Source organism: Mytilus californianus, unplaced genomic scaffold, assembly GCF_021869535.1.
Source record: "Mytilus californianus isolate M0D057914Y unplaced genomic scaffold, xbMytCali1.0.p SCAF_15, whole genome shotgun sequence".
Classification (NCBI taxonomy): domain Eukaryota; kingdom Metazoa; phylum Mollusca; class Bivalvia; order Mytilida; family Mytilidae; genus Mytilus; species Mytilus californianus.
This window is the reverse complement of record NW_026262637.1, coordinates 12217838-12354253: the sequence shown is the minus strand read 5'-3', so window position 1 is coordinate 12354253 and position 136416 is coordinate 12217838. Positions and strand designations below refer to the sequence as shown.

The 136416-nt window shown below is 32.8% G+C and overlaps 6 protein-coding genes and 1 pseudogene across 6 annotated transcripts; 3 read left to right on the top strand and 4 right to left on the bottom strand.

The window, feature by feature from the left end:
- Positions 1 to 929: 929 nt before the first annotated feature.
- On the bottom strand, positions 930 to 4198 carry LOC127725427 (uncharacterized). Its single transcript, XM_052232360.1, has 2 exons — positions 4062 to 4198; positions 930 to 2432 (listed from the first exon to the last, which is right to left on the bottom strand). The coding sequence occupies exons 1-2, from the start codon at positions 4140 to 4142 to the stop codon at positions 1272 to 1274; spliced, it is 1242 nt and encodes a 413-aa protein (XP_052088320.1). The 5' UTR covers positions 4143 to 4198; the 3' UTR covers positions 930 to 1271.
- A 13591-nt stretch (positions 4199 to 17789) lies between these two features.
- Positions 17790 to 21461, top strand: LOC127725426 (uncharacterized). The gene is made up of 2 exons (XM_052232359.1): positions 17790 to 17937; positions 20340 to 21461. The coding sequence occupies exons 1-2, from the start codon at positions 17885 to 17887 to the stop codon at positions 20983 to 20985; spliced, it is 699 nt and encodes a 232-aa protein (XP_052088319.1). The 5' UTR covers positions 17790 to 17884; the 3' UTR covers positions 20986 to 21461.
- Positions 21462 to 24710: 3249 nt separating this feature from the next.
- LOC127725425 (eukaryotic translation initiation factor 3 subunit H-A-like) lies at positions 24711 to 54072 on the top strand. Its single transcript, XM_052232358.1, has 6 exons — positions 24711 to 24810; positions 45346 to 45502; positions 46281 to 46448; positions 48610 to 48859; positions 51620 to 51755; positions 53737 to 54072. The coding sequence occupies exons 1-6, from the start codon at positions 24754 to 24756 to the stop codon at positions 53956 to 53958; spliced, it is 990 nt and encodes a 329-aa protein (XP_052088318.1). The 5' UTR covers positions 24711 to 24753; the 3' UTR covers positions 53959 to 54072.
- On the bottom strand, positions 27772 to 32567 carry LOC127725423 (uncharacterized). Its single transcript, XM_052232357.1, has 2 exons — positions 32197 to 32567; positions 27772 to 30012 (listed from the first exon to the last, which is right to left on the bottom strand). The coding sequence occupies exons 1-2, from the start codon at positions 32200 to 32202 to the stop codon at positions 28939 to 28941; spliced, it is 1080 nt and encodes a 359-aa protein (XP_052088317.1). The 5' UTR covers positions 32203 to 32567; the 3' UTR covers positions 27772 to 28938.
- A 13381-nt stretch (positions 54073 to 67453) lies between the features above and the next one.
- Positions 67454 to 91536, bottom strand: LOC127725422 (toll-like receptor 4). The gene is made up of 2 exons (XM_052232356.1): positions 91456 to 91536; positions 67454 to 70544 (listed from the first exon to the last, which is right to left on the bottom strand). Exon 2 carries the CDS (start codon positions 69169 to 69171, stop codon positions 67891 to 67893), a length of 1281 nt encoding a protein of 426 aa, XP_052088316.1. The 5' UTR covers positions 69172 to 70544; positions 91456 to 91536; the 3' UTR covers positions 67454 to 67890.
- A 22206-nt stretch (positions 91537 to 113742) lies between these two features.
- On the top strand, positions 113743 to 125145 carry LOC127725421 (toll-like receptor 2). The gene is made up of 2 exons (XM_052232355.1): positions 113743 to 114100; positions 120566 to 125145. The coding sequence occupies exon 2, from the start codon at positions 120641 to 120643 to the stop codon at positions 123206 to 123208; it is 2568 nt and encodes an 855-aa protein (XP_052088315.1). The 5' UTR covers positions 113743 to 114100; positions 120566 to 120640; the 3' UTR covers positions 123209 to 125145.
- Positions 125146 to 127924: 2779 nt separating this feature from the next.
- LOC127725974 (uncharacterized) lies at positions 127925 to 128708 on the bottom strand (annotated as a pseudogene).
- Positions 128709 to 136416: the final 7708 nt, after the last annotated feature.

The following is a 136416-nucleotide window of genomic DNA, read 5'->3' as shown; positions in this document are numbered from 1 at the left end:
TAAAGGGACATAACTCAAGAATGGTAAAAGTGTTGCCACCTAATTTCGTACTTATCTGTATTATGTAGGAATAAGCATTGTGTATAAGTTTCATAACATTTGGTTGAGGCAAACTAAAGTTAGAAAACGGAAACAAAAAAATTGTACTTGATCTTAGTTTTGTGGTAATGAATATTGTGTATAGGTTTCATAATGTTTGGTTGGGGCAAACTTAAGTTACAGAATGGAAACTAAAAATTTTGCAATCTTTCGATTTATAAAGGGGCATAACTCAATAATGGTTAAAGTGACACTACCAAAATTCAACTTGATCTGTGTTTTATCAGTGGAAGTCAAAATTAAACATTGCATTGTATAATGCATTGATTGTAATTGATTCAACTATAATAATGGACAAAGGAAGATAACTCCAATTTTAAAAATTACTTGATATTTAGAAGAAAATAAAAATTTGTGAATTTTTCAATTTATAAAGGGGCATAACTCTAGAACAGTTGAAGTGACGCCACCAAAATTCAAACTTGATCTGTGTTTTGTGGTAATAAGCATTGTGTATAAGTTTCATAACATTTGGTTGAGGCAAACTCAAGTTAGAGAACGGAAACTAAACATTTTGCAATTTTTCCATTTATAAAGGGACATAACTCTAGAACGGTTAAAGTGACGCCACCAAAATTCAAATTGATCTGTGTTTTGTGGTAATAAGCATTGTGTATAAGTCTCATTACATTTGGTTGAGGCAAACTCAAGTTAGAGAACGGAAACCAATTTTGGGACGTACGGACAGACTTACGGACGGACGTACGTACAGACAGACAAGGGTAAAACTTAATGCCACCACCACTACGGCGGGGGCATAAAAACTATTTTCAGGATTAAAAAGTAATTTCATACACGTTTATATCTATATAGGCATGAATCCCCATGATAGAAGGTATTGAACATGTGAATTAAAAAAAAAGGAGATTTTTCTTAACAAAAACAGTCTGAAATAGTTAGGCTGGTCATTAAAAAGGTTTTAACTTTGTATGACACATTTACATGTACAAAACTCACATTCAATAGAAATGGCTCCCTTAATTAACATTTATAATTGCATCATGGAAATCTATTATGGTTTGTGGATTGTTTAGGCAGATGCAAATTAAAAGTTTGAAATAAACAAGTACAAAATGTACATACAGAAAAGGTCTTTATATAGACATCATCATTCAGGGCAGGTACAAAACCCCTCTCCTGTTGGAATCAAGCATGTACATGTATGAACAGTTTCAAAATGATTTGAAGTCCTTTTCCTGTAAGTGATCACTCAGGCATGTAGACTTGTGACCATTTTTCCAATGTTCCTTCTGACATTTCTCACTACAGTATCTGGATAGCTTACAAGCACCACAATATAAAAACTTGTCTTTGTCACAACATTGCTTTCGACAACTAGGACAGGAACAGAAATAACTAGCTTCATCTGATAAATCTTCACTCAGTTTGTCTTTGGGATGCCAACTGTCTTTAAGATTCTCCTGGGATTCCTCAAAAAGAATTTCGATGAGGGAATTGAAATGAAGGAATAGTTCCTCTTTATGGTAACACCAAAGATAGTTTTTCTCCATCTGAGCATTTTTTGGATTGAAGGTCTTGGCATATTCCATTAAAAGTTTAAGTGCCTGGCTTGATTTAATCCTACGTTGAGTATTAGTTCCTCCCAGCAATGCCATTACATGAAGAATCTTTGCACAGTACTGAATGGCCTCCATACTTGGTATGCTGTAAAACTGCAATCTACATTTGATGTGTTCTTGAATGTCTCGGAAAATATTATGGCGGAGGTATAATTCAACCATACTAAACTTTCCTACAAGAAGACACCGGTACAAGCTAATAAACCCTTTACGAGAAAGTTCTGGAATTTCCCTCTGACGTACTGCTTTAAATAACACAGACACAACCTTGTCTTTATATAGATTGATATGTTTGATAACTGCAACTGAACTTTGCATTTCTACAAACAATTGCATCAGGACATAGAGATTACGATTGATGTGACATTTACACGACGCTCGTTCACACAGAACTAAGGACCTGATGATCATATCTGAGCCAGTCTCCCCCAAACATTGTAAAACTTTCCAATAATTATCTTCATGCTTCTGTTTACCACTAGACCTCATTTTCTGTAGTGTATCATAAAAAGTGTCCAAGTATGGGTAATCTGCATCCTTTATCTTAGCAAAGATTTCAGCAACATAACTTTCAACAGTCTTACTAGATGACATGGTGGTTTTGTAAATCTCTTCACGACAACAATCACACAAATCCCATTTACAGCAGTTGTCGTCTGAGTGAGGAAATAAATCCTGTGCAATCAAATCTTCCCATGTGCAGCAGTTGTTGTCTGAGTGAAGAAATAAATCCCGTGAAATCAACTCCTCCTCCTACAATATTCAAGAAATAATTCACATTAGTAAGTGCTACATTGTATGAGTTAAAAAGATGACAGATATAGATCTGTAAAGTCATGAAAGTATAAACAAGTTCTTGGGCAGAAAAGAAGTGATGGATTGAAAGCAGGGAGGGTTAGCTATTGAAACTGTGATTTATAGAAACAAGACTGAAGAGACTTCAAGAAACCTGAATTGTTTGCCAAAAATAAATTGATACAATGCAACAGGATTATTGATGAAAATAGGAAGTAGGAAAAACCCTATCAGATTTTCTCTATCTATCATGATCTATTGTCATGACATGATTGTAGGTCTGAAGATATAAGAAAATTAGCATAATTAGTGTATTTTTACCTTATGTTAGATGTTTAGCTATGGTGGCCATGTTTGTCGCCTGACTGGGAAAAATTACTAACTATATATTTTAAGTACCCTTAGGATTATTCACCCAGTTTGGTTGTAGAAGAAGATCTTTCAAAAAAGTTTATGATAATGGAAATGAATATTTCAGCAAAAATTGTACTAAATTTTCTCATCTGTCCTCTGATAATAATTTATTGGTTATTTAGTATGGAAGATAAAATTAATTAGCGCTATTTTACGAAATTTTCCTTTGATCTTGCTGACTGATAATTTGATTTCTCAGTGGAGTCATTATTGCTATAAACAAAGGGGGCATGTGGCGTTGTCAATGAAATTGACCATCTCATTGGTCATCTCAACTCGATTGCTTTTCTCACTTTCGCTGTACCGGCTCAAGCAAGAAAATCAATCTTGTTGAGATGATCAACGATACTCTATAATTATATTGATATTAAGTTGTATGTTGCAAACTTTATTTGATTAAAGAGAGGAAATATTACAAATTAATGTGCATTTAAACTATTTACAAAGATTTTTTACCATTCATAAATAGGGACACTGTCACATTTTTATCAGTGAATGTCAATATATGATTATACTGTACTTTGGAGTAAGAGTTGTCTTCCCTTCTCAACATAGACATGAGATTTGAAAGTTTTTGATGTACCCAACAAGATATGATATCTAAAAAGTATAGAAGATTATGACATCCTTTTGAGACGTCATAATTATTTGGACTAGTGTGACCTGAGACTAATATATCAGTATTATCAGTTGTGACATAATATTAAAGTTGTGTTTCTTTTTTCCAGAGCAAATGCACACTTTTAACCCCAAAATTACTTTTGATAAGTAATATTCCCTTTCAACACATTTAACATTTAATGCATAAATAGGAACCTTATGAAGTATTGCTGAATTGACTATGGCCGAACTGATATTAATGTGGCTCAAAACATGTGAAAGCTATGCATTTGAGTCTGTCTTGACACTGACAGATGAAGTGTCAGTAAATCATTCACAGAGACGGATTTAGGGGGGCAGGAGACCCGGGTCCCCCTTTTGTGGGGAAAATTTGATTGATTATATAAGGAATCACTGAAGCATGACTGAGCGGGTCCCCTCTTAGGCAGTCAGTGGGCCCCCTCTTATGAACATTTCTGGATCCGTCACTGATTAACATTGATCTGCTAAGCCATCTAACGGTAAACCATGGTTAATTACATTACAAGACCAAAGTGTGAATTATGATATCACCTTTGCTTCTAAATGGCCATAAAATGCTTCTATGACAAACTGTACACCTTCAGCATCTCCTCTTTCAAACTTCTCAATCATCCGTTGCTCTTCATCTGCAGTAAGTTCTCGCTTGGGCTTCTTCTGCAACCGGAAGTCACGTTTGATCTTCTGAAATGGAAAGTCTCAAAGTTGAAAAATATAATTCGGACCAATGCACATGTTCGACCCTAGCTTGGTTATTTCTATGGTTCATGAAAAATACAGGAAATTTAGTGAAAATAAAACATAAAGCTATGAAAATGAACTTAAATAATCAATAACCATTCCTATCTTTTCATTTCACTAATCAGGGACTTTCTATACTAGTATAGAAAGTCCCTGCACTAATACATCTATGATAGGGACCATATCTTGTATATTATCATGTATATAAACCTTTCTAATTTATTGATAGTGGCAAAACAAGCTTTTATAATTTTATCTTGATTTTTATATACATTGATACATGATCATGAAGTACATAAAACATTTCACTTAGCCTGGCGTCCTGAACCAATCTAATACTTCGTCGATAGGATACTGTCGAGCAGTGAGCCAGGATCCCGGGCTAACATTTCACTGAGAAAATCTGCCTTTTTAGATTTTTTAAAAAATTTTACATCTTCACTTATTATTTTATTATAGATCTTAATAAATAAAACCTCTTTTTAACGTATTTTTATGCATTAAAGCGAATTACTTTAATTATAAATATTATATTAGTAAATATACGGTCAATTAATTTGTGTTAAAAGGTCCCTGTAAATATGCCATGCATGACAATTTTATTGCTTATTTATATGTGCTGTACATATAATGTTGGAAAAATATTCTTATTTTTTTTTAAAGTTCAGGTAAACATCCATATGGAATTAGTAATCGGTCTTTATGTTACATGTGCTGTTATGTAGCATATCAGTGTGTTACAAAGAAAACAAGAAGAACTGCAGTACGTGAACCACGTGAACCTTAAATGATGTTTTTATTGACATTTGAGATAATTTTCATTGTTATCTGAAAAAATGGCTTGATATTGATCATCGTTAAAAGCTTTATGCCTGCTCTGCAAGGTTTTTATGAGGGTTAGGGTATTAAGTATTGGCATTTTTAAGTTGTGTGTTTCGTGCTCTAAAGTTCAAAGTTTAAGATTACAAACCTCTTTTGTAAAAAACAAATACTTTTTAAAAACTTTCACACTTTGGGGATATCGCAGATTTTTTTTCTGAATGATCCAAAAAAAAAATCGTTTCAGAATAAACCTTTAAACGCTAGTCACTTTTATTTTGATGTCGTACATTTTAATTTGTGGGTCATGAAAAATTGCCTGCAAATTTTTTAATTGTAAATATATCAAATTCTAATTGCACTTTATCCTATTCACCTTCACGACCAAAATCAATTCACAAAGAAAGCTAATAATAATTTTTTAAAAGGTGTTTTTCTTGCTGGTATTTTTATTTTCATTCCTATTTTTTTTAAATTAGATTACTAAGGAAGTACAGTATATTCAATTTCAAAAAAATTCAGTTGATTATAAGAACTTTTATCAGTATTTGAATAGGTTATTGTCTCACTCGTAAAGCCTCCATCCCACTCCACCTGCCGCGATAACCATTGAATATAGCCAATGTGTCAACAAATGGTAACAGCGGGCGTCTCTCTGAATAATTCAGATTCTCTCAGTATCAATTATGAATAATTCTATACTCAATTACTGTCTTGAAATTTAACTAATTAGTACAACAACCGATTTGTTTTTGCAACGCAACACTTACATCACAAAAGTAACACTTACAACCCAAACACCGTAGCTGTTATATAATTAAGACATCATAGAAAGTTTAGTTTACACAATTGTGAAAACTACGGAAGCCGATAAGGGCCATTCAAAAAAAAAAAATTATGTCGTAATTACGACATAGCATGTCGTAATTTCGACATAACATGTCGTTATAACGACATCGCTATATCGTAATTTCGACATAACATGTCGTTATAACGACATCGCTATGTCGTAATTTCGACATAACATATCGTTATTACGACATCACTATGTCGTAATAACGACATAGCTATGTCGTAATAACGACATCGCTATATATATATAAAAGAATATGTATTATGATTGCCAAGAGACTTAATGACACAGAAATTAACAACTATAGGTCATCATAATTGCCTCAAAAATGAGAAAAGCCCCCGCATAGTCAGCTATAAAAGAGGGACGAAAGATACCAGAGGGAGAGTCCCCGACATGACAGCTGTTTAATAATTTAATTCAAACGAATGAAAATAACGGTTTTAATAATGTACAAACAAAGACCGAAAAACGAATATGTAACACAGCAAACAAATGACAACCACTGAATTACAGACTCCTGACCGCTATGTGATAATAACGGCAACCTTATAGTTTAACTTTTCACTTTTTGATGCGATAGGCATTTCAAAATGGTTGTCAGTAAAGGCAAAGTTTGTAGCGGAAACAAATTCATCTTTTTTTTTTTAGAATAATGAACACTATATGCAATCAAGCTTAATTAAAGTTATTCACTTGCACCTCAGACTTGCACATACTAGAACTTTATTTATAATAAAGGTCAAATGAGACCCAGTTGAATAGGGGAGCAATTCAAGCTCCTTGGAGCCTCTTATTATGTTTGGCATGTACAGATTTGTGTAAATTATGAAGTCCTGCATTTCCATTGCAGGTTCTGAATAAGATGAATTTTAAGCTTTTCCCAATAAAGACTATGTTAAACTTTGGACTCATAGTGCACAGACCCACGGATCTCTGTACCTTCATTTGTACACACTTGAATCTTAATGTACAGTAACTACTGAGGCTTGATGCAAATTATTACTGCATTGCTATTGTTGGTTCTTAATGAGATTCTTCAAGCGTCCTCCCCATTGAAGCCCTATTAAAACTTTGTACCCCAAGTTCTTTTAACCACTGTTCCCCAGGGCAACTATTCCTACAAACTTAAGGGGAGGGTTAGGATCCCGCTAACATGTTTAACCCCGCCACATTCTTTATGTATGTGTATGTCCCAAGTCTTTAATTTACATATTTGTTTTGCGTTTATTTTTGTACATAAAATAGGCCACTAGTTTTTCTCGTTTGAATTGTATTACATTTGTCATTTCGGGGCCTTTTATGGCTGACTATGCGGTATGGGCTGTGATCATTGTTGAAGGCCGTACGGTGACTTTAATTGTAAATTTCTGTGTCATTTGGTTTCTTGTTGAGAGTTGCGTGTTTGAACAAACCAGCGTATCCCAAGGCCTTGATAACCTCTGTAGGCCCCAAATAAGACGAAAAAAAACATCAAAATTGGAGAGAAAACTGAAAAAAATTGTTTCTAACCTCAGGGATATTAACCCTTGGCTATCTTAGATTTAATGCAATCAGTATGCATCAGCATCAGGGTACAGCTCATTTGCATATCATTTGCATATTTTTACAAATACTCGAAATTTAGACAATTTCTGATAACAATTCAGCATGCCAAGGGTTAATATCCCTGAGGTTAGAAACCATTTATTTTCTGTTTTCTCTCCAATTTTGATGTTTTTTCGTCTTATTTGGGGCCTACAGAGGTTATCAAGGCTTTGGGATACGCTGGTTTGTTCAAAAACGCAACTCTCAACAAGAAACCAAATGACACAGAAATTAACAATTATAGGTCACCGTACGGCCTTCAACAATGATCACAGCCCATACCGCATAGTCAGCTATAAAAGGCCCCGAAATGACAAATGTAATACAATTCAAACGAGAAAAACTAGCGGCCTATTCTATGTACAAAAATAAACGAAAAACAAATATGTAAATTAAAGACTTGGGACAGACACATACATTAAGAATGTGGCGGGGTTAAACATGTTAGCGGGATCCCAAACCTCCCTCTAAGTTTGTAGGAATAGTTGTCCTGGGGAACAGTGGTTAAAAGAACTTGGGGTACAAAGTTTTAATAGGGCTTCAATGGGGAGGACGCTTGAAGAATCTCATTAAGAACCAACAATAGCAATACAGTTATAATTTGCTTCAAGCCTCAGTAGTTCATTAAGATTCAAGTGTGTACAAATGAAGGTACAGAGATCCGTGGGTCTGAGCACTATGAGTCCAAAGTTTAACATAGTCTTTATTGGGAAAAGCTTAAAATTCATCTTATTCAGAACCTGCAATGCCAAACATAATTAGAGGATCCAGGGAGCTTGAATTGCTCCCCTATTCAACTGGGTCTCATTTGACTTGATTATAAATAAAGTTCTAGTATGTGCAAGTCTGAGGTGCTAGTGAATAACTTTAATTAAGCTTGATTGCATAAAGTGTTCAATATTCTAAAAAAAAAAAGATGAATTTGTTTACGATACAAACTTTGCCTTTACTGGCGACCATTTTGAAATTCCTATCGCTTCAAAAAGTGAAAAGTTAAACTATAAGGTTGTCGTTATTATCAGATAGCGGTCAGGAGTCTGTAATTCAGTGGTTGTCATTTGTTGCTGTGTTACATATTCGTGTTTCGGTCTTTGTTTGTACATTATTAAAACCGTTATTTTCACTCGTTTGAATTAAATTGTTAAACAGCTGTCATTTCGGGGACTCTCCCTCTGGTATCTTTCGTCCCTCTTTCATAGCTGACTATGCGGGGGCTTTTCTCATTATTGAGGGCATTATGATGACCTATAGTTGCTTATTTCTGTGTCATTTAGTCTCTTGGCAATCATAATACATATTCTTTTATATATATATAGCGATGTCGTTTTTACGACATAGCTATGTCGTAATTACGACATAGCTATAGTGATGTCGTAATTACGACTTGTTATGTCGAAATTACGACATAGCGATCTCGTTATAACGACATGTTATGTCGAAATTACGACATAGCGATGTCGTTATAACGACATGCTATGTCGAAATTACGACATAGCTATAGTGATGTCGTAATTACGACTTGTTATGTCGAAATTACGACATATCGATGTCGTTATAACGACATGTTATGTCGAAATTACGACATAGCGATGTCGTTATAACGACATGTTATGTCGAAATTACGACATAGCTATAGTGATGTCGTAATTACGACTTGCTATGTCGAAATTACGACATATCGATGTCGTTATAACGACATGTTATGTCGAAATTACGACATAGCGATGTCGTTATAACGACATGTTATGTCGTAATTACGACATAGCGATGTCGTTTAAACGACATGTTATGTCGTTTTAACGACATGTTATGTCGAAATTACGACATAGTGATGTCGTTATTACGACATGTTATGTCGTAATTACGACATAAAGTTTTTTTTTTAATGGCCCTTATCGGCTTCCGTAGAAAACAGTTGACCAGGAGCTTTTAATTAATAAGATAACGCGTTTACATCGGTACTTTGTCAGAGCTCTGCTACATTGTGGCCCAAATTTAACAAAATCTATCATAGATAAACAAATTTCAAAATCTCCTAAAAACTATTTTACAATTTCGTATTTATCATATCATGGAAGTATTATATTTCATTTTACTTTCACGATCAGATTAAAAACAAATATTCATCATCCTGTAGACTTAAAGAAATATATATTATTTGTTTTTTTTTTGTTTTGACGAACATTTTCAAGAGCCTTAAAGGGGCACTAGCTATGAGATATATAAAAAAAAAAATAAAATATGATTTTGTTTTTGTTCAATCATTAATGAATGTGAAATAGTGAAATAATGATTCGCTTTTAGCATAAAATTGAGAATAGAAATGGGGAATGTGCCGCCACCAATGGGTCTTCAACACTGCGAGAAAATCCCGCGCCCGGAGGCGTTCTTCAGCTGGCCCCTAAACAAAAATGTCTACTTCAGTTCAGTGATAATGGACGTCATACTAAACTCCAAAATATATATATAACTAAAATTAAGCATGCAGCCAGTATGGTTCAATTTTGTCAAATTAAGCTAAGAAACATTGATGATGAATTATTCACTTGCAAGTGTATAATTCGACCTTATTGAATCGGGCGATATCTTTTTGCGCCAAAAATGAACTCATTTGCGCCACAACTTATTTGCGCCAATGCTACTTCTGTGCCACTTCATTTTAAAAACTATAGGTATCATTTGCGCCAATAAAAAAATCATTTAAGTGCACCAAATGTATGAATTTATTTATTTTTACTTATATATATCAACTAAATGATTGACTCCTCCATTGTCCGGATTTGGTACTGGTAGTTTACTGACTGGCGGAGTTAAAGTCATTTTAATACAAAAAATATGCTGAATTAAAACGTTCACTCATATATATTTACAGTTAAAACTATAATAAGTCTCTGTTCAACATTAAACCAAAGGCAGGTATTTGTAACTGAAAAAAGACAAATTTGCCTTTTTGCTAACTTCTCCTCTCACTAGTTTTTGGTACTTTTCTTGAGCAAAGTTTCTTTTTCGTATCGACTTCTCGCAGCTTCTCAGCCAACATCTCGGATTTTAATGCATATGTCTTGGCCTGAACCTTTGTCAGCGTATCTAGATTCAAGTCCGTTATTTTTGTTCTTCTAGAATTTCTTAGTACATACCTTTTCATACCCTTACCGCGATACACTTTCATGTAAGTAAGTAAGTAAGTAAGTAAGTAAGTAAGTAAGTAAGTAAGTAAGTAAGTAAGTATGTAAGTAAGTAAGTAAGTAATTATTTTTTATTGAAATAAAGTCCAAACATTGGACATTTATGATATAGGTAAAAATATACAGGTAAATGTGGCGCAGTTTGATTCGATTTATTGGAGCAATTAATACCATCAGAAAAATAGAGAGTGACGCAATTGATACCTTTTCAAAACTGTAATTGGCGCAAATTGATTCTGCCCCTATAGCTAAGGGGTTTAATTGAAGTTCACATGAATACGGATTCAATGGGCAGAATCAATTTGCGCCAATTATAGTTTTGAAAAGGTATCAATTGCGCCACTCTCTATTTTTCTGATGGTATTAATATGCGCCAATAAATCGAATCAAACTTCTCCACATTTACCTGTATATTTTTACCTTTATCATACATGTCCAATGTTTGGACTTTATTTCAATAAAAAATAATTACTTACTTACTTACTTGCATGTAACGTGTATCGCCCAGCTATAGATGGATAACGCATGCATTATGCGTGTTCGGTTATTTAAAGGAAAAGAACGTCACCATTGAAAGTGAAACAGAGGTTAATTATATGATTGACTGATTCGATCCACAAAAAAAAAAAATCATTCTTATACAGGATAAAACGATGATCAACATATAATTTTAATCTATAATATGAAATTAAACAGACCTAGAAAAATCAAATTGCACGAGGTCGCTTCTATTTATATCTAAATATATGTTTATATCGCTTATATGACCATCCAAGGACTTCGATAGTTAAGTAGATGGTGTCAAGACTAAAACACACACGAAACGAAGCTACATTTTATCGATGCCCTGTAAATTGTTTATTTTAGACTTTTTATAATTTGGATAAATGTTATACATGGTTATAAATCAAATATGTGAATTTGAGGCAAATCGGTGAACATGAATTTGACAGCTAGAGCCACTTTAATTACTATAAATAGAAATTCGCGTTCTTCCATGTATCTCTGCCTGCATATATCATCACTTGGTGTCTATAAATAGACATTTGATATCTTAAATATCGCTGACTCCAGGACCTTGATGGGGGTGTCAGATCATCGTTTCTATAGTTCTATATATTCTATTTTTTTTTACCATTTCACTCTATTTTTTATTCTTCTGCCAATTGATCTGTATTATAAATGTCCTAAGCATGCCTGTAATATTTGCCACTGGACGTTAAGCAACCAACAATCACCTCTGTATTCTGTTATTTATATATATTGGTCCCATTATTCCCTTTTCTGTAAACCCCATCAGAGACAGTGGCGGATCCAGAATATTTTATAAGAGGGGCCCACTGACTGCCCAAGAGGGGGCCGCTCCAGTCACGCTTCAGTGATTCCCTATATAATCAACCAAATTTTTCCCGCAAAAGGGGGGGGGGCTGCCACCCCCCCCCCTAAATCCGCCTCTGAGAGACATATATTGTATGTCTCTGATCCCATTCATATCCTCATAAATGGTGACCCATTCATAGGTCTCATACATGTATGTACATGGTAATTAAAACAGGAAAAATATACTGTCATATATTACTGTATGCTTGGACTAATAGATAAACGTATTAGTTCCAGATTATGTTTTATAACATACAATTGCGTTTTATTAATGCTTATATATTAAACAATGACAATCAAATTCTTTTTTTGTGGAAAGAGGGTGGGGGGGGCAGCTTTTTTTTAAACACATTTCTGGTTTGTATTTTAAAATAGGAGTGAAAAGAAAATACGACATTCAGTTAAAAAGATATTGTTTGAAAAAACGTTTGTGTTTGAATAAAGCTGAGACTACTATAACACATGCGACAGAATAAAATCACAAAAAGACAGTTTTGAAGAAAAAAAAATACAAAAATGGTACATGTAATGTGAGAATTTTGTTAAGAAGACATATCCCATAATATATCGATACTAACATTCTTGGAACTAAACATTTATTTGTACATATTTGTTTAAAACACATATTTTGGTTTTAAGTAATTACTTTCCTGAAGATTTCACCTGTTAATCGATCTTAATCCGTGATATTGTATTAATAATAGATTGCTTCGCCGAGCGCAGCTGGATACGACCGCAGAGGTCCAACCCTGAACAGTTGGGGCAAAAATGGACGCAATATTTGCGCTTGATACAGGTCTGAATTTGGATTGTAATTAAATATTTGACACATAAAAGGTTTCTGACACAGAATAACTGTAGTCAAAGAACTTAGAATTGGTTATATGATTTGAATTTATATTCAATTTTTTGCTTTTGTGCAATACACTTTGCTGTTGCGAATTGACCCCCCCTTCCCCCACAAAAAAAAAAAAAAAAATGTACCCCCCCCTTTTTTTTTTTTGCTTTTGTGCTATGCTGTTGCGTATTAACCCCCCTCCACACACACACTTTTTTTTGCAAAAAAAATAATATTTGAATAATTTTTCTTTTTAATTTCTGAAATCTGAAATGAGAAAAAATTGACCCCCTACAATTTCTTTTTACCCCCCCCTTTTTTCCCCAAAAAAATTCTTTCCCTCAAAAATCTTTTGGAAAGAGATATTACACACAGGTGTCAATATTTACACACCTACCAATAAGTGGTCATAAATCACAAAAGTTGAAGCTGTGGTTAATTAACGGCCAGTTCAAAAGTCAAATCAAGCTGTGATTAATTTCCCCACTAGATAAGCAGATTCAGTAGCAATATAATTATGTTAGATACTTTTTTGGTGACCTGGACTGGGGGGGGGGGGGGGGGGGGGGGGGGGGTAAATCCGCCACTCGACCCTGTTAAATCTGCTAATATTGCATGCTTGATTTACGTTATAGATATTTCATAGTTTTTAGATTGTTTTTCTGTATATCGTAAATTATACCATAGTTATTGTTTATTACGTGTTACGTCTTTTAGTTTATTAATTTTTGTATCATGGTGACCAACCTCTTCAGTGGCTTTGTTGAATAACAGATGTATAATTTTCGATATCTTGATATTAATTCTTAACTTTCATTGTTTTTAAAGACAGAGAAATATAAAACCTAATACAACCTTAATGTGTCAAAGAGACAACAACCCGACAAAAGAGCAGAGAACAGACGATGGTCACCGATGGGTCTTCAACTCAGCGAGAAAATCCCGCCCCGAAGGCGGGCTTCAGCTAAAGCCTAAGCAAAATTGTGTACTAGTTCGGTGAAAATGAACGTCATACTAAACTTCAAAACATAGAAATGAACTAAAATTCAAATCTTTTTAACCATATCCGGAAAAATCTAATGATGAGGGAAAAAAATGGAAGAGAAGAAATATTTCGGTAAGGGAAAAAAGTACATTGCAATACGAGACGTGAAAAATAATGAGATAGTCGTATGATATTTCAATAAATTTTATACTGTATGGCCATTTAATGGAGTTGTCGAATCTCTTTTATTATTTGTTTCAGTAGTATAATGTATATGTCTTTGGTTTCTGGTTATACTATATGACCATTGTATGGAGTTGTCAATGTCTTGTATCTTGAATTATATAGGTCTGTGGTATTCCTAAAGATCATCAGATAAGTAATAAGTTCTATAAATAAGAAGATGTGGTATGCGCATGATGGGTTCCAATCTATGTGCCAATGAGACAACTCTCCATACAAGTCTCAATGTATAAAAAGTAAACAATTAAAGGTCAAAGTACGGCCTTCAACATGTTTTCACTATCCTTAACATAAAATATACATGCCTTTGCTTTAGTTTTGACAATGCCACATCAAGTGGTATTCGTCTTCAATTCTATCTTGCATAAACACTCCACAAATATTTCATTTCCAGATGTATTGTTATATCTTCTTTTTTCGATTCAAATGTTATAAACGATTTAAGCTTTAAAAGAATGATTCGATTTAATTATAGGTTTATCAACATAATGTGACTGTTTCTATATCTTGACTATTTCGAGGAGAAAAAAACAGAGAGAAAAAATAATACATTTTGTAAAATGATACTCATGTAGGTTTTGATTTGAAAAGCGTTGATGCAATTGGTTAAAAGTTTTTTGATAGTAAAAAGAAAGAAGCGAAAGATACCAAAGGAACATTCAACCTCACAATATAAAAATAAGAAGATGTGGTATAATTGCCATTGAGACTCTCCACCAGAGTATATATTGGGTGCCAAACTCTCCCCTAACATGGGACATTGGTGTGCTAGCAGACAGAAAGTCACAGCTGACAGAAAGTCACAGCTGACAGAAAGTCACAGCTGACAGAAAGTCGCAGGACAGAAAGTGACACATTTGATAGGACAAAAACTGACAAATAATTTGTTAACAATTGTTTGAATATATAAGAGAAATTTCTGGAAATAATTTCTTTATAAGACATATATCAATTTTGCAGTATAGGAAATTGTTCATAAGCCTTGATAAATGAAGATTTATAAAATTGTAATCCTATAAAGAATTTATTGAAACCATTTTAATATCACGTTACTTTGACAAATTTTTTTCTTAAGAATTATGTGATCAATATTGATTTTTTAAGAATAAATTTTGTTTAAAAAGTTGCTTTTCATGTAAAAGTTCAAGAAAATACAAAAATGATTTTAAGAACAAGTGTTTTTATTCAAAGAAACATAATTGTGACGGTCTGTCCGTTACTTTTTGTCTGTGACCTTCTGTTCTACATTCGTTTGCTTTAGCTATGTACATTCATTTTCCAGATTACATCACAGTTAAAACGAAGAGATTTTGTCTAAACGAAATGAAACTCATTTAAGAATAAAATGTTAATGTTCCCTGCATGAGGCCTTCAAAACCATTAGTACAAAAGGACAAAATCTGTTGCTCGAGAGGCTATTATTCTTATATATTATACCTAGATTAACATACTCAATTTTGTGAGAAAAAAAACATATCTCTTAACGATTTAAATGAAGGTTATTTAGTCCTGAATTTCCAAAATAGTTCTGCATGTTCTGTTACTATTTATTTTTCGGACAATTTTTTTTTTATTTTTCTGATTTATTTCTTTTTTTCTTACTATACATGTACGAATACTTTTACCAAGAATTTATATACAGATATAGTATGATATTAAATCCTTTTCCGTTTGAGCCAAACAGTCATAACTAAAAAAAAAATGGTAATATCTTGGACATAATATATTATGCTATTCCCAGATAATATGGAATAATAATAAGAATCCGATATAACAATGAATCAAGTTGTACTTACACTGTTCTGTACCATACAATAAGCAGTAACAAATGCACAAACTTTGTAGACAGTGATCACAAAATCGAGAGTCAGCCACGCTGGAATAAGTTTTACCGCGCTCTGCAATGAATCCATGGTGGAAATGATGTTGTGTAACATGATCACCAGGACACCTACTGAGGGTTAGGAATGGTCAATTAAATAATTAAAACATGTGTCAATAATTGTCAATAAACAGACACGAACTTCCTTTATATATATATAGGGTGTCAACATGTAAATAATTTAAATATATGATATTATAAATAATTGATTTATAACCTAAAAACCCAAGCAATATATTTAAAAAAAATACACAATATTTTATATTTTTCGTCCATTCATTTAGCAATGGAGTAACAGTGTCTTTCTTCGATAAATTTACAGTATCTGTTGGTGTTTTTTTAAACACCCCTTTTATGACGTAAGATTAAGCTAATCTTTAAATTATTTATATTATGTCAATAATCATTTTGAAACCGATTAAAAAATATATAGTACCTTTGAAAACTTAATTTACTGATTTATTTTTCTTGCGAATGAATGGAATCAAACCGAAAACTTATTTATAGATGACTGAACGATTCTCCACATTAAAATCAGTCACTGTGTACACTTTTTTTTTTATCTTTCCATAAAATATGAGTGTTGTACGACATATATATGAGGGTATATAGATAGTGGTTTACAGAATAGAGAATAATGGCCGAAAAATATAAAGAATCTGAGAAAAAAATGAAAGACATAATTAATAGAGAGTATATGATTTTCTAGAATATAAAGAATTGAGAATTATGGACAAAGCATATAAAGAAAAAAGAAAAATGGCCTTAAAGATTAAAGAATACAGAAATGTAGAGCCCCTATCCAGACCCTCCTATATGACCGGTCGTCATCATGAAGTGGCCGGCAACAGACTAATTCACAATTTTGAAAATTCCATGAATAGTTTAAATTAGTTTCGTCATGCCACTATATGTCAGTATCACTTGAAATCCAAAATGGTCTTACCATGGAAGTGTTATATATGTTACAATACTTGCATGGTCTTATATATATAAATAACCAACTTTAGACTGTTCAGAATTGAACTATTACATATTTTTAGTGTCGGAGCCTTTTATATACCCTTGGAGCCTTCCTCTGAAGATGTCAGTATAATGTTAATCTCCTAGTTATAGAAGTAAAATTGTTAAAGGGGAAAAATTGAAAAAAAATAATAAGGAAGGGACATGTAGCAATTAAGTCTATAGCCGACTATACGGTATGGGTTTTTCTCATTGTTGATCAAAGGTCGTATACGGTTGCCTATTATATATATATAATTGCTTAAATCAAGGATTGGTATAGTAAGACTACTACAGTACAAATCCTTACTTAAATCCACTTCATTTTAACTTTGGTGAATAGTTGTCTCATTGTCAATCATATCAAATCTCCTTTTTCATATAATTGATTTAAATATGTTATCCTTTTGAAATAAAGGAAATCATTATTATTATTAAATATTCAGTGGCGGATCCAGAAAGGGGCCCACTGACTGCCTAAGAGGGGGCCCGCTCCAGTCATGCTTCAGTGATTCCCTATATAATCAACCAAATTTTTCCCACAAAAGGCCCCCCCCCCCCCCCCAAATCCGCCTCTGATATTGATTCTGTTTGACGAAGTAAATCAGCATATAGGCTATTTCAGAACAATGGAAACCCCTTTTACTATTTATAGCATATAACACTATAGTTATTTACTATAACTGGTAAAGGGGGTTTCCATTGCCCTGAAATAAATATGAGAATTTAACATGTTTAAATGGGGAATGGCCAATTTTGAAAATAATCTGATAAACAAAACATAGATTTTGCGTTTATTTGTACGACGCTATTTTAGAAGAAGAAAAAAAAGACGAAATAAGATGTTATTGTTACTGATATTGTTATTCCAGATATCTTATCGTATGGGGATCAGGTCAGTAAACAGATTTGTATCGCATGTAAACAACAGTGATATATCGGGGACTATAATCAAGTTGAGATAAAAAATACACATTTAACTTACTTCCTTGTTCACTAGAAGTTGTACAAGTGAATTAAAACCTCATTATATGCTGACTTTTAATTTCGGGAACAAGATATATTAATAATTCATTTCTACATAATGACATGATTATGAATACTTCATTGACACCATATTAAAAGTAATTCACAGGAAACGACGCGCTTGGTCGCCAAATGGAAGTCCTTGAAAAGAAGCACAAGCTTCCAAATTCGATTGTTTATCAGTGACTTATTGCACACAAAGACGTATTAATAAGAACAACTAAAATCACACAGGAAAAAATAAATAAATTCAAATTCAATCGTAAAAAAGTATCAACATTTTGGGACCAATCCATCTAACATATTACCCATCGACCGACAATTTAAGACCTTCGAGAATGCCATTGGCATGTGCATAAACCCGATACGTATAGGTTCTTAGGGACAGGACAATTTTTTTTATCCCACCCCCTTTTTCAAAATCAGTTATTCTTTTGTTTTCCATTACTTTCAATTATTTTCGTATTTTACTGTATAATATGAACATAAATATACTAGTAAAAACTTGTATTTGTCATTTACTATCAATTCAAAGTTTATTATCCAAAGCGGTCACTGAATCAGATATATTATATTATATTAGAGAGACTCTCTATAATATATCAGTGACGTGACTGCTGTGGATAGTAAACTAAATAATAAACCAAATTTATTATTTGTTGTTCCCATTATTGTGAATTTTCCCCTACATTCTGTAAACTATGAATTTCTGGATCACAGCATGCTTTGATTATTTTAAGTTTTTATCTTCAATCACTTATCGGGGAAATCAAGATAAGTGGATTTACTGTCCCTGTTATAAATCAGGACCGCATACGGCTGCTCTCATTTACTTCATTAGAACCGAAGCGGTAATATAGAAGAAGAGAACACACTCTGCTTGATATAAAATTAGCATAAATGGAAAATGATAAAAATATAAAGAAACCGACATGTTTATCACCAACTTAATATATGCCTTCTGATGTACCAGGCTGTTACCGCGAACAACCCTAGCCTAGTGATAAAAAGAATCGCTAAGCTAGGTCACGTGATTGAAATCGGTGACTGGGCTATTAAAATATAGCCTCCTTGGTCCTACATTAGACCTGTTGGTAAAGTTCTCACATGCATATATTCACATTGTCATTGGAAATATAAAAAAGAAGATGTGGTATGATTGCCAATGAGACAACTCTCCACAAGAGACCAAATGACACAGAAATTAACAACTATAGGTCACCGTACGGCCTTCAACAATGAGCAAAGCCCATACCGCACAGTCAGCTATAAAAGGCCCCGAAATGACAATGTAAAACAATTCAAACGAGAAAACTAACGGCCTAATTTATGTACAAAAAATGAACGAAAAACAAATATGTAACACATAAACAAACGACAACCACTGAATTACAGGCTCCTGACTTGGGACAGGCACATACATGCATAATGTGGCGGGGTTAAACATGTTAGCGGGATCCCAACCCTCCCCCTAACCTGGGACAGTGGTGTAACAGTACAACATAAGAACGAACTATAAAAATCAGTTGAAAGAGGCTTAATTAACTCATCAGATGGATAAAATTACAAATACTACAAATACAAGTGGACGTGGCCGGGTACTTGTACATCCAAACAACGAAAAGACACTAAGTACAGATCTGAGAGTACTCGCAGTTACTGACAGCTAGTTCAAAGCCACTAACAACTAATAAAAAAAATCATGCATCTAAGACTAAATTATCAATCCGTACACATCCAACATCCAATGGATTTAGTGTGAAGGCTATTTAATTGGTGTACATCAAACATCAGCTTTTATACAAATGTGTACGGGTTGTTTCATTCTCAAAAGATATATACCATGGAAGTAATATAATATAATACTTCCATGGATATACTAACTATTGAATAACTACATGTGTATAGTAAAAAATACGTCATAAATTTTGAGGTATGATTTACCACCAGGTAGACAATTTTATTGGAACTGACTGTCGTCTTCTTTTCAATTCAAAGTTCGGTTGATCCCTCCGTCTTTTTCTGCCAATAAAATCTTGTAGCAATCTAATTAAAATATAGATCTCGGATTTCGTTATACTACGTTATACTACATACGAGGTAGTATAACGTAGTATAACGAAATCCGAGATCTATATTTTAATTAGATTGATCTTGTAGCCACGACGATATAGCCAAGAGTGCTGGAAGTTACGTTAAACACCACAACTTAATTAATCAATCATTCTTTTTTAATGATTTCATTATTTTGTTTCATTTTTTTTATTGCAGCGGAGCAACAGTCTGTCCAGATGACAAAGCGTGGTCCAATAGAGCAAAAACATTTTGTTCGTCGACTCCTCGTGATTATCATTGTATATATGATATAGAATGTCAACTTATAGAAGATTGTAGACCAAGTCAAACAAATGATAGGATTACACTTTACTTTGTTGAACAAAATACTGAACTATTCAACATTAAGACAGTGCCTGTTATGTCAACAAATAGTTCAAATTATCACAAACTGCAATATATAACTTTATGTAGGAGTAATTTGAATCATGTTCAAAATTCATCGCCTAGTAGGAAAAATGATAGTTATAAGATATGCTGTATCGCAGAATCTGTTATACTTGGTCTTTTAGTAATAGGAGCCATATGGAAATATAGACAAATGCAATATCAAGAGAGTGAAGCAAGTAGGAAATTAATAGAAAAAGATTGTGAGATAGAGAGATTAAAAAGAGAAAACTGTGATTTCAAGGAACAATTAGATCAGCTTAAAGAAGAGAAAAACTATATCGAGGAACAACTAGTACGGCTCAAAGAAATGAATGGAGAAAAGCCCGCCGTCGAAAACCGCTTTACGCAAGAAAGTTCACCAGTAAGACAGACATTTGGAGATTTTCAGGAAACTGAAATCTTAATATCATAGATAGGATCATTTGAAAAATGAAAATACGAAAGCTAGTTAATTGGTTGGTTGATTGGTTGTCTCTCTGGTTGTTTGTTGATTAGTTGGGTACATTGCAAGGAGTGTAAAAGTATTTCCGTGATTTCTACGGATTCTAAATGAGAACAATTCTACGAATTCTATTGGGAACAATTCATGAAGAATTCGAGAAAAAAAAATCCAAACTGTTCACTGGATGGATTTTAACTTAAGCATGTCAGTGATACTCATAATAGAGTGGTCATTATGAAAGGCTGATAATGACTTCTGAAATTATCTTATTGTCTCGGGTTCTGCATTTTAAAATTCAACTATCTTTTTTGTATTCAATGTAAACATGCATGATTATATCTGGGGTTTTTATGTGTGTGCGTGTGTGTGTGTGTGTGTATACTTTATGTCATAAACATGCATATCTTGTTTGTAATTTATGAAATAAACATGTCTCGAGTACGACAGGTCATGAGTGCTATATTCGGCTATGAAACTGAACCGCAGACTTTTAACTTGCTTATCAACATGACCAAGCACTTGCAATTGGCATTTTAGAATTATAGTAAAGCCATGGTCAGATGAGTGTGAGAAAAATATATTCAAGAAGGTTTTTATTCCTGGCATACTATAACTTAGTAAACATTGTACTAAGATAAAAAGCCGAACCAATAAGTCAGTCTAGTAAGAAGCAAGGTATCTTATTCTCAGATCATATGCCGATCTGAAAATAAGACATAGTGCAATAAACAGTATATGTCTTCTTGTTATATGCAAGATGTTGTTGTATGCACAGCAACCAATATTAGAGTATATAGGGCTATATGGTATCATATAATCTACATTGAAGGTAAAGTACATTGAACTACGTGTGTAGATGAATAACAAGTAAAGACACATTTTCAAAAACAGTCGATTATGGTAGGTGCAAATAATGATTTTTACAAGACTTTACAAGAGGATCTATAATAGCACATAACTTTAATTACCTATAGGGTATAGTTCGTCTTCAACCTCTGATTTGTTTCTGTCTGCCTTTCCATGAAAAATTTAAAACACTTGAAAATCCCCCCTGACAACCGATCAGACAAACTTTTTTTAAGTTGACAAAAGGCATAGAACTACATTACATGATGCTTGATATCTAGACGATACATTTGTCTTTTCAGATACAACAGTCATATAAGAAAGGTAATGATTCTATGATGCTATATGGATACATTTAAATGTCCGTTTTCAAGAGATAAATTGTCAGCGTGTAATCCTTACAACGGCTTTCGTTTTTGCGATAGAAAACGGTCTTCCATTTATTATATTTCAGATTCTCATCAAGAATTATTATATTTTTCTCAACATCCAGATGAATTGTGTGATAGTGACAGTATTATGTCTGTCTTTACTTGTTCATGTTCTGTTTAGTACCCGCACGTGGTCGTGTCTCGGAGGGGGGATATGGTTTTATATAGTATCCGTCTGTCCGAAACACAAAACGCAGAAACCATTAAACTTTGACAAAACGCTTGCATACTTAGGAAGATTATTTTTATTCGTATTCTCTTAACCATACTATTTTGACAATTCTTACACGAGTTATCATGAAAGGATGACCATTTTTTTTTATTATAGTATTGTAACAATAACACTTGTGAGTGCAATTCCCATGAATCCATTTTACAGAAAGCTCGCATACACTATATGATTGCTGGCCATCAATATTAAGGTTTTTTTTATTCGACCTGTTTACGAGAGTAATGAGAGTTTTGGGGTATTGTAACGATGACATAAATTGTGAACGCCAATCTTCTGAATCTGTTTAAGAAAAGCAACTTTTACCATTTTTTTTAGTATTGCATGTGAAAGCAAATTCTCTAAGACCATTTGACAATTTGACAGAAAGCAGGCTCTCGTACTCCGTTAAATTGTCTAAAAATACTCCTTTTATGCATATTTTAACAAGGATAGGCAGTCTATTTTTAATATCTTTATACCGAGCGTTATCTAGGTGTAAAATGGTAAGAAATATAATACCTATCTATATTAAAATGAACATAGAGCATGACATGATTGAATTATAAGCATTCCTATTTATTTCTGGATCCCTTGTACAGAAAGCTCTCATACACTGCATGATTGTTGTCCATCTTCTTCTTCTTCCGAATACGGGAGTAGACTCCTAGGTAGGAGTGTAAAACTTCCCGGAACTTGTGTGCTATGTACATATGGACTTAATTTAGAAATAATATGACAAAGAAAAATCATTAACAATAACATATATACATTATGTACAGTGGCTTTGTAGTTTAATAAGTTGTTGTGGCTCCTTCAAATGTTAGAGTGGATATGCCACTTTTGAAGGATTCCAGGGTGTCAGACATACCTATTGCTTCAGGTAGTGAGTTCCAGTCCGAAATAGTGCGAGGATAAAAAGAAAATTTATAGAAATCTTTATTTGTTGATATTTGCCTAAATTTATGTTTCCCCCTAGTACGTCTATCAGATATTGTTAAATTGTCCTTGGAACTTCCACTAACCCCCAATTTATTTTATATAGCATAGTTAATCTAGCTTTTTTCCTTCTTATTTCTAAATTTTCCCATTCCAATGATTTAATTAAATTTGAAACTGCTCCAGGTGATCTGTCTTTATAATCATTGAAGACAAACCTGGCTGCCTTACGCTGTACCTGCTCAACCTGAGTGATGTGTTGCTTTTTGTACGGATCCCATACAGGGGAAGAGTATTCGACGACTGGACGGACAAGTGATGTGTACGTAAGGTTTTTTAAGTTCCTACGAAGAAAACCTAAGGTTTTATTTGCCTTACAGGTAATATTGTTTATATGTGTTCCCCAATCAAGATCATGGCTTATAGTTACGCCTAAATATTTACTATCTTTTACTGCTTCTAAAACATGATTGTGCAATATATAATCAAAAGTGGAAGGTTTACTTTTTTTAGAAATATGAATAACATAACACTTCTCAGGATTAAAATTCATTTGCCAGTCCTCTTCCCATTGTACTAAACTAGATAAATCTTTTTGAAGTAATTTGGCATCAGAACTATTATTAACATTTCTATACAATAAACAGTCATCTGCAAAAAGTCTTGCATTGCAAGTTACATGTTCGGGTAGGTCATTAATAAAGAGTAAAAATAATGTTGGGCCTAAAACTGTTCCCTGAGGGACACCAGAATCAACAGCTAATTTTGAAGATTTAACACCATTTAATAGTACCTGCTGTTGCCTGTCAGCTAAAAAGTCATTTATCCAATTTAAATTTTGATTCCTAATACCATAAAAGTTTAATTTCTGGGCTAATCTTTGTAATCATTGTACTTAATTATATTTTATAGCCATTTTACGGAAAATAGTTACAAGCGACAAATAAAATCAACGTGGAAAGGGGGTGACACGCTTTTGAGATGTTGGTTATCATTAGGTAAAACGAAAAATTACAACGGATTTCGGAAATGAGTAGCCTCGCCCCGGCAGTATTATCCCCTCAAACATGTTTTGTATAAAGGTGAACAGAATGAAAAAAAAAACGAATCCTACTGATTGTACTTTTTTATTTTATCGACACATATTTATTTTTCAAAAATATATTGTAAAACTAAACACATTTTATACGGTTCCACAATTTTTATACTTAAAGGACGAATTATTTATTGGGGCGAGTATGGGTCGAGAAATAAATAAAATATGTTTTGAGATTGTCCAGAAAGCGTTTCATTAACCCCGACTCCTTTTCCAAGATGGCTTCCAGAAAACACACGAGTTCTCCTGTACAATATGTTCAAATTGATGGTCTTGTACGTATTCTGATTAATAGATTTCAATAACTAGTGTATGCCCATTAAATATAGCTATTTAGCTTTTCAACAAATTTTGAATCTAGGCATCCTCTTATCTGGCAACGCAATTACGTTAGGCACATAATCGTTTGTTTTGCCACAAGAAATTTTTGGAACTATCAATAAAAGTCTGTAAATAATAAAGTCGACTATCAGAAGAGCTTCTCCTGTGGGTTTTCAAAGACTGCCATTTATATAATGAAACAAAATAAGCGAGGCTTCCCAGACTTTTCTCCTGTTTGGTAGCGAGTACAAATACATTTTGTATTTCCTACAAAAAGTCAATGTACATATATTGCTTAAATGTTTTTATCCTGCAATCTACACCAGGCACTTGAGCGTTAGTTGTTTAAATCCAAATCGTTGCATCTGATTTTTCAAAGAAATTAACATAGTTCATTTTATAGTTGAAACGTGGACCGTCAATAAGTACCCCAAAATGAACTGTTACGCAAAAGAAATGGCCATAATTCTGTATTCGTTTACATGGTGATGGATTAGTCCGCATGCTGTATATATGTAACACTCCCAAACGTGTCCTTCCCCCCAAACGTGTCCGATTCCCCCAAACGTGTCTATTCTCCCCAAACGTGTCCGTAATATCCAATATTCCCCAAACGTGTCTGATTTCATAACCCCAAACGTGTCCGATAATTGTTATTCGCCAAAACGTGTCCACTTTTAAACGCCAGAACGTCTCACGTCCTTTAGCGCTATTTAAATGTATGTCCTAAATGAAATCAATAACGTTTACGGCAATTCTATGATGGGGGCACAGGTGATGAAGTTGTCATTTATTAGCATTAGTAAGTTCAATATAAAAAAGAAGATGGAGTAGGATTGCCAATGAAACAACTCTCCACAAGAGACCAAATGACACAGAAATTAACAACTATAGGTCACCGTATTTTTAATGATTATCATAATTGTCGGTTTTTAATGATTATCATAATTGCCGGTTTTTAATGATTATCATAATTGCCGGTTTTTAATGATTATCATAATTGCAAATTTAATCTGTAACATATGAATTAACTTTTGACTGAAATTGCTTATTGTCCAGTTGCAAGTATTTCATACTCATTTGGAGCGAACATGCAAAAGATTCTAGAGTTAAATTAATCGTTTACTATGTAAATTATTTTGTACTATTAAACTCCGATGATGCCTTTTATATTAATCGGAATATTGCACGGCGGGCTTTCAGCAGAACTGACTTCCCGTTTGTCAACAGTTCTAATACGTTATAAGCTCTTCAAATCATAAACGGGTTATCTGGTTTTTTAATAATTGTTTAGGTTTTCAGCATCACTAAAGGCACACGATCAAGAACATAACGTCCAGTGCCAAATATTTCATGCATTATTTGAACGACATAATGTTAACAATACACATACTGTAGATAGGTTCTACAAGTGTATTATCATACCGGGAATTTAGGATTCGGCCAAAGTTTTTACGGTTATTCAGGATTTAACACTAGTTGGGATTTTCATGTAAAAAATTAAAGAGTGAGTAAAGACCAATTTTTTTATGACTTCAGTAAGAAACTACTTCAATCTCCGATATGTAATACGATGCCGTTTTAAATAATATGTGCGGAAATTTAAAAAAAAATGTTGCCTTCAAAAATACAACTTATGGCACCATGAAAGAGTGAAATGGTACAAAGGTTTTAATGCGCAGAGAAAGAGACATCTCCCTACACGAGGTATCTGATTTAATATCTACAATTTAGCTAAGCATGGCTGCTTACATTTACATCCAACATAGCCGAACGGAAAAGAAAATATGCTTGATATGGACACATTTGGGAGATTGGACACGTTTGGGTGTTTATTGAAAAATGGACACTTTTGGGCGTTTATATAAATGACAAGTTTTGGAGCCCTTTTACAACTAGACATGTTTTGCAGTTCAGTGACGTCGATGTGGACACGTTTGGGGGAATCGGACACGTTTGGGGGGAAGGACACGTTTCTGAGTGTTACTGTTTTTAATAACTACGTTTACCAACATATACTATAAGCAACTTTATGAGTGCCCTGTGTGTAAGGGTTGGGGTGCAAATAAATAAGTACGCTGTAGAAGCGAAGCTCCTGCTAGAGGAGGAAGATAAAGACTAGGTAACTAGTAACAAGGTAACTGCTTGCTCAAAATGAAAGACTTTATTTGTACATGTACAAATATTGTGTACCTGTTATTTGTACAATAGTTACAGTACACGCAGAGAGTTTATAATCATAAACTCCATACACCGCAATTATTCCTGGTGTGACACCAGGAAACTCCGATATCTCTCCCTAAATTCTCGGAGAAATTTGGGAGTATTTCCTGCGACTTCCGCGTAAGTCCGCTACCTTTTGTTTATTGGATTAGCGACATCTCTCCCAACACAGTGTCACACGGTGTCACACCGGGTAATTAATTGCCCTCATCCTTCTAATCTATGCCGGCACGCGACAGTCAGGGTATTGTGAAATTTCTTAAGCAATTAACAATCGTGTTTCCTGTCTACCTGAGCTGTCTACAAATGTATGCAATTTTATTATATATATAATCATGTTCGATGTCGAATTGCCTTTCAAAAACAAACAAGTGTTTTAAAATTAAAATGTTTTTTTATTTTCTTCTCTGTGATTGAATATTATTTCTAGTATATTTGGGGGGAAAACACTTTGATCTCAATATTTTGTTCTCTGTTTTCCCTTCTCACAGGTAAAATAATACGTTATATTTAGAATGGAAATGCTTGTTTAAAAATAAACGGAAACTATCGGCACTGAAAAAATGTGTTGGAATTTAAAAAAAAAAATAACTGTGTATTGCTCAGAAGTTTCATTATTGCCATGCATTTTTTTATGTCAACGATTTGAATGATTGATCTATGGCATTTCTATGTAGAACAGACTTGTACTGAATTTTGTCGACAACAGGAATACTTCCGTAGCTGAATCAAAATCATAATAAACGTGGTACCCTCGTGACATAGTTGTCATACGATTGTAAACACATGAATGGAAGTGTATTGTTGCATGTAAACTTTTTGTGTATTGCTGCGTGGTGAATTTTCCGATCTTAATGTTTGCACTATCTTTCCACCACGGGAAAGTTAGATACGTAACATACACATAACTCCATTCTTAACTAGTACGTCTGTACTGTGTTGAGAAAGAGACTCGTTGTTGGATAAGATCGGAACAATGCAATTTTTTTTTATGAAGTTTGAAGGTCTTGTGTTGGCTTGGAACTAATCTCGAGTGTTTCTTTTAAATTTTGGATTTTACATAGTCTCTTTCATGAGTGTTACAGAATTAAACATCCATGACCATGATGTTTATAACCTACATGTTACTTTCGTTGGTGGTTATTTGTCTCATTGGCAATCGTACCACATCTTCTTATTTTACTAGTGTTACTTTAGTGAGATAAAAAGTTTAAAGTTTACTGTTTATACCATATGAATATACCTATAATTTGTTCGAAAATGTACATTGATCAACAACTGCCTTTCAATTCATGAAGAAATAAAAGAATGGATCATTTGACATATTTATTTTTACTGACACATTGAAATATCTAATAACAAAAACAAATTATAAATAATGTCATATTCATAACAATCATGATTACATATTTCATGTGCATTTAATAAAATATAGTTTTCTAATTTCAGGATCATTAGCAAGCATATATACATGTGCAGTGTTTCTTAAGCCTTTATGGCTGGCTGAAAATATATGTATAGGCATACATATTGTATTTTATACCATATGTCAATTCAGTTTGCACTTTTAAATAAATCATTTTTTCATATACTGACTCCTTAAAACAAAAAAAGATTTAAAACCAATTACTAGATCAGCATGCATTTAACCTGAACCTATATCAATAAAGATCATGCAAATTGTTCATGAAGCTGATAGCACAAAAATCAAATAAATAAGTCATATATATACATGTATATACATTGAATAACAATAATAAATATATTATACATTGAAGGACTATATATATATAGTCTGATAATGTTCACTTAAGAAGTGATACTTTTAATGTTAATGACAGTAGATTGAAGTGAGTGCTCTATAACTGTTTTGCAGGTCTTCTTAAATACTCATTTACCCTTGGTACTATAGCGTCTTTCCACACTCTGGGGTCGGACAGAGAAGGATAGAAATGAAGAATATATCTTTGCATTATAGTTTTCCTGTCATGGGGCAGTTCGGACTTGTTGCATTTTCCTCCACCGTGATAAGAGTATTGCAGGCGGAGTTGCTCAGTGGTAAAAAGTTCTGGAAATAGACGATCTACAAGTTTTGTTGCAAAGTGGCCAGGACAGTTGCTGTGCTTTGATATGTAGTTGAGATCGTTCATGTTAATTCTGTGAACTTCAGGCACATCGTAGAAGGGGTATGTTTCTGAATTTGTTATCACTGGCTGGCATTGGTAGATGGAAGACTGATTTGTACTGGTAGTTGAATTGCCCTGTAGGAGTTGTATTGTTGTTGATAACATTGTCATGATAACTTGCTGGTTGTTTTTTATATCTGTCTGGTTTTTCTCTAGTGTGGAAAGTCTTTGGAAGATGCCATCTATTTTTCTGTCTGGAATAGGTCTGCGATGTAGTGGTCTCTCTGGAGTGTCGAAAAGAATTGGCGATGAACAAGTTGGTGTTGTAGGTTCAGGATAATTAAAGGTTTGCTGAAATACTGATGGGCTACTGGCTGACTGGATTATCGGAAAGTCTGTCATTTCAAATGGATTTGTTGTTGAAGCAGGACTAGATGTTGACTGGTTCAGTGGAGCGAAGGGATTTGATGAATGTGTAGGCTGGCTGGTATTAGAAAAGGGATTAAATGCTGATACAGATTGATGACTAGTTGATAAATGACTGTTGGTTACAAAGGGGTTTGATTGTTGACTAATCTGGCTGGTAGTAGTGAAGGGATTGGTGGTTTGCTGCTGGTCTAGGTGGCTGGTGGTTAACTGGCTGAATTGTACAAATGGGTTACTAGACCCTTCTGGCTGGCTAGTGATCAAAGTTGATGAGAGTTCAGATAGCTGTTCTGATGCATGTTGGTCTGTAGTTGTTGTAGCAGCTTGGTGTTGGACAGCTGATGCTGGTTGCTGACTACGTCTGATGACGGCTGCCTTTTTCTGAAATGAAGTTAAATGATATCTTATTAAAAAGACCTAGTCACAAATGGCTAGCCATACAAAGAACGTGCAGTAGCTAATATTTCATGCATTTAATAAATAAATATTGTTTTGTTAATAAATTTTATTTTATAAATATTTTTATTTTACTACCATGTAAATATCACTGATAAGGACATACACTGATTGCTTATGATGTGTTATTAATCAGGTAAATATTTATTAAAGATTTAAATATATTTTTTCTTATTAAAATTGGCTAACTCCAAACCAACTGATCACAAATAAGGTTAGTTATATAATATGTTCAGTAGCAAATATCTCATTCATGAACGGTTATTCATTTGTTTCAAACTACAAAAGTACATTTTTGTATAATTGTGAAGCCTGAACAAATAAATAGAAATCAGAAACATACACAGAAAAAATAAATAATTGGGAATTATCAAAAAATATTTTACTTTTAATTTTACAAAATTATTTAACACCCTACATTCATTATATTAATAAATAAATCATAATTATCTTTTATATCAGTTAAACAGGTAAATATTTGACACTTAAATTAGGAGTATCTATAAGGATAGGTAAAAGACGGGTATAATTCCTTAGACATATTTATTGCCAAGTTAACCAACTCCTGACATTATCGTGTATATTATGTTTATTTAAGAGGGGTCTATTGATTTCTTGACATTGAACGCGTTTTTATTATAAAAAGGGAAAAATGAACAACCAACTATTTCAGTCTGACAAAATGCCGAAAGTACAACACAGTACTAAACTCCGAATAGTTCAGCTCTGCAGAGAGGGGTGGAGACCGTACGCTATACGAAAACAACTAGTCGATGAGTGTCAAGTCCTTACAAAAAGTAGCATTCAATGCATCATCGATAAGTCTGGTCACTTCACGTCAATTAATACAATTATTGCAAATCCTGTGGTGTTCCAGAAAATCAATGACCGTGACATAACCACTATTGACAATGCTTTTTCCAACGACTGTAATTTGTCAGCCAGAGACATTCAGCGACTACTTTTTGAGAAAAACAATACCGAAGTATCGCTGTCTACTGTAAGAAAAGCTATAGACGCTGCCGGTTGGGTTTCGACAGCACCAAGATACTGCCAGCTGATAAGAGATGCCAACAAAGAAGCTCGGGTAAAATTTTGCCAAGACTTGATTCAAAGTAATGAGAATTTTCAAGATGTTATATTTAGCAACGAGACAACCCTTCAACTTCATGACAACAAAACAGGGGCTTACCGAAGGAAGGAGTCAGCAGCACCAACTAATTGCAGACCTAAACACCCACTCAAAGTACATGTCTGGGGAGGTATTAGTAAGAGGGGTGCAACACAGATTTTGATATTTGATGGCATAATGGATTCAGCATTTTTTGTACCAGAAATTTTGGAATCAACGTTGAAACCATTTATTGACTCTGTGTATGCGGATGGACATCGTTTTCAGCAAGATAATGACCCGAAGCACACATCAAAGTTAGCTAAAAACTTTATGCTTGAACACAATATCAATTGGTGGAAATGGCCATCGGAGTCACCAGACATGAACCCAATTGAAATGGTTTGGAACCAATTGAAAAGAAACGTGTCAAAAAGAAATCCAACAAATAAAGATGAGTTATGCAAATATATTGAAGAATTTTGGTTGAAAGAGATGACGCCAGACAACTGCACAAAGTACATTGATCACGTATATAAAGTTGCACCTGTCGTCATTTCAGTTGGAGGCAAAGCAACAGCTGACATTCCAGGAAGATTGTTTAAAGAAAGTTCTTTGGGAAAAGGTATGCAGTACTTCCATGACCAGTTGTGCGCACCCCAGTTCAGAGAGAGACTTACATAAATGATGAGCGATCGATGAAACTTTGAGAAGACAATTCAATTTAAACAGCCCTTTTAAGGGCTACCAATATAATTCAAAAAGAATCTGAAATTGTTGTTTATCTAATAAAATAGCTTTCTATCCCCTTTATCAATTATAGACACGTAATGTATTCATATGCCTATCATGTAGCTCCAAATATTCTCAAGTATCCTAGTCTTTTATGAAAGGCTTTTTTTCGGAGTTGGGTGAAAAAGGGGGGCAGTTATTTCAAGGACACCCCTCCCCCAAAACACTCACGAAATGAATTCAAAAGAATTATTAAATTAGCTTACCTTCATAACAGCTTTTTTAACTGCAGTTGCAGTTTTCTGTCTTTTGGCTGGTTGGGTTGGAGTAGTGGCAACCTGTATGTTGTCTTGAATTGGAACCACAGGGTCAGTCAAAGTAGGCACTGTAGTTTCCACCTCTGTTGGGGTAGTTGGTGGGGTCAATTCTATCTCTTTTCTTCTAGCAGTTCTTGCATCTCATCCTCTATGCCTGCACCAAGGATTGTGGCTTTAGCTATATCAGAAGAACGGATTCCATGTTTCACGTCATAACATGCACCAATTTCAATCTAAATAAATAAAACAATCTGTAAGCATATTTTAAATGTGAAGTTTTTTAATTCATAATGTTCAGTGGCGAATATTTAACGCTAAGTTGATACTTAACTGATCAACTTTGAATGTTTTATACAAAAATATTTTAATTTATATGTCTTGACAAGTAAAATTTTTCATTTAATATTCATTCTGCAATTTATTTTTAATCAACAATTTTGTCGTTTATATCGTATAAGAGGAAAATATTAAAGTCGAATAAATGAGGGTCGGGATGGGTTTTGTTGGATAGAGAATAATGGCCAAATGATATATCAAATAGAGAATATTGAAATTAAATAACCCCATCAAAAGTTTCATTAAACACTTAATATAACAATGTATAAACACTATATATTTATATACGAAATTGCCTCATAAAATTTCATAAAATCCATTTTTTTATTCTATAATTATTTCACGGGAACTGGTGTCATAAAATTTAAAAAAAAAATTTATTCTAGAAATGTTATTTTCAAAATGCTTCATTAAAAATCTTTCTTTCTATTAGAAATATAAAGCTTGATTGTTTGGAAACAATGTAATTATATGAGGGCACAAGTAAATGATTGAGTAATAAAAGTGACAGTTCGTTCTTGCCGGATCATTGGACACATTGTTCAACGAATAAAATTCTGTTTTGTCCGATTACAAAGTATACGTACATTTTAAAACAATTTCTTTTTTAAAAGCTAGGCTTTTGTTAGTACGGTACTCATTGTGGATTTACAACTATTTTACATTATAGTAGAGTTATATCCCCTTAAAAGACACCTTTTTTTCAAAATTCAATTTTGGGAACGATTTAACATAAAAAAATTACAAATTTTCGATGTATATTGTTAGAGAAAGACACGAGAATTAATTAAATTATGTATTCCCTAAATAATTTCTAAAATTATTTTCTCATTGAAAAAGAATAATTACATTAAATACCAATTGTGAACAAGTTTATAATTTTGTATATATTGTTGTCGTTCCCTATTACCTTGTTTAATGAACGCTTTTCAGTAATTTTATAATCAAACATTATTTAAAACTAAATTACTTACTGATAGCGATATTAATAGCAATTAAATAATCAACTTAAACATTACAAGACAACATTATAAAATTAATTGTAACAATTTTAATTTCATCCATTACACTGTGCTTAATTTCGTAGTGTTAAATATAAAAATGCGAATTGTACACTTCCTCCAAATAATCCATATTTTATTAATACTACATTGTATTTAACCTTACCATGTTTAATATTCGAGGTACACATCATGCATTTTTCATGATCACATTAAGAAAACAAAGACATGTCCCGTTATTTGACAAATCGTGGCTTAAAAAGTACTGTGATAGATAGTTACGTTAGTTTATTCTCATAAAACCATGCAGGTACAAAGGTTATATAGAGAGGTTGCATAAAATTTGGAAAACCAAAGTTATATTTATTAGGTGTAATTGTTCATCTCAAGTACATAAAAAGTAGCGACTTTTCTATTTGAAGGCCGTACGGCGACATAAATTCACGTAATCGGAACTCTGCTGAATAGTTGTCCCATTGCAAATCATACCACATCTATTTTTTTCATAAACCAAGGGAAACTCGGAAATTTATGAGATAATCAAATCTTAATACATGTACACCAATTTTTTCTATCTAAATATTTTTATATTAGTAAAAATTATATTACCTCCCCAATGTGTTTGATGAATCCTCTGGAGCGAACCTGCATAGTCTGGTCAATATGATATTGCACAAGAAAGTGAGTATGTTCTCTATTAAGTAAGGTACGTAACGACATGTTGAAACTTTGCAAAATAAATTAAGAATGAGAAAAATCACTTGTTGATCAAATTTATTAACTTTGTGGTATGGCTTGGGCCAGTAACCGTAAAAACAACAAATTCTTTGAAGCCAGTTGATTTTCCATTGTGAACAATTAATGCACCTGGTATAGCTTTTTGAGTAAATTCCTAATGTTTCTAATTAGGGTGAAAATGTCTTTGTCAAAAGAATGTTCTCTAAACAACAGGGCGACATATATCCTATTGTTTACTTGACCATTTATTCAAGAACACAAATATGACATCGTTTGAAAAAAATAAAATTTCTCCCGACAATTATATATTGAAAATACAAATCTTTTATCGGAAATTAGACATTTCCCATATTGAAATCTTTATATATTCATCTCATTGTAAAATTTTCAGTATCCCGAATTTAACAATACAATACATGAATGAATGACATCCGATCTCCCGAAAAAAAATCCCATATTAATATAACATGTATAAAAAGGAATCTTGTTCACTTTCATAATTTTGAACACAACGTATTGTGATCTTATAATACTAGACTATAATAGGAATACAAAATAACAAGTTTATTCAATATTTTTATTTATTTGAATGTCTATGAAAATGACAAAAACATGGAGCAAAAACATGATTATAATTATCTTTTTTTCTGAATGACGATGTCACTTCTTATCTGTAAATAGAAAGGAAAGAAAACATTTTTATTATTCTTAAATACAGTACTGTTAAAACAAACAGGTGTAATCAAGATCGATTTAATGTCCATAGGTAAATAACCAGACTAATCCGATTATGTAGTCACGCGTCGTTAATTTTTTTATTACCTCTGATGGGCAATAAATCAATTAACAGCCACACGTGTTGGGAGAGAATCTTTGGAGGAAATTGGGAGTACAATCCGTGATTCGCGGTGTGACACCGCTACACCCCGAAATCGGTGGTAAGAGTTCGCGATTATAAACTCTCTGCGTGTACTGTAGCTGATTGCAGGATAAATTTTATTTACTTGTATAAGTAAAATATTTTATTGGCTTCAGGGTCCGACACTTACGGTTGTCCGATTGCCTGGGGCAAGTTAATGCCGTATTCGGACAAGTAAAAACATCATCATGGTTGTCTGATCGGGCAAGTGAAAAAAAAGTGTTATATGATTAAAATTTCACAAAATCAATAGTGTGTTGTTTTGTCCAAAGATTACTCAGTGATAACACCGCACGGTCGAGTAAAGTGGTCTTAAATCCCCTTCAATGCGTATATTTCGTCAATTGGTTGGAATGAATTCCCCATTTTACCAAAAAAAGATCACATTTAAAAATATTGGCCAATCAGGCAGCCGCGGCGTTGCTTCGTCATTATCGTTATCAATCGGGACACCACTCAGGCGTTTCCGACGCACTTGTTATTCCCACCAACCAACCGAAAGCGGAGGTCTATTTTCCTTGTTCTAACTTTAGAATTTGACATTGGATGTGTATTTCCTTAAGATGGAAAAACGTAAAAGCTTGAAAGAGAAAATGAAATTAAACTTTAACAAATTTGTCAGTTGTCAGTTTATCAAGAAGGGTTTTTTGAAACGGCATTTCTTAGATAAATTATTATGAAATAAGTATCTCTATGTAAATGATCCAATTCCCGTATATTCGTCGATCTTTTCCCTCCCTCCTCGGCTCATATATGCCTCATAGTATCTCAGTGGTCAAGTCTAGTTGCTGCCATCATGGCACAACAATCAACCCTGGCAAGTTTTTTCAGTGGAATTCCTCAAACATGATAACTATATTTTATCTGCATGTACTACATTACAACCACAAAAATAGCATGTAAAAGTTTGGGCATGTAGATTTCACTTTCGGACAAGTAAAAGTAATAGGGCACTTGCCCAACTGGACACAGGTTATGTTCTTCTCATATATTTTATGACGGTATAATACTAAACCCCTAACAGGAGGGATTGTGCCTGATATTCATATGATGAAGACATAATCTTTCAATCAGTTTAATTGAGGTCTGGAGCTGGCATGTCAGTAACTGCTAGTAGTCTGTTGTTATTTATGTATTATTGTCATTATGTTTATTTTCTTTTGTTTCCTATTTTGACATCGAACTCAGACTTCTCTTAAACTGAGTTTTACTGTGCGTACTGTTGTACGTTTGTTATGCCCCCGCCGTAGCGGTGGGGGCATTAAGTTTTACCCTTGTCCGTCTGTACGTACGTACGTCCGTACGTCCCAAAATTGGTTTCCGTTCTCTAACTTGAGTTTGCCTCAACCAAATGTTATGAAACTTATACACAATGCTTATTGCCACAAAACACAGATCAAGTTTGAATTTTGGTGGCGTCACTTTAACTGTTCTAGAGTTATGCCCCTTTATAAATGGAAAAATTGCAAAATTTTTAGTTTCCGTTCTCTAACTTAAGTTTGCCTCAACCAAATGTTATGAAACTTATACACAAGGCTTATTGCCACAAAACACAGATCAAGTTTGAATTTTGGTGGCGTCACTTTAACCATTCTAGAGTTATGCCCCTTTATAAATGGAAAAATTGCAAAATTTTTAGTTTCCGTTCTCTAACTTAAGTTTGCCTCAACCAAATGTTATGAAACTTATACACAAGGCTTATTACCACAAAACACAGATCAAATTTGAATTTTGGTGGCGTCACTTTAACTGTTCTAGAGTTATGCCCCTTTATAAATGGAAAAATTGCAAAATTTTTAGTTTCCGTCCTCTAACTTAAGTTTGCCTCAACCAAATGTTATGAAACTTATATACAAGCTTATTATCACAAAACACAGATCAAGTTTGAATTTTGGTGGCGTCACTTCAACCGTTCTAGAGTTATGCCCCTTTATAAATGGAAAAATTGCAAAATTTTTAGTTTCTGTTCTCTAACTTAAGTTTGCCTCAACCAAATGTTATGAAACTTATACACAATGCTTATTACCACAAAACACAGATCAAGTTTGAATTTTGGCGGCGTCACTTTAACCGTTCTAGAGTTATGCCCCTTTATAAATGGAAAAAATTGCAAAATTTTTATTTTCTTCTAAATATCAAGTTATTTTTAAAATTGGAGTTATCTTCCTTTGTCCATGATTATAGTTGAATCAACTACAATCAATGCTTTATACAATGAAATGTTTAATTTTGACTTCCACTGATAAAACACAGATCAAGTTGAATTTGGGAAGTGTCACTTTAACCATTATTGAGTTATGCCCCTTTATAAATAGAAAAATTGCTGAATTTTTAGTTTCTGTTCTCTACTTAAGTTAGCCTCAACCAAATGTTATGAGACTTACACACAAAACTCAGATCAAGTTCAAATTTGGGTAGCGTCACTTTTACTGTTCTTCAGTTATGTCCCTTTATAACTATATGATATGCAAGTGGGGGCATCATCTGTGTCCACATGTGGACACTATCCACATTTATTTTTTCTACATTTGCTAGAGGTATAGGGGGAGGGTTGAGATCTCAAAAAACATGTTTAACCCCGCCGCATTTTTGCGCCTGCCAAAGTCAGGAGCCTCTGGCCTTTGTTAGTCTTGTATCATTTTTAATTTTAGTTTCTTGTGTATAATTTGGAGTTTAGTATGACATCCATTATCACTGAACTAGTATACATATTTGTTTAGGGGCCAGCTGAAGGACGCCTCCGGGTGCGGGAGTTTCTCGCTGCATTGAAGACCCATTGGTGGCCTTCGGCTGTTGTCTGCTCTATGGTCGGGTTGTTGTCTCTTTGACACATTCCCCATTTCCATTCTCAATTTTATATAAGTTAATGTCGAACCCTGGGCTTAGTTTATATGTTTCTTTGACATTCAAATTTTTATACGACCGCAAAAAATTTTTGCAGTCATATATTGGTATCACGTCGTCGTCGTCCGCGTTGTCCAAAGGCACTTTGTTTCCGGACAATAACTTTAGTTTAAGTGAATGGATCTCTATGAAATTTAAACACAAAGTTTGAAATTACAAAAGGAAGGTTGGGATTGATTTTGGGGGTTATGGTCCCAACAGTTTAGGAATTAAGGGCCTAAAAAGGGGTCCAAATCAGGGCTTCCAAAATTATTTTTAGCCAGCCGGACATTTTATATATTATCCCAATTTAATCCTTTGAGACAAAATAAACAAAAGGCAGTTATGGTAATCAGTTGCCGAGTTGGCCATCCCAATGATTGACATTAAAAAAAACGAAATTAAACTTTCTTTGATTCAAATTTGAAGTTCTGACGTAAACTGTTAAATTGGCAGAGCATCATTCGAAGTGTGCAACACCAGCGTACTTATATCTGCCTTAGACTCTTTATTTGTGCAAAATAACGTTGTCAAAAACTTTACTTTCGTTTTTAAATTTATTGCCGGATGTTATCTTGACAATGGTAAAACATGGACCAGAGACGGATACGTAAATTCCGTGTACGTTTGCAAAGCATGAATGAGTGTAAGTACATGTAGCTCTTTCTACATTATTTCTTCAAGAATATATTCGAAATAAAAGTGAGATAAAGGTATCAATGACAATTCAAGCATTTTTTGAAGAAATTAGGATGCATAATTAAATGTCACACCTGTACTAGTTCAAACAGAGACATGTCACTGGTTCAAACAACGTGGTTATGACGATTTTTCATTTTCACCTTTTTAATTTTTTCATCAAATCATATTTGTAAACTTATTTCTGATAATTTAAATCTTTTTGACTAAATTAATTAGATGCAAACCGCTGAAATGTAAGAAAATAACTTTGAATAGACCGATCAATGTCCGGTTCAAAATAGTTTACCTGTCACCTGAACAGGTAAATTTCAGCTGTTGGACAACTAATTAGTTTTGATTAAAATGAGAAGGTATTAAAGTAGGGGTTGTTTTGATAGTACTTAATGATCATGTCACTTTTATGACCGGAAATGTGTGGCTGTTAAAGGCAAAATGTTGGGTCAAAAAGATCGCGAATTATGTTAAAATGACCGTCTCTTAAGAAAGCCTTGAAAACTAAAAAGTAGATGACCGTTTCATGCTTTTCCCATCCAGACTTTTACTGGACATTATACAAATGTCCGGCATATATGACCGTTTTGGAAGCCTTGGTCCAAATAAGCATTTTTCTAGTTTCCAGACAATAACTTGTGTGTTAGTGTATGGATCTTTCTGAAATTGTACCACAAGGTTCCATACCAAAAAAGGAAGGTTGGGATTGATTTTGGGGGTTATGGCGCTAACTGTTTAGGAATTAGGGGCCAGAAAGGGGCCTAAAACAATACTTTTCTATTACTTTGTATCAATTGCTTATTGCTTGAATAACAAGGAATAAGAACGACTAATTAGCATGTATTAATGGCCTGCAGAGCTCTGTACTAAAGTCATATGATTTTATCCAATTATAGCCTGAGCGGCAAGACCCCTTTGGTTACTATCTGTGATACTGCGGTTGTAAAATGGCATCTGGAATTTCTTATAAGTCACACGGTTTTATCGAGTCCAGTTATTATAGCGCACCTGTGGGAAATCCCTAGTTTATTAATATCAAGGTGGCGCTGTATCATATAAGAATTCTACCTTTAGAAAGAAATCGAATGGTGAAAAAAACTTGAAAAACGGACGAGAATTGTTTAAACTACAACAGTTTAACATGGAAAATTGTATTTATTTTGGCATATTTTTGGTTTTTATACGACCGCAAAAAAATTTTGTGGTCGTATATTGGTATGACGTTGGCGTCGTCGTCGTCCGGTGTCGTTGTCCGGTGTCGTCGTCGTCCGAAGACACATTGGTTTTCGCACTCTAACTTTAGTTAAAGTGAATGGATCTCTATGAAATTTTACCATAAGGTTCAATACCACAAAAGGAAGGTTGGGATTGTTTTGGGGGGTTATGGTACCAACAGTTAAGGAATTAGGGGCCAAAAATAAGCATTTTCTAGTTTCCAGACAATAATTGTGGAATGGTGTATGGATCTCTCTGAAATTATACTACAAGTTTCCATACCACAAAGGGATGGTTAGAATTTGCTTTGGGGGGTTATGGCTCAAACCGTTTAGCAATTAGGGGCAAAAAAGGGGGAAAAACAAGGTTGTCCTGGTTAATAGACAAATACTTTAGTACAAAACATAATTTAAAGCAGTGTAAGGGAGATAAATCAAATACATCACTGAAATTACCTCTCTTACACTGCTTTTAAATTATGTATAAAGTAATGGTTAATGAACAATTAAGATAATTTAAAACAGTGTAAGGGAGGTAATCCAAATACAACGTTTTGGTTACTTCCCTTACACTGCTTTTAAATTATGTTTAAAGAAATGCATATTTATAAAGGAAGACCAGTAAAAATATCTGCAAATGTTGCATCTTTTTTTTTTACAAAAAAAACCATATGAAAGATTTGACACTTTATTTTAAATTCTATTATAAAATAGATTACGTTAGCACTATGGTAAATTTAAATGGGTAATTATGGTTGCAAACTCCATTGGAAATTTGAATTGAGATTATGACCATATCTTGAGGGAAAGAATTTTTTGGGGGAAAAAAAGGGGGGGGGTGGAGTAAAAAGAAATTGTGGGGGGTCAATTTTTTCTCATTTCAGATTTCAGAAATTAAAAAGAATTATTCTTCAAATATTATTTTTTTTTTTTTCAAATTTCAAAAATTGAAAAATTTCAAGAAGTAATCTTTAATTGCACAGTATGGCGCATTAGATTTGTAAAATCTTTGACCACATTTATTTATTTGTTATGCCGAATCTAACCGTTTATTTAGATTTTTAATTTTGGGTCCAGTTTTCAAATTGGTCTACATTAAGGTCCAAAGGGTTCAAAATTAAACTCTGTTTGATTTCAACAAAAATTGAATATATGGGGTTCTTTGATATGCTGAATCTAACCATGTATTTAGATTTTTTATTTGTGGGCCCCGCTATCAAATTGGTTCATATTGAGGTCAAAAGGGTCCAAAATTAAACTTCGTTTGATTTCATCAAAAATTGAATCATTGGGGTTCTTTGATATGCAAAATCTAACCGTGTATTTAGATTTTAAATTTTGGGTCCTGTTTTTTAAATTGGTCTACATTAAGGTCCAAAGGGTCCAAAATTAAACATAGTTTGATTTCAACAAAAATTGAATTCCTGGGGTTCTTTGATATGCTGAATCTAAACATGTGTTTAGATTTTTGATTATGGGCCCAGTTTTCAAGTTTGTCCCAGTTGGGGTCCAAAATTAAACTTTGTTTGATTTCAACAAAAATTGAATATATGGGGTTCTTTGATATGCTGAATTTAACCATGTATTTAGATTTTTTATTTGTGGGCCCCACTATCAAATTAGTTCATATTGAGGTCAAAAGGGTCCAAAATTAAACTTTGTTTGATTTCATCAAAAATTGAATTATTGGGGTTCTTTGATATTCCAAATCTAACCATGTATTTATATTTTTAATTTTGGGTCCCGTTTTTTAAATTGGTCTACATTAAGGTCCAAAGGGTCCAAAATTAAACTTAGTTTGATTTTAAAAAAAATTGAATATATGGGGTTCTTTGATATGCTGAATCTAACCATGTATTTTGATTTTGGACATTGGACCATAATAGGTAAATTAAAAAAATTCAAATTCTTAGACCACATTCTTTCTGTGTCAAAAAACTATGCTGTGTCAAATATTTAATCACAATCCAAATTCAGAGCTGTATCAAGCTTGAATGTTGTGTCCATACTTGCCCCAACTGTTCAGGGTTCGACCTCTGCGGTCGTATCAAGCTGCGCCCAGCAAAGCATTTTATTACTGTTTGTTTTAAATTGATCTAAAAGTATTATCCGATTGAAAGCTGATCCCGAGTAAAACAGGTAATACAGATGAAGCGATCATGTTTCCCATGATGTTTAACAAAATAATGTAGACAAATCTAGACATAGATTATTTTACTGTTGAAATGTCACAAGTTTATCGAGATTTATAAAAGGATATTTACTTTCAAGTGTTTTAGATGTATGCCTTTGTAGCAAATGTCATTGATTACCTTATTGAAACTGGACAATTCAAATCGGGATAATAAGTTTGTAAAACATGTTGAATTTATATCTTTTTAAAAATTTTTTACAATTGAATATACTAGTACACATAACAACAAAAAGAAAAACAATCAAACAAAATGAGCTTGACGCTATCTTGCTAACCGCAAATCTATTTCATATGAATTAGTTTATGTACAAATTAAGGAATAGAAACGTGTAAAAATGTGAATATTTTAATTGACTGGTATACAAGAAAGATTTTGATTATTCGTATTTAAGAAAAGGGGGTCGAAACATATTTTTTGTACAATCATCTTCAAAACTTTCAGAAATGGCTTCTTAACTATTTTTAAATATTAAAATATAACATGATCCACTGTGTTTCACCAATATCATATGTGATAACTGGCGGCTTAAACTATCAAGATCGAAAAAGACATAAAAAGGAATAGATAGACTACAACATTGAACGAATGCCTCTATTCGGGAGCGGAATGTAAGTTTGAACTATTCGGGTTACTTTGTATGTATATACATGTATGAGTCAGTTATTGCATGATTTAACGGACGTGGCGCTTAAATATGAAGATTAGGATATAGGGTCTGGAAATCTAGTTTACAATTTCACTTCAGTTAGTTTCAGGGGACATTCCTGATCAACAAAATTTGGGTTCCATTTTTTTAAAACCAGGAATCACATCATAAATGAACTTGTAACGACTATTTCACTGCATAATCATTATCCCTATAAAAACGTTAAAATCGATATTTGGAATTCATTTCTATAAAGTTGGAACCAAGGATTTGTACAAATCCTTATTGGAACAATTCTAATGACTGTAAATTGTAAATTAATCAAGAATAAATCACGTTTACTTTCGATTTTCAAATGAAATGAAAACGGGAAGTGACAAGTGGATAATAAATTCAGAATGAATCCAGATTCATCTACGGATAGTTCGTGTTTAAAAAGAGGCAGAAAATTATCATTTTTTAAATTAAATTTGCTTAGTAAGAAATATATTTGTCTCTCTCGTTTAATTTGATACTAAATGATTTCGTATTTTACGTTTTAGTGCCTATAAATTCTTAAGAATACTTTCACGCATGCACAGTACATAGTAAAGGAAGCACCTGTTTGACTCGTGAAAACATTTCTAAACGTTTTGAATAAAGTTCTATCTTTTAAATAGAAATTGTCGAAAGTTTTTGATGAAAATACGTTCATATGACGAAACTATGACAAAAGAACTGCAAATTGTGATCGATTGAGAAATATTGAAATTAAAATGCGAAATGTCCGAGGGGAAACAATTTTGTTCAAATGACGAAACTACGACAAACGAACTGCAAATTGTGGTCGTTTGAGAAATATTGAAATTGAAATGCGGACTGATTTTACTGGGAAAAATAATTATGATGGTCAATTATGAGGTTTATTAATAATTAACGGATTGGTGACCCATCTGATGGCAATAAGCGGATTACCTGTAATCACAACTTATAACACCTGTTGTAAATGTTAATTAGCTGGGGGTCATAAACTTGTCAGAAACATGAAGACAGGTAGAATTATAGTATTTTTACACTTTTCAAATTTAAGTGACGAAATTGATATGAAAGACTTTCGTCATTTTGAAAACCGTTTCGTAAATGACGAAAATGACGAGCGCTAGCAAAATCACTGTATATGACAACAACCGGTCTGTTCATATATTTTCGTGAACACGATACTAACCGGAAAGTGTCAGGGATTTGATCGATCACATGCGGAGAGTCAATTACCATGCCATATAAACCAATTAACGAGTTATCGAAAGATGGGCGGTAACGCAGATGAAACATTTGAAGTGACGACGTTGTTATTCCTTTTAAACATTACTTCCATGCTTATACAATCTAAAGAGTTTGGGTCTATTTTTGAGTCATAATAAAATCTAGTCATTATTATGACCACTAGATAGGATATTTTAATTCTTTTCTGTAATGCCTTCCTGCAAGTTCCTGGTCAAAGACAAAAAATAAAATAGCCTTTCTAGATGTCATAATTATTTGAACTAAATTAAATCTTATGTTGTTTTCAAGATTGTTTCAGTCTTTAACATAAATAATGAATTTCAACAGGACAATGTGGAGTCGCCACATGTCAATATTATTGAGTGCTGAAGGATTTTCTTTATTTAGTATACAAATGTAACACTGGATATGAACTCAAGTGTTGCTGAGTAAAACTGATCAGGTGTAGTGGTTCGCGCATCAGACTACTAACACAAAGGTTCCTGGTTCGATCCACGTTCTGGGGTGAAAATTTCAGGGACTGAATTTTCGGCTCTCCCTTGACACCATTTGCGAATATGGTCTTGAGAAACGATGATAGTCCGTCAGAAGGGGACGATAAATGGCTGACCCGTGTTAAGAGAGAGCCATATCTCTTGCACGTAAAAGACACCCTTGTAGATTTCCAAAAAGAGCAGGCTAATGCCACTACAAGGCAGCACTCGCACCCGCACAGTTGAAAGGGATTAATATAAGTTGCAATAACTTGTTTCCCAATACACTATAAAGAAATATGTTTAAACTAACTGATCAGGTACAAGTTAAATCGGCATCTGGTCAGTTTGGTACCTATAAAAAGTCAAATAGGCACATATCTGAAGTTGTCTCAGCATTTGATAATTCAACTAAAATAATTTTTACCGTACTGTTTTCTTTCCTTTTTATAAAAATATCTGTGAGACTTGGTTTTCGATTTTTTATATACATATTTTTTGCAAAACTTACAATTTCAGATGTTCATAACTTCATTTGGTACATCATTAAAAACTCAACACTTGTTATTAAGCAGGAAGAATACACACGAATTTGAATGACTTGTCTGATCTGATGGCTGAGTTCATTATTGCAAACATATTCTTTTCTTTCCCGCACAGATATATAACATTCCTTGTGATGTGTGAGATGGACCAACTGAGAATACATTCATATATTTTACTTTATTACATTGTAGGTTGTATTGAAGATCGTTAAGCATTGTCAAGAAGAAGCTGCTGGTGGAACAGATCTTGTCCAAGGTGTCTTGTTAGGTCTAGTTGTTGACAACAAGTTGGAAATCACCAACTGCTTTCCTTTCCCCAGGCACAATGATGAAGAAGAATTTAATGAGGGTATGTATTGATATTTTGTGTCATTTGCATCATAGTTCCAGTATGAGCAGTCCATTATGGATTGTCTGTTCTCAAAAATCTCTAATGTGTCTGTAAAATTTGTATATCTTCTGTAAAAATTTAAATAAATCTGAAGTCATGGAAGTTGGAGGTTAAAATTAATATCTGATTATACCCTTGGCAAAGCAATCAACATTGGTTGAAAACTATATTCAGTTATGCCACAAACTATAAAACCTTGCAAAGAAAAAGAAATCTGACTTTGCCACCATCCAAGCAACATGGCCACCTTCAAACAGTGTTCTAGCTAGGATATGAAAATAGAGGGGCATGATCAGTACTCATGGTATCTGTATAATATTAGTTTTTGTCATGGCAAAACACATATATAGAAAAATTTATGTACTATACCTAAGCAGCATCAAAATGTAAAAAAATGAAAGTAGAACAGATGTCACCCTACATGTCAATAATTTGTTTATCACTAACATTTTCTCTGTCCTCTGTCTACTTACCTTCAGGCTTTGTAGAAAAATGAATGAACATCCAAACATCACCTTATTCAGGTTTTGGTTTCATATATTTTACCAATAAGTTTCATTGCATGATTGCAACTCATCTTACTGTTATACATTGTACATAGTTTATTATGAGTATTAAACCTGACCAGTATATGATATGTTATATTGAATATTTTGTTGTTTTGATTTGACATCATATTTCTCTCACATGCAATAATTACCACATTTATCATGTATATTAATGGATTATTTTGTAGTTCAATACCAGATGGAAATGATGAGAAATCTACGACATGTAAACATAGACCATTTACATGTTGGATGGTATCAGAGTACATACTTTGGGTCTTTCATCAACAGACCATTATTAGACTCTCAGTTCAATTACCAAGACAATATAGAGGAATCTGTTGTTCTTATTTATGGTAAGGTTACCATTATATCCTTACACCTCTCCTCTCATTTCTAATTGTCATCCATCACTTACGACTCAGTTAGAGTCCACAATTGTAAATCAAACACTTTTGTAAGCAGCTTTTATTTAACCAACTTAAAAAAATGTAGTATTTTAAAATTCAACCTAAGGGGTAAACATACGGAATAAAGGTCAATGAAACAACAACCCAATAACACAAATATACAAGGAAAATTACATGTTACCTCAATCAAGTGCATGCAGTGATGCAGGTCGAGACAAGGTATTGGTCTTATTCAAACAAAGAGAAACATGTGAATTTTCATGCACTTGTATTACATGTAGAATAACAGTTTGAACTGATTTTGATTAATTCATGTAATTATAAAAGGAGAGGAAGGAGATTTCTGATAAATATGTACATATATTTTTCAAACCTTTTGATCACTAACTGAATTCAGTTTATAAATACCAAGATATACTTATGTGACATTTCAGCCTGAGGAATTATTTTTATACGACTGCAAAAAAATTTTGTGGTCGTATATTGGTATGACGTTGGCGTAGTCGTCGTCGTCCGAAGACACATTGGTTTTCGCACTCTAACTTTAGTTTAAGTGAATGGATCTTTATGAAATTTTACCATAAGGTTCAATACCACAAAAGGAAGGTTGGGATTGATTTTGGGGGTTATGGTACCAACAGTTAAGGAATTAGGGGCCAAAAATAAACATTTTTGTAACTTCCAGACATAACTTGTGTGTAAGTGTATGGATCTCTCTGACATTGTACCACAGGGTTCCATATCACAAAGGGAATGCTGGGATTGATTTTGGGGGTAATTGCCTCAAAATTTTGGGAATTAGGGGCCAAAAAAGGGGAAAAAAACAAGCATTTTCTAGTTTCATGACAATAACATGTGTGTAAGTGTATGGATCTTTCTGAAATTGTACTACAAGGTTCCATATCTCAAAGGAAAAGCTTGAATTGAGTTTGGGGGTAATTGTCCAATATGTTTAGGAATAAGGGGCCAAAAAGGGGCCAAAAATAAGCCGTTTTCTAGTTTCCAGACAATAACGTGTGTTTAAGTGTATGGATCTTTATGAAATTGTACTACAAGGTTCCATATCACAAAGGTAAAGCTAGAATTGAGTTTGGGGGTAATTGCTCAAAAGGTTTAGGAATAAGGGGCCAAAAAGGGGTCAAAAATAAGCATTTTTCTAGTTTCCAGACAATAACGTGTGTTTAAGTGTATGGATCGTTATGAAATTGTACTACAAGGTTCCATATCACAAAGGGAATGCTGGGATTGATTTTGGGGGTAATTGCCTCAAAATTTTAGGAATTAGGGGCCAAAAAAGGGTAAAAAAACAAGCATTTTTCTAGTTTCATGACAATAACTTGTGTTCAAGTGTATGGATCTCTCTGAAATTGTACTACACGGTACCATACCACAAAGGGAAGGCTGGGATTGATTTTGGGGGTAATTGCCTCAAAATTTTAGGAATTAGGGGCCAAAAAGGGGCAAAAAACGCATTTTTCTAGTTTCAGGACAATAACTTGTGTATAAGTGTATGGATCTTTATGAAATTGTACTACAAGGTTCCATATCACAAAGGGAAAGCTGGGTTAGAGTTTGGGGGTAATTGCCCTAAACGTTTAGGAATTTGGGGCCAAAAAGGGGCAAAAAAACAAGCATTTTTCTAGTTTCCAGACAATAACTTGTGTTCAAGTGTATGGATCTCTCTGAAATTGTACTGCAAGGTACCATACCATAAAGGGAAGGCTTAGATTGAGTTTGGGGGTGATGAATCATAAGGGGGTTCAAAAAATTTGGGGGGAGGGATTTTTTTTTTCCTTTTTTTTTCTTTAAAATTTTCCATTTTAAATTGGTTATTTCTGATTTATATGTAAAAACAAATAATAATGATATGGTTTGAATAGGTCAATTAATAATTTATAAGTTCTTAGACCACATTCATTCTGAGTCAGAAACCTATGCTGTGTCAAATATTTAATCACAATCCAAATTCAGTGTGTATCAAGCTTGAATGTTGTGTCCATACTTGCCCCAACTGTTCAGGGTTCGACCTCTGCGGTCGTATCAAGCTGCCCCTAGCGAAGTATTTTATTCAAATTAATGTTCATGTATTTGAATTATAACATTTCAGATCCTTTACGTACAACACAGGGATATTTAGCATTAAAGGCGTACAGATTGACCAGAGAAATGATGGACTTCTATAGAAATGGAGATTACAGTCCAGACTCTATTAAAGAGTCAAATATCAGCTTTGAAAAAATGTTTGAAGAAATCCCAATCTATGTGAAGAATTCTCATCTGACCAACGCCTTGTTGTGTGAAGTTGAAGAAAAAACTACTGATGAAGATAAATTTAATTATCTTGATCTGGCAACTAGGTAAGGGAGATAACTCTAGACAAAAACATTAATATTATGACTGAGTAAGTAGTGTTTCCCCTATCACACAAAAAGGGCATGGTAACTTAATTGAAAAAGGGCATCTAGAGCCCGCAAAAATTTATAAAAAGGGCACCTACAGTGTATGGAAAATTAACAAAAGGGCTCCTACAGTATGCTGAAAACAAGAAAGGCAATAAATTGTCATATTGCATTGGTAAAGTATGGACTGGCAGTTGTTGATGGAATCAGAACTCAAGATAGCAAGTGTATTGTTTCAAAATAATATTGTATATATGTATCTTTGAATAAAGATGAAAATCAACATTATTTCGGGTAAGAGCAAGTGACCAAAGATGTATGTATATTACTAGCTATACATCTTTGTCAGACTTTGAAGGACTAAGGCATAAATTTACTAGGCAGTAATTATATGATTTGACTGATGTGGCAATTAAATATAAAGATTAGGATATAAGATCTGAAAATCTAGTTCAAAATTTCACTTCAATTAGTTTCAGGGGACAGTCCTGATCAACAAAAGTTGGGCCCCTTTTTTTTAAACCAGGATTCACAGTATAAATGAACTTGTAGAACTTTGTAAGACTATTACACTGCATAATCAATATCCTTATAAAATGTTTAGATCGATATTTAGAATTCATTTCTATAAAGTTGGAACAAAGGAATTGTACAAATTATAATTGGAACGATTCTAATAACTGTAAATTGTAAATTAATCGAGAATTGATCACGTTTACTTTCGATTTACAAATGAAATGTAAACGGGAAGTGACAAGTAGATAATAAATTCAGGATGAATCCGGATTCATCTACGGATTGGTTCGTTTTTAAAAAAAGGCAGTAAATTATCATTTTTTGAATTTGATTTGCTTAGTAAGAACTATATTTGTCTCTCTCATTTATTTTTAACTAAATTTATTCGGTATTTTACGTTTTAGTGTCTATAACTTCATAGGAATACTTTCACACATGCGCAGTAAAGGAAGCACCTGTTTGACTCGTGTAAACATTTTTGAACGTTTTGAATAAAGTTCTATCTTTTTAATCGAAATTGAACGTTTAAACCAAGGATCACGAAAATATGATCATTTGACGAAACTATGACAAACAAACTGCAAATTGTGATCGTTTTAGAAATATTGAAATTAAAAAGCGAACTGTCCGGGGGAAAACAATTTTGTTCAAATGACGAAACTACGACAAACGAACTGCAAATTGTGGTCGTTGGCCTTGAGAAATATTGAAATTAAAATGCCGACTGACTAATTTTACTTGGGAAAATTATTATGGTGGTCAATTATGAGGTTTATTAATAATTAATGGATTAGTGACCCATCCGATGGCGATAATCGGATTAACTGTTATCACAACTTTATAACACCTGTTGTAAATGTTAATTAGCTGAGGGTCATAAACTTGTCAGAAACATGAAGACAGGAAGAAAGGGCATTTTTGAGACAATGGCGTCATCCAAAGAAGTGAAAAAAGGGCATGGCGTCATTTAGTAAGACAAAAAAAGGGCATGGCGTCATTTAAAAAGGGCATGGCATCTATCCATGCTAAACATGCTTGGGGGAAACACTTAAGTAAGGAAGATAAGGAACTTGTCAAATTATTTGACCCCACTCTAGGAGTTGAACCTATGTTGCAACCTCTGTGTCTGTCCATTTGTCCAACTATTATTTTCATCCAACTTTCTCAGAAACTACTAAATAGAAAAAAAAATCATATTGAGTCAGCAGCTTTAAAGAAACAAAAAGTGATGTGTTAGCATGTTTAGAATCTGCGACTCATTTCACAATAAACCTTACAAGATAAAATACTTGTAAGTCATGAACATTTCAGTATAACTTATAAACAATTCCCTTGACACCATTTGCGAGTATGGTCTTGAGAAACGATGATAGTCCTTCTGAAGGGGACGATAAATGGCTGACCCGTGTTAAAAGAGAGCCATATCTCTTGCACATAAAAGACACCCTTGTAGATTTCGAAGAAAGGGCAGGCTGATGTCGCTACAAGGCAGCAAAGTGGAAAGGGATTAATATAAGTTGCATTCACTTGTTTCCCAATCCACTATAAATAAATATGTTTAAACTAAACAATTTTTTCGTAAGATTTTTTTGTGAAAAGAGCCTGTGTTACATACCTACTTCTTATAACAGATACTTTGAATTTTTCATTGTGTTGAATGAACTTTAAATTTTTCTTTACTATTGAACAGTGATGAGTTGTACAATTTGGGAATTTGTTGGATCCTTCTTTCTATTTCCAATACTTTGAATAACTAGTGGTGATTTGTTTACCATAACAATAGATATAAGAAGATGTGGTATGAATGCAATGAGACAACTCTCCATTCAAGTCACAATTTGTAAAAGTAAACCATTATAGGTCAAAGTACAGTCTTCAAAATGGAGCCTTGGCTCACACGGAACTGCAAGCTATAAAGGGCCTCAAAAATGACTGGTGTAAAACCATTCAAACGAGAAAACCAACAGTCTAATCTATATGCTTGATTCATATATATTTGTCTGCATTGAGGAACAATTTCACCATTGAAATGAATTTTAAAATGATTAAAAAACCATCTTGAACATGTTAAATCAAGATAAAACTGTATGTAGAGTTGCTGTTTTACTTCCAACATGCATACATCCTCAAAATTGGAATAGCATTTATAAGAGAATATCAGACAGATCAATGTTAAACTTAATTATGTTCTTTTTTTTTCAGTTCAATGTTAGAAAAAAATCTCCGTCAGTTAATGGACTGTGTTGATGAGGTTGCTATGGATGCCAATCGTTTCCTTAACTACCAGAGACAATATAATAAACAATCTGTACAGAAACAGCAGTTCTTGTTGAAGAGGGTAGGTTTATAGGAGTATAATCCCTTTAAAAAAAATATTTCCTAGTTTGAATTAGCTCGGGTAACACTAGATGAAGTCCTTAAATGACTGTTTTTGTGTTAAAAGTGTTCGTGAACATTAAATTCAGAATCATATATATATATATTCAAGACTAAACTTCATTAATACAAATATCAACACGAAAAAATTTCTGTCATATATTAAGGCTGCTGAAGTTAAAAAATCTGTTGGACACAACTTACCCTATGAAATAAATTCCAAATTTTTGTTGGAACTGTTTTGATTAAATATCTTTTATTATTGCTTACTAAATTTTGCAGCAACATAGTAGTTCCCTTTTAAAATTATGCAGAAGGATTGAAACAGATCTAGGTACATTAGTTGAATTTGTTGCTTTATGTTAAATATATCAAAGTTATAACTGAGTTATTCTTCTAATTCTTCTAACAAATAGAAAATAAAAGATCTTATTTCTTATGCAGCAAAAATACTGCAATCTGATTGGTTAATTACCCTGGTGTAAATAACACCCCACCCTTGTTCACCCCTGGATAAATAAAATTTTGCCAAAATAAAAAAAAAAAAAATAACATGTCAAAAAAAAAACAAAAAATAAAATAAATAAAATGTCAAAAAAAAAAAAAAAATAATTAAAAATTAAAATTTGTAAAAAAATTTAAAAAAAAATTAAAAAAATTTTGTTTTCCTGAAAATTCAAAAGAACAATTTTTTTTTCTTCTGAATTTCCCAAAAATAAAGAAAAAAAGTATTTGACAATACACAGCAACATCAAATTTGAAAAAATGTTACACTGGAAATTTTTCATTAACATTTTTCAATTTTACATCCCGGATTAAAAATGAGTAAAGGAATTGTTCATAAGAAATAAATTCGTTATCTTGGTGTAATCAGGGGTGCGCCTCAGGGTGTATGAATTTCAACAACGGTGTAAAATTCTGTACACCCTTGATTACACCAAGATAACTAACATAGACAAATTAACCTTCTTCAAGAAAGTTGACTTACATTGGTGTTTTTTCATAAATGTCCCAAGTTGATTAACTTAACAGAGTAAACATATAGCTTATAAGAATTTTTAAATCAGTCTCCTTTAAAAGCGCTTCACAAAATTCCACCAAACACAAAACAGCTTCTTCTTCAAGACATAAAGTTTTGATTTGAGTGATTATTGTGGTTAGACATACCAAATCATGAAATTCACCATTTCAGCTAAAATTATATGGATACAGCAGACGACACATGTTTTCCTTGTAGGAATCACACATTTTTTCGAACATTTTTTTTGGAGTGGCCACTCATTATACATTATGGAATATTTTCATGTGCATAAAAATAACATGTTATTGTGGTAATTTTTAAGAAATAAATATTCCTGTATCTCAATTTCTATGTTTTGAAACAACTCTTGCTACTAATAAATTCACATTGACATTTATCAACATTATTTGTTGTTGTTGTTAGAGAGGCAAAAGAGATGATCGTTTTACTGCTGTAAACTTGTGATTTTGTTTCAAACAAAATTAAACCATTTGATTTTAAATTAAATACAATAATCTAACTTGTCATAATTGCTTGAAAAATATGATAGAAAAGAAGTGATACAGGGTATTCATCTATTACACAAAATCACGATATGCATTCCTTAAAACACAAAAAGCAAAAGAACATCCCTTTTATTGCTCTTCTTCATCTCAAAGTCACAGTGAGACTTTCACAGGAACAAAAACAAAAACCTCAGACCTCACTGCAAACAGTAGAATAACAAAATACCAAACTCCAAGGGAAATTCAGAACAGAAAGTCCTTTATAAAATGGCAAAATCAAAAGCTCAAAACACAAGTTAAGACAACCCCTAGCACTGGTTTAAGGGGGATTCTTTGTGAGAATAGATAAAGACTTTCAAAGCTATCTTGGAAGATTTTTATGCAGATTAATCATGTAATACTGAAATATTTTTTAGCAACAAGAAAATACAGCAAGAGAAGCTCGAGGTGAGAAACCTTTACCTGAAGATGACATCAACAAGATGTTCAAGCCCATACCAGCACCTGCTAGATTAGATAGTTTGTTATTAGCTGAACAGATTAATAACTACTGCCAGCAAATCGGAGAGTTTTCATCACAGAGCGTTGGAAAGCTGTTTATGTCTGAAACTTTACAGAAAGAACCATTAGAAAGTTAATGAACAGATTAAGCTTAGATTTGAAAACTGACCCTATTAGATTGATATGGATAGCCATTTTGGTACTTTGAGAATGAAACAAAGTTGTCAGAATAAAAAAATCAGAAACTGGAAGTCTAGCTTTTTTATCCTTCACCTTAATACTATTAACAAAAATGCATTAATTCACTTTAAAAATTCACTTGAACACCACATGTTTCGTTTATGTTAGGTTGGAAACAGAAACAAGGTCATTAACAAGAAAATATCATTTTTAAAGGCAGTGCTTTAATGCCTTTCTAGCTGCCGTGTTAATATTTCTTTCCGCGATATCCAACTTATCTACGTGGGGGGTCATTTAGCTCCAAGTAGATCCGGAAAATGTTGATTCTCTCCTCTTCTTATTGTGGTATAAAATGTTTTTTGTCTCATTTCATTTACATTGGGAAATAGAGAAACGATCATTGTGTTTTGTTAGTTTTAAAAACTTTTGATATATTTGTATTTTACATTATAAGCAGTCAACCGATTGACAAACTAGAATTATTTGAACTCCTTGTGGAAAGAGGTCGGGTTAATTTCGAGTGTTATCTGCAATCTAGATGTTTATAAATCATTTCAGTCGTTGATATAATAATTAAAGGTCGACTGAACATGAATTATATTATACAATTTAAAGCGCATTTCTGTTTATGCACGCGAACCCGTCTAACGTTATTGTTATTTCGCAGTTATATAAAGTAGCAAATTATCGTTCCTGAATAGGTGGCGCCGTGGTAGCCGATCCTGTACTTCAACTTCCGGTTTCTGCACTGTGCAACTATTACAGTTGCATTTTTAATTAACGATGCCAAGTACTTGTTGTTGTGTACCTGGATGTCATTTAAGAGGAGGACATGCATTTCCAAATGACTTAAAAAGAAGGAAAAGTTGGATCAACGCCATGGCCCATACGCAGATTGGACGAGAACACGATGAAATCGTGGAGTCCATCTCAATCAGCTGTTGTTTGCAAGGCACATTTTACTGAAAAAGACTACGTGCAGGAAACTATTCATGGTAAAACTCTATTTTCTTTTTAAAATATATAGTTATATATGTAATCGCCATGCGAATAAACCAAAGTCTGTTTACAACCGCAATTATCGTTTTAGAATAAAAGGGGTGGTTAATTCAAGACGTCATAATTTTTTGGATTACGATTCAATGTGATCTGTTTGAGATTTTTTGGTGCTTGCTACAATTATAATGATTTCTTACAAGAGGTATATCATACTGAGAATTATTTTAGCAGTAATTATGCTTATGTAGTAATGACAGGAATGCATAAGCTATGCCTCATAGACTTTCTTGAAAAATATCAATGACAATGTTAACAGGAACAAAACAATGACATGCTCTCATCTATATTATAGTTATTTAGGTACAAACAATGTATGTTTGTTGCATACGTCTCTCATTGTTTGTCCTTTGGATTTACATAACATACATTTTGATGTACATTGAATCAGGCTAACATTGTAATGAATAAATCTAGTTTATATTTTGCCAGGTTACGAGTACAAAGGAATTATAGTTATCTCGTACCATTGTAAACTCGTACCAATGTCAACTCGTACCACTAAACAAAAACTCGTTCCAATGCAAACTCGTACCACTGCTAACTCGTACCACGGTAAATTCATACCATTGTAAACTCGTACCAACTTAAATGCATTCAAATGGTGTTTAATGATGAATATATACTTTAATTTCACTCAATACCTCTTAAGTCTGTAAAATGTATATAATTTGAAATTACAATAGCCAATTTGTAGCTAATTTTCCTTGTCTAATTGGATAGAGAAAACCGTGGCAGATTGGCTTTGTTGTCTCCCTTGAATAGACTCTTTTTTAAACGTTTACTGACAACTATTTGATTTAATTTTTAATCATTCCAAATCAGTAACATTGAATAGATTTGTGTATTTTTCTATTGTTTCTAAAAGGAATTTTATTTAATGAAAGAATTTATTGATTGTGTTTTAAAGGTTTAAAATTGTTTATGACCAACAGTTAGAAAGTATGAAATTTATTTTTATACAATATTCAGCACATTTCAGCAGAATATGACCATGCTTATATGATTATACAAGTTGATTAGTTAAAGATAAAAAAAAACAAGTTGATTAGTTAATAATCAACCAATAATCACACAATCAAAGGAATTTAATATATTTATTAGCATGGTAATTAAGAAATTACATTCGTATTTTTGTCTAAGTTTTCATTAAAATCTGGTATAAATTTCAAAGATATTTTAATTTTTTGTATAAAGCTTTAAAAAAAAATAATCATAAAACATTCGTATTTTTGTCTAAGTTTTCATTAAAATCTAGTATAAAATTCAAGTAATTCAACTTTTTTTATTTAGTTTACCAAAAAAAAATCATAAAACTTTCGTATTTTTGAATATATTTTTAATGGTACGAGTTTGCAGTGGTACGAGTTCTGATTGGTACGACTTCCCAGTGGTACGAGTTTACGTTGGTACGAGTTTACGTGGTACGAGTTTACAATGGTACGAGTTAACTTGCTTCCGTACAAAGTATGCATTGCTAATGGAAGTTCATTTAATTATCAAAAAACTAATGTTTTATAACCTTTTTCAGGGCACAAACCCACCATACAGAGACTTAAGTCTACTGCCAATCCCAGCCTATTTTCCTGGACCAAGCAAGAGACTGAATCATCCGCAAAAAGAAAAATCAGGGCAGTTTCCTGTGAAAACAAAAGAACTAAACTTGATGAATATTGTAGTAGAAATCTAGAGGAAAGTTTTGATTGTAAAGTTGGTTTTCCTGAAGAAGTAATTCATACTGCAGACAGGATTTATGACTGTCCACCACCAACTGCCGAGCTAATGTTGAGCTTCACAGATGGAATTACGCAAACACCATCAATGCCTATATTTTCAGCAGAGAATTTTGAAATGAAGACACGTGACACAGCCATGCATTTTTATACCGGTTTAGAGTTGTATACTAAATTTTTATTTGTTTTGACCACACTTGGTCCAACAGCACATTGTTTGAGATACATATATTTTCAAATTGATAGGGTGTCATTTGAAAATCAGTTTTTTTATGACTTTGATGAAATTGATGCATTATACAACCAACTATGAACTGTCTAGATTCTAGATTGAAACTAGTGTTAAGAATATTGTGTAAACATGGATTGTTTTTATGTCTAAACAGTGGCGTGAGGCTAACACTTGGCCATTTAGTGGTTTAGTCAGGAATTTTTCGCCATCCAACTTCAAATTAAAGTTTCCTACAACTTGGATTATTATTGACAGCACAGAATATCCCGTGATAAAACCTAAAGCTCCTAGAGCTCAGGCAACCTTTTCATCATATAAAAACAGAAACACTCAAAATACTTGTATGTTCGACACCTGGTGGTTTAGTCAACTATGTCTCTAATGCATATGTTGGTTGTACCAGTGACTGTGAAATAGTTGAAAGATGTAGAATAGTTCAATTATGTGATCCAGGTGACAGTGTGATGGCAGACAAAGGTTTAAATGTGCAAGATTTGTTTGCTCACTTTTTTCAAAAAAAGAAACAGAATTAGTTCCAAAACTCTTATACGGGATAGAAAAGTCTCCAATTAACACGTGCACATAGAGCTAATTATTGGACTTGGCAAAACATACAAAATTCTAATAAATCCTATGAATGGAACTGAAACAAAACTTTCATCTGAAATAACATTTAGTTGTTTTATGTTGTGTAATTTTAGAACTTGTATTGTGCCAAAGGATGCATAAATAAAAGTGACGCAATGAAGTTTGTTCTGATATATATATATATAAATATTATTTACAATTACATGCACATGTAAATTGTAATGCATATAAAAATAAGGAGATGTGGTATGATATTCAGTGAGTTTATCGAACCAAAGTGCATAAGAAATGGGTTAAGCAGTTACAGGTGTTACTGTCACCATACAATCTCCAACAATTAGAAAAACTTGTACCGTGTAAAAAATTTCAGAGATCTTACAACTAAGTTTTGTTGTCTCACCTTGACTTTGGTGAATTGTTTATATCTGTTGATGTAAATATAAAAAAGAAGATGTGGTATGATTGCCAATGAGACAACTCTCCACAAGAGACCAAATGACACAGAAATTAACAGCTATAGGTCACAGTACGGCCTTCAACAATGAGCAAAGCACATACCGCACAGTGAGCTATAATAGGCCCCGAAATGACAATGTAAAACAATTCAAACAAGAAAACTAACGGCCTAATTTATGTACAAAAAATGAACGAATAACAAATATGCAACACATAAACAAACGACAACCACTGAATTACAAGCTCCTGACTTGGGACAGGCACATACATGTACATACAGAATGTGGCGGGGTTAAACATGTTCGCGGGATCCCAACCCACCCCCTAACCTGGGACAGTGGTGTAACAGTACAATATAAGAGCGAACTATAAAAATCAGTTGAAAGAGGCTTAACTCATCAGATGGATAAATACAAATACAAGTGGATGTGGCCGGGTAGTTGTACATCCAAACAACAAAAAGACACTAAGTACAGATCTGAGAGTACTCGCATTTACTGACAGCTAGTTCAAAGCCACAAACAACTGATAAAAAAATCTTGCATCTAAGACTAAATTATCAATCCGTAAGCTCCCTTTAGAATTTTATAAATTTTAGATTTTACATTTCTGAGTTATGGGGTTTTATTCATTAAAAAGGGGGGGATTTTCCAGTTTTTGGACAACAACTCAAAAATGCTTTAAGCAGTTCGCATGAAACTTTGGTGAATTATTTATAGCTATTGATGTAATCTCCCTATTGATTTTCATAAATTTCAAATATGACATTGAGAAGAAATTGAACTTTATTTGTTTATAGTCTGGCAACAGATTTATTAAGTATTGCGCAACAGCACAGTGTATTGCACAACAGCAAGAAATCTTTAATTGAATATAAATTCAATTCATATAACCGATTTCAAGTTCTTTGACTACATTTATTCAGAAACTATAATATGTCAAATATTTAATTACAATCCAAATTCAGACCTGTATCAAGCTTGAATATTGTGTCCATTTTTGCCCCAACTGTTCAGCGAATCAGTTTATTACTTAATTAAGAACTCCTTTTTGTCGATCCTGCGACTTTTGTCGCAGAAAGCTTGACATAGGGATAGTGATCCGGCGGCGGTGTTAGCTTACTTCTTAAAAGCTTTATATTTTAGAAGGTGGAAGGTCTGGATGCTTCATACTTTGTATATGGATGCCTCATGTTACGAAGTTTCCGTCAGTCACATGTCCAATGTCCTTGACCTCATTTTCATGGTTCAGTGACTACTTGAAAAAAAAGTTAAGATTTTTTGTAATGTTGAATTCTCTCTTATTATAAGTAATAGGATAACTATATTTGGTATGTGCATACCTTGCAAGGTCCTCATGCCCGTCAGACAGTTTTCACTTGACCTCTACCTCATTTCATGGATCAGTGAACAAGGTTAAGTTTTGGTGGTCAAGTCCATATCTCAGATACTATAAGCAATAGGTCTAGTATATTCGGTGTATGGAAGGACTGTAAGGTGTACATGTCCAATTGGCAGGTGTCATCTGATCTTGACCTCATTTTCATGGTTCAGTGGTTATAGTTAAGTTTTTGTGTTTTGGTCTGTTTTTGTTATACTGTATGCAATAGGTCTACTATATTTGGTGTATGGAATGATTGTAAGGTGTACATGTCTAGCTGGCAGGTGTCATCTGACCTTGACCTCATTTACACGGTTCAGTGGTCAAAGTTAAGTTTTTGAGTTTTGTCTTTTTTTTCTAATACTATATGCAATAGTTCAACTATATTTGGTGTTTGGAAATATTTTATGATCTATATGTCAGTCACGCAGGTTTTTTTTTACCTTGACCTCATTTTCAAGGTTCATTGCTCAGTTTTAAGTTTTTGTGTTTTGGTCTGTTTTTCTTAAACTATAAGCAATAGGTCAACTATATTTGTTGTATGGAAGAATTGTTAGCTGTACATGCCTGCCTAGCATGGTTCATCTGACCTTGACCTCATTTTCTTGGTTCATTGGTCAATGTTTAGTTTACTTGGTTAATGTTAAGTTTATGTGACAGTTGTAATAAAGCTTTATATTTAGGACTATCAACATAATATCAATGATTAGTAAAGAAGGCGAGACATTTCAGCGTGTGCACTCTTGTTTCATTCATAAATTACTTTATACTTGGAAATATAATTTTGCTTGGAGTTATAGTTTCTAAAAAAAGTATTGTCATTGAAAGAGTTGACATGTTGCAATGTACATTTATTCTACATAGTTCTATGGTACCAAATCAAAAGTTTATATTAAAGAAAGAAGTCAAAGGTTTCCCATCATAGTTTAGTTACATACATTTTTTTTGTACCTGAGGTCGTTGAATATAGATCATTATATAAATAAGGAGATGTGTTATGATTGCCAATGAAACAACTATCATCCATACATTGTACTTACCAGTAACAAACCACATTTGCAAAGTTGAATAAAATACAGTTGATAACATTTACTTATTACTTAAAAGAAAATGCCAAACTATTTTAAACAGTTTTTGACTATAAACATAGATAAAAAAGGTACAAACTGGACATAATGCACTAGTTCATAAACAAGTGAGAACAATCGCCTTCATATAGTGCTCAGAATATGACATTCATAAAACTTGTTCAATATCATTAGAGAACTCTAAATCTTAAATACTGAAAGCCACCTCTGATAAGTACAATGTACTATGCAAGATAATGATATAACTGGACTAAAAATACACACAACCTGTAATTAACTGCCTTTACAGCGCTTTCGCGCTTTGATTATCTCTTCTCTTCACTTGGCGTCCATCGTCCGTAGTCGTTGTCCGTCGTGTGTTAACTTTTACAAAAATCTTCTCCTCTGAAACTACTGGGCCAAAGTTAACCAAACTTGGCCATAATCATCATTGGGGTATCTAGTTTAAAAAATGTGTCCAACGACCCGGCCCACCAACCAAGATGACAGCCATGGCTAAAAATAGAACATAGGGGTAAAATGCAGGTCAAGATCTATCTGCCCTGAAATTTTCAGACAAATCAGACAACCCGTTGTTGGGTTGCTGCCCCTGAGTTGGTAATTTTAAGAAAATTTTGCAGTTTTTGGTGATTATCTTCAATATTATTATAGATAAAGATAAACTGTAAACAGCAATAATTTACAACAAAGTAAGATCTACAAATCAGTCAACATGACCAAAATGATCAATTGACCCCTTAAGGAGTTATTGCCCTTTAAGTCAATTTTTAACAATTTTTCATAATTTTTGTAATCTTTTATAAAAATGTTCTCCTCTGAAACAACTGGGCCAAATAGAATCAAACTTAGTCACAATCATCATTAGGGTATTCAGTTTAAAAAATTTGTCCGATGACCCTGCCTGCCAACAAAGATGGCCAACATGGCAAAAAATAGAACATATGGGGTAAAATGCAAGTTTTGTCTATAATAATTATTCTGATAACCGTTATAAAAAGAGGAAATCTGAAAAGGGTGAAATTGTTCAGAATGTTGAGCTCTACCAATTATCCATATACGTCAAAACTGTAAGACAATTTCCTGTAGGAGTTATTGCCCTTAAATGACATTTAGTTGTTTTATGTTGTGTAATTTTAGAACTTGTATTGTGCCAAAGGATGCATAAATAAAAGTGACGCAATGAAGTTTGTTCTGATATATATATATATAAATATTATTTACAATTACATGCACATGTAAATTGTAATGCATATAAAAATAAGGAGATGTGGTATGATATTCAGTGAGTTTATCGAACCAAAGTGCATAAGAAATGGGTTAAGCAGTTACAGGTGTTACTGTCACCATACAATCTCCAACAATTAGAAAAACTTGTACCGTGTAAAAAATTTCAGAGATCTTACAACTAAGTTTTGTTGTCTCACCTTGACTTTGGTGAATTGTTTATATCTGTTGATGTAAATATAAAAAAGAAGATGTGGTATGATTGCCAATGAGACAACTCTCCACAAGAGACCAAATGACACAGAAATTAACAGCTATAGGTCACAGTACGGCCTTCAACAATGAGCAAAGCACATACCGCACAGTGAGCTATAATAGGCCCCGAAATGACAATGTAAAACAATTCAAACAAGAAAACTAACGGCCTAATTTATGTACAAAAAATGAACGAATAACAAATATGCAACACATAAACAAACGACAACCACTGAATTACAAGCTCCTGACTTGGGACAGGCACATACATGTACATACAGAATGTGGCGGGGTTAAACATGTTCGCGGTAAACAGCAATAATTTACAACAAAGTAAGATCTACAAATCAGTCAACATGACCAAAATGATCAATTGACCCCTTAAGGAGTTATTGCCCTTTAAGTCAATTTTTAACAATTTTTCATAATTTTTGTAATCTTTTATAAAAATGTTCTCCTCTGAAACAACTGGGCCAAATAGAATCAAACTTAGTCACAATCATCATTAGGGTATTCAGTTTAAAAAATTTGTCCGATGACCCTGCCTGCCAACAAAGATGGCCAACATGGCAAAAAATAGAACATATGGGGTAAAATGCAAGTTTTGTCTATAATAATTATTCTGATAACCGTTATAAAAAGAGGAAATCTGAAAAGGGTGAAATTGTTCAGAATGTTGAGCTCTACCAATTATCCATATACGTCAAAACTGTAAGACAATTTCCTGTAGGAGTTATTGCCCTTAAATGACAAATTTTACCACTTTTTTTCGATTATTGCCTATATCTTGAAAACTATAAAAGATAGAGAGAAACTTTAAATTGCAAAAATGATCAGAAGGACAAGTTCTACAAATAAGTCTTATGGTTGAAATAATCAATTAACTCCTTATTAGAGATATTTCCCTTTGATGCCGATTTGTACATTTTTTTTTGCGTTTTTGTCTTATATCTTAAAACTTATAATAGATAGAAAGAAACTTAAATATACAAAAATGTTCAGCAAGACAAGATCTACAATTAAGACTAATGGCAGAAATTGTCGGACGACTCCTTATTGGAGTTATTTCCCTTTAATTATGATTTTTACCATTTTTTTGGCGTTTTTCCTTGTATGATATTAATTATAATAGATAGATAGAAACTTAAATAATCAAAAATGATAAGCAAGATGAGACCTACTAACAAGTCAAATTTTGCTGATATAATAAGTAGACTTACTCTTTATAGGAGTTTTTTTACCCTCTTTTGTGTTTAGAGTAAAAGCTAAATAAGATCATAAAGATAGAGAGAAACTAAACAGACTTCAATGATCAGCAATATAAGATACAAAAAAAAAACAGATTTTTGTCATGAATTCTATTCTCGTCTACAATGTTGGGGAGTGTCCCCTGTTGAATATGCATATAGACCAAGGTGAGCGACACAGGCTCTTGAAGAATGAGGGGTAATGGGACACAGATTCTCCAAAATATTCAATTAAATAATGGTGGCTTCCATTAAATATTGGAAGAGATGACTACAAATTTACCAATAACATTTTTTTTTTCAAATGGCCTCCATGTAAGCATTAATCTTCTATAAAGGTAATCATGATAGGAAATACTTTTGAATATCATTTGTACAAGGAATATATTGGTAAAAAAAATTGAAAGATACATAAAAAAGGTCCCAAAAAGTGCCTAAAATCCCAAAGAGTTAAAAATTCCATATCAACCACTAACACCCCTCTCCTAAGAAAAAAACCAGATAAACAAGCAAAAAGAACAACAACAAACAATACATGGTCAAGATAGCCTGATATGTGTACAAAAGTTGGGGTTAAATCAATTTAATATGTGCACCAACTTGTCTATCTAGACCATATATGTCGTAGACCTGAATTTGAAACATACAAAAAAGACACTTGGGGCCTTTTATAGCTGACTATGCGCCGCATAGTATGCGGTATGTGTTTTGCTCATTGAGGAAGGCCGTATGAGGACCTATAGTAACTGTTGTTAACTTCTATGTTGTTTGGTCTCTGGAGTCTGGACGAGAGTTGTCTTATTGGCAATTATACCACATCTTATTTTAGTATTGTACAGTGCAAAGTTCGCAATTGAAATAATCTCCTTGTTGTTAAGTTATGATCTTAATTGTCAATTGTAAGTTTAGATATGAATAGAATTCAACCATAACTGGAATTGATTAATTGGCAGTTTTTATGTGATAGATGAAATCAACATAGTCACCAGACTGAAATTCAGTGAGTGGACATCATTATATCGAAATGTAATGTTAAAGAATAATGCAAGGTTCTATGCTGTCTTGTTTGAAAGATACTGTATGAGGTCTGAATCAATTAATGAGTGAGCAATTTGGTGAAAAGAGTAGCACATTTTGTTGCTACAGTCGTGTTGCTGTTGTAAGTACAGACGTAGTCAAATTTGGTAGGTCACATTCTAGGAAAAGAGGACTGTTTTGTGGTTATGATAATTGGAACACATCTGTAATCTGTGAAACCGATATTCCATAATGGTCAAGATATGAGGCATTCTTTGGATGTTTTAGATAAATTACGTGCCTTTGAGGGTCTTTTTGATTCTGTTGACAGTTCTGACTTTTCAACTCTTTACGCTACACTTCCACACAATCTTATCAAATGAAAGTTTTCCTATTTAATTAAATGGTCGTTTGGTAAATCTGAAGGCATATATATATATATATATGCTGCAACTCATTTAAAGCGTTCTTCTCTAATGAGAAAGGTAAATATGCTTGATATACTTACTGGAGGTGTAATGAGATGATTGGAGCTGTTAATTTTCTCTTTGATAATATTTATGTACGTTTCGGCAATAAAGTTTATTGACAGGTTGTAGGTATTCCTATGGGCGCCAATTGCGCGCCTTTAATAGGAGACTTGTTTAGTACTGTTATGAATCACAGTTTATGGCCAAACTTAGTAAAGACCCGTCTAAACTGCATTTAATTGATAACACTTATCGTTATCTTGATGATATTTTTTCGCTAAACAATCAAGAATTTTCTAAACATACTGCCGAAATTTACCCAAAGGAACTTAATTTAAATAAATCAAATATGAACGGTAATAACTGTCCTTTCTTAGATTTAGATATTTCAGTTTTACACGGGAAACGCTACACTAAAATATACGACAAAAGGGACGATTTTTCGTTCCCTATTGTTAATTTCCCTTTTTTGGAAGGGTGTTGTTCCTTTGGCACCATCTTACGGTGTTTATCTATCACAACTCGTTCGTCATGCCTATGTCTGCTGTGACGTTTTGGATTTCAATGAACGTAATCTATGTATTACTGGTAAATTATGAAGTCCAGGATTTCGTTACCACACATTACTTAAAACCTTTACTAAATTGTTCCATAGATATAAAGATTTGGTTTTGAAGTTTGGTTGTACCTGTAGAAAACTTATTTCAAACAGGATAGCACATCCTAATGTTTACGGAGATGTTGTTTACTGAGCCCGGAAATTTAGGAACGATCCGGGTAAACTTATCGATCCTTTAAATAAACTTATTCTAAAAGATAACCAATTCAACACTGTAGTTAGATCTTTAAATATTGTTTTTATTGGTATTAATATTGAATTTGTTATCAGTAAATTAAAATCAAACTAAATATTATTTTTATATACATATGCACATTCATGGCTCTACAATCTGTCGATACCTGTATCTTTGCATTGCACAAGGTCATGTTTTTCTCTGACTGTTAATGACGTCTTTACACTAAATTCATTGCATGTTGGGTGTGTACTGATTGATATTTTAGTCTTCACAGATGCATGATATTTATATTGTTATTGGCTTTGAACTAGCTGTCAGTAACTGTGAGTACTCTCATATATGTTCTTAGGGTCTTTTTGTTGTAGGGATGTATAAGTACCCTGCCACGTCCACTCTGTTTTTGTTATATGTATATTTGCTTTGTATCGATCCGATGAGTTAAGCCCTTTTCAACTGATTTTTATAGTTTGTTCTTATGTTGTACTGTTACACCACTGTCCCAAGTTAGGGGGAGGGTTGTCGCGCCTTCAAACTAGTTTAACCCCGCCACATTCTGTATGTGCCTGTCCCAAGTCAGGAGCCTGTAATTCAGTGCTTGTCGTTTGTTGCTGTATATCATATTTGTTTTTCGTTCATTATTTTGTACATAAATCAGGCCATTAGTTTTCTCGTTTGAATTGTTTTACATTTGTCATTTCGGGGCCTTTTATAGCTGACTATGCGGTATGGATTTTACTCATTGTTGAAGGCGGTACGGTGCCCTATAGTTGTTAATTTCTGTGTCATTTGGTCTCTTGTGGAGAGTTGTCTCATTGGCAATCAAACCACATATTCTTATTTTTATATTAAACATGCAAACTTAATTCTATATTTTTTTTCTGCTTCAAAATATGCCAAAAATTGGCTGGATCACAGCAATGACGATGTATAATTTAGTGGTGGTCGTTTGTTGTTGTATGTCATATTTGTTTTTCGTTTATTGTCTTGTACATGAATTAAGCTGTATCTTTTCTCCTTTTGAATTGTTTTTCTTTTTGTCGTGTTGGGACCTTTCATAGCTTGCTTTGTGGTATGGGCGTTGCTCTTTGTTGATGGTCCTACGGTGATCGTTAACATCTACGTCAGTTGGTCCATGGTGGATACTTGTTTTATTGGCAATCATACCACATCTTCTTATTTTTTATAAGGAAAAAAATTGGATGCATATGGTAATTTCATTTACGGCATACTTTTGTATACGTATAGAATGTTTCGTTACAAAATCTAGGAACGTTTTTGCAAATCAAAAATAAAACTTGTAATTGGTGCAAGTGCTCCCCTCTTATGAAAAGGAGTTCAATCCCGATGAATAAAGGTCTGCCAACTCGCCACACTTACAAAACAAAACAAAACAATAAAATCTTACTGCATTAAGGAATACCAACTCGCCCCATTTATGTAAAGGAGTTTGATCCCATTGAATGGAGGTCAGGGAACTCGCCCCACTAATGAAAAAAGAATCAAACCGTACTGAATTAAGGCCTACTAACTCTAACTTAAGAATTAAATGAAAACTGATGAAAACCTTAGAAATGCATCTTGTTTTTTTACTTCTTTGCTGAAGGATTTTGAAGCAGAAAAAAAAGTCAAGCATCATTTAATTTCAATCAGAATCATATATTAAATTTTCTATTTTTATTAGTATTACAAGAGAATTTTTTTCTATTGTAATTTTAGCAGTACAGTTTGGGAGATTGTATAGATTAAACTACTTTTCATAAGTGGGGCGATTTGGCAGGACTAAATTCATCGGATTTTACCCTTTTTCATACGTCGGGCGAGTTGGCAGGACTAAATGTAACAGGATTTAACCTTTTTTCATAGGAGGGGCGAGTTGGTAAACAAGAGTAGGGGGAGTTGGTTGAAAGTGGGGCGAGTTGGTGTGGGGCGATTTGGCAGTGGGTCGACTTCTTGCTTCCAAATATGAATACTAGTCCGTTTGATTGTTTTAAACGCAAATTGAGAATGCTGTTTAATGATTATGGTTGTATGAAACTGTTGAGGCAGGAAAAAAGACGCCACATCACATTAATTATTTTCTTTAGAAAGGTTTACCATACCAAAAGGATCAAACAACAATGTATAACAACAATGAAAAAGAACTGTTTTTCCCCTATATGAAAAAGCTAAATAGTATACACAGCAAAATCAATTAAACGACAAACATGTACTTGCATTACTTATGAAAAATGTTCATGCGCACGAATCATATATATATATACACTGTATGTACATTGTCGGGAAAATATTGTAACAAAACACGAAATCTTTGCCTATCAATAAATCTATGAACAGTACGGGAACCAATTAATAAGACTCGGTAAACAATGCCATGCGTAATTTGTCCCAAGCAGTTTCATCATCAGTCCACTCTATTACAGTCAAATGTTGTAAAATATTTTTTAATTCGCTTGGAATACAGGAAATGCTTTCATCTTTTGCAATCACTACAATTTTTTGCATGTAATTTGAACATTTTTCATATTCTATTCTTTCAATTTCATATTTGCTCCATGCATCATGTTGGTATATTTCCGAAATGATAAAAATAGCATGTTTGCTTTCAGCAGCAGCACTTGCTATTGCATCTGTTTTCGCCATTCCAACTGAAAAATCCCGATCTTCTAAGCAGACGGTCATATTCCAGGAACATTCGATTCGTGGAAGGAGAACTTCACGTGCCCATTGAATTTTGTCATCTGCATACGCTAAGTAAATGTCATATTTAAACTTTTTTTCCAACCGATGTTCTACCACTTTTCTGAAATTTATGTAAATCCAATACTTTATTTTCCATCGAAAGTTATATATAATGGCGAACGGTATAGTAAAAATGACAAATGAAGCTAAAAGTACAATTCCTATGCGCAACCATTTTTTGTTGTTGCATTCACCAAAATGATCATGAAAACGCTTATAGACAGACAACGTATTAGCTTCGGTACCATTTGTCAATATACAATTATATTTCTTTTTTTGCTGATCAAAAATAACTTTCGTTTGGAACAACCACTCAATAAAATTGGCCGTTTCGCAGGTACACTTTAAACTATTACCTTTTATAAACAGATAAAAGTTTTCACTTTCACTTTTTGCATCCAGCCAGGCCCTCACTGTTTCATCAATAGTCTGAATTCTATTATATCTGATATCCAATGTATTTAAGTGTGATAAGCTCATGACTGCATTAGGAATTGCTGATAATAAATTGTTGGCCATGTTTAGGTTCTTCAGTTTTGTATTGATTAAAAAAGAATCCTCGTTCAGATACCACAAGGTATTGTACGATATATCAAATTTTTCAACAGTTGGAAATAGTTTAAATATATTACCATTTTGTTTAATGGTTTCGTCAATTCGAGCATCTTTTAAAATTGCCGTTTCGACATTTTGAAAAATATGCACTGAAGATTTGTGTATGAAAAGCATAGAGTTGAATCCAGATAAGTCAAAATATTTGATATTGAAAGGTGTCACGGAATAAATTTCTGGAAATTTGGCAATTTTAAAATATGATAAATCTACGTATCTTAAGCTATCGGAATGCATAACAAACATATTCACCGCATACTCAATATAAGATGTCATATAATGTGAAAACGAAAAAATGTGAGATTATCAGGCAACGTAATCGTAGTGTTTGATCCATCGGCCATTTTAGAATATCCAAAGTTTTGATTTGAATTAGCATTTGAATATTGCTTAGGATCTGTAGATTGGACTTCACAGCCGTTGTTATATATTTCGTTTCTGTATGAATCATTTTTTAGAGCTTCTATATTGCAGTACTTTACATTGTTGAAGTTTACCGCATTATACGATATATCAAAGAATTTTAAATTTGTTGCTTTCTTAGCAAGTATTAAAAGTTCAACTAAATGACTGTTGGATGATAAAGAAAATCTGTTGCCTGAAAATACAATGTACTCCAAACATTGTGGATATTTAAACGCAAGTAAAGAATGTTGTGCATATCCAATTATGTCACTATGTGCTTATACTAAAGTATGAACACAGATTTCTATTAGGTACTTCACCATTTCACGAGTTATAAAAACAGGCTTTGCTGCAGAACCTTCGAGATGCTTAAAAATAATTGATTCCATTTCTTTTCCAGTAAACGGATATAAAAGTGTCAATGCATCTTCTAATTTGATGTTCACCAGATGCATTTTTAATTCCGTTAGTGCTGGGAAAGGTCTTAAAAAGTTAGGTTCCACAAACGATATAAACATATAACACTTATGAAAATAAATTGTTGTAATATTACTCGGTAAATAAATCCAAGTGTCATTCAACATTTGTTTTAAATAACATGTTTCAAATCTTATAGTATGAAGGTTTAACAACACTTCAAAACCACTTGAGTTGAAAATAGGTTTTTCAGCCAGGTCCATATATAAATCTATTAAGTTTAGCAAATCACCAAAAATGGATATTGTACTATAGTTTTGATGATCAGTTTGTCCATATTATTTCGTATGTCTAAATGATTCAGAGATGATAAAGGTTTAAATATACGTTTAAAGATCGTAGATGAAATATCAAATTTGTTGTGCTTCATAGAAAGCAATCTTAATTTGGTTAGACCCATAAATGTTTCTGGTTCCATTCTGTCAACATTGTTGTTATCAATATTTAATACGGTCATAGAAAGGAATCGATCAAAAGCATTTTTTTTAAGGGATGAAATATTGTTATAGTTTAGATCAAGCTCTGAAATGTTCACTGGTAAATCTGTAGGTATGTCTTGTAATCCAAGTCTTTTGCAATCTGCAATCACATGATTCCCTCGTTCATTTATACGACAAGTTTCGGAAAATCCGGATTGAAAAGACAAGAAAATCACAAATAATGGAAATGGATGAATCTTTTTCATGTTGACAAACAGGTATCTACTGTGATATATATCTTGAAAAATCAGTTGTTCTAAGTATGTTCAGTGCTCAATATGACTAGTTCTGTGGAAAACAAGTAATAGTACAATATCAAATATTGAATGTTTTTGAGTTTGGTGTATGTTTAAATATCAATAGCAGACTTACTAAAAACTTTAAAAGTTTACCCGACTAACCAAAGGAAGCCGTTTAGAACTATCAGCAAGATATATTTATAAATAGGATCAATTAATTGCCATTGAAGCTATTAATAAATATATAACATGCTGATAGTTCTTAACGGCTTCCTTTGGGGTTTAAAATAAAGTGTAAAGTTTGTGTCATCATGTTAATTGCACCTTCATACATACTTAGCTGGAGCTCTCGGATGTAATGTGATATACTAGACTGAGTCACATTGGTTTTATATGTGTTGGTCAGATCATGGAAGTAAAATGAGAAGGAATAACAACGATAAATTAGTATGTATTAATGACCTGCAGAGCTCTGCACTAAAGTCATATGATTTTATCCAATTATTGTCTCAGCGACAAGACACCTTTTGGTTACTATCTGTTATACCGCGGTTGTAAAATGGCATCTAGAATTTCTTATCAGTCACGTGATTTTATCGAGTACGGTAATTATAAAGCACCTGTGGGAAATCCCTAGTTCATTAATTACAAGGTGGCGCTGTATCATATAAAACTTCTACCTTCAGAAAGAAATCGAATGATGTAACAAACTTGAAAAACGGACGAGAATTGTTTAAACTACAACAGTTTAACATGGAAAATTGTACTTATTTTTGCATAATTTTGCTTTTTACTGTTTGTTTTAAACTGTTCTAAAAGTATTTTCCGATTGAAGGCGGAGGACGAGTAAAACAGGTAATAACGATGAAGCGTTCAGGTTTCACATAATGTTTAACAAAATAATGAGACAAATGTAGACATAGAATATTTTACTGTTGAAATGTGCCAAGTTTATCGAGATTTATAAAAAGGATATTTACTTTCAAGTATTTTAGGTTTATGTATTTTTAATAAATGTCATTGATTACATTATTGAAACTGGACAATTAAAATCGGGATAATAAGTTTGTAAAATATGTTAAATTTATATCTATTTAAAAAAGTGTTAACAATTGAATACTAGTATTAATATAACACGTTAAAGCAAAAAGAAAAACAACCAAACAAAATGAGCTTGACGCTATCATGGCTATCTTTTTAACCGCAAATATATTTTATATGAATTAGTTTATGTACAAATTAAAGAATAGGTTTAAAATTGTGAATATTTTAATTGACTGGTACACACGAAAGACTTTGATTATTCGTATATAAGAAAAGGGGGGTCGAAACATATTTTTTGTACAATCATCTTCTTAACTTTCATAAATGGTTCTTAACTATCTTTAAATATTAAAATTGAAAATGATCCACCCTTGTTTTTATAGTGATTACGATGATAACACAATGTTGACTTCTGTACCGCTATTTTTGACATTTTTACCTATTGTGTCTGTTTGTTTTGTTCACGCATCGTTGTCAATATAATTTGATGCTACTGTCATACAAGTGAGAGGTTTAGCTAGCTATAAAACCAGGTTCAATCCACCATTTTCTACATAAGAAAATGCCTGTTCCAAGTCAGGAATATGACAGTTGTTATCCATTCGTTTGATGTGTTTGAACTTTTGATTTCGCCAATTGATTGGGGACTTTCCTTTTTGAATTTTCCTCGGAGTTCAGTATTTTTGTGATTTTACTTTTCACCAATTTCATATGTGATAACTGTCGGCTTAAACTATCAAGATCGAAAAAGACATAAATAGGAAAAATAGACTAAAATCAACAGCGTACAGCAGCGGAATGTAATGAGTGAACCACGCGGCTTACTTCGTACGTATATACGACAACAACCGTCTGTTCGTAATTTTCCGTGAACACGAAAATGACCGAAAAGTGTCAGTGATTTGATTGATCACATGCCGAGAATCAATTATCATTCCATATCGTAAACTAATTAACGAGTAATCGGAAGATAGGCGGTAACGCAGATGAAACCTTTGAACTGGCGTTGTTGTTGTTCCTGTCAATATAATACTTCCATGGTCAGATGTTTGGAAGGAGTGAACAAAAAAGTCATTTATATTTCAGAAGCTCTTTTCTATGGTGCCTTTTCTATGGTTTAATGTTATTTATTTATTTACACTTTAATTTGATTGAAATTCTGTAAAAGTCTTTCATTTTGGCATTACTAGTATATGGCCAACATAAGCATTTTGAAGCCGTATCCATTTTAATGCTTAAATTGCATATTGAATTTTTATCTGGCAGGTTTTTATGTTTTGATATTTGTGTTTCTAGGCTTATGGTCCTAGTGAACGGCCTGTATGATGGTTCAACGGTGTATTGCTTGGTCTTCCAAGTGCTCCACGAAACCTCTATCTAAATTATTAACATCAATTCTATCAGCAATCAAAGCCGGGCTTCAAAGTTATTGTGAAACTACCTACTCTAAAGGTGGCGTGAATCAGATGTGGATACTAAATAATTCCAAAGATCTTTTAGAGTACATACAATCTAAAGCTCCTTCATCTTGCAATAGTATTAAAACATATAAAACTAAAAGACAAATTGAAAGAGTTGGTCCTGCTTTGTTTCATAAAAAAGAATGGCCAACGTAGATACAAGTCTTGTCTTAGGGAGGAATAAATCCTACTTTGTAAAAATTCACTTTGATTCTAACAAAAAATTCTGAAACTGTCATTATCAAGATGCTTGATTTCTTGATTGACAACATATTTGTTACGTTTGGAGGACGTGTTTTTAACAAACAATTGGCATTCCCATGGGAACTAACTGTGCCCCTCTACTTGCCGACTTGTACCTTTATTCATATGAGGCTGACGTCATACAGAACTTCTTAGGAAGAAAGAAAAGAAGTTAGCAGTATCCTTTAACTTTCCACTACAAAGATGATGTTCTCTCACTAAATAATTCAAAATTTTGTGACTATGTTGAACGCATCTATGCCATCGAACTTGAGACAAAGGAGTTAAGTCTGCCTCATATCTTGACTAACATCTAGGAATTGACAATGAGGGTCGGTTGAAAACAAAACTTATGACAAAATAGATGATTTCAGCTTCCCAATTGTGAACTTTCCATTTCTATGTAGCAACATTCCAGCAGCGCCTGCATACGGAGTATATATCTCCCAGTTGATACGATACTCCAGGGCTTGTATTTCCTATCATGATTTCCTTGATAGATGGTTGCTGCTCACAAGGAAGCTATTAAACCAAGAGTTCCAAGTGGCGAAGTTGAAATCATCCCTTCGTAAATATTACGGACGCCATCACGAGTTGGTTGACCGTTACGGAATATCCGTTTCACAGATGATAGCGGATATGTTCCTAATGTCGTAACTACAATCCCGTCCCCTTTTCCCGAATGTGACCTTCCGAATTAGACTTATTACCGGGATTGTACTAACATTAACAACACGACGGGTGCCACATGTGGAGCAGGATCTGCTTACCCTTCCGGAGCACCTGAGATCACCTCCAGTTTTTGGTGGGGTTCGTGTTGCTCAGTCTTTAGTTTTCTATGTTGTGTTTTGTGTACTATTGTTTGTCTGTTTGTCTGTTGGTCTTTTTCTTTTTTAGCCATGTTGGTATGTTGGTATTTTACCGGAGATACAGAACCATCTAATCTATATGTGTCAATAATATTGCGAACCGTATTGAGGGAAACACCACAGTATTTTGAAATAAATGCACAAGTATGGTTCCTAGATAAATACATGTCTAGAATAGTATTTCTTGTTACACCATTATTAGCCTTTTAAACTTACATAAAATCTTCCAAATGAATTTTACTTAATCATATTACATGCATTTTGAAGGAATATGTATTACTGTTTAGCTTTTTACATTGAGAGCCGTTATATTTGAGAACAGTTTTTTTTTATTTTGACAGTGACTGAATTTCTTTCTCAAATTGGGAAGGAATTCATACAATACTCGGATTATTTCGTTCAACATAAGTTCCTGAATGTCTCTTCTTTACGCTGTATTCAAATCCCGGATGACATTAATTACATTTTTGGAACTGTTTTAGCGTAAGGAGAAAAGAGACAAATTGAAAATGCCCTCATGGAATTAAAAGATGTCGCCTTAAACGAAAAAGAAACTTGTAAATTTGAACCTGAATCTTCAGCACTAAACAAAATTTCTGGAAAGCTTGAAGACAGACTATCACAGAAAAGGATAGAACTGGCAGAAAAAGAGCATCAACTTAGACAAATGGAAATGCCAATAGATGAACTGCCTAAACAAGGAAATTTAAATTATACGTAAATGGTCTTTTTTTGTAAGTATTATTCGTGCTCCTCAATCTATGATTTTCTGTGATTTTTTTTATCATGATTGCTCTTTTATTATGTTTTCTCTCTTTAGCTATCTTATCTATTCGGGTGAACACTAGATTCATTACGTATTAGTTTGTACGATATTCTTATCTCTGGTCATTGTGTATTGATTAGATTAAAAAAAACATTTCTTCAGTTTATAATGATCGTTCTTACAATATGGTGTATATGGAATAGTAATCTTGCAAACATTTATCAAACACCCCGTTTAATCGATATAAAAGATATTGGTTGTCACGATCAGTTATCTTTCTACAAATTGTATAAACTATCATGAATTAAAATATAATATATATATATTATAGCGATTTTACCTGACGATATCTGGATATGGGTACTTAGTCAAATCTTAACAGGAATAGTAATATTAAAAAAACCGACACGGATAAAAACAATAAACAAGGTCAAAATGTTCAAGCTTTAATATTTATTTGGGCAAGTTGATGCAACCATACGATCTGTATTGTTTCTGATACTGCCTGTAAGAAAAAATCCACCTGGATTTTATATGAATTTCAGACGGATTTTTTAGAGGGAATCCATATAAAAACCTCTTTCAACCTAGAATCTTTCTTACATGGATTCCCTGCGGATTCAGGGCGAAATAGGGCCGAAATATGCAAATTACTCGCTTGTTTTAGGAGGAAAAAATTCCGTCTGATTAAAGGGAAAAATATTCCTCTCCTGAAAAATTCCACCTAAAGAGGCGATAAAAGTTTCCGCCTTATGAGACGGACCAAATTTCCGCCTGACGAGGCGGAAATAATTTCCAACTACAAAGGAGGAAATGTTTTCATTCTACCTGTTGAGGTTTTGTATCCATTTCTTGCAATGAAAATTGAGGCCTTCTCATAAATAAAATACAGATATTGTTAACTAAATTTACTTTATTTAAGCAACCATCATTTTGACATTTTTAGTTCTTCACAATTTGAGCATTATCAGTTATTACAGTCTCAGTTTGTGTCTTTTCAGTGTTTGCTGCACATTTTCTTCTGTTTAAATCACAATTTTCTTTCTTTCTTTCCTGTGTAGCTATATTATAACTTGCTCTGTTACTGCATCATTAATTTGATCTAAATTGGCAGTCCTGCATACATCTGTTAAATGGGTTTTTTTCTTTACACCAAGCAGTAACATAATCTGAAATGAATAATGAAGGCATAAATTATAATAACAAATGCATTACTGGTTCAATTAAAATAAATTTACCAAATTTTCATGTTGCAAATTTGTCTATATTACACAGGTAAATTGTGAGCTGCCTAGATCTGATAGAATGGGTGTCTTTTCTGAGCATGACTTCTGGGCATGTTGCAAAAATACTCTTTCTTTTAAATATATATTACCACATGATTCATTCAATATACAACAAAAACATCTAAAACTTAAAATTTTGAGATAAAACTATAAAAAAATAAGAGTCGTTAAGCATGTTTTAAAGAGTAATTAAATTTTTCAGAAAAAAGCCTTGTAAAATCAAGGGCTGATAATTATAATGAATTTGCTTGGACAATTTGTGTGTTTCGGATTTTTCCAAGAAAATAAGGCTTGTGACCCTCTATTTTAATTTGATATTTTGGAAGTTTTTGTGTATTTTTAGCATCATAGATCATTTCAAATTGTTGTGTTTAAATAAAAGATATTTATCATATTTATATCTAAAAAAAATGACTTGGTGCCACTACACTTCCTTCATATTCCTGGATCAGCAAGAATATAACTGTACAAATAATACACTTAACCTGACTACAATACTATATGTGCCTGTCCCAAGACACTTAGTGCATGAAGTGTATAGGATGTTCTATCCTTTGTTTAATATTTGTTTTTCATTTTACTTTAATATCATAGGTCTTGCCCATTTTTAAAATCTTAATATTGATCCATAATTGTGTACTATCTAAAGATACTACTTTTTGTCTTTTGTGGATAGATGTCTATATATTTAATTATTGGCAGTCGTACCACAGATCTCCAATTTTACTCAAACTACTTCATTAAAAGATTCTTTCAGTTTTTAAATATCAAATAATACTTTATGAAATAGATTGTCTTAAAAATATACAAAAGATATGTCTCATGTCTTACACAATACCATCCATAATAATTAGTATTTATATGCATAAATGTATCGTCCAGTTTTTTCTTGACTCTAAATGGTTAAGAAGATACTTTAAATGTCACTTTTTTTTATGGAAATAGCACTGTTTCATAATATTCAAAATGGTGGAAATTCTAATTCATAATTTGTACTTACCAAAAGATTTAATCCAAAACATATGAAAACAACAATCTTCCTAAATCCAACAGTCAATGTCATCAGAAGAATACATCTGCACTTTTTAATGTCAATAGAATTTTTTGGAACTCTTTATTCTACATACATCCATTGTAAAATTCATGTTTTGTTTATGATAGAAGACATCTTTGCTTGTTGTCTGCATGTTCATGTCAAGTTCAAATTTTGAATTTGTTGGGGTTATCAAGGGAGTTGTCTGATTCCTTGAAATGTGTCCCTAATAATACTGTCAATTACCTTAATCTTAAATATTTTATATAGATAATAATAAAAAAAATATTCACTTATTTTTATTTTTTATCTTTATCTTTATAAGTTATAGTAATTTCAGAAAAATGTACAAAGCCATGTGCTCTCCTTCATTTGGCCCCAACTCTTGTGTACATATCATTTCCTGTCCATTTCACAGAGATAAACATTGATAAATGGAAAATAGATGGCACATAACATTTCTATCACTGGCTCATCTTTCTTATTGATGAGAAAGAGACTGCATGCAAATAATATTTGTGTATACCTTATTAAATAAAGATACTGGAAAATAAACAAAATTTAACCTACAACAGATGAGACTAAACTCATTTGATGGAAAATTCAAAAATAAAATATTGTCTAAAATACTGTAAGTGAAATAGTATACATATAGCTCTAAGTAACATTATATTTATTAGTGCATATAAATAGCAACACATAATATGCAAATCCATTTAAAAGTGGATTAATCAGTACAAAGATTAATTAAATAATACAGAATTAAAATTATAAATTGCCTAACAATGCTATTAATTAACACACTATTCAGTATGTAAATATTAAAAAGTAACCATTGCAGGGATTATAATTGGTTATGTATTTTTTAAATTCATGATTGAATAATATATGCGCATCTATTGAATAGTGTTGGATTTTAGGGTGGAAAACACTGGTTTTATTGCCCAGATAATCAGCACTCTCTAATCACTATAAAATTAAAAAAAATACTTCAATAATGATATATTTTTCATTTGAAAAAAACGGAATTTTTTTTTAAGAGCAATTTCTGACTCATAAATTTGAACAAAATTTTCGAAGTACAATTCCCGCCTAATAAATTGAACAAAATTGTCCAATTTCCTCCTAAGAAACTTGAACAAATCTACTTAGTCCAGCATTCCGTCTCTAATATTTCTGTTACTACAGAAATCTTGTTAACTCAACAGGAAAACAGTTAACATTTTACCTATGGTTTATAATACTTAAGATGGATTTTTTTCTATATTCCATGTCCGCCTTAATTCCGTCTAAAAGTCTTAATTTTGGGGTGGATTCCGCCTGGGATCCTGCTAATTTTAAGCGGAATCAACCTAATATTCTCATACGGGTGTTAGAGGCAAATAATGTTTAAAAGACTATATTAAATTAATGTGACAGCAAAGCATGTGTGAATTAAGGCAAAAATAGTTTAACGATGTTCAAATCTCGTTAATCGATTATGAATAGACAAACCAAGGTAACAAAGAAAAAATGAGGTAATCACACGAACTTTACATGATATGACACGTCCCCAAAAACCAGTAACACATTTTACCTCACAGGATGGTTACTTAAGAAAAACTTTGACCTTTATCAATAACCAATGCATATGTCTTTGAAAATAAACTCATCATAGACACATGATTCAAATTTTGTACGCCAGACGAAAACTACAGTTGAGAGTGGTAGAAAAACTGAAGTATTCCTATAAATCTTAGTATTTTTTCAGAAAGTGACAGCGAAAAAGCTTCTGTAGTAGCAATATATGACAGAAAAAGAGCACCAATTCTTGTTCTTCTTCCTAACAGCTGCTGATTACGCTTGTGTTAAATAGTCCATTTTCAAGTTACCTAATTCATTTTCAATATAAGATTTTTTGGAAAATGGGATACAATTTCTATGTGAGATGAATTATACATCTGACTATAAAAAAACAATAGAAAGAACCATAATCAGTGATAATAGAAGATATATTTTATTCTTCCTTCATTGACTTTCTCTATGTAGCAGAGTGATTTTTATGATCATTTTTATATATAGTAAAATCATCTATTTAATTACTATATTTATAATAAAAATTTACATATTTTGAATATTGAATCTGAGTTAAAATTATGACTTTCAAACATTAATTTTGTGTATAGTAATATGCACTTTATTTTTCTATGAATGAATGAATGAATGAATGAATCTTTATTTCCTCCATGTATATGAAGATTTTGTATACAAAAAGAAAACAAAGTAACTATTTACACAATCAACAAAATATCATACATTTTGAGATAAAAACACAATGAAAAGAAAAAAAAAAATTTAAATAAACACACAATACACAGATTCTGGTATACACAACAAAAACACAATGTTTTTCAATCAATGTCTATTCAAAATTCAAAATTAAACCTGTTTTCAAATAATACATGTCTGAATATTTTAAACATGGGGTAAACATGTTTTGCTATGTAATACATCATTCTAGACCAAACTGTAGGGTCGAGATCGTATACTGTATCATTAACAGCTCCTAATAGCACTCCAAGAAGGTCATCGTCGTCTAAATTGAAAATATCCACGGACTTTTGAATGGAAAGTTCATCCACAATTTTATAGAACATAACATTTCTTTCTGTTAATAAAACATGACATTCCATTATTAGATGTTTAACGATATCAAAAGACTGTTTGTTACATAGAGTACATGTAGCTTTCTTAATGGCTGCTGATCCTAAAGCCACAAGTACTAACAGTTCGAGTTTTGCATCGGGATACAAAACTGTCAACCGAATTAATCTATGTTCACAGAGGCTAGGATGAATTTTGGAATACCGTATAAGTTCATTTCTATTTTTCTAAATTACTTTTCCATCTGTTCTCTTCATAAATTTCAATAGACTGACGGACGATTTTCGACCACAGCATTTTTTCTGGTAAGTAATCCTCATTTACATAGGTTTCAAGGTAAGAAAATAGATCGTATTTAACAAGAGTTGTAATAAGATTATAGGTTATAGAGTGTTCGGCATTTTCATCCAGAATAAATTGACTGATGCACATGTTGAACAATTTTTTATGAGTTGTGCCAGATTTACTCCTACATAATCGCCCAAAGAATAAAAGCTTTAATTTGTCGATTACAGCTTCTAATGACCATAAACCAAGGTTACTTGTAGTTGAGTCCGTTGGTGAATATTTGTCCATGCACTGTATATATCGCGCAGCATATCGTTGTGTTCTTTCTAAAAGTTGTGTTTCAGAATTTGAGAGTTGTCCCCATACTTCGCAAGAGTACAATGCTGTAGGAAGAACAAAACGTTTCCATATCAACGTGTTTGTAATCGGTGTAAGACCTTTCGGGTTAACTCCAGCACTATACAATGAGTGTAGATTTTTCTTTAACTTCTTTTGACGCATTTTTTGTCCTTTCAAACGTTTTATTATTGTTAGTTATCAATGTACCAGCATACATTGTATCACTTTTACACGCTATTGTTGTATTTCCAAGCTTTATGTCAACATCTGTATTATTATTAAAAGTCAAGACACAACTTTTTGTTCCGTTATAATTAAGTGACCATTTACAAGCATAAGTTTGTACACAGTCGAGAAGACCTTGTAGACCTTTTGGCGAAGCACTTAGAAGGGTTGTGTCGTCCGCAAGAAGAATGGCAGGAATGTTCAAATAACCAATTCGTAATCCACAATTTGTCGAAATCAGCTGTAGTATTAAGTCATTTATGTACAAAGAGAACAGCCAAGATGAGAGTACTCTCCCTTGCCCTTCACCATGGGATATGGTGAAATTGTCACTAGTAAGTCCATTATATTGCACATGTGCACTAGCAGATTTGTAAGACATAAAAAGAATGTTCCATAATTTACCAGTTACACCGATTTCTTTCAATTTAAGAAAAAGTCCGTCGTGCCAGATCTTATCAAACGCTTTCTCGTTATCTAGAAAACCCACATAAAGTTTAGATTTACTTTTTAAAAACACGTTAACACATTCTTTGAGTGTGTATAAAGCGGGGATAGCACCATGTTCAGGAACAAACCCAAACTGTAATGGATCAGGAAAAGTCTTATCAAGTGCAGTAAGCATTTTATTTATTCGATGTAGGACGGTTTTGTCATGTAATTTTCCAAATACGGATGTTAGGACAATAGCTCTGTTACTGTTCGGATTACTCTTGTCTTTATTATTTCCTTTATATAACGGAATAATTATGCCATGTTGATATAGTAATGGTATATATTCGCATTTAAGTATAACATTCAAAATACAACAAATCCATTTCAACAAGGTATTACCACCTTATAGTCCGGTCCTGGATTTGGCGGTCAAGTTTAGTTTCCTTTGTTTTGGACCTAGTAGATTCCCACGGGACGATAGCCATGACAGTTGATTAGATTTAAGTCCCGTTTATATTGACCATATAGATAGTTCCCTGTATACCTTATATTACTTTCGACACGACATATTTATTGACTGCTATAAGTTCAGTTCTTTATTAGCATTATTAACATTTTTCACGTAAATAACATTCTAGTAAAGTTTCTATTTTCTCATATCGTTTTCCTCATATCGCATGCATGTAGTACAAGTACGAAAGATGTACATGAGAGTATTTTTATCAAGCTACGAGTATATGATTATATAATCTTTAGAATATAGCAAAGTACTCTCCACCAATGAAATTGTAGAATTGGATGCCTCTTAATTGTGAAGAATGAATGTAAATCATGTTCTTAGTAAGGGATTATCCTATTATTTAGGTCTATTTACTGTAATAGTTCAAAACAAAGAGTTTCTATAAATGAGTTACAACTGCCCCAAAGCATATTTATCAGATTGAAAGGATTTATCACACAGTAATTGAAACTGACTAAATGTTGAATTGTGAAACAAACAAAAATCTCAAAATAAGTAGAAGTTTACTGATGCAGTAAAATTGGTTCCGTGAATTTTATTATGAAAATATTAATAACTTCAAATTACTATAAAATTAAACAATACCAAAGCAATGCAAAAAAAAAATTAAAAAAAATCTTTCAGATAAAAAAATAACCTAAATCTTTAGCTTTCCAAAACTTTGATTACTTGATCAGCGGTTGGGGAGAATAGTTATTTCCAATACATGTATTCCGTTAAAAAAACAGGAATTTAATTTTGAACATATTAAAAACTTTTAAAGGCATTATTTTTGAACATTTCCCTGACATAATGAAACAGTATTAAAAACTTTTAAGGGCATTATTTTTGAACATTTCCCTGACATAATGAAACAGTATTTGATGTAAAAAGCCGAACTAAATTATTGGCTGTGAAAATGAAATTTAGTTGTACCTCAAATGTATTAATTGATTTAAACTGTAAATAAAAAAGGATAATTCCTCACTAAAATATTACATGATTTACATTCATACTCACAATCAGGAAACATACAATTCCTACCTTTTCTTTTTACTGTTGTGTCACCTAATATCTATAACGCATTTTTTATAAAAATATTTCCCAAATGATAAGAAAATCCTCACATCACTAAAACTTATCCATAAATGACATGCCGAAAAAGGAAGTCATGCATCAATTATAAACATTGCACTGACAATGAAACTAATTCTTGAATAGATCATTTGAGCCTTGAGCACTTTACAATATTCTAAGTTTGTAAGAGAATGATAATCCCTTACTTCATGATAAGTACTCGCTAACGCTCGTACTTATTCATGCAGAAAGGGATTATCATTCTCTTACATATACATGGTTTATTTGTCACGGTAGAATTAGATTGTTAATTAGTATACATTACTATTGTCACGAATAGTCGATATTTTATAAATGGCGGCTTGCTCAACAAATGACGGAAAAGTGTTTCCATTTATATAAATTAATAGCTTTGTATTGAATAGTTTTTATAAAGTACAAATATAAATGAGTAAAGAATATTTGTCATATTGTATATGTATATTTTTATAATTCGAATCTGAATATTTATGTTCACATTTTGGGTTTCAGGACTCCAATTATAGAGTAATATAGAAAAATGATGTGATGTTAACCGTTAAACTCACTCCACAAGTGGTGGGAGTATATTTAATTATAGTTTGGCATTTGTTATAGCCGACCAACAATATTGTGTTGTAAACATAAGTTATCTCCAGTAGATTTGTAGCTTTTAATGAATCAATAATATTGACGTCACTGGTCTTTATGATAACGATATTTGCAACTTTATGATTGTTGTATGATAGAATGAAGTTAATAATCATAAGTATTATATATTTTAATGAAGTTATTGTTGATAAATGCAGCTATAGTATTAATTATATACTGTACGTAAAGTAGCCAGTAAACACGGCCGGCACTCGGCTAACCGAGAGATTGGTCGGTTAATCTTATATTGAGTATGCTGCTATATCGGCGGTTGGTCTGTTAATCGGGTTGGCTAAAGTCTGTTAATCAGGTGTTATCGAGAAAAGCATTGCAAGTTCAGTATGTTTCATTGTATAACTTTTTAAATATATTTTTATCATAAAAATTATTCATGTCTGACAAAACAATTCAATGTACTGAATCCAGTGGTGTAATTATTTTTTTTCTAGCTTCGATAAACGATCTATAAAATGAAAAGGCGGGTTACTCATCAATAAATTTATACACATTTTACACACACAAAATGTACACAAAATGACACGTTGGTTGAATTTACTTGCATGCAATATTTTGAACATCGAAAAAAGACAGGCATTATGTTTGTTAACCATATTAATATCATTGTGTGAAAAATCGACACGAAAATCTGTATTTTGGTGACATTAATCAATTTTTATTTAAAACCTGGTCTGTTAATGGGTCGGATGTATAAAACCCGGTCTGTTAATTGGTCTGTTAAGAATTATGAATGGCAATAAAAGTATAATTGTATTGCTATATGGGGTGTTATCGGATCAAATGGGTAGGCTCAAGACGAGCGGCTAAAATATACGGAAACAACACATGAACAATGAAACATAAAATATACGGAAACAACACAAGAACAATGAACAATTTAGACAATGGAAATTGAAAATTGATAAAAATGGTTCCAAAAAGTGTATTATTAAAGTAATATTAATTTCATCCAAGAATGGTCGCATATATCATGTGGATTCTGTTTAATTGTCATGAATGACACCAATTTGTCATCTACATTGGTAACCAGTATATAAATCAGAGATAAACGTCGCAATGTAACTAAACATCAGTAAGTAAAATATATTTGGATGCTAGAATATAAAGAATAGAGAAAGAATAATGAGTAAGATAAATAAAATGTAGAGAAAAGTGGCATAACAATTTAAAGAATACAGAAATAAACAACACCCCCAATCCGGACCCTCATGGTATACACGAGAATCTCGATGGAGACGCAGAATGTAGAATAATAGATAAGGACAGTAGAGAGTGATGCATTGCTAAAAAAGAGAGAGAAAAAAATAATTGTTTAAGAATACAGACATGAAACACCCCTGGGTGTTGAAACAGTTACGGATTGCGATGTACTCAAATTGGTGACAAATGCTAGAAGTTTACATGCGGACAACTGCAGTTCTCCTCTGCACTTATGTAGAAAGGAACTAAACGGAATAAAATGAATTAAAACTTAAGATAACCAAATGTAGCTGCATTCGCTCCTTTCCATTTACTTCTTTAGAATGGTTTGTAAACAACATATGATTAAGTAATAGAAGAATAGAATCAATTTGATGATGCTGACGAAGTAGGGTTTAACGTCCAGTGACAAATATCTTTTGCATATGAGAACGACAACACGTTATATGTACCCTGTGTTGTATTAGAAAGACACTTTTTTAGTCGGATTTTAGAACGTGCTACTTTGAACAGACACAAAAATTAAGGCTGATTGAAAACGTTAATAATACATTCATGCATATTCCAGCGGCCAATCCATATCACGCTATATTGAAGTGACACACCCTTCAATAAAATGCAAAAACAGTCAAAATAAAAATGCTCTTACTAGAAGGATACTGTTGCACCGTATTGTAATTTTTTTTACTCAAGAACATCTCATTCTTAACTTTTTCAATGGGTAAATATAAAGGTAGCAAAACTATTGTCGTGGCTAAATAACTCTTAACTGACACAACTTTAATTGTCCAACCCATTAACAGACTTTATTCCCATAATTTTCATTAAAACGTGGCATTATTCACGTTATATTACAATTATGAAACATTTACTAATGTCATTTTATTTTTTAGAACCAAAGTACTATTTTGTGTCCTTTAAATGATATCTAAAATTGTTTGTTTCGCCTATTATTAAAAAAATTGCTATGCGTATAAGCATAAAAACTACATACCTGCGCGACGCCTTTTAGTTTTGCTGAAAACTGCGCAGACTATGAAATGTTTTTACAGGTGGAAATGTTCTATGATAGATATCATTTTGTCAGACACTTTTTTTTTTTATTTGGTTCTTATAATATGCCAAAAAATCTGCATATTTAACAGAGTTTGACATTAAATTGTGCGTTTTACTCTTAACAGACGTATAACCAACCCGATTAACAGACCAACCGCCCATATAGCCGCATACCCAATATAGATTAACCGACCAATCTCTCGGTTAGCCGAGTGTCGGCCGTGGTATAGTAGATATAAATACACAGATAATTACAGATTACATTCCAATGTCGTATGCTTGTAAAAGGTGAAACCAATTGTAAAAGTACACGTGATACCGATGTAAATCTCAATGACTGTAAACATTGAACATTGTTTAACTGCAATACATTTTACTTGATACATAGTTTACAACAGTTAAAATGTATTATTTGATACTATATTTCTGTATTATATAATCTGTGATATTTCGTAAAAGTACATACTTATGTAACATGAAATAGCTGGTTATTTATATATGTTATATTGCTATTTCAGAATTACTTTTAAACTGGTGGTAAAAAAACATTAGAACCCTAGACCTTAGTTATAGTTTTTCAATTCATATTTGAATTATTATCGAGAAGAAATATTAATTTAAAATAATAAATATAAACGAAGTTATAAGTTAAAACATATTTTAAAATGTGTTCTATATTAACATAACCCAAAAAACTAACAAAGACGATAGTTTGCTTTCTGTGTTTAGTGGCGTTATCTTTCGTCTCTGATAGTTGTAAAAATGTATTCATAATCATTTGTAGCGTCTATTATATTTGATCCTAACACCCTGTGTTGTAAACAAAAGAAGTTGGTTGATTTAATCTTTTCATTTTTGTATGACCTGTTGTAAAAGTTAACATATTATACCCCTTTATGGTAATAAAAGTATTCATTATGTTGTAAACTTTTAATCTTTGTATTCTTAATTTCAACCATTATTCAACAATATATTTTAATACAGTTTATTTAATTAGCGCTGCAAAACTTTGAGAATTATATGTTTTACAAAATCCTCTCGTTTAAAAAGACAATTACAGATAGTGTTTTTATTTGATTTTATATTAAGAAACTTAGTCATAGGGTCTATGTCCCGTTGGCTGGTATTCATTATATATGCCTTTCCATTGACTAACAATTTAAACTGATACGTGACTATCCACGAGATTTACAGGCCTATGGAGGTACCTAGGCTTAAATGGATTTATTGCATATTTAGACAGTACAAATTATTTTGACAGAATCGTTAAAATAAAGGACTTACAGCTCGTGTTGTATTTTGTCATTTATTGAATGTAAACGCCGACTTTAAGATTTTTTCGAATATGTTTATTTAGAAAAGTATTCCATGAGGTTCTTATAAATTTCCAACAGCTTTTTATACACACTATTTCAAAGGAAAAGTATGAAAATAACACTTATTAAATTTTATGCTTCGTTATGGCCTCATACTTTCAGTATTCACATATTTCTTTGTTGTTATATTTTGGTTAATTTAATGGTTTAGCTAAAAGATGGCTTTTAGTTTTCTGTGTCGTGTGCTTGCTGTCTCTTTAATTTCTCACGTTTCATTTTATCTATATTCGTATTAAATTTGAAAAAAAGCATGAAGTGCAATGTCTTACTGACCTTTCAGAAAATGGACTCAAAAACAGTGTCTGAAAGGTGGAAATAATATTCCGAAAGTAGCGATAGGAAAAAGTAAGCAGTATAAAATTTTGAAATGATCCTTTTTTTGGTTTCCACTAATGTTTGATTTTGTTAATTATAATGTCAAGATTTTAATCGTCCCGATTCCATTTATTTTAAACATTTAAATCCACCAGCTGAGATCCGAAAAATAAAAAAAGTTTTCCAAATGAGCTATTCAAATATATCTAGACACACGTATTGGGCAATATTTTGAAAACACTAAAGATTTACAAATAGTATATTTGTTTTAACTAATGAAATAGTGAGCTTACGATTTGCAAGAAAGAATAAAAGATCTATTTTGTCTGATATTTTTATAATAATACAGTACAGGACCTTTGCTAAAACATGATCAATGTACTCAATACATCTCAGACTGTGTGAAATCAAGCAAATGGCGACAATTTTTCGGAAGCATCAAAGACAGTTTATGCGTTTTACCAAATACGATCACATTTAAATAAAACCACATTTTCATATTTATCTGTTTATACAAAGTAAGCAGGCTAATGGATTGATGGGTTAGCAAAGTAGACTATCAGGAAATTAAGACAACAAGAAAATTGTCACTTACAAAGAACATCTGGAAGAATACTGGAATCCAGAATCATCAAACCAGAAAGCATATAAAAACATAGAATAAATTTCCTCGGAAAGAAAATAAACAGGAAACACTTTATGTGTTATTCTCACAGCAAACACAGCATTTCGAGTAAAGAGAGATTACATATATAAAGTTAATTTTAGAAAACAGCAACTTTACGCAGCTGTAGGTTAAAGTCGTTATACTGTAGAAAACAAAAATCTCAACGCCTAAAGAATTTGGGTATGAAAGAAGATTCAACTAGCATTGAGGACATATGAAAAGGTAAAGAAAATATCTCGTGCTGATGGTAGCGAATTTACAAGTGGTTTTGATGACAACAGGAGCATAGAAGAGCTATGGAAGGTTGAGAGCTGAGTGCAAAAGTAGAGAAAGCGACAATATTATACCTCTCTGGTAGATTAACCTGTAGAAAGGAATATTCTACCAGACAGGTAACAGGATAGAAACATGTTACCCCTAGTTGATTTTGAACATGCAAACTTTTTAATAGAAAAACATGTTATATCGCCCCAGATACCAACTCTCACGTGGCTATAACTCTGGTATAAATTTTGAATTTTCATTAAAACAAAAGGACAACGAAAGGAAAAAGAAAAAGAATATGTATATAGCAAATAATCTTTGCAATAACAATCATCAACGCGTTGAAAACTACATAAATAATTAATATCAAAATAAACAAACACGTAAACAACATGACGCCTACATTTGAAAACGTAACTTATCAAATATTTATCAAAGAAAACAAATCTGTTTGGTGCTTCAATTCTGAGACTACTATTATAGTAGTCTCAGTTCAACATTGGTCAAGTATAACCAAAGAACTTACCCTCATAATATATATATAAAGCGTTAGGATATCGATAAAATTAGACCTTAAAAATGAAATATAAGAAGCAGAACAGTTTAAAGTCTCAAAAGTTCAAAGTGTTTAAGCTAGCTATAAAACCAGGTTCAATCCACCATTTTCTACATAAGAAAATGCCTGTATCAAGTCAGGAATATGACAGTTGTTATCCATTCGCTTGATGTTTTTGAGCTTTTGATTTTGCCATTTGATTAGGGACTTTCGTTTTTGAATTTTCCTCGGAGTTCAGTATTTTTGTGATTCTACTTTTTATATTGAGACACAGAAGAAGTCGAACTGTATAATAAGGCGAATGAAAAGTTCCCAGTAAGAAAAGTATCTCCCTACTTCCCAAAAATCCAAAATAGCACTGACAGTAAACACAAACTTGGAAAGATCATCCTTTATCGGCAGATGATTGCCAAATAAAAGAGAATTTGAAATGAGGAATTGTGTTAATAACCATTTATAGGATTACTACACATCGGAGTTGTTTTGAAAATATTTTTTTGTAACACAAATAAACATCCAAAAACGGGGTTCCCCCGTAACTATTTATAGTAACAAAACAAATATTATACCAAGGAAGTATCAGGTATCAAATACATAAGAAGGACCGGGTGGGGTTAACAGAATAGAGAATATAAAGTACCAAAATAAGAAAAATAGACTAAAATGATAAAGATGGAGAATAATGAGATGCTACAATATAAGGCATAGAGAATAATGGACAAAATAATACGAATAGAGAAAAGGCCTAAACATTTAGAAAATATAAAATGAAGGACCTATCCTAATCCAGACCCTCATTTAACAAAACACATTTAAAGCTGTGAAATTAACATTTATACTTGTATTACCTGTGATGTTATTTAATGGGGTCCAGCTTAAATATAAGAAAACCTTTACTTCATGCCACGATACTGTCGCAATGAAAAGCATTTTTGACTTAGAAAATGCATTCGTTTTATTTTATTTGCAGGAATCGTTAGATTAAAATGTTTGAATTAGGAACCGGTAGCCAATAATCCCAAGAAGGTAATTTCTGCATGCTACACGGTGGTGGAAAAATAGAAAGATGTCAAAAAAGGTATGACAATATATGAATATTAATAGCTTATTTGGGTGTATCATTTCTATCTGTTCACCATAGGTCAAGTTATCGACTTTTGTAATTTTTAATTCAAAACTTGCATTTCATTGCCATAGAATATCAATTTGTACTCTATTATATATCAACATTAAAGCATAACAAGCATTGCATAATTTGATGCTTAATGAAAAACTTTCTACTATTAATTTTAAATTTTATTTTGCAGGATATATAGGCTCATAGACATTCCTTGTTGTGGATGATTTTGACATTGGAAAATGATAACAACACATAAAATGCCACCCAATTGATAGATTTAAGAGAAGATGCACCGAAAAGTTGAGCATACATTGTATGTGATGACACCAGTGTCATTGAAGTAGCTATTGTACATGTTGTACAAGAACTGTTGGAATTTGTAATTTTTGAAACTTTCGTTGTGAAAAATATTTATATTATAAACTGTTCACCTATCACATTGACATGCTATTTTGGTTAGGATACAGAGCATGTAGAAACGATCTAATAATGTAGGGAAAAACCATTATTTGTAATATATTTAAGTCTGTTGTTTTTTTCAAAATGTATGTGATTACATAAAAAATTTCTCGTTAAAAGATGTATTTATTGTTATATTTTGCCTAAATTGAATATAGTTTTATAACAGTTTAAGTTGAGTACTTACGATAATTATGTACGCTTGAAAATAGAACATGTTCCACATTTTAACACCATCACTTTGAACACTTTAGTCAACTGTTCTGAAAGTGAACATCTGGTGTTCTGAATCTTAACACTTTTGTTCTTGAACATGTTCTATGTGTTCAAAAAGTGTTACAGGGCTGTTGAACCTGTCGACGTGTTAAGATTTTGAACATTCGGAGACGTTAAATCGTTGAACATTGAGTGTTAAGAACTCTAACATCAAGTGTTCAAAAATGAAACACAAAGGCATTAAAAACTGAACACCACACATTCAATTGATGAACACTAGTGTAAACATTTGGAACACCATTACACGTTCAAAAAGTGTTAAAAAAAATCGTTCAAGCAGTGTTCTGTTTATAAACACTTAGATTTACAGTATGGTAAATACAAAAAGCCGCCCAACCTCATTATATTTATTCTGGAAAAAATCTTGGGCTTTGGAACTATAAAAGATCATAAAAACCAGAAAGATAATTATTGCCTTGAAAGTATTAGATTAAGGTTCTTTATTACGTGTATGATGAGATTAAAAACACTTTCACTCGAAATCTCCCTTAAGATATATATGTGTTTGACATTAGGAAAAAACCCAAATGAAACCGTTGCCTTTACGATCAAAAAGTTATCAGTGTGTTTAAGAAAAATATTTCCAAATTAAATTGAATAATGCATTTTAATATAAAACGGAAAGTATAAAACAATACTAAATATGTTCACACAAAGTTAATGACTTATTGCGGACTAAAGTTAATGCATAGCCCTAAATACTACTTTAGATATAGATAATGAATGTCATGCAAAAAATAAATGAAAATAACACTTTATAAAATTAATTGTTCCTACCGAATCGTGTTCCTAGATTTGCCTTCATTATACGGATTTGTTCTAATGCCAACGAGGTATAACTACATAAACACACGATATGACCTATACAAGTATAAAAAGGTCGAGGTCATGTAATTAATTTAAAGATCTAAGTCTAGTAGTCGTTTTATTGATCATTTATCACAGTAAAACAGTCATAGTAATAAAGTGTGTTTCGCAAGTCATGTTTCTATCTAACATCACAGTACCCAAATTGCATCCATTTAGCAAAAATAACAGCGGAAATCTTTTCTTAGAGACTAAACAATTTGTATTTGTATGATTTGACATTATGCATGTCTTTCAACATAGCTAAATATATCTAAATATACACAAAACGTTCACAGTATTTATATCAACATATAGAGTATCCTCTAGAAAAAAGTAAAATCTACGGAAGCGTCGCCATGCGACGTCCACAGAAAGTCAAATGAGCAATCAAAATATGTTACCTAGTCAGGAATATGACAGTTGTTTTCCATTCGTTAGATGTGTTTGAGCTTTTGATTTTGCCATTTTATAAAGGATTTTCCGTTTTGAATTTCCCTTGGAGTTCGGTATTTTTGTTATTTTACTTTTTACAGACATGCATTTCTTGAAAAAATGAATAATCAGCATGGACGATTGTCAAATTATTCTAAATATTTGGAGAAATAAAGCAAAACATCATTTATTCGATTTTTACGGATGTGAATTTAAGCATGGATGCAATTTGGGTACTCCTCATTACAGAATCATAGATCGTTTGGAGATGGGTTCAAACCCATTTTTCTATGTTTCAATATGGATTTAAAATTGAATTGGTGGAACTATATAGTAAATGAGGATACATTTACAAAATAAACACAGTAAGGAAACTTTTGTCTGGATCAAAGATAAATGTGGGTGAAAAAACTGTTAAAATAGGTGCAATTTGGGTACCCTCACGTTAAGTCATTTAGAATCAAGAATATGTAGATAAATGATAAATGAATGATTCGATGATTCATAAACCGATTTAACTCAACTTTTACGTCAAGTGCCACTATGCATAGAAAAAACAACATATTCATAGAATATTCTAAGGTCAAATACAACATATGAATCAGTTTATCATTTAAATCACTCTATAATTTTTTTCATTTTGTGAGATGACATCATTGATACGATATATCCATATTTCAGTAAGACCATCGTCCGGATGTACCGCATCAGCTATCATAGCATAGGGGTAAAATCAGTATAAATACTCCCATTGACTTCAATGCAAACCTATTTCTTGAACTACATTTATGCCTGGTTAACCATAAGAAATCAGAAGCTTTCATATATATTTCATTTAAGTACAAATGTATCCTCATCTTTTACAACAATCAAATCTCATTGTTGAAAATCGTACGGTTGCCTTTAATTGCTTACATATACTTTATTTGACTTATGGTGGATAGTTGTCTCATTGGCAATCATACCACATCTCCTTATTTTTTTATAGGGTCTTGCGCCAGTTTTGGGCTTTGTTTACACATACTGTAGATTTGCACTAAATTCCTACACTAACATTACTTTTCAATTTTTAGTAAAATAAAGATAAATGCATTCAACATTCATTTTTTTTATATTTAATCTCATTAAAAAATATTCATTTCAAACATTAATACAAATCAGTAAAGCACAGGTCTTCAGTGTTATCCAGAAACCTCTCCCCAAAATGGGCGGTCCATGATGACGTATATTTATTTACTGAATTGAACCCTATACATGCCTCTGATCTAACCCTGTTTATATGCATGTCTGTGGAATGCAGAAACTATGTAAAGCACGATTTTGAGAAAGAAACTATCTTACGAAATTTCAATTTTATGTAAATAACTGTTTAGTTTATCTAGAATAGAATCATAGTTATCATAGATTGTCAAATAGCAAGTTGTCCCCTTTGCATATCATATCAATGATCATTCCATACGCAGAAACTCATAATAGTTATTGTTACAAAAGCAAAGTTACAGTTAATGCTTAAAAAAACATTTTTTTTCAACCTTAAAACCGAAGATATAGATTGTTCAACTTTATCAATATCTTAACCATCCTTATCATTTTTTTGCAAATATGATTCAACATACTCTAATTTTTCTATCTCTATCTAGCGTTCCTAGATATGGTATATTTTATGAAATACCGACTATGTAGTAATACGCCTTTCGTGTTTAATCGTCTTTTTGGTAGAACTTGCATAGATACATATTTTACGAACTGAAGTTTAGAATAAGCAATTGGAAATAATGTTTTCAATCGTCCTTTGGTAAAACTTGCATAGATACATAATTTCATTTCCCTTCCATACTTCTAACCCTTCTCCAAGTAAACCACATGTATGTGGATTCATTACTGAATAAAAATGAAATAAATAAGACATGTAGTAGTGTATTATGTGGCGAACACCTCTATATATATATATATATATATAGAATAAAACTTAAAACATATTTACTTGTTATGTAATAAGTTGAACGTCAAAAGCTAATTGGTAATTAATTTTCTGCATAACTTTTAATTTGAACACATAATTATTAAAACTTTGAAAATGTTTTCTAACAATGAATTACCCATTGCCTGGTCTTGGAAAAAAAAACAACATGCATTTAGGTGTTCAGGATAAATATGAAGCTTTTTCACTGCTTTGTTTTCAATGTTTTTTTCAATTTATTCGCTTTACCTAACAAAGTGTTAATTAAGGCGAAGTGTTCGTAATAAACTACTTCACAGAATTTTTTTTAATTTTACATATGGATTCTGCTTGTAAAAATACATCAGAAAATAAAATAAAAAAGGGGGTAACCGTTTTCGTTTTTCAGGTACAAGCTGCTGAAATTAACAGCATGATACGCCAAAAATACAAAGGATATATAGGAAAAATCATAAAAATTGGCAGATATTTTTACTTTATCAAGATTTTCTAATTCGTTGGTCCACAGAATTTTTTTAAAAATCGATATACGATTCAAAAATGAACAACGATTCCATTGGTGCAAAGAAAGTCCTTAGCAACCGTGCTAGTTTTCAAGCTATATCATGTGGAAGTTTGATTATTAGCGAAAAAAATAAAAAATATTCGGCGACGTAATCAATTGATAAGGAAATAAACTGACTAATTTTTAAGGATATTTCTGCTGCCAAAAATAAAATGCTAATTTGCAAATAAATATACTGCAAGTGAAAGAAAGTTACTGTATAGACTTTAACTCCATCTTTTCTAAATTAGACATGGTTCCACATCTTTTTGAAATGCTTGTATTGTTCTAATTTTTATGAATCAAATATCGAGTTTGAAATTGTACCGGTTAATACAGCGTTGACAGATTGATTCTATACATATTTAGATAATCGGTTATAATATTGGGATCGCGTATGCTCGTCTTTTTTAATCTTATTTCTGCATGTTTGTATATAAAAAAGTAAATATAATTTTCTGCATCTTTTCATCCTCATCATTTCCGGCGCTATTCGAGGTATTGCGCACAAAACCCATTTTATTTGTCAGGTGCACAACTTCAAAAAAATAAGAAAATTGCATCTGCATATTATTTTGAGAATTTTTATGGCTGTAATTAGGGCAAAAGAAGAACCCTAACATGAATTTCAGCAAAATAGAACAGATCGGAGTTTTTGATATAACTTCCCGTAGCACAGATCATTCCCACTTTTATGCCTTAGCATTGTGTATATTGTGTATATTTTAATGCTATAGCATTGTGAATAGTGTAATGCTAAAGCTTTGTGTATAGTGATAAGCTATGAGAATGTACCAAGGGCGATGTTATGAGAATGTATCCATCTAGTATGAAAATGCATTAAAAAAATGTACCTAGTGTAATTTTATCACAATGCACCTAGTGTAATTTTATTAGAATGTACTTAGTGTAATGCAAGGAGACTGTTCATAATGTAATGCTTTACGAGTTTACCTAGTGTAGTGCCATACGAATTGTGCATATATATAATGCAAACGAATTGTTTTTTTGTTAATATAATATAAAAATAAGGAGATGTGGTATGATTGCAAATGAGACAACTATCTGCCACAGTTTAAGGTAGATTGAGTGTCTTTTTCTGAGCGTCCGTTTTGGTCATAAAACATTTTTGTTTTAAAAATATTTTACCAAGTATCATTCAATATACAACAAAATACATAAAACTTGAAATTTAAAGAACTATCAAAAAATTAATTGTCGTCAAGTATATTTAATATTTTAGGGATTTTTTCAAGAAATAAGACCCGTGACCCCTATTTTTATTTGACATTTCAGAAGTATTAATGAAACGCAATTCTCTCATCGAATTTTAGCCAATTCTATCTTTTAATGTTTCCTCGATAAGGAAAACTTAAGTTTCCCCTATATAAACAATATAAAATAACCCAAATTTCGTTAATTTCAATGTATTATTACGAAAAAACAAGGTCCGTGATCCCCAGTTTTTATATTGAAATTTGAAATTACATTGACCCAGAAGTCTTTTAAAGAAGTTTTAAGAAAAATCTATCGTCGAACATTTAGACACCCCAGCTACCTTAAATGAAGTGGATGTAATTAATTATTATAGGTTACCATACGGCCTTCAACAAAGAGAAAAACCCATGCCGTATAGTTGGCTATAAAAGGCCCCGACATTGTATACATTATTTTCTTCACCACCTCCCCCTTCTTCCCCTACCTTTTACTCTTATACTCTATTCCATCATAATCTTCATTTGAGACTTGAGAAGAAAAAAATTACATCAAAATTGTATTCACTACTTTTGAATGATACACAAAAGCACAACAAAAGAAAACAAATTTCGCTATTATTTCGAAATTGGAATTTGATAAAGAAAATATAACATGTTCTATTTTTATTATACATGTGTTGTTTCAGTTTCAACCATGGTTCTAAATTTAGATTTTACTTTCCCCAAAAATTGCGGACGGAATAGAAGACACCTGTTTATTTTCTGCACCTTGATTAAAAACTGAGATTTGGATGAAATAGATTTTACTTATTCTGAGATAAATGTTAGAGTGTTCAATTCTTAGTTTCTGTGCAAGGGATCTTTTATACTTTTTACATAAATATGAGTCATGTCCTAAAATTTTCAATTGCATAAAAACGGACATGTCAACGTCTTTCTAGTTTAACACACAAATTCACATGCAATATGATTATTCGTTACCTACACTGTGAATCTCATTCAAAACTATGGCTTTTCAAAAAATATTGTGGGGTCAATTCTGGTTTGATTTTAATGAATTTGATACGAATAGAAGCAGAATTGTCACTGGTTTATTTGTTTATTTGGTTATAATTCTGTTGTTAGGCGTTTTTACTTTCTGTTGAAATAAACACGAGTCGTATTGTGTACCTGCTCCTGCGTGTCTGAAAAAAAAGTGGTAATAGAGTCAGAATAACTCACAACAGGATACTCAGATTTCTGATTGGAGTCATTCTGATAATTTCTTTGAAGTTTTGAGATGGCACTGGAATACTTGTTTGCATTCGTGATAGACCGCACGAAGTCAATTTTCTTTCTTGTGCCCATTTTCCCTTTCTTGAAGTAGGGGAAATAACTCGCGTTACTAACGACGCACGTTTTTTTATCCCAAATTCCGCTAGAGGCGTGCAATTACGTATACTTCGCCTTAAAAAACCTTATCTAACCTCGGGTAAATTATGACGTTATGATTGGTTTAACGCCGTCACGTGGTGACCCCTATGGATCCGTAGGGGGGCATTAGATTTCATATGTGGTTCATGACGTCACGTTTACTATTGATGGTGACGTCATCGATTTATGTTTTTGTTTTTCATTGCTTATTTTTATACATAACTTAGCAGATGAATTCGTTATACGGTTCACTACTTACCCCTTACGGATCCATATGGCCTCACCTCCTATGGCTTTTACTAACCCTCTATGGATCCGTGGGGGGTCAGTAGCAACTATATAACTTATAGTAACTGTTTGTAATCTACACTATTTTTATCCTTTAATTGTGGTTTTTTATGTGTTTACCTGTTAAATGATTCATTAATTAACATCGCTTTATATTATTGTTGTTAAAATTTACTGTAATGAATGCAAAACAACTAATTTGGAAAGTTAAGGCTTGATTTCACTTCTTTCTTTATAATCATGTTAACGAGTTGAACAAGACATTCAATCTTTATAATATTTTCAGATGGGAATCTTTAATTCTGTTTTCCTTATAAGTAATAAATAAAATTACGATTTGATCTGTCAACTGTACATAATACAGACTATTGAAAATCTCTGTGTGCTGAACAAAATATATCGGCTATGAACATGTATAACCACCAAAAACAATGCAAGCTTAATGTAATTGTTGAATTGCACATTTACAGATGGATAAATATGTGCCGAGAAGTGAAATATAGGATCTGTATAAGTTTTTATTCAAACAAAATAGAATTGATTGGTGTTTAACGCCATTTTTAACACTATTGTGCTATTTCATGGCGGTCAGATTTTATTGGTGGAGGAAGCCGGAGTGCCCGGAATGAACCACCGACCTTTGGTAGGAAAACTGACAGTCCTTGTCAATTAAGATTGGAGTCGAGTGCACCTGCCCCGTGCGGGATTCGAACTCCCAACCTCAGTGTTGACTGGCTAGTGATACAGTAGTTGGACTACTAAGACCAATCGGCCACCGAGGCCCCCTAGGAAAGTTGAAAGTCTGTATAGATTCTAGTTTAAAGTCGCCCATGTGTATGTGTCTGTGTCAATATCAAGGATAAGATCAAAATATTTTTTTAATTTTTTGTCTTTGTATGAAGGTTTTGTATAAATTCTGCTTCATATGAGAACAAGAACAAGTTGGCAAGTAGGGGGGCACAATTAGTACTCATTTGAATACCGACTATCTATCAATCCACCAAAAACAAATATGTTTTCGATCAAAAAGTCCAGAAGTTTGATGAAATTCTCTTCGGTGTATTTGCTTGTTTTTAAATCAGTGCGGTTCTTCCCATTGTTATTTTAAATTATTAAGTATTCCCTCACAGGAAATCTATTGAACCAAGACTTCCAAGCGGTGAAGTTGAAATCATCTCTTCAAAAATTTCACCGACGCTATCACGAGTTGGTCGATTGTTTTTCCCTCAGTTTTAGTTTGTAACCCGGATTTGTTTTTTCTCTCAATCGATTTATGAATTTCGAACAGCGGTATACTACTGTTGCCTTTATTTTGGAATATTTGTTTCACAGATGACGACGAATATATTCCATTCGTCGTAACCACAATCCCGTCTTATTTTTCTCAGAATGTGACCTACCGAATACGACTTATTATCGGGTTTGTACTTACATAAACTACACGACAGGTGACACAAGTGTAGCAGGATCTGCTTACCATTCCGGAGCACCTGAGATCACCTGGTTTTTGGTGGTGTTCGTGTTGCTCAGTCTTTAGTTTTCTATGTTGTGTTTTGTATACTGTTGTTTGTCTTTTGGTCTTTTTCTTTTTTTGCCATGGCGTTGTCAAATTGTTTTCGACTTGTAAGTTTGAATGTCCATTTGGCATCTTTCGCATCCCTTAGCAAATACTTTGACCCTGTTTCTAACTTGAATTTGGGTCTGTATAAGACAAATATGATCTTCCGCAAAAAGATATACTAGTACCTGTTATGGTGAGTAATATTATAGCTGAATTGATGGGTATTAGGAGTCTGAGTTTCTTATCTTTGAAAATTAAGCCATAATTTCCTAAGACAAGATAACAGCTGACAAATTACGTTTTTACGATAAGTCTAAATTGGTGAAGTAATTTCAAGGGTATTGTAAAGAAATGTAAGCATCGGATTGATTATTCACTAACGCTTGATAATGAAAATATCTCATCATGCCACTATGATCCAGAAGAAATAAACATGTATCTAATGGCTGAAACCTTTCAGTAGTCGACCTTGATTCTAAGGTGCTCTCCTCCTGTAAAATAAAGGTTACTTTTCAAAATGTAAGACCGAATCTCTCCATGTTGATAATGTACAAATGTTCTGTCGTAGCTTGCAATTCCATTAAAGGTACACCTTTTACTACACCAGATGTGCATTTCGACAATAAACGTCTCTTCAGTGATGCTCGAGGCCAAACAATTTGAAAAACCAAAACTTATACAAACGTTGATGAGCTGATCAAACTAAAAATAACCTAAAGAATAGCCAAATCCGGACAAGGAAGCTAGGAATGCTATTTGGATAAGATCATAATTGATTACCATCATAGTTTTATTGTCATAAAAACAGTTATGGCTGTTATTTTTTTAGAATTAGTAGAAAAGTATTCGAAAAAATGTTGTGATATGACGTCACTGAATGGTAAAAACTAATTGAGAGGAGACAGAATTACAAAATTAAAAAGGGACAATACCTTGACCAACAAGAAAAACACCCATGGAAGGGTTGGTATTTTCTGCTCTACTTGTGGTATACATCGTGTTACGACTGGCAAAGTAAACATTCGGTGATATTACAATCCAGGAAAAGATGCCAGGACTATGACTTAATATGACAGGTGGTTATCTAATATACAGATACTCTATAAAGGTCACATGTACTTTTATGAATGAATGTGAATTCGATTGGCGGGTGATGCATGCATGACAGGATATGATTAATCTGTCGGCACACCTGTTCTAGCTCTTTTTGGAGTTCATGCGTCCATAAACATTTTGAAATGATATAAATAATCTTAATTGCTGCGAAGAATATAAAAAGCAAATCTTTGTGTTGATCGTATGTTCCTACAAACAGCGGGTAACATATGTTGGTTTAATTCACATTTGACACACATACCCACTCACACCCAAAACCCTCTATAGTCTTTCAAAAGATACTCTGAATGAACTTTCAACATCCCTTTTAATGTGGCTAACAGTGAAGTACGAACATGCTCTAAAGTGTGTTTTTGTTTCTATTTCTCTTTAGAAAAAAAAAACCTTCAATATGCAAACTGGTAGATCATTTTGAATTTTTCTCCTTAATTTGACTCTAGAACAAATTTCACACTGGATTTTTTTTTTAGAATTGGAAATTTCAGTTCTTTCTTGAAAATTAAATTCAATTTAGCGAGATCAAAGCAAATGCCAATATAATGTGACGGTCTCGTGTTAATTTTTATTTTCAAAACATGTGGTAGGGCTAATGGATGTTCTTACTTTCCAGTAAACGTGTTTATATCTCTTTAATTGAGTAGAACCATAACTATAATGAGTATTGAACTGGTCACCAAAGGAACATTGCTTACCCAAAACTTCTGACGGATTTACACCCATATTGTTGTCGACGTTAGGCTTCTTACAAATATTGACAATACTATCTGTGAAAATTAACCTGGTAGCATCGAGACCAGAAGACAAAAAGTATAAAACATTAGACAAGCATGATTTAAAAAAAATACCAACAAAAGCAGAATATAGAAATGTGTGCAGTTAACATTTATAACATGTGAATATATTTCCAAATGATTTGTTAAATGAAGGACGACGATGAACAATGGCAACTTTTTGATGTTCTGCTTAATCATCAATTTTAATCAATGTAAAAACTTGTCCATCTACTCTTTAGTCCATCTGAATTATTACATTATTAATTGCACCATTTCAAGAATGAAATGTAACACATTCTGATTTCAGAATATGAACAAGAAATCTCTCTTTGTCGTCTTTTCACCATATTCACAACATGCGACTGTTGGTTGAATAGTTACGATGGAAAACTGGACTATATATGTCCAAACAATCAGTCAGTATCTGGGATCCGTAGCCAGCACGATAATCGTCCAGAAAACAGAATATTTGATATTATTTGTAGGGTAGCTACCAGAAGACCAGTCAGTGGAGTGATGATGGTTTTAAAACATAATATGCTTTAATTTATTAATAAATTAGTAAAGGGTTCAATTTCATATGCATAGCGAGCTCGAGGGTAAAAAACATAATTTGATTTAAGAGCAGATAATAAAATGAAATAATCAAAACGTCATTCTTTTTTAAACTAAAAAATATTTTTGATTTAGACATACCTGTGATTAACCCCAAAACACATATGATAATTTCTTCTTCAAACCAGGAAGATATCTTATAGTTGAAAAAAACGGAAGGAATATAACAAGTTTCGGAAACAATACTTACATTGTTTGCTTGATGATATATAGTTTTGCTGAATAGATAAGTCTTAATATATTATATATATATATATATATATATATATACATAGGTTTGAACGTTGTTTTCAATTTAGACTTGTATATACATATATATATATATATATATAGAGAGAGAGAGAGAGAGAGAGAGAGAGAGAGAGAGAGAGAGAGAGAGAGAGAGAGAGAGAGATGTCTGCCTATGTGCAGTGACAACTGTAAATTATACCTTGTTCATCAGATTTCTTATGATTAAGAGATTAGGAAATACCAGGCGTTATAATATTTATAATTTTTGTTGTTAGTTCATGTCTGTCATATTTCTTTTTCGTAAATTGTTTTTTTTATAAATTAGGCCGTTAGTTTTCTCAATTGAATTGTTTCATATTTTTCATGTCGGGGCATTTTATAGCCGACTATACGGTATGGATTTTTCTCATTGTTGAAGGCCGTACGGTTGCCTATAATTTCCACTTCATTTGAAATTTGGTGGATATTTGTCTCATTGGCAATCATACCACATCTCCTTATTTTTATATTAGCAATAAAACCATTTGTTCTTAAGTTTGATATCAAGATAAATTATTTTGTATGTTTTAAGAAGACAGTTTTTGGCATACACTTTTCAAGGCTTTCAGACATTTAATAATCTGAACACAAAACGGTAAAATTTTCCTGAAAAATTGCAAATGATTTAATTCCGAATATTACTGTTTGAATGCACCATTTGTTTTATAATGTTCCAGGTTTGATTAGTGTATGAAATATTTTGTTGTTGCCCAAAAATTATTCACAGTAAAAAATGTTGGCCCACACATATCTATTCAACACACATATTCTTTTGCTTCGAATACAAAAATGCCAATTGAGCAATACAGATTTATTGAAGTCTAGTTTTTTAAAGGAAAAATATTAAGGGGAGCTGGGTGTGAATTCCATAATATTTCCAAAAAAAAGCTTAACATAATAATAGGCGAATAATTACAACATCATGAAGGCATTTAAAGGAATCAATAAAGTTGCTTGTATTACAAATATTCGCAGTTTTTGTTACAAATTGGTAAAAAAATTAAAATAAAACAAAAACCAAAAGCCAAAAACCAAAAACCAAAAAGAAACAGAATGAATTATGATAAAAAGTTTACATTCCTTAACATTTTTGATGCAATGATAACATTACTTGGAAATTTAGTCGAGTATAGATTCGACAAACGGTTTCATATAAAACGAACGATGGATGCCAAATGATGCCGATAGATCGTATGGCCCCAATGGCCAGAAGGAGAACTCGAAACGAGGAAGTCCCTTTAGATTTTAAACATTCATTTTATATTTCGGACCTTATTTCTATTTCAAAAAACAACGGCAGACATTATCTATTAACCAAGCTCTGTTCTTTACCTATAAATAAATTAAATAAAATTTTAGAGGATTGCAACACAATTTCATATTGCAGTCCTAAGTATGAAATCCTTCAAATTATAATGGCATATTGTTATTCTAAATTGTTTCCCAAAATTGATCGCCCTGAAGATCGTAAAAAACATTTTATTAAAATAAAGTATGCCAATAAAGGTTTTGATTTTGTAAATATTGCCGATATTTTCAACGACCATTCTGTTAAAGAACAAATTCCTGGATATTTTGATAATACTGAACTCCCTCTTATTTGTTATATTTACAAGAAATCTATCCGAAAATTTGTGTTTAATTATAGCCAAGTCTGTAAAGATGTAAATATCAGTGAAAATACACCTCCGTCATGTAACTGTAGTAATTCCGAATACACTTATGGCCCCATTTCCCATGTTATAACAGGAGACCTTAACATCGTTCGCGACCGAGAGTTAAAATTAGTAAAGGACCTAAATATCGTCCCCCGTCAATTATTAATTGGAATGAGTGTCGTAATATCATCCACGACTCACTTCGTGCTTACTGTTTGAAATGGATAAAACGGGAAAAAACTGACAAAAAATCTTTGGACTCTTTTTTTAATTCAGTAATGAAGATAGTTGATATACGTATACAACATTTTAAAGAACATTTCACTCTTAACAACAACCATAAAAATCCTATTTCTCGTATCAAACATAAATTAAAAGAACTAGCCAAGGAATTTGTTTTTGTCCCGGCTGATAAAGCTGCTAATAATATCATTATAGTTTGACGTAAATTTTACATTGAGGTTCTGCAAAAGGAAATCACGAATTCACCTAAATTCCAACTGACTTCATTTTCAGAAAACGATATCTGTAACAAACATAAACTATTAGCTACTTCTTTACAAGCAGAACCAAATACAATGAAAGTCCCAACTATGTACTGGCTTCCGAAGCTACACAAATCACCTTACAAATATAGATTTATTTCGTCTTCAAGTCATTGTTCCACTACTAAATTGTCTATTCTACTTACTAGTACACTTGGTACAATCAAAAACCTGATAATAAATTGTTCAAATAAGGCCTTTGAAAATAGTGGAATTAACTACTTTTGGAGTGTCAAAAACTCGTTGGAAGTACTTGATAAATTGCATGCATATATTGGTGATTTTGAATCTGTTCAAAGTTTTGATTTTTCTACCCTATATACCACTTTGCCTCATATTGTTATTAAGAAAAAATTGACACACCTAATTAAATGGGCATTTAAAAAGTCGGAACGCGAATACATATGTTCAAACTCTTTTAGGTCATTTTTTAGTAGCAACAAACAAAATAGCTATGTCAATTGGATATGCTTTGATACTATATCTGCCCTTGAATTTTTACTTGATTACATTTTTGTTCGCTTTGGAGATTCCGTAAATCGTCAAGTTATCGGAATTCCAATGGGGACTTACTGTGCACCACTTATTGCAGACCTGTTTTTGTATTGTTATGAGTTACAATTTATGACTAAAATCAGCAAAGACCCATCGAAACAACATCTGATACAAAAATTTAACAATACTTTTAGATATTTGGATGATATATTGGCTCTCAATAATGACGACTTCAGTATGTATACTAAAGAAATTTATCCTGTTGAACTTACTTTAAATAAAGTTAATACTAACAATGACCATTGTCCTTTCCTCGATCTTGATATCTATATCATTAACGGGAAGCTTAATAACATGCAGACATCTTATACGTTCGGGTATTTCACATCCAATCTTTTATGGTAATATTCTTTACAAAGCACAAAAATGTCAACATTCACCTCAAAAGTTAACAAAACCTTTAAACATACTTATTAAGAAGGGATATAGTTACGATACTATTGTCAGGTCATTAAAGATTGCATATTTTGGCTTAAATATTGATTCACTTATAGGGTCTTCGCATCGGAATTAAACATATTTATTCTAAAACCAGTTGTTGGCATGACACGGGTTATGTTCTTCTCATATATTTTATGATGGTATAATACTAAACCCCTAACAGGAGGGATTGTGCCTGATATTCATATGATGAAGACATAATCTTTCAATCAGTTTAATTGAGGTCTGGAGCAGGCATGTCAGAAACTGCTAGTAGTCTGTTGTTATTTATGTATTATTGTCATTTTGTTTATTTTCTTTTGTTTCCTATTCTGACATCGGACTCGGACTTCTCTTGAACTGAGTTTTACTGTGCGTACTGTTGTACGTTTGTTTTTTCTGCATTGGCTAGAGGTATAGGGGGAGGGTTGAGATCTCAAAAAACATGTTTAACCCCGCCGCATTTTTGCGCCTGTCCCAAGTCAGGAGCCTCTGGCCTTTGTTAGTCTTGTATCATTTTTAATTTTAGGTTCTTGTGTATAATTTGGAGTTTAGTATGACGTCCATTATCACTGAACTAGTATACATATTTGTTTAGGGGCCAGCTGAAGGACGCCTCCGGGTGCGGGAGTTTCTCGCTGCATTGAAGACCGATTGATGGCCTTCGGCTGTTGTCTGCTCTATGGTCGGGTTGTTGTCTCTTTGACACATTCCCCATTTCCATTGTCAATTTTATTCTTTCTAATGATATTTTGTTGAGGTACTTAACACTTTCTACAACCGGAAATATATATGAAATTTTATGGCACAGAAAGTTTGAATTCTTGCGCCAAAAAATATTTTACTTTTCTTCATATGCTATGTATATCTCTATGCTCTCTCCATCCTGTCAAATACTAAATGCCATATGCCATTCACTGTCTGAGTATACGTTTGGTATTGAACGTCGTGTGTTATCCGCACAATTAAAAAGTTGGCATGCAAGCTTTAAAGTTGTGAAATAAAGTTCCAACGTTGTTCGAAATCCGTTGGTTGTGTACCAATTGACATTTTAGTCTTAGAGAAAATAGTTGAAATTTGGCTTTTGAACTAGGTTTCAGTAACTAGCTTAAAAAACTAAAAACCTGCAAAATGTGGTTGTCACAAGCCAGTGGTTGTCGTTGTTTGGTGTCTGTCATATTTGTATTTAGATCATTTTTGTTGTATGAATCAGGTCGAATTATATTCTTATGTTTAATATTGGCCTTTATGGGTGTTGCTCATTGTTAAAGGCAACACGGTACCATGTAATTGTCCACATCTTTGTCCTTTGGGAATCAGTACTCATCAGTCATGTTTTAAAAAAAAAATTAGTCTAGATTGGTTATTTTATCTTGTGAAATTTAGTCAGGCAAACGTATATATTAAGGGGGATATATAAGAGGCAATCGTAGCTAGAACATAGATGCGGCGATACCAATCGGATATTCAAAACTCATAAACTGACAACTCCATGGCAAAAAAAGACTTAAAACCGACACACAGACAAACATTATCTAAACGAGTAAATCTATTTGGAATAGACTAATCAAACAAGTCGATGCTCTCCGAACGGAGCACCATCGGTTTGTCGATGGGATAAGGGCATTCCAAGCATTCAGGATCGAAAGATCTTATACCAAAAAGAAGTTGCTAGTGAGATAAGATTCAGATAAAAGTAAAAAAGGCAAAAGTTCAAAATGTTGCTTAAACTTGTGTACTTGAATATCTGTTAATATATGATTTAAGAAGCATACTATACTGTTACACCACTATCCCAGGTTTAGGGCAGGGTTTGCACCTCAAATAGTTTAACCCCGCTATATTCTATATGTGCCTGTCCCAAGTCAGGAGCCTGTACTTGAATGGTTGTCGTTTTTTGCTGTTTCTCATATTTGTTTTTCGTTTATTGTTTTGCATAGTTTGTTCTTAGGTTGTGCCGTTCTAATATTTGTTGTTTGTTTATTGTTTTGCATACTTTATATAAAAAAGACGATGTGGTATGATTGCCAATGAGACAACTCTTCACAAGAGACCAATTGACACAGAAATTAACAACTATAGGTCACCGTACAGCATTGTTCTTATGTTGTGCCGTTAAACCACTGTCCCAGTTTAGGTGAAGGTTTGGCGCCAACAAACTAGTTTAACCCTGCCACATTCTGTGTGTTTCTGTCCCAAGTCAGGAGACTGTAATTCAGTGGTTGTCGTTTGTTGCTGTATATCATATTTGTTTTTCGTTCATTTTTTTTGTACATAAATCAGGACGTTATTTTTCTCGTTTGAATTATTTACATTTGTCATTTCGGGACCTTTTATAGCTGACTATATGGTATGGGTTGTACTCATTGTTGAAGGCGACGGTGACCTATAGTTGGTAATTCCTGTGTCATTTGGTCTCTTGTGGAGAGTTGTCGTCTCATTGGCAATCATACCACATCTTATTATTTTTATATGTTGATGATAACCATTTGCAAAAGAGAGGTGAAAGATACCAAAGGGACATTCAAACTCATAAATCGAAATAAACTGACAACGCCATGGCTAAAAAAGAATCAGGCAAACAGACAAACAACAGTACACAAAACACAACATAGACTGAGCAACACGAACCCACCCAAAAACTGTGGGTGATCTCAGGTGCTCCGGAGGGGTAAGCAGATCCCGCAATCAAGTAATTGCTTTATAAACTAATCGATTAAATATGCATTCATCTGATATTGAACTGAAGATGTGACCCTTCTTAATAATATGCAGTTACTAAGGAAAACGGATGTCCAAAATCCGATTGATGGCATTCCTTGTCCACTTCTATTGAATCTGCAACGTATGATAAGAAATACGTTTAACGTCTTATAAATAATCACTATTACTGCATGTACTGTGTCAGGAACTGCCAGAACAGAGTCAGGACCCACCAACACACCAACACGGAATTAGGACGTATCTGAACTTTTACAATGCACAATCTTTAGACATTGCTATGGTTTTTCACAGGATGATTATGTCGTGTGAGTTTAAGTATAGAAAGTGGACTTTTTTCGTTCCAGATGTTCTGAATATTTGCACTTTTGTGTTACGCATACTGAAGCAACATAGAGTGTCAATGTTGTAGTGGATTGTCTTTGAACCCACAAGAAACAATATTAAAACATTTAAACTATTTCCTTTCACCTGTAATCTAGAAAACGTCAAAATCATTCTTTTCGCCTTTGTTTACATATTTTCAACGATCACCAGGACAAATCAGGGACAAAGCATCAAACAAAACATTCGCTTGCAGGACAACCTACCAACTGTGTTTTTTTATGATTGCTGCAGCAACAGTTGGTATTCTGTAACCTCATTCGTCATTTTATAAAGTTTGTTTAATTATATTCTGAATCTGTTTATGCGTTCCGTGACCTAGGAGGATTATTCATCGTTAAACCGTATAGAATGTCAAAACATCGTATCATCGTTACCTTTCCATTTCTTACACGTACCTCGAACTGAATACTGCAAGGTCATCTCAGTACGGTGTCTACCGGAGAGCATTCTGAGGACAAACGTCATCTAGGACACAATTCGTGGCTAACCACAGAGTTAGTTACATTTATAACTTTGTATTTGATGCCTTCAAATCGTTCTTCACATAACTGAACTCTTTTATCCGTGATATACTGGAAACTTCACTTTTAATAACTACAGCTTTATTTCGCATTCTATGGACTTTGCTATTGTCTACACTTGACATTCATACATCATAACATTAATTGAACACATTGTAAAATTGTATTTTTTTTGTATTTTCAGCTTTTTACCATTTGTTAGATTGGTTTGGGAATAAATTATCAGCACCTGATAGTCTTATTGCTTGAGCCAAATCGTTGGTTATGCTTAATGGTCAGGCCATTACAGTTGCATAATTGTCGCAATTGTAGATTAATACATTGATTGTCATTGTTAACTAATAAAAAATGAGCCCACACTTCGAGGAAAAAATGAAATTGTAGGATTAACGACTTGAATTTAAATATCCAGGAATTTGAAAAACTTTACATTTATTTTCCTTGCTATAGGTAGATAGGAAGATTTGTTCGCCCGTGAAAAAAAAATTTGACGAGGTTTCGCCCGTAGTCTCACCAATTTCGCCTCCGTGTTCCTTCTTTTAGATACGCCGACGAGTCAAACCAATAGATTGTGCATCTTAAATATGTACCTAACATCTGTGTGAGCCAGATATGAACACAATGTTACTTAAACAAGTCATGAATGCAAGATTTTCAACCTAAGCCATATTCTAACAAACCCACAACAAATGTGTTATCCTGTCGAAGGCCTGATGTGGACTATCGAGTGTTAAGACGACACCACAATAAATATTGACTCTTATGAGGTCTGGATCACGTGTAACAATTCATACTTTCAAAATTGTTTGTTTTTTTAAGAAGAAAATTACTGATATGAAAATAAAATTATGAAAAATTCAAAACAGTTTTAACTTTTCGAAATTGCGATGCTCTACATGAAATGTTCGAACTAAAAAATGAAAACTTTTATTCGTTCAGTAACCATCAAAAGTCGGCATAAGCGGTCTGCCTGAAATTGTTGTATTATTAGGATATGCTGCTTTGTTACTTTTAAAATTTTATGAAATTTCTTAATTGTTTGTGTTTGATCCCCAGAGGGGACTGGGGAAAAGAAGTATGGTCACTTTGGTCTTCCTCCGACCGACAGAAAAACCCTCGCCAAAGTTGTGCGTCCGTTAAGTTGTGCAAAATGTATAAGTACGCAGCCATATCCAGTCAGAATGGGGATGTTAATTCCGATGACCGTGTAAAGAGAGTGCCACGTTCTCTGCACGTTTAGAACCCTTGCAACAACTCTTTGAGTGCCCATAAGTGGTCTGTTACAAGGCAAAATTCCTGTCCCTATCCAATAGATCCTCATTCTCCAGTGTCATTCCAATTTTCCCCGACCTGCATCTCGGATGGCCTCTATTACCTATTGTATTAAATGTTAATTTGTTCTCGTCCTGAACATCCATGAGATATTTTCCAGTGGACGTTGAGACCAACAACCAATCAATTAATATAGTCTTTTTCTATAATGAGACAATGTCATTTCATGGAATCCACACTGGTATGCGTATGTTTAGATCGATCCAACATGTCTCCTCCCAGGTAAAGACTGTTCACATCCTGTAAATTAAAAGTATTAAAAGTACTTTCTTTTTAATTTGACCTGTTGATACTATTTGTTATGCTTTTTTGTGTTTTAATGTTAACATGGATCTTGTCTATATACCAGTTTTGATTATTTGGTATTACTACTAATTTTCACTTCTTCGTACTATGAACATCACAATTATTTCATTTCTCCTTAAATACTATACAGGAAGTTTTATCTAGCACTTATTGTATAGTTTTATTGTTGATATTCACCCCATATGTACCAAGTGTTAAAATAGTTTTATTGATATTAAAGAAATTTCTTGGTATTCCTAAACGGAAGATTTTATACACACAGAAGAAGAAGTATACTTGACAACAAAATTATTTTCATTTACCTGTGTATAATATGACGCAGGTTTTTTCAAAAGTGATGATTTTCTAAATATTGTTTAACATTTCACAGTGGTATCATACTTTAACTTTGTGTAAACCTGTTTATTTACTTTTGACCTTAATTATTTATCCCTTATAATTTTTATTAACTATGTATTTGCGTTCAGGTATCACAGATCAAATTTATTCGTTCATTGATTATTAATTTACGTTTTTTGATTGAGTTAAGCCTTCCAATTGATATTTTATAGTGTGTCTTTCTATGTTATGATGTTATACTATTGTTTCAGAAAAGGGAGAAGGTTTGGTACCATTTAAACGTTTAATCCCGCTGCAAATGTTTGCACCTGTCCTAAGTCAGGAATCTGATGTACAGTAGTTGTCGTCTGTTTATGTAGTTCATACGTGTTTCTCGTTTCTCGTTTTTATATAGATTAGACCGTTGGTTTTCCCGTTTGAATGGTTTTACACTAGTAATTTTTGGGCCCTTTGTAGCTTGTTGTTCGGTGTGAGCCAATGCTCCGTGTTGAAGGCCGTACCTTGACCTATAATGGTTTACTTTTATAAATTGGTACTTTGATGGAGAGTTGTCTCATTGGCACTCATACCACATCTTCCTATATCTATTTGCATCGATCCGTTGAGATGCAACATGTCTGTGGTCAAATGAAGACGTCTCACTTCACGTCATTTTATCAGTAATATCATCATTTATCACAGTGCGCAGACAAATTGGGTCCACCCAAACATTAGTATACCGGTGTACATTCTATACAATGATTAAAGTCTTATAAAATGGCTTAGGCAAATCTAACAAAAACAATACAGCAAGTTTGAGGCAAAACAAAAACAATAAATAATGGAGGCGTTGACACGGTAAAAAGAGAAGGAAGATATATGTACATATTGGGCAGACATAAACCAAGTCTTTTATAAATAGACAACACCATACCTCCTAAAACGATGTAAAGGTAAACAATAATAACAAAACACTACACAGAGAAGTCATGATTGAGTAGCAATAACTTATCAAAAACATCTCTTTGTAAGTATGCATCCTCCGCCATGCGATGCCACACTCAGCCAAAATGCTATTATATGCAATAGGAGAAAATTGGTATATGTACTGATCAAACGATTTTCTGGTATCTAACATTCAAAGACCTCGTCATGTTTATTGTTAGTTTAGACCCAGAAACATCGTATCGGTCAACAAATTCATGATGAGGACCATTAAACTGGTAAAGAGTCGATTTCATTTTTTTCCTCTAAATCCTGCTTGAGCTTGTTTTTACATCAGGAGCTGATCCCTTTTATAATATCAGTATGATGGAACCATGCATGCACGTCACGTATCAACATAGATATGTAAAAGACGAACGATGAAGTAGAGGAAAGGTAATTGCCTCAAAATTGGAAGTTGACAAAAGCTCATGAATCAGTTTTGTCTCTCAATTTATTAAACTCATTTCAAATTAAAGCTAGTCATTGCAAAAGTCATAGACAGGGTAGTTTGAATAATCTTTTTTTTATTTTGCATTTTGCTTTTACGACATATGGTGTAATAGACAGGTTTGTGTGTACGTAATAATATTAACGTTGCCAATTTTACCGCACCAGATGTGCATTTCGACAATAAAAATGAAGAGCTTATAAACCAAAAAGGGACAAAACGTATAGTCAACGCCGAGTAAGGGATCAGAAATTTGCATAAAACGGGTTTTATTTTACATTCTTTAACCGTACTATGTCAGGCTATCTGGACAATGTTTTTTGTTGTTTGTAATTGTTTATGCATCTTTTTAACGCATGTTTCTTTTATTTGTGATTGATGAGTTTTTGTTCTGTATAATATTTGGGAAATGTCTGTTATCCGTTTCATGTACTATAAAATCAGAAATTATTGCGATTTTTTTTTTTTTTATTAAAGCGAATACTGCAAGTGGGAGAGTATTGCAATAATAAAAAGTCGCATTCCGATATCCGAAACATATAACTATATGCAGATTTTTTTTCTGAAATCGCAATCATTAATCTATCTCACATTTTTGTCCTTCTTTCAAAAACCAAAAAAAAATAATAAATAAATGCACGCAATAATTTCTGAATTTACATTTATATTTTGAGTAAATGGTAATAACAGCATTGATCTCAAACTTTGTCTTATCTTTGGGGCAGTCTTTAATTTTACTAAGACGTACTGGATATAACGGAGACAGTATGACAAGACCACCTATGTGACCCATTGAATTCAGAAATCAAAAAGTTTTATAAATCTAACAATTGACACATTTTAGGTGTTCAGTCTGTCAAACATCGATTTTAATGTTTTTGAGTTTTGTCTCACATATTTGCGTTTTGTCTTTAAACCTTTTGCACAAATCTGAAACAATGTCAATTTTGTCTGAAACAAGGTAAACAAAAACTATTTTGGGTTGAATATGTCAATTCGACATGTTTTTAACATCACAATGATATCCCAAGTGACCTACGGTGTCCATATTGTACCTGACTGTCCATTTACTAGTTGAAATAAACATTTATTGAAAGACTTGAATATATTTCTATTTTTTTCAGTTTTGCGGCAAAATATTAGCTTTATCATTCCTTTTTCTTCCGGAGATTAAAAACTTTTAAATTTTTGTGTGAAATTTAATGACAAAAGCACCTTCCTGAAACCTCTTATTACTTAGCTAATGTACATGACAATAATGTTTACATGTTACTAAATGGATTCCCTAACCTGCTACAATTCTTATTTTCAACACAAGTGTGCTCTTGTGTTATACAGACAAAACACAACAACAAACAAATATGATATAAACACAACTTGCATGTGAATACTTCACCATTGTGTATTTAACAGTAAAGAAACTACAATATTTGCACAATGGTTCTTTATATTCGTGTCTAAACAAATTGTTTATATTTGGTCTTAAATGATGGAAAGCTATGTCTGAATCAAAGCTACAGTTTACATAACGTGTGTATTTTTTCGACATTGATAGTATCTGTGTTCTCAATTTCTCATTCATTTGTTCTTCTATATGCTATTATAATTCATTGTCATATTTTCAACACGGCTAGGTATGCTGATAATTAAGTTATTATCATAAAGATAATAACTGGAATGTTTGACAACGGCAGTAAATTTGTCTTTGTCATTTAAAACCGATTGACTAATAAGATTATTTAAAAAAAATACTTTTTTTTCAAACAAAAATATATATAAACGAAAATACTAAAACTCCAAGTTAAATCCAAAATGTGGAACAGTTACTACTTAATACCCGACAAAAACAACCGCTTGACTATATCAACCAACGGAACGACTTGAAAACTGTAATATTCTTGATATTGGTACACGCATTGCTGATGAAAATGGTGGATTAAACCTGGTTGTAAAGCAAGTTAAACCTCTCACCTGTATTACAGTTGTATATAGTTCCGTAATATTGACAAAATTGAGTGAATATTCCAAACAGACATATTTTGTTATATAATTGATTAACGTGACAACTATTGGGATCCAACAGCCAAATTGTATAACTATACATCATAGACATACAACATAAATGTCAAAATGACGTGCAGGAATAATAGTATGTTCTGCAATGGATATATATTCATAAACTAAACGTAAGTTAATAGTTTTTATTGGCGCCTGTTTTACTTTCGAATTCATCACATGGAACATTGTATATTGTTCCATAATTGTTAAATAACTAAAAACAAAATCAAATCTATTAGTAAGTCTACATCTATAGTTATTCACATGAACCATTTCATTCACAATTTCTAAATAAAACGGCTGCTCATGGTGGATAACACAATAACATGGCTTAACTGAGTATAGTCCATAGTCATGTTAGGCAGGACATGTTAAACTTAAATGAATTCTATTACATTCTAAATAGACGTTTTTTGTACACTCTATTTGCCAAAATATATATGAAGTTTTCCACATATAAATTTAATATTCCATTCATCGGCAGCACCTTAGAAAACCCTATTGTTGATGGGATTAATGTTGCCAAATGTGTAGTGTTCTGTGTATAGCCTTGTAATTGTTGTTTGTCTTTTTTTTTTCGTTCTTTGTTTAGCCATGGTGCCGTCTGTTTTTTTAACTTGTGAACTATTATCCTCTTTGGTATTTTCCCTCTCCGTTTAAAGCTAAGGGTTGAAATTGTATCTAAAAAAATAAATTTATAAACCAATACACATGCTAAATCGATCTTTAAAGACCCAAATGTTTCAGAGCACCTGTCCTACCTCCATAACAAACGTGCTGTTGTCCCTGCAGATAAATCCTCCAAACAGATCGTTTTTGTATGGTAATCACATTACATAAACTGCTTGATAAAGGTATTAGTTATTGACGATTCACTTGGAATCTCAACATAAACCACCACGACACCTACCAAGGAGGAAATCCAGAATAATCATAGGTCTGTTCGATGTTCCTTTGAAATTTCAACCCAAGATGAAGAACTAGATCTTCCTTCACTGTATTGGATACCGAAATTCCTTACAAACAATTTCATATTGCTAGGTCATCAAAGTGCTCCACGAAACCTTTTTCTGAATTATTACCATCAGTTTTTTCAGTAATCAAAGTCGGTTTCTAAGTTATAGTGAAATTACCTATCCTTGGGGCGGCCTGAATCAGATGTGGATACCAACAATCTGTAAGAGTACATACAATCTCTTATAATGTCTTTTATAAAATTGACTTTTATACCCTTTACACAAATATATTCCATTCCAAACTAAAAGACAAATTGAAAGAAATTTTCATTTCTATGTAGCAACATTCTAACAGCACCTTCATATGGGTTATACTCAGTTGCTACGATATTCAAGAGCTTGCATTTTCTATCATGATTTCCTTGATAGAGGGTTGCTAAACACAAGGAAGCTATTCAACCAAGCTATAAGAGTTCCAGGTGATGAAGTTGAAATCATCCCTCCGATAATTGTACGGACGCCATCATGATTTGGTTGACTAATATGAAATATATGTTTTCTTCGGAAACTGCCTGTACCAAGCCAGGAATATGACAGTTGTTTATTCACTCGTTCCGTTGGTTTATAACGTTTGTCATTTTTTATGGACTTTCCCCTTTTTGAATTTATCTTTGAGTTCGGAATTTTTGTTATACATTTTTAACAGATAGCGACGGATATGTTTCAATTGTCGTCACCACAATCCCGTTCTCTTTTCCTCGAATGTGACCAACCGAATTACACCTCATCACCAGGTGTGTACTTATATGAGTACACGGCGGTAGTTAAATGTAGAACAGGATCTGCTAACTGTCCAGAGTACAAACGATCAGCCCCGGTTTTTGATGGGGTTCGTATTGCAAAATTATATGCACTAGGAAGAGTTTCTATGATTCATTTGAAAATGCAAATACATTTCCAATCTTCACGCAAAAAAATTGAAATGAAATCAAGGGGTTAATACAAACAGCAATATATAGCCAGAATTCAGGATCGGCAATAGAAAAAAGGACAAGCCTTACATACGGACAACATTAGTTATTACAAGACATTATGATACCACAATAAAATGATTTTAATGAACATAAAACGTCGAATTCATAAGTTGAAAAACTGTGTGAATGATCGACCAAACTCAGAGGTTTTCAGAGACAAAGAAGGTGTGAAATGTCTATCATCTCTTCACGATAAGTATGTTCACTTGTTGGACAATGCTTCAAATGATATTGTCTTTGTATGTAAAACGTACTACTACGAGTGTGTAGTAAAAGAATTATGAATAAATGAGCTCTCAGATAATCCCACAGATAAAAAAAATAGCATTTGACAAGGATGAGATTTTGGCGAATCATAAGTCCCTCATGGCTTCAATGAATATTACATTGAACAAGAAATATGAGGACTTACCCTGTTTGTATTTGATACCTAAGCTTCACAAAATTCCGTTCAAACAACGGTACATTGCCGGCTCATTTGCATGTTCTACAAAAGAATTGTCCATTAGATTGACAAAAAGTCTGTCCGTGTTAATTTTGTGGATTCTAAAAAAGCCTAAAGTACTTCTGGAGAATTTTAAATCTCGATCTTTCTCTGAAATTAATTTTGTCAAAACTTTTGATTTTTCAACCCTGAATACCCCCATTCCCCATGTGAAATTGAAAAAACTCTAAAAAGAAATAATCTGCAATGCTTTTCAATATAAAAATGGTAGCATACGCTATAAATCTATTACTTTGGGATACCATACGGCATATTTTGTTAATAGTGAACAAAAAGGTAAAATATGTTACACAGAGGAACAAGTGATCAGTATGTATGAGTTTCTTATTGACAACATATTTGTTGAATTTGGAGGTAGACTTTTTCAACAAATTGTCGGCAATCCTATGGGAATTAACTGTGTGCCTCTCCTGGCCGATCTCTTCTTATTTTCATATAAGTCGGAGTTCCTTCAGACAATGTCAAAAGCAAGAAGAACAAAGAAGCTGGATAATTTAATTTCACATTCAGATATGTTGATGATATTATTTCAATTAACATTCCAAACTTTTCTGATTGGGTTCCATTAATATATCCTCCAGAACCAGAAATAAAAGAAACAACAGACACGGCTTCCTCCGCCTAATTTTTAGATTTATATCTCGAATTTGACACAAGTGTTCATCTCAGTACTAGAATCTATGACAAACGAGATGATTATAATTTTGAAATTATCAATTTTCCCCACATTAGTAGCAATATACCCAACACCAGGGTTTTGGATATCGCAAACTAGTCAAAACATTTACCAAATTTTATCATCGATACAAGGACATCATTCATAAATATAAATCAACATGCAGACATCTTATACGTTCAGGTATTTCACATCCACAATTTTATGGTAATATTCTTTTCAAAGCACAAAAATGTCGGTATTCACCTCAAAATCTTATCAAACCTTTAAACAGACTTATTAAGAATGGATATAGTTACGATACTGTTGTCAGGTCATTAATGATGGCATATTTTGGTATTAATATTGATTCACTCATAGGGTCTTTGCATCGGAAATAAACACATTTATTCTAAAACCAGTTGTTGGCATGATACGGGTTATGTTCTTCTTATATATTTTATGATGGTATGATACTAAATCCCTAACGGGAGGGATTGTGCTTGATTTTCATATGATGAAGACATAATCGTTCAATCAGTTTAATTGAGGTCTGGAGGTGGCATGTCAGTAACTGCTAGTAGTCCTTTGTTAATTTATGTATCATTGTCATTTTGCTTAGTTTCTTTTGTTACCTATTCTGACATCGGACTCGGACTTCTTTTCAACTGAGTTTTACTGTGCGTATTGCTGTGTGATTCTTTATTCTACATTGGCTAGAGGTATTGGGGGAGGGTTGAGATCTCACAAAACATGTTTAACTCCGCCGCATTTTTGCGCCTGTCCCAAGTCAGGAGCCTCTGGCCTTTGTTAGTCTGGTATGTGTTTTAATTTTAGTTCAGTTTAATGTTTTGGAGTTTAATATGGCGACCATGTTCACTAAACTAGTACATATTTTTTATCTAGGGGCCATCTGAGGCCCATCTCCGGCTGCGGGATTTTCTCGCTGCATTGGAGACCCATTGTGGCCTTCGGCTGTTATCTGCTCTTTGGTCGGGTTGTTGTCTCTTTGACACATTCCCCATTTCCATTCTCAATTTTATTCACCTGCATATGGGATATACATTTCCAAACAAATTCAGTATTCAAGAGCTTGTAACTGTTACTCAGACCTTATAAAACGTCACCAGTGTCTGAGCAGAAAGTTGATGAACCAGGGTTATGTCAAAAAACGTCTCGTCCTTTTTCGAAAGATAAAAAAGACCTTGTTGATAAATATTCCATATCAACTTCACAAATAATACATGATGGTCTTGAGGTATGGATTCTAGGTACTGACGTTGGTTATCATCTTAATTACATGTTATAGTGTTCCTTTATTTGTCTTTGTGAATTTTAAAACTTGACTGTTTAGTCCTTTTTTGGTAATATCTTTTCGGAGTGGCTCGGTACTTATACATCCCGCCATTGTGTTATTGTGCTATGGTCATTTTTTGTATTCTTGTCTTTCGTTTTTGCTTATATGCTTTGTCTATATGCCATTTTGTTTTTCTTTGTTGACACATTTGTTTGTTTTTATAGTGATTAAGATTATAACCAAATTTTGACTGCTGTACTCCTATTTTTGACATTTTTACCTATTATGTCTGCTTGTTTTGTTCGCACATTTTTGTCGATATAATGAAATTTTATGCGACTGTCATACAAGTGAAATGTTAAGCTAGCTATAAAACCAGTTTAATCCACAATTTTCTACATGAGGAAATGCCTGTACCAAGTCAGGAATATGACAGTTGTTTTCCATTCGTTTGATGTGTTTGAGCTTTTAATTTTGCCATTTGATAAGTGACTTCCATTTTGAATTTTCCTTGGAGATCGGTATTTTTGTTATTTTACTTTTCAAAACATTTAAACGTTTATCTAGACAGCAGTTTATTTCTTTGCGAACCGCTCTATGAGTTTTCTTCGCTTTTGGGATTCTGTCAAATCGTCCACAATGATATTTACTTGTGACTCAACGACACGAACCTCAGATTATACAGTTAAAGTGGAAAAACAATCTAACAAATTAGTGTTTCGAAGCCCTTTACGGAGTTTATGACCAAAAGGGGCGTAAAAGGAATAGCTAATATACGCTAGTCAATTGTGCTGGAGGTAGTTGAGTCTTGAGTTTCCTTTATATTCTGTTAAAGGAATAAGTACAAAAAAAACCATTCAACGACTAAGATAATTCAAAAGACTAAAGCATGACAAGTAACATACAGCACGCATTACCAACTCTCACAAAAATAGAATCGATAAGGTGCAATTGCAAGATTAAGAGTTCTAACTTTGTCAATAATCACCAACCACAAGGTTGCACTAATATACATATTCCTCCCTCAGCGAGCCTGAAAGCCCTTCAATGCAATTTAGCTGGAAATGAACATCAAACATGTGGAAAACAAGAATTAAATCTGCAAGGGTGCACGATTGTGAAATCGTAGACACCCTCGGTTAATATTTCCGATCGTCTTTGACTTGAATGAGGCTAGTTTGATAGTGAAATCTTATCCACGGATGTCAGATATACCACGGAACTGTATTCTTGCTACTGTAGTATTAACCAAATATGGCCAAAAATGCAAAATGGCTTGCATTACCAAATATATTCCATAAATTTTGATAAATTTAATAAAGAAGCTAATAAGAGACATAATCCAAAATAATACTAATGTTAATTTTATTACCAACAAACAAGTACTATATTTGTAGTATTTGTAAAATAAAAATTCTCCTCGTACTTTTCTTGATAGAGTCATCTACAGATTGGACGCAATGTTTTCACGTTAGAATAAATATTAAGTTTATGCTGCTATGAATATTATGAATAATTTAGAGGCAACAGTAGTTTCACTATAATCAAATTAACAAACTACTTTTCGCAATATCAGTAATTGAGTCCTATGAATTTAGTGTATTTTCACAAGAATATGTATTTTTTCTATATTAATCCCAATTAAATTTGAATAGCCAAAATATAACCCACGTTAAAAAACTAACTTCATATAGTATGAGGCATGTGTTACCTGTGACAGACGACGAATTCCGTATTTCGAATTCTTATTTTTCTTGCATCTTTCCCATAATTCGTTTTGGTAATCAAATATATAAATTTGTGGGAAATCGTTTGACTTGCAACAAGGCAGCAGACGTCAACGAAACAGGAACAAGGTAATGCGCAAGCCCAATGGTTAGAACAAAGTTAACTATTTTGGCTTTATTAGTGTATTGATTTTTATACTATTTTTTCTTTTTATTCAATTTTTCACTTTTATTGAGGAATTCGTCTTCATAACTACAATTTTATGTAACGAGCCACGCGTTTTATTTTCGTATCTTTTAATTTGCTTTTTTTTTAGCAATTGAGAACCAACCTAAACAATCATAATCGCAATCAAACCATAGAGTCGACTTCAAGTTATTGATATTCAAATTGTGTAATACTATTTTTTTTTTGACAGATATTGGATAAGCCACTATCGATTGCTACATTTCGAACATCGATATTGCACACGGTACAAGAACCGCTTGCCGACATGAGGAATTTCGATATACTGACATTATTTTTACTCATGTTGTGTTTTCATGCGGGATCTTCAAAAACATGTCGTATCAAAGAAATAAAGAAGAAAATTATTGCAGACTGCACAAGGATTGAATTACATAATATACCTAAATATTTGCCACTGAACATATCGGAGCTTGATCTCAGTTATAATGATATAACATTGCTAAGAAACAATGCGTTTAAACGCTTTGGGTTTATGGAGGTATTGAAGATTGATAATATGAATTTGGGCATCATTGAAACAGAAACGTTTTATGGTCTAACCAAACTAAAGTGGCTTTCAATGAAAAAAAATAAATTTAATATGTCATCCATAAATTTTAAACGTGTATTTAAACCTTTATCCTCTCTAAATCATTTAGACATAAGATACAATCTACACAAACAATTCATAAAAACAACAATTGAATATCCCTTTTTTGGTGATTTGCTTGAATTAAAATATTTATATATGGATCTTGCCCAAAAACCCGTTTTACACGAAAGCGGTTTTGAACTGTTGCTTAACCTTCATACAATAAGATTTGAAAAATGTTATTTAGACCAAATGTTAAATGATACGTTGATTAACTTACCAAGTAATATTATAGCGCTTCACATTTGCGGGTGTGGTACGTTTATACCCTTTGTAGAATCTGGGTTTTTAAAACCTTTCCCCGCACTTATGGAATTAAATATGATTGAAGCCAACATCAAATTAGCAGATGCATTGAAACTATTATTTCCGTTTACTGGAAGAGAAATGACTTCTATAACTTATGAACGTATCAAGGGTTCTGCCGAAAAGCCTACTTTCATAACCTGCGATATGATGAAATATTTGAAAGAAATCTGTGTTCATACGTTAGTCTTAGCAGAAAGTGACATTGTTGGATATGAACAAAATTCTTTACTTGCGTTTAAATATCCAAACTGCTTAGAGTATCTTGTATTTTCAGGCAACCGGTTTTCTTTAGCATACGGACATAATTTAATGGAGCTTGTAGTTTTTGCAAAGAAGACAACTAACTTGAAGTTCATTGACTTATCGTATAATGCCATTAATTTCAACGATGTGAAGTATTGCAATATAGAAGCTCTCCGAAATGATTCATTTAGAAACGAGATATACAGCAAAGGATGTGAAGTCCAATCGACAGATGCTAGAACATTTCAAAATTCAAATTCAAACCGTCAATATTCTAGAATGACTGCAGGATCAAACATGACGATTTCGTTGCCCGTAAATCTGACCTTTCTCCGTTTATCACATTATATGACATCATATATGGAGTATGGACTAAATTTCTTTTTAAAAAACTCAGCTAGTTTAAGATACATAGATATTTCATACTTGAAAGTTTCATATTTTCCAGAAATATATTCCGATACTCCTTTCGACATAAAATACTTGGACTTCACTGGTGTCAGCGCGATGCTTTTTATCCACAAATCATCAGTGCCAATATTTAAAAATATCGAAACTGCAATATTGAAGGACTCTATGATTGACGAAACCATACGAAAAAATGGTAATATATTTAAACTTTTCCCGACTGTTGAAAAATTTGATATATCATACAACAACGTGTTTTATCTGGATGACGATTCTTTTTCATTTAATACAAGACTGAAAAACCTGAACATGGCAAACAATTTACTACCATCAATTCCAAAGGCACTAATGAGTTTAGAGCATTTAAATAAATTGGATATCAGATATAATCGAATTCAGACAATTGGTAAAACGTTGAGAACTTGGCTAGATGCAAAAAGAGAAAGTGGAAAATTTCATCTGCTAATAAAAGGTAATAGTTTCAAATGCACGTGCGAGACAGCCGACTTTATTGAGTGGTTATTCAAAACGGAAGTTAGTTTTGATCAGACCAAAAAACAATACAATTGTACATTAGCAAATGGAACAGAAACTAATACTTTAGTAGTCTACAGCCGATTTCATGATCATTTTGGTAACTGTTATAGCACAAATTGGTTACGTTTAGGAATTGGACTTTTAATCTCATTTGCCGTTGTAACAATTCCCTTCGCTATTATCTTTAACTTTCGATGGAAAATAATTTATTTGGTGTATCGAAATTTCAAGAAAGTAGTAGAAAAAAGATTGGAAAAAAAGTTCACATATGACATTTATTTAGCATGTGCAGATGATAAGATTCAATGGGTAAGTGATGTTCTTCTCCAACAATTTGAATGTTCCTGGAAAATGAAAGTTTGTCTAGAACACAGAGATTTCCCCGTGGGAGTTGCAAAAGCAGATGCAATAGCAAATGCTGTTGCCGAAAGCAAACATGCTATTTTTATCATTTCAGAAATATATCAAGATCGTGGATGGAGCAGATATGAAATTGAAAGAGTTGAATATGAGAAATGTTCGAATGACTTGCAAAAAATAGTTGTTATTGTAAGGGGTGAAAGAGTTTCTTGCATTTTACGTGAGTTCAACAACATTCAACAACATTTGACTATAATAGAGTGGACTGATGATGAAACAGGTTATGACAAATTACGTATGACATTGTTTACGGAGTCTTTTTGAATAGTATTCGTGTTCAAATCTGTGCATATTGCACATCGCTTATACATTAAGTTGTATGCAAGACTTACATAGATAGTTAGACTCAACTCATGCAAGGAAAAAAAAGTAGGCCTCTTTGATATATTTTGTTGTTGAAGTGATCACTGGAAAGATTATAAGATCACTGGTTTGATATATAACAATAGAAACAAAATTCTTTCACATATTGTAACAATGCAATATGCGTATGTTTATGCAAGCGTAAATGTGTTTATGAACAACTTATTATCAAATTAAATTTTGCATTTGGCTGTGGTCTTTTTCAAATCATTTCAACTTTGCACCTTTTATCGTGCAACATGCATATGCTTATATAAGTACATATTTGCATATTTGTATATGAACAATTTATTTTTCAATTTTAAGTTTTGCATGTGGTTATTGACTTTTTCAAATCATTTCAACTTTAATATTTCATTGTGAAAGTCCATTTTTTTTAATTTAAAACTACCTCAGTTTGCCCTGGTTTCGTTTCCGACAATTTACCAATTAAAACAATAATTTATCGATTTGCATAAAACAAAGCTTCTTGATAAGATTGAGTACATTTACCGGCTTTAGACCCTCATGTCTACGGTAGTCAATGTAAATGTTATCAAACATTTTAACACCCCGTAGTAACAGTTCCTATATATTTATATATATAACCAAACCAAAACATATGAAAGCTATGGATATAATATATACTAGTACGTATTCACGTTAGGGATATGTGAACATTAAACCAACTTAAAATGGTCAATTTCATCTATGTCAATTTTGCCTGATGAAGTTTGGGCCTTGGTTTTAAAATCATTTCTGAATTTTTTGATATAATTATTGTAAATAATTTTTAAAGAGGTTTCTTGTATCATTTGGCAGATCCAGCAATACAACTTTGCATGTAAGGATACTTTATAATAAAACTATAGTTATTGTGATTCCCTCTTTAGTAAGTGTTGCGTTTAAAAGTCAGCCGAATTGAATATAAATTCGGAACTTGCTGTAATGCAATCAAGTGGTTTAGACTACTAGTATATCGTCGATATTGAAATTCTGCAACACATGTTAGTCGCTGACCAATTGATAAAGGCATATATAGGAAAAATGAAAGTATTTCTGCTTATCCTTCCAGAGCACTGAGACATTTCTCCATTTATCATTTCTGATGACGACCGGTCTTGAAGTCTGTGATGCGCAATATGGAAGATGATAGCTGTACATTTGTATTGATTAAAATGGACAGGCGTGACAGTCGCTTTCAAATATAACATTTACATTTTGAAAGATAAAGAGAATTTGATTTCGTGTCGGTGTGACGCCTATCAAACAGCTTTTCAGAAATGGTAGTTGGTAATTTTGGACATATTGTAGAGAAGCTAATATTTAATAACGATGTCTATGACTGCGTCTGCTCCGAGGAACAGAGTTGCATATATTCATCATAATCATCGAGTTGCACGAGTAACTTGATAGAATACTTTTACCTCCAATTTCGTCATTACAACCATCAGGTGTCGCAACCCTGATTAATGCTAAATTTTATTTACGAAGAGGATTTAATAGATGATGTTTGTTCGATGATAAAAACTCACATAGAATGAATTTATTGATAAGAATGATTTAATATTTGTTTATGTCAGATCAATTGCCGCCTGTTCTGTTTGTTTGTTTAACTGCCTTTTGTTCCGCTGACAAATACCAATTGAAAATATGTCTACTCCATTAACAATATTTAATAAGATTATAACCATTTGCAGAAAAAGCATAGAAATAGTATTTCAATACAAAGATGCTGTCTTATTGATCGGCATAAAACATTTAAAATGTTCAACATTTGACGTGTTCGCCTTGATTCACAATAATCAGGAACACTTGAACTTTTTGGGTAAACAAATGATGTATAAAATATATGGGGGATTGGGGGGGGGGGGGGGGGTATATGTTTAAAACGTAGTGAATTCAATAATGGATGGCTGATACAACACGATTTCTATAGATCGTATTACACATACAATTAACATGTATTTACTACTAAATATATAATAAATATATTTATAATGAGATGAGTGATGATTTATTACCCGTGTAATGAAGTTTGTAATATTGGTATCATTTAGAAAGTCCTAATGTGATACCCCTTTTTGCTGATTGAGATATTGATACAATTCAAAGGAGTGCTAATTACAAGTTGCAAAATGAGTGAGAATTGGATTGTTTTTGACATTTACTTGAATTATTCAATTTCAATATGCTTATAAACGAGCCTATCCCGAGCTAATTATCATTAATGAAAAATAATTAGCGATAGTTGATATCATGCGATAACCAAATCTCACGTTTTATCTAACATATTTCTGTCATGGTAAACATAAACTTGGGATAAAAAGAAAATTTTGCTGAAACATTGTTCCTGTCTTTGGCACAAAATCGATTTGAAAATATAATTCAGCTTCCGGTATGACACATTAACAATACGCATAAAAAGCTTTTTGTACCCGTAAGAATAGAATAAAAAAAGTTTAACAAAAATACCGAACTAAAAAAATAAAATTAAGTTTGACAACAACAAAATGTTTCTCTCTCTCTCTCTCTCTCTCTCTCTCTCTCTCTCTCTCTCTCTCTCTCCATACATGAGAGTAATTATCTACAATTACATGTATATGATAATGAAACTTTATTTGTGCGAGTCTATGAAAGACTACGGCACCTGTCGATAGCGATTTACCTGTTTTCAGAACGCCTTTTGTTTAGGTCTCAGTATTTATTTTTTATTATCCCTTTGGTATCTTTCGCCCCTCTTTTTGAACATCAAAGAAGGAATCCGGGGCCTTAATTAACAAATTTAATACAGAAATGTGCCAACCTTGTTGTTAGACGTAAACAAATATTTCATTTAACACTTAATACTAAAATACAGGTCATTTTTCATTTTCCCAATTTCATCAAAAAAGTTAAAATATAAAAATAGGGAGATATGTATGATTGACAACGAGTTAACTACATGTATTCACCAGAGTTTACATGACGTGGATGTATGCAATTATAGGCAAATGTACGACCATCAACAATGCGAAAGACTCATACCATATAGTTGGCTATAAAAGGTTCCGACATGAAAAATGTAAAACAGATCAAATGGGAAAATCAACAGACTACTTTATAATAAAACAGTTTACGAAAAACAAAGATGACAGACATCAACGACAACCACTGTACTACAGGCTCCTGACTTAGGACAGATATATATAATGAATGTTGCGGGGTTAAGCATTTTTCTGTGCGCTCAACCCCCCACCTCATTCCCCTTTACCAGGAACATTGGTATAACAGCACAACATACGGACAAACTGTGATAATGAGTAGCAATTGGCTTAACAAAAAATATCGATACAATAAAATATTTGTTATCTGTGTTATGTAGTTATCAATACTGATGTCATTGCGACAAATGGTTATAGTTGTAATTCGTGTTATGTATCTTGGCATATGGATAACATGTCAATGAATTGTCATATTTATTATCCGTGTTATGTAGTTTTTAATTTTGATGTCATTGCGATGAATGATAATATTTGTTTTTCGTGTTAAGAAGCTTGTTGTATAAATATCATTAACATAAGTGATAGTTTGCTACCCGTATTATGTTTTGTTAATACTGATATAATTAAGCTGGTGCTTATATTTGTTAACCGTGTTGTGTGGTAAGTATATTGATATCATTGAGGCGAACGCTGTTTGGTACAACGTGTTATGTAGTTTGCAAAATAAATATCAAAACAATAAAAATGCCAATAGATTTTCGAAACTATGAACCACTGAAAACAGTAATCCAAAGAAATTTGCAAATGTTATGGCTATGGATAGAGAAACTTTAGTAAATGATTTACTAACAATACAGGACGGACAGACAAACGGACAGACGGACAGATGGACGGACGGAAGCCCGGTATTTCTATGTCCCTCACAACGCGTCGAGCGGGGAACAAACATTTAGTTATTAAAAAAAATCTTCCACATATACAATAGATGCATGACACGAAATCGCTACATGTCTATACATAGGACAGAAGCAAAGAAACAGCGCTTTTATTGCTGTTCTACATCTCAAAGTCACAGTGAGGCCTTTTACACGGAACTATCACATCACTGAAAGTTCAAGACTGTCCCAATCACCGGTTTGAGCTGCTGTCTATGCTAGATGTCGATCATGTTATAACTGTGAAACCCAAAACATGGAAATCTTCTGTAAACAACTACTGTGTTACTCTCCGATCCGTTTGTCAAAGTGCAGCTGAAATTTTTATTGACCCGATAAAAAACAAAATTTGTGCTGAAAAGCCACCTTTTAAAATCAGATGTGTTGCAAGTGCATTTAAGACTGTTCCCTTCTATAGACAAATAAAATTTTCCTTCATAGATTTTACTTTTCTCATTCATACAGTCTCTAAATGTTTTATTGATTGTTTGAAGACGGTTGAAACTTATATCAAATTTCCTCAAGTGAAGCCAATCTATCAGCAGCCGGTTGTACGAACGTGTCATTAGGCTAATGAGTCATTAAATCTTCATTAGCCTAATGCATCATAAAGGCTTAATGAAGACTTAATGACCCATTAGGCTAATGCAACGTTCGTACAACCGGCTGCAGGGCTAGCTGGCAGTAAAATGTGTGCAAATTGACATTTGACAAATTTTTCATATAGATACCATAAGTGGTTGTATGATATATCTAGTTTTTCCACGGCCGGAAATAGCTGTCTGGACATTTTGAAAAAACAGTACTGACGTCTCATGAATAAGTATGGCTGAGTTAAGTCCAGAAATGTCCAAATATTTCAAATTAAAAGGAGTATCGGAATATATTTCTGGAAACTGCTTTATCTGCGAGTATGACAAATCTACGTATCTTAGATTATTGACATTCGCTACAAATAACTTTTGTCTGTATATATGATGTCATATGATGGGAAACACGACGAAAAGTAAGATTAGCCGGTAAATAAATCGTAAATTCAGATTCCTCAACCATTTGAGCTTTTTCTAATATTGTGTTGTAACTTTTATATCCATTTGTAGTTGGGGACGTAAGTTGGCATCCTTCCCTAAATACTTCCTTTCTATAAGAGGGATTTTCCAGCACTTTTATGTTTCAGTATTCAATAGGTTGAAGTTAACTGCATTATGCGACAAGTAAAAAAATTTCAAATTGATTGTTTCCTTCAAAATTATCATGCGCTGCCTCAAATGAGGACCTAATGCTATTGATAATCGATTGCCTGACAAAACAACATTTTCTAGACATTCGAACTAAGGTTTTTACACATATATGTAACAAATAATTAATCATATCACGAGATAAGAAAACAGGTTTAGGAAAATGAGGTCAGATTTTGAATATGATTGAGGTCATTGTTTTATGCATGAAAGGATAAAGAAGTTTTAAAGCATCTTCCAATTGTATAGCTACTCCTTCCATATTTCATAACTTTAGTGATTGGAAATAAATAAACTCGTCATAGATACCAGGATGAAATTTTGTATTTGCGCCAGACGCAAAGGCTTTAAAAAGATCGATATACTACCGAAGCATTCTAGAAAGTAGATTGCTGTTGTGGTTGATGATAAATCTACTAACATCTTGTTCACATAGCATCGTGTCAACTTTATTGTGTTAAGTGTCGATAATTTTTCGAATCCACTAGACTTGAATACAGGGTTTAGCGCAAAATCCATATATAAATCAGTTAAATTAGGCAGGTTTCCAAATTAGGGATAAACCATATGATGAATATTATTAAACTCCATTGTCAGAGCTGTCAAATTAGAAAAAGATTCAAAGACCTTGTTTTTTATCTCCGAAAATTGATTGTAGCTCAGGTCAAGACCTGATAAACTTAATGGTAAACCTGTCGGAACATCTTTTAAATCAAGTCTGGTGCAATCTGCAATTATTTGATCAGCGTGTCGTGCTATTTGGCAGTTATGTGCAAATGTGATCAATGTTACTATCAAAATATTAGACAAAGTGATCCTGTCATGATATGTGTTGTGTAAAACAATGGTAAATCATCAGTGAATTCTGATTTCATTAGAGGATGAGCCCTGAAATATACGAAATGCAAGTAGATCATGAAAAAAATGAAAGTTTTGCACCTGGTTATAGTCGAAGGACCTAAAAAATAATACAGATTATTACAATTCTATTTTTAAATTCATCTGAACTCTTTCTCGTGTGATTCAATGTTCGTTACCTACATATAAATGTGTTATATGTATTTCCATTTGACCAGCATCTCACAGACTTTATTGCTAGTCATCGTAGGAGGCGATACCTTCATGAATATGTATAAAACATTTCAAATCTCGATCGCGTTTTGGTTTATAAAACGAATGACCAGAGTAGATATATAAATCTTGCTTAAGAGAGAAAAAAATCTAACATTAAAAAAAAAAAAAAAAAAAAAAAAAAAAAATCCGATTCAGACAAAAGATTCTCTGAAACTGACATTGTCAAGATTTTTAATTTCTTGACTGCCAACTTTTTCAGTACTTTGGAAGGACGGGGTTTTCAACAATAAATTTGCATTCCCATAGGCACAAAATGTGCCTCCCGTTTTGCTGATTTGTTCCTTTTAATGTAGAAAAGAAAGAAGCTAGTATTATCCTTCAAGTTCCGCTATAAAGATGATCTTCTATAAGAGTACATACATCCCTGCTGAAACGATATTCAAAAGCTTGCATTTCCTTTCATGATGTCCTGGATAGAGGATTGCTGCCTACAAGGAAGCTATTAAACCAAGAATTCCAAGTGGTGAGGTTTAGGTCATCCCTTCAATAATTTTACGGACGCCATCACGAGTTGGTTGCCCGTTTTGTAATATCTCCTTCACAGATGACAACGGATATGTTTCCATTGCCGTTACGACAATACCGTCCTCTTTTCCCCGAATGTGAGATACCGAATTAAACTTATCACTGGATATTTACTTACATTAGCAAACACGACGGGTCTGCTTTTTCTGCTTAATTTCCGGAGCACCTGAGGTAACCTCTAGTCTAAAATGGGGTTCGTGTTTGTTAGTCCATAGTTTTCTAGGTTTGCTTTTTTTGACTGTTTTGTCTTTTAGTTGTTTTATCGTTACATGCCACGGCATTGTCTGTTCGTTTTTGGTATCTTCCGCCCCCTTTTTAAATGATATGACAGTAAGAAAACAATATTCAATCTCTTTCTGACAAAACATAAGACAAACTCCCGAAGAAAAGAAAACCGCGTGGCATTGCTAAAGAGCTCCAAGTAATACGAAAAAGACCAGACAGTTGTTTAATAGTGAATGGTTACAAATTGACGACAAGAAGACAACAATATATCAACATGACAGTGGCCACGCAGATGCTGGGCGATTACAACCGTAGCAGTAACGAGTTATCATGTATTGATCATTAGTTAATCCCATTCTCTGAGACAAGCTTGTCGGAAAACATTTAGGTGAGCACATTCATCCCCCATTCTACTGAAATCGGAAACGGGGATTGACAGGGAGTTGGAGTCTTCCGCCTGCAAGGTAAACAAACTAACGTAGCTTCATGGGAAACACAAAATTTGGCAATTATTTGAATAAGAAGACTGGAAACCAGCCGCAATTGTGATTATAATCGTCATGCTTGAGCAGAACAGGACGACGGCTGGTAAATTCCTTAAAAATGTAAGTAATATAAAACTGATAGATAAACGATTCTTTGAAGAGGTCTGGAAGACTTTTTTGAACTAATATAGCTTGAGGAAGTAGTTCGACTTTTTAACTTCTTCTGATGCTATACAACAAGAACATTAGCTGTTATAGGTAAAAATTTCAAAGTGTTCGAACTACGATGGGCCTTCTTATCATAACATAAAAACGTTATAAACTTATAATAAGTAATGTTAAAACGTTTAAACCCGCTGCTTTTTATGCACCTGTTCTAAGCCAGGAGCCTGTTGTTCAGTGGTTGTCGTTTGTTGTTGTGGTTCATAGGTGGTTCTCGTTTCTCGTTTTTATATAGATTAGACCGTTGATTTTCCTGTTTGAATTGTTTTACACTAGTCATTTTTGGGGCTTTTATAGCTTGCTGTTCCGAGTGAGCCAAGGCTCCGTGTTGAAGGCCATACTTTGACCTATAACTGTTATTTTTTCTATACATTGTGACTTGGATGTAGAATTGTCTCATTGGCACTCATACCACATCTTCTTATTTATAGTGTTAGTAATTGCTGAATTATACAAATTTCATAAAATCTATGACTAAATGGAAAGGTTGGTATTCTAAATTTGAATCAATCATATCATAAAAAATCAAAGCGTTGTCTTCTCTTTACAACTTTAAATGGAGAACAAAGAACAAAGATATTAACAATCACCGGTTACTGTACTGTCACCAATAATCGGACAGGGAAGGTATCGAAATATATTTAAGTGTACCTTTTTATGTCGGAATTTACTGACCATTTGCTAATAAATTGACATAATTTGTAAGACAAGTTTGCTTTTCGAAATCATAATTGAAAACCATTATGCCTAAAGGTTCGTAAAAAGTAAGCAGGTAATCCCCTTTTCATGTGTGGGCGGAGGCTTTTGAGCTCGTTAATTACGGTTCTTTGATTCGGTTTTTTTATTCACTGACATTAGGTTGTAAAAACTCACCACTGAATATTGAAATAAAATTTCAAGAGGCGCCAGGAATATAGAATATTTTGAAAGTGATCCGAAAAAATATGAAAACAACAAAGTGAAGACTGCAGTCAACATCCAACGGTAATCATGATTTTAGACATCGTGAATGAAAACACGTATGTTGGCTTCTTAAAAGTCAAAACAATGCGATCACCAACAATTATAATGAAAAAAACACAAAGAAAATAAAAAACGAACATTTGAATACGCCATAAGCTTACTTCTTACCTACTGGACTCAATAAAAAGGTAAACAAAATATCATATGTCCTTTCTGCAATAAATCACAAAATTTGTACTGTTCAAACAGTAGGGCGTAAATGTGTCAGATAAAGTGATTCCTTTTTATATTTGTCATAAATAATCAATAAGGGAATTCCATGACTAATGCAAACTACTGCAACAAACATACCGAACTCCAAAGTAAATTCAAAAAGGGGAAGTCCATGAAAACTGACAAATTCAACCAACGGAACGATGGAAATCAACTATCAAATTTCTGACTTGGTACATGCATGTCCGATGAAAACGGATGGTTAAACCTAGTTATATATTAGCTAGTTAAACCTTCTACTTGTATGACAGTTGTTTGTAGTTCCGTTACATTGACAAGTTTGGTTGAGCAACCCAAACAGACATAACAAGTTAGTGTGACAATAGTTGGGATCCATCATCCAAAACTGTGTACACTTAAATCACATACATACACAACAACTGACCCAAAAACGCAAACAATAAGACAAATATATCTGGCAAAGACGCCAAAAACGTTGTTGTAGTTGATAGAAAATTTGACGAAGACGCCAAGAAGAAAGTTTTTGTAGTTGATAGTTCATACAGTATTTAGTATACACTGTCTCGAAAAAGTACACATTAAGTAAAATATAAAAACAAGGTTTTACAAAATGAAAACAAACCTGTAAAAACCTTTTGAGTCCGAATCGCACCTCTTGAACCATTTACACCTAGAACGGCCAAAGTCTAAAACCTTATAATTGGATGCATAAATACCGAGTCACGACAAGAGTCATAAGACCAATATTGTCATAACAGCACACATGGTAATGAAAGTAAATAAAATGATGCACTTCGTCAGCACGTAGAATCTATAACTCATGACCATCTGGTAGTATTTGTAAAGTAAACATTGAATATTCATCTATTAGGTCTTGGTACTTTTCGATGTTCACACTAGCTTTGCAATTATTTACCCTCTTTCTCATCAATTAATTGAAAAAAAAAGAAAAAAGAAATAAGAAATAAGGTTTTCCTCTTTGGTGGTTTACAAATAAGGAAATTCATAATCGTTTACCCAAAAATAAAAGAAAAAAATTCAAAAATCAGCAAAGAGGGCACTTCTTTTTTTTGGATGCACATTTCACAGGAAAATAGTTAGTAGGTTGACCATTGAACAGTTATAAAGATGCTTCACGTTTTAGATGTTCCCATGCATGATTTTTGTTCCATTCAAGGTATGTGATTTAACTACATCTTTAAGGACAAACAATTATTGAACAAAAAAACAACAAAAAAACAAAAAACAACACAAACACACCAACAAAAAAGCAAACACATAAGCACAAACAAACAAAAAATCTTGAGTAAAGTAACGAAAAGTATGATTGAACAGCTACAGACCAAAAGTTTTTAAAACGGACACCAACAGAAAAAGGCTAGAAAGTTAGTCCAGAAAAAAAATCATGCAGACATCTGTTTCATGTTGTTTTGCCTCTTTATAGTGATGTGCAGTATTACAACTATTCTAATATTGTATCAACATTGTGCTATGAAAGCAGAAAATATAGTATGCTTCTTACCTTGTACACGTGATTCGTTGTAGATACCGAAAGGAGAACAACTAATAAATTATCTACTCTTTCCAAGACGATTGTATGTTGTTTACCTTAACGTTTACAACTGCTAACAAAGCACTCCAAATATATTTTTGTGCACTTTGTGCCTTCCACACATCTAAACAAATCAAAAATAGTATAATTAAAGGCAGTTGTTATGTCTAAATATAGACTGGACATAATCATTAATTTAGCAACAATTTATAACATTATAAACAAAAAATTGTCATGTCAGATGTCGTATTATCGCAACATCTTTAATGATTTAGAGCTCGATGTATTTAAAAGACGCTTGTCTTTTCTTGCCAGACTGTATCGCCCCTATTTATCGTAAGGTAATTTGTCGTTCGGTTGCTGTTTCATCCATATAAAATTTATTTTTGACCAGTGAACACCATAATGGCCAAATTATGTACTTTACATCCATGACTGATTATCCTGGTAATCTTTAGTTGGTGTTATAATAAATGGGTTTACTAACAAGCTCTAGTGGCCTTGATGTCCAAGTGGTATAAGTAGTCGAACTACTAATTCATGACCTGTTAACAAGGTGCGCTGAACTCCAATCTTAAATGACTAGGATTGTCAGTTGTCCTACCTATGGTCGGTGGTTCTCTCCGGGCACTCTCGCTTCCTCCAATAAAAACTGGCCGCCGAAATAGTGCTGAAAGTGGCGTTGAACACCAAATAATCAATCAATCAATAAAATACTCACGGATTTGTGAAAAATTTCAAAAATCACATACGTAAAGAATGATATAGAAATTCTGTTATTGCACTTTTAAAGAAATTAGAATAATTATTTAAGTATTTAGTTATATTTATTTTTAGGTGGAGAAATTTCCTTATATTTTAGGTGTCAACGCAAAGAGAAGTTACAGTACTGTAACGTTGATGCTACAGTGACATGTGATATGGATGCCTTTTGAGTCATATAATAGACTAAACAACTTATTGTATTGTAAGTGGAAAAAAAGGTAACAGATAGTTTAAAGGATACAATAATCTTGTTTTACTTTATATTTTGGGCATATAACTTGCGGATATGTCCCCAAACTCGCCAAGAAAAAGTTGTGTCTTCCATGTTTTATTATTGATAATTATATAAAAAATTTTGTGCACGCCGCGTGTTTTTATTTTATTTTTCGAAAACAATAAACGTGTGGTTAATTGGATGAATTTAGATATTGTGCAAATAATTCATTGTTGATCCCTGAATAATTTACCTCAAGGGTTGAAGTAGATATGGAAATATGTTCAATGTTACATCTTTCAAAGGGCAAGTAATGACAAACATCTGCTTCAATTTCACAGTGGTTGTTTCAACATGTTCAATGACGAAAAGTTCTCTTAGAATTTTAAAGATTTTCAGATTTATTGTTTCATCAAAACTCAACAACTAAAGGCTACCCATACATCATGCTTACATTGAGTCAACGTCGGGTTAAGGGTTGTACCTTTGGTTGAATGGAAGACCTGGCATACTAACGTTGGCCCAACGTTTACCCAACTACGGCATGATATTTTTGAAAAGGTGCTACAGTGCATACATTTTCAAACACAGGGCCTGCTTTGGGTTAACTATAAGTATTTACAGATGATTTGTTGGATTTTTGTTGAGCAAACAATACATTTTTAGTTCTATGATTGCTGAAAGATGGTTGTTGATATTATGTTGGCTTATCGTTGGATTTATAAATAGCAATGGCAATACGTTGTTCTTACCGCGATTAGGTCAATAGCCTCGTTAATGTTTGTATAGTTAACAAAAAGGGGTATTGGTTTAAGTTCAGTTTATTTATAAAGTGACTTTTACGATCATATAACGCTGAACATACGTTAGATCAAATATAATAATTGGTTTAGACCTGATGCTTAAATATTTGGCCTTTTTAGTAATATTGACATATTTTTTGTTCGAATAAAAGATAAAAGTTGTCAGTTTATTGGTTCATCGTTAGCCTTTCGTTTATGGCTGGCTGTTGGTATTATGTTGGTTTTTCGTTGGCTGTTGGCCTTATAATGGATTATCGTTGGCATTGATATTTCATATATATTCATGTTCTAATCGTTGTTATAGTGGTTTAATCGGTATATGTTTTGGTAATTTTATGTTCTAAGTATTTCCTTCTTTCCTTAAATTGTTTTTACTTCTGTGGGTTATATCTTTGTTTTGTTTCGTACACACACACACATATATATATATATATATAGAAGTCTATAAAAAGGACCAGTATTGTTAAAATAATTGACACCGAAGAAGGCTATTTGTTAAGCCGAAATATTTGTCAACACGATTTATTAACAACATCTTCGTATAATACCATCTTATATTAGTATCGTTGTGCAAATCTCTAGACTTATATATATATATATATATATATATATACAAGTCTTAATTGAAAACAACGTTCAAACCTATGATTGCGTTGGATAAAAATTGCAATTTTTTTTACGTGTGCATGCAAAACAAATTTCTTGGTAGAGGGGTCTAAATACAGCACAAACAACATTTTCCAAAAGACCAAAAAATGAAAAAGTATATTTGAACAAAACGCATTTGACTAGCAGGTCGAACAACGGATGTTCTTAAACCCTGCTGACTGCCATTGGCGATTGCCAAATAA

What these genes read in the sequence shown, in the direction of transcription:
- LOC127725426 (XM_052232359.1), top strand. Translation starts at nt 17,885, where the DNA reads ATGTTATTGTTACTGATATTGTTATTCCAGATATCTTATCGTATGGGG. An exon ending in TCTTATCGTATGGGGATCAG is followed by an intron (nt 17,938 to 20,339) that starts GTCAGTAAACAG and finishes TTTTTATTGCAG; the next exon opens with CGGAGCAACAGTCTGTCCAG.
- LOC127725425 (XM_052232358.1), top strand. Translation starts at nt 24,754, where the DNA reads ATGGCTTCCAGAAAACACACGAGTTCTCCTGTACAATATGTTCAAATT. An exon ending in ATGTTCAAATTGATGGTCTT is followed by an intron (nt 24,811 to 45,345) that starts GTACGTATTCTG and finishes ATTACATTGTAG; the next exon opens with GTTGTATTGAAGATCGTTAA. An exon ending in AGCAGTTCTTGTTGAAGAGG is followed by an intron (nt 51,756 to 53,736) that starts GTAGGTTTATAG and finishes AATATTTTTTAG; the next exon opens with CAACAAGAAAATACAGCAAG.
- LOC127725422 (XM_052232356.1), bottom strand. Translation starts at nt 69,171, where the DNA reads ATGACATCTTATATTGAGTATGCGGTGAATATGTTTGTTATGCATTCC.
- LOC127725421 (XM_052232355.1), top strand. Translation starts at nt 120,641, where the DNA reads ATGAGGAATTTCGATATACTGACATTATTTTTACTCATGTTGTGTTTT.
- LOC127725427 (XM_052232360.1), bottom strand. Translation starts at nt 4,142, where the DNA reads ATGATTGAGAAGTTTGAAAGAGGAGATGCTGAAGGTGTACAGTTTGTC. An exon ending in ATGGCCATTTAGAAGCAAAG is followed by an intron (nt 2,433 to 4,061) that starts GTGATATCATAA and finishes TGAATATTGTAG; the next exon opens with GAGGAGGAGTTGATTTCACG.